Source organism: Myripristis murdjan, chromosome 3 (genome assembly GCF_902150065.1).
Source record: "Myripristis murdjan chromosome 3, fMyrMur1.1, whole genome shotgun sequence".
NCBI classification, from domain to species: Eukaryota; Metazoa; Chordata; class Actinopteri; order Holocentriformes; family Holocentridae; genus Myripristis; species Myripristis murdjan.
Window position 1 is genome coordinate 22,123,306 of NC_043982.1, and position 144,179 is coordinate 22,267,484.

Consider the following 144,179-nt stretch of genomic DNA (forward strand, 5'->3'; position numbering starts at 1 on the left):
TGCACATAGAGAGGTAAGGTGACCAGTTAGTGAACATCTGGAAGGAGGGAGAGGACAAGGGGACAACACACAAGTTAGGGGCATCTGTTTGGCTCCCCTTCCTTCCCTAGCCTCTTGGAGCAGAATCTCTGCTTCTTCCTTGTTTCTGGCATCTTTATCCAAGAATGACAGATGGATCGCTCTCTCTCCCTGGATACGCACTCACACACACATACTCCAGTCCCCCCTGCAAACACACATGCGTGTGTGCACACACACACACACGCACACAACCGCAGGCATGAAAAACTTGCAGAGCACAAGCACAGTGACTTTGATAAACAAATACACTCTCGCCGGCACACGCTCACACACACTCAGTGCTTGGGAGACGATGGGCAGCTGCGCAAATATGCCCGGCCCTCATTCTTGGGCTCTCCAGCCACAACAGCAAATATTTCCCCTGCTGTCTTCTTCTCTATTTTGTCTTCCCTATTCATCCAAAGCGTGCTGAGGAAGCAGTGAGGGGTGTTCAGCGACTACTTCACGGCCCAGCCAAGAACCGCTGCATCCCTCCTTTCCCATTTCTCTCCTCTTCTTCTTGGAGCCAGATGCTGATTGGGGGGAAAAGTGGGGGTGAGTAGGACCCCCGCCTGTCCCCTGGGGAAAATGAAATGTAAATTTTGCGACGTGGGCTCATTTGCTGCAGTCTGGAACTGTCTGATAGGACCTGACTGGAGGCTTATTTGATTAGCTTAATTCCATCCTCGTGTGGACCTCTGCAGCAATGTTCCTGGAACATTTGTTAGAGCATTAGGCCCAAAGTTAATGAACAATTTGTTCCGTTGAGCAACGAACCACATGAGCAATCGTGAGCTGTGCGTACGCTCTGTGAAAGGTTTTCATAGTTGTGACACCTGCCCAAGAAATTAGATTGGATAACTCCTGACTGTAAAAAGTACAGCCTTATTAATTTTTGTGTGCTCAGATGACGGAAAAAACAGCCTTGTTAATTTCTCTGTGGTTGGTTGATGCTTTAATTTGATAGCTTTTGTAGGTTCCAATCCTCCCAAGGTCTGACAGTGAGCGCTGTTAACTTGTGAATGGGTTGCATGTTGTCCACTAATGTGTACGATGTGCAATATTTCTGTGCTGAATTTTCCCCACAGGACAGTAAATCGAATTGTATTTTGTATCTTACGAGTGAAGGTGTTTCTTGAAAGGCTGAAACCTTGACAGCGTCTCAGCATGAACTTGTACATCCCTTGCGGCTGAGTCACTGCACACACTTACTTTGCACAGTACATCTTTCACACCCTCTCCATATGTTGCATATGAGCTGACATCCCTATGTGAGAGATAGCATGAGTCATAGCAGCAGACAGACAACCAACAGCACATAATATAAACAGCAGCAAGAACAGTCAAACATGGCTGGGGGAAGAGTAAATGTCATGGTAGAGACTGAGAGAATTACTTGTTTCAAGAACTTTTTCAAACCAATTACGATGATGTGAAGTGAGTCAGATGATCCCACTAAAAGATAATGTCCCATTATTGAAAGAATGTGAGATAGTTGGCAGTAAAAAAGAAAGGTAATTATGTCACTCAAGTGATGGCATTTTTCAGTTGCGTTAACTAAAATATTAACATATGAAGAATAACATTTAGAACAGAATGACTTTAAAAAAGGACATACACAAACAATGGCACAAGCACAGTCAATTTTTATTTATTTATTTATTTTTTACATATACACATCTTTAGTTATTTTGGTTATTTAACTTTTTGTTATTTAAGTCTTTTCTGCATCATATCAGCAGCTGTTGTGAACACAGCACACCTTCATCTAACTGTGACACTCACATGACCCAAGGACTGCAAATCCTCAAGTCATTTGTAAAAGTAATATGTAACTTATAAAACTTATCAACAATGAAGTGCAGAGACGATGAGAGAGTTTGAGAGTACAGAATATGATTTAGTACCCAAGAAATGGTGCACATTGGTTGTATGGAGCTTCAGTCACAGGTGACATCAAGAAAAAGTAATTAAGCACTGCAGTCAATCCATTTTGATATCGCAGGGAAACTGATAACATATGCCAGCGTCTGAGATGCAAACAAGCAGCTTTTTTTCCACAACAAATAACTGCTGCAATGTAGTCACTGAGGTAATGGTCAACATAATTGCAATTAGTATTTGTCTATGTCACCCAACTCTAAAGCATCACTTAATAAGGAAATGTGTACAGAATTCACATTCTCTACCATAAAAGCCAGCGCACAAACAGGGCGTTTGTGTATTATCTACTGTAACTCTTGAAGACTACTTGTTCTGAGCGAAGAAAGCACATTTTAGCTTGATTTGTACCAAACCAAACAACAACAAAAAAATGAATTATTGATATATATCAGCTGGAGCTTTGTCAGACATTAGCAATCTATTGAAGAGATGACAGTGTAAATCTCAAGATGAAACAGGTCATTATGTATTTTACTGCTACTTCAATTAATCTTAGACACATCTAATGATGCACTTGGACACATCAGTGATGTCTCTTGGGGTCATCAGGTGTTTTGTGCCTTTCAGCATCAGACGCCCTCACCCAGGTGACCCAGCCAGGATTGATCAGGTCCCAGCTGTTGTCAAAGTGGCATTTCCCACCTACAGATCCATCTGCTTTATCCATAGCTCTCTAAGAGTGAGTTTTACTGCCTCTTTGGTGTTGTTGAAGGCCTTCTTCTACACTCCAGTGATGCCCAGGAGCATGAAGACGTTGCAGTCAGTTTGCCCATGAGGTCCCTGCATCCAGCCTCCTGCTTCATACCTTGCCTTCCAGCTCTGCCTATGGCACTGTTGCACCTGGTCCTTATATTATTAGCCCTCTTCCTTTCATTGACCTCCTCCGTCCAGTCTTCACAGGTGACAGTTAGTTTCAGCATGACCACCTGCTTTGATGTTTCTGAAATCAAAACCACATCTGGCCTAAATGAGGTCACTGCTACGGTGTCTGGGAGCTTAAGCTGTCCCCCCAGGTTGACCTTTAGCTGCCCATCCAATGCTGTTGCAAGAAGGTCGACCAAAACAGTGACACATGGGCCCCCACTTTCCAGAGGAGAAAAAGTAATAATAACACTGTTGCCCCTTTTCCACCAAAAAACGCCTGGTGCTAGTTCGGAGCTGGTGCTAGAGCCAGTGCTTAACTGGTGCCAACAAAGAACCGTTTGCTTTTCCACCGGCCAACAGCCAAGCGGAGCCAAGTCAGAACGACTTCATTACGTCATCGTAAAATGTGATCACGTGGGTGTGCGCAACGCTCGCTCGGAATCACAGTAACAAACATGGACGACCCACCGTAGCAATGCAAATACTGCTTGTGTGTTTACAAGCCTACATTGCGGTCCAGAGGCAAAAAACGCAATTATGGCCGGCTACCCATTGTATTCGTGGTCAGAACGAATGGTGAGTATGTTTAGCTTTACGTTTATAGCGATCGCTGCTCCCGTTTGAGTCTGTTAGCCCACCCACCAATGACACGGTGGGCCGCGTCATCGGTTCTTTCTCTGGCTCCTGTTTAGCACAAATAACAGTTGCATAACTGTGCACAGAATGTTTTGATAGCTTAGGAGTCAAGGCTAAACAACTCCAATTCACTCCCATTCATGTTCAAAAAATGTGACAAAATACTCGGTGAAACCTGAAAGCTGCTATACATTGGTAATGCCATCTTGTGAACAACTGGCCAGCATCCATTAGCAAACATTACCATTTCACTCTGTTGCAATCACTTAAAATTGGCAAATTACTGCAGAATGTGTTCTGTGTTGAAATCTCAAAGTGGCTTTTGGCTCCCCCTCTTATGAACTCCCAAGTGCTCTAGTGAGCCGTCAGTGGCCTAGTTGGAGCCAGCTGCTTAGTTTGTGTTTAAGAAATATGTTTCATTGTTCCATGGTGCAACTCTCATACAATCATTGACCTAGTTGGGTGTAGTGTAGTTGGGTTCTGCCCTCCAAGCTGTCACCACCATTCACCACAACACTGAGGAGTGACACTGAGCAGAAAAAAAATCCTTTCAAGTGAGCAAATTTTAATGGATTTATGGTAGTTTTAGCTGAAATGCATGCCAACAAAGTATTCACAAGATGGGATTACCTGTGTAATTCCATTTACTGTCAGCAGTTTTTCAACTTTTTTGAATAAGAATGGAAGTAAAGTGATTTAGCCTTGATTTCTATGCAACCAAAGCATATTCTGTACACGTTGATATAACTGATGTGATATACAGATATAATCATGACTATTTATGAGAAGTCAAAATAGAGTCGATATGGTCCTTTTAGTGGTGTGCATCTCACCTGCTGATCCCAATTCACTACACATCTTGATATGTGATCAACAATACAATACATGCAAATAGATAGATAGATAGATAGATAGATTTACTTTATTGATCCCAAACTGGGAAATACATCTTAAGTATCCAACAGATCGGTAAGATTCAGATCGGTTCAGCTTCATCATGACGCAATATGATGCAATGTGATATGATCCAATGAAAAAGTGTGGATCTTTACATTTTGACTCTACTAATGCTGTAGTTTTACTATTAGTTGCAAAAAGAAAATCTTATAAATTTACTGCAGGAGAGAGAGAGACTGGGACGTTACAGTGCTGCTAACATCTCATTAGGAATCTCAATTGGACTCAACTGAAAAAAAAATACTTCAAAACAATCCACTGTTTATATTATTAATGAGTTACTCTGTTCCATCTGATTATATTGTTTCATATGAAGACTGTTGTGGCTTTGGTAATAAAAATAGAACATGTTGATGGTTCCTTCTTCCATGCTTAAATCTGCAGGTGGTGTCATAGTGCAAGCAGCCGCTGGCTCCCAAAGTGACTCCATGGGGTCGTTGGATATATGGGTCAATAGATTAGTGGCGCTACCTGGTGTATTGGTGATGACGTTACACCCCCACCCCCCACCCCCCTTAGTCCGTTACAGGAACATACTGGTGATTTTTTATGATTAGCATAATATCCACAAAATGTACCTCATGTTTCTGCTCATCTTTCCCAAAGCAGTCGTATGGCACTATGGCATGAAAATGAACTTTCAGAGACTTTAAACTTTCATCGCACCGGCATTCCATCACCATAAATTGTCCACATTAACTTCCCTAAAAGCATTAGCACATTTGTGTTTTGATGATGAAATTGTGTGGAATGACATGGTTTGCTTTACACAGCCAATTATCAGCTCTGTGGTTTATGAATGGCAACAAGAAGCAGAAGCAGCACATTATAAACTGGGTGATTCAACCAAAAATTCAAATTTGAAATTCAAAGGATTTTGATTATATTTTGTAAAATCTTTAGAACCCACATATAATTTGCAAATTGGTTTGTTGCAATGTAAAATGTGGGTAAATTGTAGTAAATGGACCACACATTCAAACTCACTGGTGTGGGCCTTTCATTTAGGGTACAAGGTGCAGTATAAAAAAAAATACCTTAATTGACTGGAAGCAAGTGTTGTTTTAGCTATGATTACAGTGTGACATTTCAGAGTGAAGTATGGCAATAATGAATATCAGAACAAATTGATTATGCTCAAGAACATTATAAATCACTGCAATATCAACTAATTGCCTAATCTAACGCCACCACCTCTGTTGCCACGCCCCCAGTTAAGGACAGTACGAAGACGTTCTCTCAGAACCTGCAGCAAGAGAGGATGGCAAGTCATTTCACGACATCCACTCCAAATTTCATATCTCACTCCTCAGCCACTTCAAGTGTGAAATTAGAATACAAATGAAGATGGGAATATTTTGCCATGAGATCTTTGGTACAATTAGGAGTGACAATAAGGAAATGGAGAAAAAGGAAGTGCCTGAGCTGTGTTGGGGAAGCCAGTTCATAACAGTCTCCGTCTTTGGCTCATTTTGTCTTTGTGTCCCCCTTTCCTTTTTCTCTGTGACTTGCGCTCTACCTCTCTTTTTCCTCATTAAAGCTTTATGTGCAGCACGTTAACATCAATAAATCATTACCACATTAAATTTGAGATTCTACACTTCTTTTTACATTGTGTGCCACTGGGTCAGATTTCTGCTGGATTGCTTTAAGGCACAAAACAGGAAGGGCCTCTGTGCAAATGGAGCCAAAGCTTTTAAAGTTTTCTACTGTGACAGATAATGGAACAAGGAGTGAAAGGCCAATGGAAAAATCACCTCCAACATGTTTATACTCTTCAGTAAAGTGAAAGAAAAAAAAAAGCACACGGCGCAACACCAGAGAAAAGAAGGAGAGGGGATACAAGCAGCAACAGGTTAGATGGGAAATGTGGTCTGAAACACACTGGCACTACTGTTACATCTGCCGGCTGGCGTGAGAGAGAGACAACCAGTTATCTCAATTATGATCTCATTTGTTTATGGTAATTATGCCAAGGTCTTACAATATGCATATACATGTATTTAACAACCATATATTTATGTTTAAAAATGGTTCAGTAGCACCTTTAAGTGATTCTGACTGTATTCTGACCTGATATATTGTTTTTTGTTGTTGGCCGGCTTTTTGTTTGTCTTCATTGCTGTATTCTTGCCCAGGTCTCCCTTGAAAAAGAGATTTTAAAACCCAATGGGACTAACATGGTTAAATAAAGGTTAAATAGATTCCCTTTATTTATTTATCCATCTCTGGCTCTGGCGTGCTCTTTCTTCCTAGCTCCCTCCTCTTTCAATGTCAGAATGGCTTTATTAGCATGACAAGTCGGCTTATGTCGCCAGAGCACTTGTAGATATTAAAAAATAATTAATGTAAAATCTGCACAAGTAAAAGCAAGTTTATACACTGAGACAATATTTATGGATACATTTTAGCAGAGCACAATAAATCAAAATGAACCATTCTTTCTCACTTCTGCGCCTGTTTTCTCCTCCATTTTCCTCTCCTGTCTCTTTGCTTTCTGTGTGCATCTGTCTTGCTGTCCCTTCCTCTCTCTGTCTCCATGTCTGTCTCCCCTCCCTCCCTCGCTCTCTCTCTCCCTTTGTCTTTCAGTCTCTCTCTCTCTCTCTCTCTCTCTCTCTCTCTCTCCCCCTCTCTGCCCTTCCTCTCCCGGCCTGCCACGCTCTCATTTGTCACATTTACAATGGAAACATCCAAATTTACAGATGCTATCAATTAATCACCTCCGCTCTAATTACAATCCAATTAACCTCTGTTTCCACGCGCCATGCTGCAGGATGGCCAGCTCCCTCCCTACTCAATCACACTGCTCAGGGAGAAGGGAGGGGGGGTCAGATTGAGAGATCGAGGGGAAAGTGAAACGTGGAATAAGATTCACCAGGAGAAAAAGACAGTATGAGGGACAGACGGATAGATAGATAGAAGGATAGATAAAATGATGTCACAGAAATATTGGAAAACATTAGTATTTACCATGAACAAACACCTCCATTGTTGAGATGGTTAGCTGCCTCCACCAGCTTCCATACTGTTCATGTGAAGGATAGTCGATGAAATATAAAAGTAATGGACTCTGTGTCTGTTTCCTGACACGGCGACGGTGCAGTAACTGTCGTGCAGGAACGCCGCGGAGCAGACAACTCAGACTAGCATGGCAAGGCAGGAGATTCATTTTAGGTAGTTTTTTGAAAAAGGACTGATACTTGAGAGTTGCCTCATTGTCTCTCTAGCATACACTTTCTCACCCGGATGTGAGAAATAATCAAAAGTACTATGTTTCCTGAGTGAGAATGTTTACTCGAATGAATGATCAAATATATTGACAATTCACAAGCAAATACATCTTCACAACAGGTTAGTTGCAGTGGAATATATACTCTCTTTGTATTATATTAATAGTCTAACCTAAAGTAATTAATTCGCAATTGCTTAACCATAAATGGTATCAATATGACGCAATAGCTCAGTAAAGTATCTCAAAACTTATAAAAGTAATTAAATAATCAATATAAAACAATGTGTAAGACGTGTATGTATGTGTATATATGAATGGCGGACACACTCTACCAACAAATGAGGGTGTGGCTCACATACACACTTTACCATACTTGGCAAAACTTCACTTGAACTTCAAAATGTTGCAGACACATTCTGCTAAAACTCTTTTTTACAACTACAATTTTGCAAGTACTTTATCAGTGTGAAATACCGATAACATGCCTGAAAACAGGGATAAATAATCACAAGTGTGGTAAGGTGATGTTTCCTCAGCGAGAACATTTACTCAAAATAGGAAAATACCGCAATTTCCTCCGGGCATGTAGGCGGAGAAAAAGCAATCAATCTCTGGCTAGCAGATCAAGACAACTGTGCAGATCACTGATATTCTCATTATAGTTTAACTAAATGAAAAAAATAACAATAACAAATGAAATAAAGAATGAGTAAGGCTTTTTTAGCATTTCAACTCTTTTTAACAATGATTTTTTTGCTGTTTTTAAAATAATTTTCAATACATCTTATGAATTATTTTTCATGGTCTTTTTAACCTTATCACAGGATCTTAATCTTATCACAGACCATGAATTTACTGAGGTTTTATCTCTTGTAGCAGATCTTTAATGTATTAACTTGTCACATATTAACTTGTCACAGAGGAATCTTATCAATATTTATTTGACTTTGCAAAACACAACCTGCTCTCAAGGTAACAAAATTTGATACAGATTGATCTGATGTAAATAAGTACTCAGTAGTGCCATCATAATTCAGTTGGTACCCTTAGAAGTAGGCCTACTGAATTCTGTACCCAATATGCAGACGACATGCAGATCTACCTCCCTTTCAACTCCCAAAACCTGGTTAATCTCCCTCTACTGAAAGATGAAAGTTAAAAGTTGCATGGTAGGGATTAATATTTTTCCACAGAAGCACATTATCCCAGGAATCCTGGAAATCCCGACAACTAGACTTGTTTTTAAGGTATAACTTCAGCTCCACTCATTATGCATCGGTCATATTTCAAGCAACACAGAATGCAACAAGGAGAAATATGCATAAAATATAAACTTGAATATAAGCTTGAATTTAGCTATAGCTGCAAGAAATATGAAATGTTGCATTCCTTGCCTGTGATCTTTCTGCTGAGCACAGCCTCAAGGAGCTGATATTTGCAACCTGATCTCACAGAAATCCGTGAAATGAGCACGACCTCTTAACAACGCATTGCGTGCTCCTGGCACATAACCTGTTATAATTACGTCTGGCCACCACAGAAACAGCGTCCACTGAAAGTCAATTAGGATCCGTGTCGTATGGCCACCACGCAAACGCTGTCCACTGAAAGTCAATTTCACGTGGGTGGTAGTTCATAGATCCCGGAAGTGCAAATTTAATCAAAATAAAATAATAAAATAAAAAATAAAAAATCGCCAGTTTTCTAGACTAGACCTACCATATTGACCCGCATAAAAGACGACCCTGATATTAAGATGACCCCTCTTTTTCAAGACCATTTTTTGGAAAATAGGCTACTTTTTATATGGACAAAATCTTGTTTGAATAAAAAAGCCACCGGCCTGCATCAGGCGGGTCGGCCGCGACACCGGCTGGTACCGCGCCCACCCGGTCAGGTCTGCGGGATCTGACAGGTGAGCGGTCAGTGCCGCGGTCGGCCCGCCTGGTGCTATGGCCGGTAGGAGTAGTATCTAACATGGAAGGGCGCAAGCCAGTAATTTCGCCTAGGGCGGCACATTGGCAGAACCGCCACTGTATAGTTTATAATGTCATCATTTTCATATTTTTCTAGTCCACAAAAATCACATTTTAAGCCATTTTGAAATCAATGAACGAAATTTTATTTTAATCTGAAAAACACCGGCGTTACCAAGGCAACGCGCTTCATGCTACCTGGTGACTCCCGGCTTCTCGGCTTCAAAGACGTCACGCCGTGGGTGGTGGTTCATAGATCCCGGAAGTGCAAATTTAATCGGTATTCTGAAAAAAAGGTCTGATTATTAGCCATAACGTTGTAACCACCCAAGGCAGACTTACCACGAGCTATGAGGATGTGTAACGATGGCATGTGTCCACAAGTCCCGTATAATATCAACTTTATTTTAAGAAAACACGTTTTATTTGCGATATCATATCACGGAGAAGCACTACATTACCCATAATCCTAGTGTTTATCAGCGACGTGTCTGAATCGACAGCTTTCATCAATAAAGTCAATAAAATCTAATAAAGTGCATGAAAGTTGATAATGTGCTGATATGTTACGCCATTGAACACAACCCTTTCAGTCAGCGAAACAGAGCGGGTGGACAAACCGTCGGAACACGTCAAAAATAGCACTAAAGATTTATATAGTCTATATATATATTTTTTTTTCATAACACATCTTTACTCGTGGTATAAACATAGGCTACATGTTAAGGTTATGCTTTTGCTGTTGAAAAACTACCGTATGTATGGTTTTTAAACCTAAATTCACAATGTTTATCCTAACCCGGAAGAGGGGTACCAGAACTACAATTCGTGCAGAGTTGCAACACACAGAGCTGTCCTGCGCCATAGCTTTTGTAGTTCTAACATGTTATGTCTATTATATGAAGTGGTGATCACTAATTTTGCAATCTTAATCAAAGTTTTTGGGTGTGGGAAGAACGCCTGAATGGTCAGATTTTAATTTTTTTTTTCTTAAGATAGTGAAATCATGTTTTTTCCATGTTTTGACACTAGTCGGTGGCGCCCCCTATTGGTTTGCCATCGGACATGATAGTAGAGGTCAAGAGCTTTCCAAAAATGTTGACCCCATGTCTGTGCCATTTTTTGTTGCTGCACTGTAAGCCTTTAAAAGTGTCTCAGGTGCAAGGTTCTAAGGGCACTTGTGGGGAGCAGGAACTGCCCACTGGTCTCACACTGAGATATGTTACTCCATAGGTCAAGACCTTTCAAACGATGTCTTCATTGTTGTTCTGTGACAAAGTTTGATTTTCATCATGCTCCAAGTCAAGGCTGTCTCAGGTATACATCTGCAGACCTCTTTTAGGGCCAAGCTTGATAAAATCAGTCAAACTTCTTTAAGGGGGTATGTAATGGCCAAATTTATTTAGAATATTGATGTTAGTCATATACACAGTCATACTTTTCAATTTGGACCATTTCAAAGCTTTTTTTCCCCATAAAATACTCAATGTTTCATATTTCAGATTTTCCCATTAACTTAATGTGGCCACCTGAGACACTTTTAAAGGCTTACAGTGCAGCAACAAAAAATGGCACAGACATGGGGTCAACATTTTTGGAAAGCTCTTGACCTCTACTATCATGTCCGATGGCAAACCAATAGGGGGCGCCACCGACTAGTGTCAAAACATGGAAAAAACATGATTTCACTATCTTAAGAAAAAAAAAATTAAAATCTGACCATTCAGGCGTTCTTCCCACACCCAAAAACTTTGATTAAGATTGCAAAATTAGTGATCACCACTTCATATAATAGACATAACATGTTAGAACTACAAAAGCTATGGCGCAGGACAGCTCTGTGTGTTGCAACTCTGCACGAATTGTAGTTCTGGTACCCCTCTTCCGGGTTAGGATAAACATTGTGAATTTAGGTTTAAAAACCATACATACGGTAGTTTTTCAACAGCAAAAGCATAACCTTAACATGTAGCCTATGTTTATACCACGAGTAAAGATGTGTTATGAAAAAAAATATATATATATAGACTATATAAATCTTTAGTGCTATTTTTGACGTGTTCCGACGGTTTGTCCACCCGCTCTGTTTCGCTGACTGAAAGGGTTGTGTTCAATGGCGTAACATATCAGCACATTATCAACTTTCATGCACTTTATTAGATTTTATTGACTTTATTGATGAAAGCTGTCGATTCAGACACGTCGCTGATAAACACTAGGATTATGGGTAATGTAGTGCTTCTCCGTGATATGATATCGCAAATAAAACGTGTTTTCTTAAAATAAAGTTGATATTATACGGGACTTGTGGACACATGCCATCGTTACACATCCTCATAGCTCGTGGTAAGTCTGCCTTGGGTGGTTACAACGTTATGGCTAATAATCAGACCTTTTTTTCAGAATACCGATTAAATTTGCACTTCCGGGATCTATGAACCACCACCCACGGCGTGACGTCTTTGAAGCCGAGAAGCCGGGAGTCACCAGGTAGCATGAAGCGCGTTGCCTTGGTAACGCCGGTGTTTTTCAGATTAAAATAAAATTTCGTTCATTGATTTCAAAATGGCTTAAAATGTGATTTTTGTGGACTAGAAAAATATGAAAATGATGACATTATAAACTATACAGTGGCGGTTCTGCCTATGTGCCGCCCTAGGCGAAATTACTGGCTTGCGCCCTTCCATGTTAGATACTACTCCTACCGGCCATAGCACCAGGCGGGCCGACCGCGGCACTGACCGCTCACCTGTCAGATCCCGCAGACCTGACCGGGTGGGCGCGGTACCAGCCGGTGTCGCGGCCGACCCGCCTGATGCAGGCCGGTGGCTTTTTTATTCAAACAAGATTTTGTCCATATAAAAAGTAGCCTATTTTCCAAAAAATGGTCTTGAAAAAGAGGGGTCATCTTAATATCAGGGTCGTCTTTTATGCGGGTCAATATGGTAGGTCTAGTCTAGAAAACTGGCGATTTTTTATTTTTTATTTTATTATTTTATTTTGATTAAATTTGCACTTCCGGGATCTATGAACTACCACCCACGTGAAATTGACTTTCAGTGGACAGCGTTTGCGTGGTGGCCATACGACACGGATCCTAATTGACTTTCAGTGGACGCTGTTTCTGTGGTGGCCAGACGTAATTATAACAGGTTATGTGCCAGGAGCACGCAATGCGTTGTTAAGAGGTCGTGCTCATTTCACGGATTTCTGTGAGATCAGGTTGGATATTTGACAAGTCTTCACTGTTATGAACAAATGAAATTTGTGAAAGCAAGTAATTTGGCATTTTCGAAGTCATGCTGTTAGGCTGAGTTGGATCCATATTCTGTTAGCAATCAGAGGCTGCTGGTGTGAGCCTTCTCTATGTTAGATATAGTAATAAAGTCAATGATCAGTCAGAGTTAACAGAACATTTATTTATTTTTACTCCAGCATTTCAAACATTGTGCAACTGTCCAAACAGAGCCTGTCGTAAGTCGACCTACAGTATGCTTTGACAAACAGTGAAAACAAATAGCAGAACACCTAATCTCCTCTTTCCACAATCGCTCTTTCTCTCTATATTCTCTATATACTCCTCCTTCTATGTATACACATACAGACGTGCAAACACAAACTCACACACGCATATGAACTTGTTCTTGCTCACACAAACCGTCTTGTAATAGTGATATGATATGCACATATGTACAGACTCTTTCTCTCACATGCAACACATAGAGCCCCTTCTGCTACTGTGTAGACACACACACACACACACACACACACACACACACACACACACACACACACACACACACACACATTTCTCTCTCACAACACACATAGCTATTTTTAAGACTACTCACTCTAAAGTGTATAGTAGGGGAAAAAATCATAGCACTTTGTGTTTGATTAGAGTACGTTTTCATTGTGTTGCAAATGTGGCTGTCACATATGTTTTAAGAAAGTAAACTGTTGGCCTACATATTAACTAAATATAGGCCTTTTCCAAAAAAAAAAAAAGTTTTTTTTCCCCCATTATTATATTTCTCAGGAAATGGGAAATGGTTTGGACGGCACACAACGTCCTGCAGTCTAATGAAAATTATCTCAGAAATCCCACTCTTTGGCCTCCCACATCACACCCCTGTCATTGCCCAGAACCTTGATCTCCTTTCCACCTACACCAGGACACATGTCAAGAACCTGTGCGTGATATCTGATGACGATCTAAAATTTGACAAGCAGCTTAATTCCATTGTGATTTCCAGCCACTTCCGTCTGAGAACCATTTTCCAAATGAGGCATTTCCTATCATTCATGTGTTAATATCATCCTCGTTAGATTTCTGTAACTCTCACTACCTAGGCATCCCTAAGGTTTCCATTTCCCATTTGCAACTAGTTCAAAATAAGCATTACTTTATTTTTATAGCACCTTTCTGAAAAAGTATTTGCAAAGTGCTTCACAGAAGAAAAAAAAAAACATTCTAAAAAGTCACACGGGCTAAAATCTAATTAAAAGAATATATCAGTTAAAGTAATAAAACCAATAAGTTAAAATGTTAATAAAATAAAATTAAAACATACTAAGAGATATTCTCAGCAGAAAAAAGACACTACACTTTACTACTGTAAGTTCAGGTTCAAGTTCAGCTTTATTTAAAATCACTGTTTATAGTCTCAAAGGAATTTACAGACCCACATGTTGACAGCAAACACAAGAGGACAACACTTTTTGACTTAATCTACGAGTGTTTTCAAAGAGGATAGTGATTCCGCTAGTCTGATCTCCTCATGATGGTCGTTCCAAAGTCTGGGAGCTCTAAGAGCAAAGATATGATCACGTCTTGTCTTCAACATAGAGTTGGGAACACATGACAAAGTAGATTTGGATGATATCAGGTTGCACCCTGGTACTTTTGTGTTAAGAGATCTATGATGTAGCTGGGGGTCAGACCATGGAGTGCCTTAGTAATCAATAAAGTCCTAAAATCATTTCTAAAACTAATACGTAGCCAATGGAGAGATCCAAAAAATGTTGTAATGTGTTCTCCTTCCTTTGTGCCAGTTAAACTTCTAGCAGCTACATTTTGAACAAGCTGAAGACTAACAAGGGACTTTTTACCAATATTAGAGTTCAAGGCATTACAATAATCTAGGCAGGATGTGATCAAGGCATGAATAACAGCTCTCAAGTGTTTTGCAGACAAAATGCTGTGGCCTAGTTATTAAAAAGGTCTAAAAAAAAAAAAAAAAAAAAAAAGAGAGAGAGAGAGAGAGATTACATCACCTTTATTCTTGCATCCCTGCACTGGCTCCCTGTTCAAACTTCAAAATTCTTCAAAATTGTTCCATGGTCTCATCTCTCCTTACATTCTGGAGCCTCTCACCCCTTGCAGCACCACCAGGTCCCTCAGGTCCTATCACAGTGGAGTGTTGATGACTAAAATGCATGGCCAAAGATTTTTCAGTAGCAGCTCCTCAGCACTGGAATAGGCTGCCGGAGGCCATCAGACAGGCCAAGTCTGAAGAAGTTTTTAAAGTGTGCCTCACCTACTTTTATTCTTTGGCTTTTAATTGTGCTTAAATGACAAGTTTGCTATTTTGGAATCTAGGCCCTATTTACAGATTGTCAGCATCATTTATCAGACGTACAGACAATCAATTCAGCAATTGTAAATGTCATCTTGCTGATACATGGCACTATAACAGTATTATTATTATTTAAAATGGCTCAATTTACTGCCAAATTTTTGATCAAACATTAGAAAAACTATTTTGACAGTACAATTAAGATCCACAGAGTGATTTGTGTTTTTTTGTTTGTTTTTGTTTGTTTGTTTGTTTGTGAATCACCAACATTTTAATTGTAGCAGACATTTCAGGTTTATGAAAGAAGTCATTGTGGATAAAACTGCAAATCAACAACCACCCCAGCGGCACCTACATCTTAGCATGCTTCAGCTGCCTCTCCAAAAGTCTAGAGATAAAAAAGAGTCTACTCTCTCTCTCAAACCTCGCTTATTTAAACAAATAAACACAAAAACTCTGATATAAGGGTAAAAAAAAATGAAGACTGTAGTGCAGCAGGCAGAGTTGCAATGCTGAGGAACAGTGTGCACAAAGTCTGTTTAAGTGGATCACTCAGCTGATTATAGTGAGGGTTATGCTCATGTCTGATTCGGGGGTTTATGAACATGTGACTAAACAACTACCATGCCTGCCTGAGCTATCACAATTTTCCATAACCAGTAGCATTAATAGAATCAAAATGAAGATTCACAATATTGGATTGCATCAATTGCAGGGCTGAATCGAATCGCACCAATCTCTTGGCAGCTTAAAAGGTATCTAGATGAATTGTATCAACCACGTATCAAGATCCATATCGAATCAGTCTCAGTGGGTGACATGCAGACTGTTGATAGATCGATAGAATAGGCATGAGAAAGAATGACATGAGCAAGTGAAAACAAGAAATTGGCTCAAGAGCTGATGGCTCAGAGGAGGATCATAGGTGTAACTTACGAGGAGACAAAGGAAAAAGAGCTAGAGGAAGCTAGAGTGAGAGACAGAGGGAGGGAGAAGGGAGGGGATGAAGGGCTGATGCTGCTGTTGTCAGGAGGATTGAGGAAAGAGGAAGGATGTGTCCAATACAGACGAGACTGTTCTGTTGTTGAGGGAAAGCAGACTGTCACCATGAACCACCTGCATAGGAAGAAGTGTGTGTGTGTGTGTGTGTGTGTGTGTGTGTGTGTGTGTGTGTAAGAGTGTGTGTGCGTGTGCATTTATATACACACATTCAAACTCACACACTCTCATGCATAAACACACACACACACACGCACACACGCACGCACGCACAGACTCCCATCCTGCTCTAACACAGAAGGATATACACCATCACTATTAGCAGCTCTGGATTTACAGTGGCCCGTCAGCATTCAGCTTTTAATGCCACATGGGGCCTGTTTTACAGCTCTGCCCCAGGGCCCCAATCGGCTTTCAATTAGCAGGTGAGCTGCAGCCCTGTTCCCAATCAATAGCCCAGTACAGACGGGCTGCAGGCACCCTGGGGCCCAAGCTTGGAGGGAGGAGAGAGGACGATGAAGTGGGAGGCAGAGAGAGGAATTGGCAAGAAAGGCTGAGGTGGAATCATGCCACGCCACTGGGCCAGAGGGCTGTTTGAAGGGGCTGGGCCTGTCACTTCCTCTCATTCTACACACTGAAGTGCACGGGAACACACACACACACTGCACAATCACATGCACATGCTCAAGCTCTCACTGCAAGAATTGCCTCAACAAGCATTTATTCTTATATTCTAGAAAAAGTATAGTCTGTAGTCCAGAAAAGTTTGCTTCTTTATCTGTAGACACTATTAATTGCATACGTTTGGATTTTTCATGCTCTGTTAAAACTGCAAATGTTAAACTGTTAAAAGTGAATTTGTTGAATGAATGGATGGGGAAAAAAACTGTAAGGTGCAATTTCAAATTGAATGTAATAGCTTGATATTAAATGTGATCATTGTTAAATTTATCTTTAAGCTATCAATGCTATCTTTCCTATTTCAGTTTTCTTAATTTGCATGAAACTTCACATTCATCTTCACATTCAGAAATTAGATTGTGAATTCATTCATTACTCAATATGGTCATGACAAATTCAAATATATGCAGTTCAAATACAAATTCTGCTACCAGTAAGCTCTTTCAATACAATATCTGCCAGTGGGTGAGATATTTTGCTTGTTCAAGAACTTTAATCAAAACAAGTGACAGTATCTTCAAATAAAGCAGATCGCCCCTCTTCTTTCAAGATAATGTCACTTGGCTCAAGACAACGTCAGTAAGGCAGTGGGTTGCATTAAACAGTTGGATTGTTTCACAAAGGAAAGTAAGATTTCCGGACTGATTATGACTTAGTAAGATGGGCATTTTTTTGCAGCATCTTTTATCAAAGGGCTGTGAGACAGTCCCACGCTTCTTTTCAGGAACACCAACACTCCCTGCATGACTCAGATCAGTGTCTTCCGATAAACTCTAGTCGAGAAAAGCTCCATAGCTGCTTCGCTTTGGAGTTAGGACTTTAAATTCCTGCACTGGGACTGAAGTGATTTGCAATACACACACACATACACACACACACACACACACACACACACACACACAAATATATTTACACTCAACCGAATCCACGTCTCATCGAGGCTCAGTTTGGCCAAACTCAATTGTCAGGCAGGAAGAACCAAGGGAAAAAGAATGAAGTGTTTCAATTCTCCTCCACCTCTCTGAGACACCACCGCATGGAGAAATAGCCAAGTCATTTTAATTAGACTAACAGTGCACCACATGCTTTGGTCCCTACCTCCAACACATGAAAAAGAAAAATCTCATTCCCCCCTGTGACAGCAGACAGAGGGAGAACCTGCCAAAGCAGGCAGCTTGGCACAGAACTGGCATTCGCTGAATAGCGGAACGAAGCGCCATTTTTACATCATGCTGTACTGATTGTCAGAAGAGCTACCCGCGTCAAGCAATTTTCTGTCTCTGTTTCATTTTTTCCCTCTAAGTGTTTTGTAGCCTCGTGAGAAGCGGGAAACAAAGGGAGTGCGGTGCATCGCAGAGAGGTTAGAGAAGATTGGAAGGCATTGAGGAGGGGGAGGAGGAGGAGAGCAGGAGGAGGAGGAGAGGAGCTACAGGGGAACTGGAGTGACACGGGTGGCTTTGAAGGTTCCACAGCAGGGGAGGAGGGGAGGTGGAGAGGTGGAGAGGGGTTGGGTAGATAGGGGAGAGGTGGGAGAGATAGCCCGGTCCCCTCCAACATCTCTCACCCCCACCCCCATCTCTCTCTCCCTGTGCCAGTGCCGGGGGTTAAGAGGGAGAGGAGGGAGGAGGAGGGCAGAATAGGCATCCCAGCAAGAGGTGTATCATTTCGCGTGTGTGCGCATATGAGCTTGTATGTACATGAATTGTATGTTTGCATGTATGTGCATGCGCAGATTCTGTGGGAAAAAGATAAATGTGTGCTTATGGTTGCATGTGTGTAAGTGCGTGTTTCTGGGTGTCTATTTGAATATATGAACACATGCAGCATTCACGTCTCTGTGCAAGTCTGAGCATATGTGTGTGCTTGCTTGCGAGCGTGCATGTGTGATGGGAGAGCGTCCCGCTACAGTACATCTCACTCTGAGCGGCACAGAGGCAGAGCTCGAGCTGCTGGAAGGCGGAGAGACAGGCAGCTCTTCCCTCCACACATCTCTGTTCAAAGGCGCCATCAAAGTCTGGCAGAAATGTCAGTGCTGCAGGCAGGGGACCGGCCTCTGAATGTCAGTCCTTCTCAGGTCAACACAGAGAGCCAGCCTGCCATACACAGACAGTGGGAGAGAGCGAGAGAGGGAGAGACAGAGAGTGAGTAGATGAAGATAAAAACAGCAAACACAGGAACAGTAATTGGGGTAAAATGATAAAACGGCTGAGAAAGGGGGAGAAAGATGAAGTGATGGTAGGTAAGAGAGTGATGAGGAACAAGAGAGAGATTGCAGAGTGAAATAATAAGAGGATGAAATAATCAAATGTTGGGTTTTGCTGTTTGGGGCAAGACAGAGTTTCTTTCATTCTGTCAGTGTGTATTTCTGTGGTTACAGCATGACAGCGAGTCACTTAAGGCCAGAGATCTAGAGAGAGCTTCAGCAAAAGAAGTAATAAGGAACAAACTGAAAGAAAAACAAGCTCCAGACAAGATGCTATATGATGCATACATGTCCTTGCTTCTGAAAGGAATAAACTCACACAGAGACAGATATGAAGCAATCGATACACTCAATGAAACACAAGACAGAAAGGAGACAATGATACCCAGGCAATTATACAATAATGATAGGTGTGTATATAATACACACATACAGAAAGAGGGGGAGATTGGAAGATATACAACACAGACAAAAATGTGCAAAAAACACACATACACACACATACACCAGTGGCTGTCCTGGTGCAGGCCATGAGGAGCCTGTCAGATTACAGAAAAGTAATTGAATGGTAAGGGAGCAGACAACACATCTAGCACAGCCGGACTCCTGAGGCGGCCGCCACCAAACCAGAGCTCAGGGGAAATTCAGTGCCCACTTAATAGTGAATTGGAGATGGGAGATTGTGTGTGTGTGTGTGTGTGTGTGTGTGTGTGTGTGTGTGTGTGTGCATACAGAGGACAAAGGAGAGCGCCTGTGGTAGAACTGAAAATGGTCGCTAAAAATTTTTGAAGAAGGCTGATTTGGGAAACTACTTCACATGAACAAAAACCCCTTTGAAAAAAGCATGACAAAAACAGATACACACACACACACACACACACACACACACAGGCTGCTGAATAAAAATAAGAGGGGCATGACAGAGCAGAGAAAAAGAGAGAGAACATGACATAGAAAGAGAAGTGACAAGGATAGAGAGAGAAGTTGTTTCTGTTGTTGAGAAAGGCAGGTGAGATGAAAAAGAGAGGGAATAAGCTGAAGAGGAAAAGAGGCAGGGTGAGAGACAGACGAAGACAAACTGGAGAGAGATGGAACAAGACAGATATGCAGAGAGAAAGACAGGCAAAGAAAAAGAGTGAGGCAGGAGGATTGAGAAGGAAGAGGATAGGCAGAGAGAGGCATGCAGAAGGTAGAGAGAGGGTGAAAGAGAAAACAGAACAAAACGGCAAAAAAAGAGGGAGAGAGAAATGCAGACTGATAGGCACGGGAAGAAACTGAGAAAGAGACAGAGAGGTAAGGGGAATAAGAAGACAGGAGGAAATGAAAAAGAAAAGAGAGGCAGGAAGAGAAAGAGAGGGAGGTATATGACAAGCCCGACTGTCCATCTGTCAATGAGTGTCTCCAATAACAGAGAAATTGACAAGTGACTGTTGTGAGGGAGTAAAAGAGAAGCACAGTGCGGCGCTATATGTGGAGTGAAGACAAAATGACAAATGAATGTGCTTTTTCTGAATGCCACTTTATTGGCGATGTTCTCTATACCAAATGTCATTTTATTCCCGTGTGAATAGTGAGGGACGGACAGACAACATATACACAGCATGATATGGACTGAAGGGGTGGTGGGAGTGTGTGTGTGTGTGTGTGTGTGTGTGTGTGACAGGCAGCCGACTTCTGTTGGGTGCCTGTCTCTGTAGACAGGAGCCCGGCGGCTGGATAGAAACTAACAAGTAGCTTCAGTCTGGTGAGAAACTGAGAAAGAGAGGAGTGAGAGGGCAGGATAGAGAGATCGAGAGAAAAAAAGAGAGAGAGATGGTGAAAGCAAGCTGCAAGACAGAGAAAGGCAGGGTAAGACAGGGAGAGGAGAAAGGGGAAGGAGAGAGGGAGACAGGAAAAGAGAAAAAGGAGAACGTCTGCTGGGTGTAAAGTTTCCCCTGGATATGATATGTGGATGTGGGGATGTCATCAAGTCTGTGAAGTGGAAATAATAAAGAATTAGGATTGTCTCAGAAGACAGGGGAATTAATCCAAAATGAATTACGAAGGGGAGTGAGGAGGCTGAGGGCAGGAGGGGGGAAATCAACATCAGCGCCTTCTTTTTCCTCTGCTTCGAGGCAGATAGGGGGCGGTTTCTGCTAGTTCTTTGAATGCCATAAAAATTTCACTAATAACAAAGGGAAAACACACATATACACACACGTGCATAAACAGAAGAGGAGAAATTGGTAGTAGCAGGGAGAGTCATAGAGAGAGCGAGGGAAAAAAAGGAGAAGAGGGAGAAAAAAATTAAAACAAGGGAGGGATGTGAAGGAACTGAGGGTGGGCACTGTTGCTGCCAGATTGCACCGCTCTTTTGTTCCCCGTCGTCTTTCTGGAGAGGGCTGCCGGTGTTAAAGAGGAGACGCCGCGGAGGCCATTGTAATAAATGCCACTTGTAAATTGCGGAGTGGAATTATACAGCGTGCAGATGGATCCATACGCCTGAGCAAAACGTGGCCAAAAAAAACCGGGAGCGATAATTAAGACTTAGGGGGTGAATGACAGAGCCATTTGTGACGACGGAATATGGCGTCTCCGAGCTCTCTGGGAAACAGAAGGGCTCGGAGAGGCTCGGTGTCACAAAACATTACCCACACAGCTGTTGGCTTTATGAGCAGAGCTGGTACACTCCCCTCCCACTCCCTCTCTCTTTCTCTCTCCCTCTCTCTTTCTCTCTTTTTCTCCCCATTTCTCTACCCCCCCCAAACACCACCACCCTCTCACCCCAACCCCCCAACCCCCCCATCTTTTTCCCCCCACTCCCTTCATCTGGGTCGATTCACACAGTGGTGCTGTTCTCTCCCAGTTTGTGCCATTTTAAAGCAACATGCCCCCCCCCCTCAGCCTACCTCTTCCTCCATCACCACCTCCTTCCTCCCCTCTCTTCTCTCCTCACACCACCATCCTCACCATCTCTGAGGGGACTAGACAAGGACTTGTACTCCATCATTCAAATCCAGGGAGGAGGAAGAGGAGGAGGCACTCCACATGCACACAAATATAGAGTATAACACCAGGGCTGAAAATTCAATAAAAAACACTGACACTGACAGTGTGGGGTACTTTTTTTTTTTTTTTTTTTTTTTGAATGGGAGTTTGGGCTTTACTGGGGCTCTGGGCTGACTGTAAAGTAGGAAAATCGAACTCTGTTGTTTTTCTTGTCCTTTTCTTTTTTCTTCTTCCTCTTTTTATTCCATCACAGTGGCGCCCACGTTTTCGTCTGCACAAGTCTTCGCACGCTATGCCACTGCTACATTCAGGGTTCATGTCCATGCTTTGTTCAGAACTTGTTTCAAGCATTTCATCTTGTTCAGTACAACTGTGTCATTACGCGCAAGTCTGATGCACTGCTGGATATTCACCATGTCTTCTTGACACGTGCAGTGGCACTGTCATGCTGACTGACTACAGAGCACAATAATGGATGAAAGCACAGAGTTGCATGCGTACTGTGATCCACTGTTGAATGAATATCCTGTGACCTTGTAGCTGCACTCAGTGAGGTTTTGTTGTCCAAGAGATCAACAGTCATTCAGTCTCATATTTAGTGATAAAATCTTGTTTTTCTTGAAAACAAGTTTTAAAAAATTACCACTGGGATGAGATCAGCCCACTTGTTTTTAATGCTAATCAACTTGAATCAAAATTTTCTTGTATCAAGTGCCATTTTCTTGATAATCTGCTTTAGTCTGCCTTGTTTCAACATATTTACACTTCCTTAATTTCTGAAACAGGTGTAACTGTGTTGGAAGCAAGTGGGATTATCTCTGGCTGATTTCCACATTGAATCTGACTCTAAAAGGAAGTGTGTCAGTATGTTGCCAGTGCACCTCTGCACATTTCTCATGCTTTGCAAATAAAGCAATCCTGATACTGAAGCGTTCCTCAGACGATGCCCTCTAGTTCCCGTCTCTCTGTAAGTCTATCTGTCTGCCTGGCTGGCTGGCCTGTCTTCTGGGCCTGTCTACCTCTTTGTCCCTGTCCCGCGGGCTTCAGCAGCATACAGAGTAGCCTGCGAAGTCTTAACTCGAAGAGACCCCTTCGCGCCCCGTTAAACCGCCGACCTTCTCTGTCACTCCTGTCGCCCGCCACTGCCGACGACGGGGGCTGGACCTGCAAGCTAAGAGACCCCGAGCTCAATAAAAGTGTGGGTGATTAAACAACTCCCCGTAATTGCTCCTTTTGTGCAGGAATCAAACGGTCACGCTGATTACAGAGGCAGGAGAGCGGGAGGCTGGGAGCGGTCGCTTCCTCCAAGGGCCAGACACCCTCGGTGACCCTCTGCCCTCCCGTCACTACTTTTATCCTACCAAACAACCACAGTGTAAAGGGTGTGTGTGTGTGTGTGTGTTTACCTGTGTGTGTGCCTGCATGCATGTGTGGGTGCTCATGCCCGGTGTGTGTATATACTCATGTCTGTGTGTGTGTGTGTGTGTGTGTGTGTGTGTGTGTGAGGTATATGCAAAGAAAGGTATCAAAACAAGCATGAGTAGAACAACACCAGAGCTCCCCACGGTGGTCGATTGTTGAATTACAGAAGGAAAACGAGCTGATCATATCGTAGCGAATTGATGTGCAGTTGTGTGCCACCAGCCAGCTGGCTTTGGTAATGGGGGACAAAGCCAAACCACAGGACCATGTCCAACATGGGGGCTGCGTTTCGGAGATCATAGTAACACGTGAACCATACACATCACCTGCTAGTCGCACACGTACAGATATCAGTGCAAGGGCCGAGTCACGGGCCCCTGTCAAATGGGTCAGCATGAAAGGGAGGGGCCCAATTAGCATGGCCAGAAATACACACATAAAGTGCCTTTCAAGGGTCCATGAGTGCTTCAGCTTCCCCATGATTATGCCCACTCTCCACACACCCTGCACTTGTTATACACATGCAAGGCCTCCAGTGCCAAAACAGCCATCAGACTTTTGCCGTGGAATGGTGATGAGCTGTGTTCAGAGAAGAGAGCACTCTGTGGTCCAAGTGACTGAGAAAGAGAGTGAGAGAGAGAGAGTGAGAGACAGAGATAGATAGATAGATAGAGAGAGAGAGAGAGAGAGAGAGAGAGAGAGAGAGAGAGAGTGGTGAAGAATTGGCCTGTCAACAAGCATTACAGAATTGTTCTCTTTGAGGTGAGAGTGCATCCTGCTTGTGTTACCATACATAACCAGGACAGACTGAGATTGAGGGAATCAGTGTAAACTTTGTTGAATTTGCATGGTAATAAAATAATTTAAATGCAGCTTTGACACGTCTGTTAGTATTGCAGTATGCAGTACATGGATCTGCCCTGCACCACTTCCACCAGAGCCAAAACAGCGACTTCTCAAGAGTAATTATGTTTGACCTTTGAACCTCTTGTCTTCATGTCTGCTCTAGGGCTTGTTTTTTTCCCCTGTCTTACAATGCACATGGTACGTTTATTGACATGAATTAGATATATGGTTGCTGACAGAATAACAATATTATGCGTGTGTGCAATTGTGTTTGCTGTTACTGTTTTTGTGTCTTTATCCAGGTTATGTGACACCTCAGTGTGATAACAAGAGGAAGCTTTTTTCCTCAAAGAAGCTTTGATATTATAAGGTATGTATTTTCCATTTGAAATTGCTGGGCTTAATTTATTTTTCCTATACAAAGAAAATAAACTGAATTTGGTATTGCACTCATCACTGTGTAGTTACAAAGTGCACTTCATTGATCGGCTTGTCCTTTACTTAGTTCTTTACTCACAAGCAATATAAATAACAAATGATCAATACTATAATGGAGCAATATTATGCCATTATGACAGTACTTTAGCCACTTTGCTTTTTTTCTATTTTCTTTTTTTCCTGCTGCAGTGGTGTGGGAAGACCCCGATTCTCTACCAGCTGCAGAAACCATATATGGTGTATATGTCCATGTTAAATACCTTGAAATGAAATGTATTTGAATTTGGCACATTTTCATATATGGACATACATGTTCTCTTAAATTTGTGTACAAATAACCGGCCTTTAAACTTTCCAATTGCATGTAATGCATAGGCCATAGTCCAATTTTGCATGCAGGTGATACACCAATCCAGCAGTAATTGATCCACCGATTCCATGACATAGAATATTGGTGAATGGGTCAAAATGGGTCAAACACACATACTTCAATGTGGGGGACCAGAGTTCAAGTTGCCTGGTGACGTTATCTGGTAAACTAGCTTGCTCTCTTTTCCTAACCCTAAATTTGTAAAGATCAAAGAGACAGGGTTTGACAAACACTTTCTTCTCTCCTTTTCTTATAGGCACACATATCAGTTAGACATGTTTGTTCAACATATATGGCCACCATATGTATCACCATATCCAGAGGATGTATATACATTTGGTTCATATGTGACCACACGTGTTTACATATATGACAAAGTTTCTCTTCATCTAGACTGTGTTTAAGCTGAATGTGTCAGTCTAATTTCAAATGTAACGTTTCTATGAACAGGTGTGTTGATTAAAGATCACTGGTTCATGAACCTCAGAAACAACAGGTAACCTCTGTTTCCTTTTCAGATGCGGAAGTTGAACAAGCCCTGATTTGCAAAAATACAAATAACATTATAGGTGATACATTATTTGATTAAACCATTGTATTAATTCTATAGGTAATGCAGAGTTACGACCACAGAATAACCACAGCCCAGCTTGATCCTCAGCCTATAACAGAGCTGGAAATGAGGGCTGAGGTAGTCTGTGTATGTATGGAGTAATGGCGCCACCTGCTGACTAAAAACACTACTGTAATATGTCAGCCACGTTCAACACTCCCATTCATTATTGGTCAAACAACGTGAACCCCCCCCCCCAACACACACACACACACACACACACACACACACACACACACACACACACACACACACACATAGACATCAAATAAAAGAAGACAGTATCTAAAATTGTGCAAAATCAGGCTTTATTCTTTTTTTAATCACAGCCTTTCATCAACATCATCATCGTCGCCTTCATCATAATCACCATCATCGTCGCTATTATCATCATCTTGAAAACAACTCCCAAGGAGAGAATGAGAGAGAATAGATTCTTAAATAGATTGACAGCTCACTCCTGGCACAAACAGGTGTCAACTATCAGCACAATGCTGCAACAGGACAGGTGCAGGGGAGCCCCGCCCAGAAAATCTCTCTACAAGTTGACTGTACATGTGCACCTCTCTCTGGGTAATACATTTCAGCAATGTCTCCAGTGTCCTTATTTACAATTCACTATCCATCAGTGCCTCAGTGTCCGTTCTGTATGCAGAGCTTCGAGATCCAGTAGGTACTGGAGGCCCGTCCTGGTACAGACATAGTTGATGAATATTCGGTACAGGTCTCGCTGACTCTAAAAATCCTTTTTTTTCCCCCTCTTGTTCTTTTAACCGTCTACTGCAGGTCTGACGGCAGTACATTTCTCCAGTTTAGGCAAATGTTGAATAAGTGCAATGTCTAGTATAATGTCGAGAAAATACAAATCCACACGTACATACATACAGTACATAACTAACTGATAAACTGGGTTAACTATACAAGGTTGTCATTCCCCAAGGTGAAACCATAGAGTTGCACAGTAATGCACTTCAATAACATCCAGTGTCCAGTGGTTGGAAGGGGGGATGTGAGCTCGCCCAAATGGGCAAATAGTTTGGTAATTGTCCAAGATTTTCTGTGGAGTGGTTATTTTAAATTGTTAATCCAACAGGATGTGTGGTATCTGAAGATATTCATTCCAAAATGAAATATTCGAGTTGAAGAAAAACTGACACATTATACACAAAATAATGGCAGTTGGTCATTTTCAAATGAATGTAGGCAAACATATTTTGACAGACAAAATGACATAACATATTTGCAGACTGAATCCCCTGTATGCTAAGGATGGCATTTTGGAAAGGAACTCTTCACATGATGTGTGAGTGTTTCTGTTTGCACTTTGCAGGCTCCCCATTCCATCATTTGTGTTTTCATTTTGGTGACCGATTCTCATGGATATAAAATTTCCTATCTCTTGATCTATACTGCAGTTTGTACTTTCTTGTTTTTACTTGAAAGATCCTCTGTGAATTGAGGACGTTTTATGAAATTATGAAATCCAATCAAATCTTATTTTCAAAATTTGGCTTGACAGCTAATTTATTATTATTATTATCATTATTATCATTATTATTATTATTATTATTATTATTATTACTCTTCCTGAAAAGGCTGACATTTGGGATATGTGAGGTTTTTACAGTTCACACCTTCACAACAATATTCTCATTGCTGTATTAAAAAGAAAAACACAATGGTAATGATCTTTGAATTTCCGTAACATGTGATCAAGTCATCCAAACTGAGCTCAGGCTATACCTTAGTGGATTCTGGGAGCCTCATCCAGTGAATGAAGACAATATAAGAAAGCAATGCTTGCCCCACAGCTAATCATATCACAGACCTTAATCCATGTTATTATTCAAAGAATATTAAATAAAAGGATGACTGAGACAATGCCTTTGCAACACAATAAAAGAATGAACCTCTATATGCATGTAAATCCATTACTTACTAGCCACAAAGGGATGTAATTATCATTTTCGAATGATTCCTTTTTTACTAGATATTCACAAAGAGAAATGAGAAATTGAGATAAATAGTCCAAAGGATCCACAGAAGTGCAGCTGATAAAAGAGAACAGAGGGAGCCCTGTCAAGGCTGCAAGGGAAATGAGAAAACAGGGTCCGACAGGGTGTTGCATGTGTAAGTGTGTGTGTGTGTGTGTGTGTGTGTGTGTGTGTGTGTGTGTGTGTGTGTGTGTGTGTGTGTGTGTGTGTGTGTGTCTGTGTGTGCGCGCATGTGTGAGCACAATATATGCAAACCCTCTTGTTCTCTTTCTCTTTGTTTTTACGTGATTTTGTATCCGGTATGACTGCATGTGTTTATCCAAATGTGTATATCACATATGACCAGATCTTCTTTCCTTCACTTGTGGGTATACAGTTCTTTTGCGAATGTCATGAACTGAGCAAACGAGATCAACTTTAACCAGGGTAAACCTGACTGAAAGTAAGCAGACCACATAATTTTCCTTGTCTTTGAACGGAGGGAGAGGAGATCAAAGAGGAGAGAAAGGAAAAATGAGAGAAAGAAAACAAAAAGACCTTAGAGATAATGTGCTCAACAGCTCTCCCTCAGCCTTCAGTATTAAGCCTGAGGTCAGCTGGCCCAAACGTTCGCTCTGTCTATCTGTCTGCCCGTCTGTCTGTCTTGAACGTAGAGAGCTGGGGCTCCAAGCGATGCCGCTGAGCTTCCATTAGCTGGAGTAGATCTGGGTCCCAATTACGCGCATGATCTCCTTCTGGACCTTAGGCTCCTGGGTGTTGATGTTGGCATCTCCCACTTGGCCATCCTCATACCTGCACATACAGATGGTTTTACATATGTTTTCCAGTCAGTCGTCTGCTGCGTTTTCACACATCTACCCAACATGCTGTTGTGGTAAAATTGTTAGTTGCTTATGTTCATGTGATTGTCTATATTCTCATAGATATTATGTTTTTTGTTGTTTGTTTTTTTTTTAATCTGCTGTATCTGCCTCTACCTTTTTGTTGCTGCAATTGTTCATTAGAGCAGCAAATGTAAATAATTTAAGTTTCCTTTCATTTTGTCTTAAGAAGGGGGTATAGTACTGATTCAGAGAAGGAAAAACAAAACAAAACAAAACATCCTGATATATTTTGGTGCACAGAGACAGAAGATCATCATATTGAAAGAGAGTTGGCTGAGACTATTATTATGGGTTTTATATTATTATTATTATAGTTGTTGTTGTTAGCATTATTAAACTCATGGGTTATTTATGTGATGCTGTGTACAACAAACATTCATATTGTTATTACCATCATCACCCATTTTCTCCGAGCAGGAAAACACAATGCACTCAGACTTTTCTTGGGAAGATTTTGAACTAAATTATGTTTAGCTGTGATTAAAATTTGCATGCAGACCATCTCAACATTTTGAACAAGATGCTAACATGGCAATTGAGTTCTGCTGAATGCTCTTGTTCAACAGGTCACTGTGTTATGCATGGTTTATCCTCTCAGCTACAAACACATTTTTAACTTAAAATTGAAAGGACAGTTTTGGTTTAATTTTTATGTCATATGCAGTCGGTTCTTTGGTCCAAGAGGAAGTCAGCACAGCTTGGTGCATGACTAAACCACCAGCAAAGCCACCATTGACATGAAATGAGGATGAGTTATGAGTGACCACGGCATGTTGCTTAATTATTCATATTATTATTTTAGCTGTATTATGACATTATAACAGCATCAGGACATTAAACAGTCATTACAGTGTGAAAGAACGTGTTCTCAGGATCTTTACTATTGCTTGACTAAATCCACAAGCCTTTGTTTGATGCAAAATGAGAATGATGTAGAAAAAGAGATAAAAAAAAATCAAATAGGTCAACTGCTATGACTCCAATGTATTAAGAAAATTTCACTGTACATAATTTCACTTTTGCATGGTTTCACATAATTCTTCCAACCACTCTCAAATTATAGACCCATCTGACTACTACTTCAGTTGTGTGGGATCCATCAAAGAGAAAAATGAATTTAGATTACTCACACAAAAAAGAAACGAGTGCAGACGTGATCGGACACTGGACACACCCAGATATTGCCATGTTTCTGCAAGTCCTTAGATGTGATTACTGTTGCAAAGAGAGAGGCGTGTTACACCACAAGTGCAAAGTGTTTAATAATGGTTACTGTTTGCCTCAAACTGAACTTGCCTTAAAAGAAAACTGTTCTATACAGCTAAAATTTATTGGTATATGACATTTTTAGTAGACAATGTAACACAGAACATACACCACAGGAGCGACTTAAGTGATTAAACAAATTTTAATTGCTTTTTCACTATGATGATGATAACGATTATCATTACGCTGGTTATATAAACCAGATTTATTTATCTCTGACTGCCCTTACTTACTGTTATTTTTCTCTTGCTTGCAATATCATATGAGTCTGTCAACATTAACACAAATTATAGAACCTCTGTTTATGGTTACCTTCACACAAAGCAATGCAGTTCAGATTCCGACTCTGGAGAAACCTTGACTGTATTGGACGGCTCTGTTGAAAAAAGAGACAACAGCAGGTCCCATCTGGCTGCTACAGTGAAGACCATGATTGAATTTAGATGTTGTTATCCGAAGCAACTTCAGTGCAAGTGTAGAAAAAGCTCAGTTTCCTCAACCACCATTATTACAAGCAACCCATAGTACTGTGTACAACGGTCACAGACAGGCCACTTTAATTACAATTCATTCTTCAACTGTCTCAAAGCTTTAAATGCTATTTAATCTGTCTCCCCTTCATTTACATTTCCTCTACATGTGAAAGGTCAATCTAACAGACAATATCTATACAGGATCATAGCTTTGTCCTGGATTCATGTGACCAATCTGTTTCTGAACAGGTGGTTTTCATAGATTATCTGTATGTGAGGCTATAATATATCCAGCTCCTTTACCTGTGGGATGGTGTTCATGCGGTTGTAACGCTGTACCAGTTCATCTTTGGTGGGCATGCGGTGCTGTCCTTTCCCCATTCCTGCAAGAAGCCGCAAACAGAAGGCAAAACAACATCAGTCAGGACCTGCGCATCTCCAGTCACTGAAGCTATGAAATCCCTCCTTGAGTTGAGTAGCATTCCTTTAACCTCCTTTAGCCTACATTATTTCAAGATGCTATAGGCTACTGTGTATCTGCTATGAAAGTAGCACAAGTGTTTATATGTTTTATCAGCACAGAATTTAAGGTCCATTTTAAACTTTACAAAGTGCCATCATTTATTTTTACTTTTTTGCTTTGGATCTTTTTTTGCAGAAGTGGTTGGAGAATATACTTTTTCTGTTATTCTTGAATGAACCTCTTCAAAAGTTTATTTATGATTTTAATTTTACAAGAACATATTAATCCACATGGACATAATGCAAGCAAATGCCTGTTGCACTACATTACAGTCTTAGCTAATATTCATGTTTTTAATAACCATCTTTAGATGGAGGGGAAATGTGGGGGTTGGGTGCCTTGCTTAGGTCTGTGGTTCTCAACTGATCTAGCCTCATTGCCTACATTTGTCTTTAGTCGTCACATAGGCAAAATTAAGGCAAATTTTGCATAAACTTAATTAATTTTGGATAGGCAAATTTAAGACCCATTCAGAATAATGTCACAAAATTGAAACTGTTGCAATCTCCAATGGTTTCATGCACTGCTAAAGTGCAAAATAACCAAGAAAAGTGAAGTAACACTTAAAATCCAATGGAATAAAAGGCCACTGCAACAGGAACTACAGATTCAGGCTTCCAAAAACTTTTCTTTTCTGAAAAGCAATGATACTTTACTCAACAGCAGGACAATAAAATACTTGTAAAGCTAGCTGGAGCAGGAAACGCTAGTTCCAAATACAAGCGCCATTTTTTTTTTTTTCTTTTTTTTTTTTTTTGACAAAGTGGATCCACTCAGGGATCTTTATTAGTGCTGGGCTCTGTTTATACCACAAATCTGCCCAGCAACTGGCTAGCTTGAGTTTCACTGAACTGTATCAGCTGTAGCTGAACCTCAATGACAAACTGTGAAAACTCTGTTTTGGAAGGAACACACAGCAGGAGTGTTGATGGTATAAGTCTTCATAATCTCTTTGTTTCTTTGGTAAAGAGGAAAGTGTTCTCATCTAAAGGCAGACTGGTAGGCAGCTAAAGTGTTGTTGTTTTACCCTGCCCCAATAACCCACCCTTCCACTGAAAAGAAAAGAACAGCCAACATACAAATTCAGTGACAGCAACAATATACAGGCACACCTTAAATATGGCATGGAGAACAGCACACGGGGTCAGAGAAAGACCCAAGGCCCAGTTCCCAAAATGGACACACGACACAGTGCAGCACAACAGGACAGCATGGAGGACCTTTCCATGATGACAACACAGTGTTCCAGCATGACTTCCAGGCCATTGTAAAACACAGAGCGGACTTAACCAACACAGCGGAAGACAGGGAGAGAGGCCAGAGCGAGGAAGGAAGGAGTCATCCCTACCTGAGTATCCAAAGGATATGCTGGAGATGGGGCTCAGATAGATGCCCTTTCCATACGCTGCCCCATGCAGCTTGGGTTGAAAAGAGCAGGAAGGAAGGGTCACTGAAGAGTCACAGGACAAACTCACATACACACATACACGCGGACGCACTTGCGCATACATACCAGAACTGTGTCACATCGCATTTGCATGTGATTCTTTGTTTTTGTTTTGGTCTGCTTGGAATACCAAACCGGTGGGGGTTCACCACAGCGGCTGTCAGTCCATTTAAAGGTGCACTGTGCAATATTGCCAAGGGCTGATTGACTGTTAAGACTTAAGTGACACAAAATATGTCATCTGATCATTGAGTCACCATGGTTCTCATTGGCTTGGTTCGTTGATATATTTCATGCTTATTCTCCAGTTCCACAGTTTTGTCACTGGAGTCTTAACAGGCTTCACTTCGATCATTCCTCAGCAATTTTTCATTGTGCACCTTTAAAAAAATCACAGAAAAGCATTTAATTTTGTATGCCTTTCTATGATTGATCATTAAAATCCATCAATCTTTTACTCCAAGTACATTAACACAAATAGAATTTAGTGTTACTGTTTGACCGAGGTCCTAAAAAGCAAACATGAATGCACGCATGCACAGCCACACCCACAACCACCCACACACACCCACACAGAAATCCAAAGAAGGTAGATGGCAAAGTGCCAAAGAAAGTGATACTTTCAGTCTTCCAGTGATTTGGATTGTTTTGCCACTCCTGTAATACTCAGAGTCCCAACATTAAAATGGGCTAGTAGAAAAACTGAATCTTGTGCATAAGTTGCTCAGGTGTTTAATCAGTGCTGACATGATAAATGAGACCAGACATGATAGCTTTAAGATGAAGATGACATGAGGACGACTAATGAAGCAGATGAACATTGCGGCTCATCTCAGATCAAGTATGTCCATAATGAGGAAAACTCAAAAGAACCACAGAGGTAAGATGGACACGTGCACACAGGCCACAGTGGAAGCAGACAAGAAACTGGATGAAGAACGAAGAACACCTTCACTTGTGGGAATAAAATGTGTGGTCGGACACAGCCGGAGGAAATCAAATGGGAAGACAGACAGAAATTTTGTGTGATGGCTGGGGCCGGAGGCAGACTCAGTCATCCTGCTGCTGTGAAACAGAATGATGGAGGAAGGGGTGTCAATTGTCAAGGTGAAACGGAGAGGAGAATGAGGAGGGAGGCGAGCACAGAGGCAAGATCAAAGATTGGGAGTTCAAAAGTTGGAGAACAAAGAAGGCATAAATGAAACGCACCGGCATGAAAAAGCATAAGGGCTGACTTGAAAGTTTCAAAGATCCTTGAGATTCCAAATATAATTGTGTTTAATCTATTCTCAAATCTCACCGATGTATGTCCAAGCATCTATTATCAGCCAAAGCTGCTTGTGCAAATGAGACAACTCTGTGCTCACTGGCCTTCAATTTTTTTTTTTTTTTTTTTTTTTGCATATTTTGTTTCTGTACAGACCTGGGTCACATATCTCCAACACCAACCTCAATAGAACAAAACAAGAGCTGCAGATAGTCTCAAACTTGAGCAGCACATTTTTAAATAGTTGGGTGAGCTTTAAAACAACACAATGACTGCTGCAATGTGCACAGGAAAATCACAAAAAAAGCACTTCGAAGACATTTCCTACACTTTTCTGCTTCTGACCTGATACTTTCTGTGCAGTCCTAAGATGGTAACCTCTACCTGCTAATTAAACCAGGGTTAAAGGAAAATTCCACCCTAAAACATATCAACAGTGTTTAAAAACAGATGATTTCTGAGCAAACTTGTCAAACATGATGCACATACAGAGCAGCTGCAGCTACAATGAAGCTTAATGGGAGAGAGAAGAGTGCTCTTCCTCTTCTATGCTAGATTTCTTCCTGTATATTGTTTAACACTGCAGCAAATTGGCAAATCTATAAGACAACAATCCTTGTTTTGTCATTTGTAAAGGTTGACATTGAAATTAGACATCTCACAGTGATTTTTTCTTCCCAATTTACCATTGTAGCTGTACTGAGAATATCTCCTAGAGACATCAGTGGATTCACTTTTGTCTAAGTAGCCACAGAATAACAAAAATACAACATCAACAACAAAACAGCAGCAGAAGCACAATGTGAACTGTCAGTCCAAGGGGCTAAACAGTGTTAAAATATTTTAGGCTGGATTTTTCCTGTAAGTGAAGTGTAAAAAAAAAGGTTTGCATTACTATTTGACCCAGGTCTGTAGGGATAGAGGGTGATGCTGGTTACTGACCTTCCATGGGAGTCCCCCTTATTCACCCCAAGCAGATGCTCATATTCATTACCATGGGTCTTGTCCTTTGCATCCTTTGGCTGCAGACCTAGCCTACTCAGTGCTCTAAGTGGTTGACCCAAGCAGGGCACAAAGGCAAACTCCTGACACCACAGCTGACATCACATTCCCCTCCTTTTGCCCCACAGCAGGAGGAGACGTGCCGTCCACTGCTGTCGGCACAGGAAGAATGCAGCAGCAGACATTGGCCAGGAGGATCTCCAATGTGCCATGCCCGTTAAAAATGGCAAATGCAAAGAGGACGAAAGGGAAGCTGGCATCCATTAACTGCCAAAATGAATCAGCTGGACAGTAAGCCTGCTCTGTGAGAGAGCAGGCTTGCTGTCCAAGAGAAGATGCGTCTTAAATTAGAGCCAACTGCCAGGGCTACGTACCTGCAGTTTGGTATAAGAGGCATTGACTAGTCCATTTCTCAGAACAGAGTGCCAGTTCTCTATATGGGAACCACTAGAGCAAGTGTAGAGAGAGGGAGAGATAGAGAGGAGAGATACAGACAAAGAGCTGGTGAATACAAGCCAGACACAATCCCAGTGCGCAGCTATTGTTTTCTAGCATCTCGATCCATTCTGTCCATATTTTTTGGAGTAAAATAATGCTCTGGTGGATTTAGTCATGCAAATGTGTGAACTGGGAATTACAGTAAAAGACTCAATCAAAGATGTGTTACTCAGAAAATGTAGTATGCTGATGATGTTAACTACCCAGTTCTTTTTCCATTTATTTTTAACAAAGGACTGTTTCTGCTGTTGGAATCATAAAACACATCAATTCCTGTGCACCAGAAAACCTTCATAAATTGGGTTGAAGCTGAATTAATACTGTCGCCATACAGGGTAGAAATAGAGAGTTGAGATTTAATTATATGAAAATGCTGCACATTATTACTTTTAGTAGAAAAAAGTAAATTAAAATGGCTATATTAGCCATTCTTTTAATTACACTTTAACTTTGAAGGCAGATGGAACCCTATAATTTCCAGCTTATGAAATGATGATCCGAGCTGACAAACTGTGTCTAGTGCCAACCACAAAGGAGTGAATCATCTATTTACACTGGGATATTTGGGGACATTTTGTAACATCATCACAGCACTCCAAATTTAAAGCATTTATTATTAATAACCCTGATCCAAAGGTGAAGATCAAAGCCGACACTCAAACTGTACTGCCTCTCCTACCGTATTCTCTTAAAATAAAACACAATGGTCAAAGCAGTGTGATGATTGCTGTTATTTTTAGCTACGTTCAAGAGAGTGCTCTTGTTGAATTAAAATCTGTTCCCTTAGGGACTGAGCCAGTTTGCTTGACTGGCTTTGAAGCAGTTTGACTCTCTTACTCTGATGGCCTCAAATAGATACATAGAGAGGCGGAGCAAGGCATGGACAAAACACACTCATTGAGTATTTCTAGATTCCTGTGCCAACTATATTGATCACTGAACTGATTCTAAATATGTACTGTTTTATATTTTGTGTTTTGAATTTTACTAGCCAGTACAAAATAATGACAGCCATTTTGACTTTTACATATTTGGCTTTGCTGTTGAGAATTTATAAATCTGTAGTACAAACAAGCATAAAGAGAGATGGTTAGCACTGTACATGAGTTAACTGTACCCTGCAAGTGCCCAGATGGGCCATGTGTATCTAAAATATTCAGTAGAGCCCCATCTGCTACAGTACAAATCTCTATCACACAGATATCGCTGGCTCCATGTGCTGGCACAGTAAGGTGGATTCCCTGTCCAAGAGAATGGCCACTGCGCTGTGCTGTTGTTTGTTATGGTACCATAAAAATCTGTTACAGTGGCTTCTGCATATACAACACTGAGACCAGGTGTTACACGGAGACACGTTCATGCTTGAAAGTGTTGGTGCTTTGGTAATATTCCTCTATATTTATGTATTTCGATGGCTGCACTTGATTTATTGTAAAGATAAATGTGATCTCATGCATTCACACACCTTACCAAGAGCCACAAATGTCCTCTGACTTCACTGTGACCACCCAAATGATTGAGCTTATGCTTCATAGGTTTTTAAGTAGCCAAACAAATCATATCAAATTTATTCTGGAATGAAAGAAAAATCTCTTAAAAAAAACAAGAGTGAAGTGGACTCACTGGAAGGCAAAGGTGCTGCCATACAGTTTCTTGGCAGTGCGAAAGCGAGCCTCCTTGGCCGGGGGACTGCTGAGCAGCAGGAACTGGTGGGAGGTGTGCATGAATTTCAGTTGCTGCCATGGTGAGATTGTAAGGGATGGAGTGACAGCGGGAGAGACACAGACAGAAAGAGACTGAGTATGAACCATCAAATTACATACTGCAGCATCCAATGACTAATTAGATAAAGGGGAGATGAGGAGATCTCATTCTGGTTCCCTACCCGACTCAGAGGAAGCTTGACTATATGAGACCTGTTACTCGAAATAATCCTGCAGAGAAAAGAGATGAACAAACACATTAACCCCACAGTAACTGCCATCAACGGATAAGCTTCAATGTGCCTGATGGTTTTAAAAATAATAATGTGTAATATGTTCTTTGTTGATGAACAGGAACGTGTATCATTTTCTCTTGAGCTCTCAAATAAAGTGAGAGCCTATCATGGGAACACAAGAGGAGCAAAATTATTTTTAGAGCAAATGGTGTCCACTCACCACTGTAGCAGGGGGTGGGCCAGAGGGTCCAATTTGTCCATCTGTTTCTTGATTTCCAGATAAGAGCCCTGGAAAAGCCATACAGACATGGGTGGATCGCTTCAAAAAACACCAGAGGCATAGCATCTCTACTCATCCAAAAGTTCTGAGGAGGTTTTCATCATCAATGCAACTACTCGGCTACAGTTACACTTGTTTATGCACACCAGAACACATTAAATGAAAGGCAGGGACACACAAAAATCACACTGCTGTTTCCACAGCCTGAAATGGGAGTGGTCAGACTTCCATGCTGTCTCAATGCAACCCAGTTACCATGGACACATAAATAACATGAAGAGATGAAGAGGGAGAGTGGGGGAAAGCAACACAGACACAAATCTAAACAAGGCAGCAGCAAACACTCTCCTGCATGAGTGATGCTGCCCCTTTTTGGGCCACTGAGTAAAAACAAGGTTGCAATATTGTATCCCTAGTTCTATAAACACAGGTAGAGCCCACTGCTGGACTCTGTGCTGGAGCCTGATGAATAAACACCTTGACATGACAATCATCAGCCAACAACCTCACTGTGCCCAGGCCAGCTATGCGAAACAGTAAAAAAGAAGGGGCCCTATCTGTACCTAGTTAGTCACATAACATGTAAAAACACAAGGGGTAGGAATGCATGACCTGGCAGTAATCTAAGGTCATGCAACAGATACCCTGCCTCCCCATTCTCCTTGATAACCCACATCATCAAGGAGAATGGGGAGAATGCAGACAACGTATATTACCTGTGCCTGTAGCAAGCACAGACATTGAAAGGGAACCTGTCATGTCCAAGATATGGAACCATATGTAAGGACAGGGTGGAGACCACAATGCTACCGTGCATATGTCCTTGAGACTTAACCCTCAGCCTCGCCCTATTGCTCTGCCTGCTTATGAGCTTGAGAGATGCATGCATGCTGCACAATCATACATGACATGGATCAGGCCAGATTTATTGTGGTGAAGTGGGGGGCTGGGAACGAGGGAGTGGAAGGCAATTCTTGGAAAATGTACATTTTGTGACTCTGGGTTTGATCCTCAATTACAAGCCAGCTGAAGTGGGGTCTTGCCAATGGTAGGTGCACTACTTCCTGTGATGGGCAGCAAGCAGTCTTTTCCACAAAGTGAGATGGCAGTGGGAGCAGCAATGGGAGCCCATTTCTGACACTGTTTTTTCTCCTCCCAGCCACTGACTGCCGGTGCAGCTCATCCTGGCCCCTGGGAAGTGATGAGGGGCAGAAGATGACTGAGTTGCGCCTTCTCTTCCTCCAGACTCTTGAAGTGCTGTATTTCTGATGAGTTTAAGCCAACGAGTACCTCAGATGACACGGGGTTCCAAGGAACTCATCTCGGTCCTTCTGTTGTAGGGTGAGTGGATATTGCCATGCTGTGGCTAGTGACATCCATGTGTTTTTTAGCAGCAGGGAAGATACCCAAATACCCCCAAATTGGTGGCCACCATGGTCAGCTGTGCACCCAGAATATCTTGTCAAGATACTCCAGAATATCCTTATGCAGAGCTTGTGGTAGCAACAGCTTCCTGCTCGCTGACAACTCAATAACTGGAAAGGACAGTGAAGGCCTCTTTGAGAGGAGGCACACTGGGGTAGGAAGCACATGTGCATCCCTAAACTCTCAGGAAATCCAGCATACCAGCAACCAGGTCTTCAACATCTCACTCCAGGAAGCTCTGACGCATTGTCAGAGTGGGAGAGTGGGAGATACAAAGGCTAGCCAGGCCAGGTGAGTTGGCTGTAAATCCCCTAATACAGCCAGCTGACTGGACTGGGTGGGATCAGTGGGGGCAGTGTGAGCCCAATGTGCTCAAAGTCCTTCCTGACCGAATTCAGTAGAAGGATCTGTCGTCCCACAACAGGGAGTGCCCTGCAGTCCATGTAGGCTGGCGGCTTCATCATGCCCATTTTGGTGTGCTTACAGCTGAGGCACTCGAAACAGATGATCAACCTGGGGCAGGACATGCAGTCCCTAGCTTCCAACTCCAGTCCTCTGGAGTGGATCCTCATTTCCAATGAGCAGTAATTGTCTCGCTGTTTGTCCATGAGAAATGGATGCCGGCAACTTGGCATCTGCCTTATATACTATGTGAAGCACAATACAGTACAGTAGGCTCACCCCTGATTGGCTAGCTATGTACATGCAAATTCTCAGTGAGTTGGTCCACAAAGAGTCCAGTAGAGGGCACAGCCTGTGTGAGATAGAACTGTTCCTGTAACTGCAGTGCCCCTCTTGGGCAAACAAGTATTATTATAGTAGTAGTAGTATTTTGGAAATTTTAAAATGGATGGGAGACAATAAGAGATAATAGGAAGACAATAGGCAATGCGTAACAGTCATTTTCAGGCCAGGTGTGAAAATACAGGGATATGATGACATAAAATCTAATCATTAGAGACAGATTTCAAACGCTGCATTGGGATGCAAAGCATATAGGGTGACCAGATTTCCTGCTTTATGCGGGACTGCACAGCATTTTTATCCTTTGTCCCGCATCCCGCATTTTGATTGGCTCAAATTGTCAAAAGTCAAACCACTGGAGGACAGACGCTCTTCTATAATCTGGCTTTTATGTAATGCTGTGAAGAAAGCAGGGAAGGCTGCCATCAAGGGTATATCGTTGATGTTAATCAGACTGCACACATGTAGCCCCAGTGGAGAAAATTGTGGTTCCCCGTTATGCAGTTATGCAGATTTAGGCGGAACATGATGAAAATTGCTAGAAAGAAAAGGAAAAGACTGGGCAAAGACTGGGAAATACTGTTTTGTTTTGTTTTTTTTGTTTTGTTTTTTTCGAATTTTGCCTGTTACTTTTCAGTTTCACACAGTGGGGATACAACATGAAGCAACACAGTACATGTGAGCCTCACAAGAAACGTGTGGTTCAAAAAGAGATGATTGGCAGACAGATAAGGTTAACAGCAGCTGAAAAAACTAGCATTTACCACACTGAGCAACACTCCCAATCATAGGACAGCAGCCTGTGTTCTGTTTAACTCAGAGATGGACAAACTGTATATGAACACTTTTAATGCAAAGTTCCTTATGCATTACTATGCTTTTTTGGACATACAACCCTAGGTTCACCGTCAATTTTATATGAAATATACGCTTTTTGAAATCCCAGCATTGTACTTGAAAGAATGTAAGCTATGACTTGAATTCCATGGCAACAACCTCTCTGTTCTGTTTTATTGTGTGCACACAGTTTAGTCAGATTCGATGTTAATGAGAAGAAGCTTCATACTTTTAACAGACATCGAAAAAAGAATATATGACTGCAAGCAGACTATCACATAAGGCCGTAAGAACTGGGAAACTTTAGCTTCCTTTTATGATTACTGTATTTCCTTAGTATGGGACCATGGGAAATTTGCATTCAAAAATAAGTCCTTCAGTCGAGGGACAGAATAGAAATGTTATTTATTTATTTATTTATTTATTTATTTTTACGTTAGATAGACATTATGTCAAAATTTTAGACTACCTCTTAAAACTGGTAACTTGTCCCACATTGTTCCACACAAACATACTCTATGTCTCACGTTTGGCTTGATGGGACCTGGTCACCCACACGCAGAAGCCTTAGACTTCTCAGACAAGCAGTGTAACTTATGCTATCTGTAGCTTATCCTTCCCCTCCTCTCTGCTCTTTCTCTGTACCTGGGTCATCTCTCGGATGGACATGACACTGTCCAGTGCTTTCTGCAGTCTCTCATAGTTCTTCTTCTGTGATAATGCAGCAAGGCAGGCAGTCAAACATCCATGATGAACAAAAAGAGAGAAAACAATTAAAAAATGTAGAAATAAAGGTTAACTGAATCATTAATTCCAGAATGCTGACATAATGTTACCTAATGTTAATAGTGTAATTCTTTAGAAAATGTGCTAATAATTTTACTAATAAGGTCATTTTTAATGCTTCACAGAAATAATATTCATTTTAGTTGTTGTTACAGTTTAAAATCAGATATCTCATCAGCGATTGAAATTCTGGTATTAATTTAGCTGGTTATAGTAGTTGCACCAGTGATGATGGTGACCTTTGGGTTGAAGGCAAGAGTCTTGGGGTCATTGGGGTCCACGACAGATGGGTAGGGCTCAAAGATGATGCTCTTACGGGGAGACTCAAGAGCTGCTCGACACATAGCCACAAGCAGGTCCACCACCTGGACAGGGAGAGATATTATATTTTATATTTACGTTTACCGTTATTTGCGTTTATCCATAATATGGGGCCGGGGGATATATCAATATTATACTGATATTGTGACATAAAATTAGATGTTGTCAAATGGATTTTGATTTTGATTTTGATATAGCATAAATTTTGTCTTTCCTGGTTTTAAAGGCTGCAGTACAGTAAAAAGATGCAAATTTCTGAACTTATTAGACTCTCTCTCTTTTGTTATTTACCTTTACCTGCTTAGTCATTATATACACATTAAGTGGGAAGTGCAAGGGTTAGAGCCAAAGTATCCTAAAATATGGCAACATAAACCACCATAGATTTAATCTCTTAAGAGAAGAAAACTTATTACTATTAAGACAGATAAGTGTACATAAATTGTCTCACACCTACTGATTCAATGTCTAATGCTTGTGTTGTATTATGTTGAAAGCTGAATACATAAGTTATTATAATAGATAATAAATCTAATCTAATCTAGTCACGGTAGGACACAAAATTAAACAAATAAAAATGTAAGATATATTTTTAATTCCACTGTCTTTTTAAATAAACATTCTGTGCAGATGTCTATACAGGATAATTTCCATTGATCCAACACTCTCCAAAGAGCACCTAATGCCTGTTTGCCTGATTGAGGACCCGCACAGCGCTCTTAATCCCCCCTATTCTCTTGTGCAAATAAAAATGTAAAATAGAATCAAAGAATCCAATTTCAGTTGAGCCAAAGACATAAATCAATTAAGAAAAGAGAAAAAGTGAGAGAAAGAGAAGCAGACAGTATCAACTGATCGTAAACATAATGTGCCGTTACCTCTGCTCCGGTGGCCACTTCCTCTGCAGCTCCAGACATCACACCCAGAGTGTAGAAGGAGAAAACACACAGCTCCCTGGTGCACACAGCCGGCTGCACACATGCATACACACACATGCACATGATCTGACTGTATTCACAACGACACGCACAAACACTTTCTTGCTTGCTGTTTTTCTCTTTCTTACAAGATTCATCAATAGGACCATTTGAGTAATGGAAAGAGAAAGCTTAATGACAAGGTAACAATATTACATCTTATTGTATGGATGACATTCTGCATTTTTTAATCAATACAGGATGTTTTATAGATTCACAAGGTTATCTTCCTTTTCTCTGATACCTTCAGCATAGATCCATTCTGAAAGACATGCTGTTCATCACAGACCACGCAGTACTCGTTGAGGGTGGGGATCCTCTGCTCAGAGTATTTCATTATCTGTTAGGAGACAGAGCACAATGGTTGCCCTGGCTATGACTCCCTTCTCCAGCTCTGCCATACAAAGGAATAAAGGATGGTTAGGGGGAAGGATAGTCATGACATTGTAGTTTTTCCCCAGCAGCTGAGGTCAACCTCATGACTGATAAAGATGCTTTTCTACAAGTTTCAAAAGCACATTACATGGTTTGACTATTAGTGAACCTGGCTCTTGTGGAAGATGTTACTTATTTACTTTCAGCGTATGCCAAGGCCCTTCATCTAACACTCACAGGAATCTGCAGCAGATATTTACAAATCCCTCACCAGATAAACTACGCCAGGTAGCCAATTTTCCAACCTATAAAACTATTGCACCACTTTTGTCCCTAAAAAAAAAACAAAACAAAACAAAAAAAAAAAACAATTCACCTGAAATATACAAAAAAAAAAAAAAAAAAAAAAGTTATTTTCCCACCTAGTGCAGTCTGCCCATCAAGATCATTTCTCTGTGATCTGACAAGATTTCCAGTCTGTGCTGAACTTCCATGTTTGCTGGACCCCATTACAATGAGCAAAGACTTTTGTTGGGAACTATTTCCTGTTGAAGAACACCGGGAAACTGTATCTATCTTCTCTGAATTCGTGCCCACTAGGGGCACAAAGATTCAGTTTGCCAGTGTTATTCAGCAGGATACAGTTCCTGATGAAATGCTTTGCCACCAAGGTCTTTGGATTATACCAGATTTTTATGTCACTGGTTTGGAAAGAACTGTTGCTGCTGAGTTTTTCACCTGTAAAGTTTTGCTAGTTGGAGCTTCACAAACAAACAAATATCCACCCAGCTCAATAGGACAGGGAAGATCGCAGCACACTGGAAAGCTCACCAAACCAAAGAAAAACTGTCTGGGTAGATAGATCTCACTAGAGGTAAGAAGGATTTTTTTAAAATACATGTTTGGGGTGAACTGCTCCTTTAAGTACATCATGTTCATGTTCTGCTAAGGGAATTGATTCAGAAGCATCAGTTGTGGCTTTGCACTCTGGAAAGGACTCTCAGAAGACGGAGTGTAACAGCTGCCTCTCCTTGAGGCCTTACCTGCACTAAGAAGCCATATTCCAAGGTAGGGATGTTCTTGCAGTGGCCGCCCGCCTGGGATGAGAAAAACAATTCAATCAGCTGCCTCGTGGTAATCTGCGCTGGGGCCCTGGCCGCCGGGACAGCCACAGTCTGATGGGTCAAGTGAAGACAAAGCATTATGGGAAACGGCGCACCAGCCATGTTACGGTAAGGGTAGGGAGACGCTCAGGTGGAGAGAGTGCAGGTGGTGGGAGCAAGGGAAGAGTCACACATCACAGTGGATACAAAACAGCGAGGAGGAGAAAAGGGAAAGTGTATAGTGTCTTTAGAAACTATTCAACTCCTTTGTCTTTTCCCACATTTTGTGTGGAATTCAACATAGAAAAAGCCACAGTGACTAAATATTTTCTAAAGATATACAAGCTGTGATATTAATTAAAATATATATATTTTTACTTCTTACACAGTCAGCTCCCAGTGCTGTCCCACTGCTTTTTTTTTTTTTTTTTTACTGTGTGTTCTACTCCTGATTCCATCCCTTAATAATCCATAATTATGGTCTCATAATGGTTTCTAACCTAAACCAAAAATCAACAAGGTGCTCTCCATTTAAACAGCACACAGCTGGGAGCATAAATTAAAAATGCAAGTGGTCAGGAGGCGGCTGATGCATCTAAATGCTACTGCTGTTACAGTCAGCTAAATCATATTGTTAATTTATGCTTAACTGCATGTGTGACCTGCAATCTAGTGGAGGAAAAACGAACAGGCAGGAGAGGGGTGTGTGGGTGTATGTATGTGTTTGTGTATGTGTTTGTTTATGTGTATGCGTGTGTGTGGGTCTGAGAAAGTGTATGTCTATACAAAGGCTCAGCATACATAACAAGGCTGATTCACTTTCAGGTCAGGGAAGTGCTTTTTTTTTTTCAAGATGCAAATACCAAGTAAAATTTTGGCATGGGACTATCTGATTACTGATGAATAACTGAGAATTACTGCGCTCACTTACTTGCAAATCAACTGCGATTTCTGTGTATATGGCACTTAAAATTTTAGTTGCTTAGCTGAGGCTCCTACCCACAGTGACTTACAATGAAAGCTGAAAAAGCTTCAGCCGAGATCAGCATCATTACAGGTAACCAGTTGTAAGGACAGAGGACTGTAAGAGTAAGAGTCACAGTGGCCTGGAAATACTACTATGACCACAGAGTGATCATGCTGGAGAGAGGCATTAGGGGAAGAAGTAAGGTAAGATGGGAGGCAGGTAGGGTTGCTTTGATTCTGGTTTTACATGTTGAACTAGATGACCCCACATCTGGTAGATGTATGGGTGGGGCTGAGATGTCCAGGGTTGCTCTGACCTGGCTGTTGGGTGGATAGCTGAAGAGCTCCCCTTTAGGGTTCTTCATGGTGCAGGAGATGGAGCGGTTCATGAGGCGGGTCACTCTCAGCTCTGGGACGCTCAGCTTCCCCTTCAAAACCGTGTCCTGGATCAGAGGGAAACTGGGAGACCTGGCGAAGGGCAAAACAGAGCATGTTAAGGGTGTATCACTTCATTCATCATGTGTACATTAGAGTCTAAGATCAAAAATGTTATTTAGTTAGGCCATGTAAACTCTCACTGCTGCTGAAAAAACAAGGTTTTTACCAGGTTTCAAGGGCCCACAGTCACTCAACACAATTAAAAAACAACACATTTAAAAAAAAGAAAAAGAAAGAAAAAAAAAGAAAAAAACAAACACATAACCCAAAGTTTTCATTCAAGAAAAAGAAAAACTGAGGCACCCAAAAGGCTTGGATTATATTTTATATTGTAATATTATGATAAAACTGCAATGTTTGATAGTATTATCCAAACCAACATCAACTCATCATTTAAAAAAAACAAAAACAATCTTTATTTTATTTTATTTTATTCTCTTAAAAATCCATAAACGTTTTATGTACAGGAATTCCACTTTAATCAAAATTGTCATGTAATCAAAATCACTTACGCAAGCTATTACTGTTACTCTTCTACATCTTAATCTGTTTTAAAGGTAACTTGTGCCAAACTGTAGTGAAAACAATTAAACAAACTTTTTCTAATCAAATAGAAGCTAAACGAAGAATATTGCATATTGTCACAAATATTGTGATATTCAATAATATTGGACATTGGCCCAAGCCTAGCATCCAAAATTTTATACTTGAGAGCTGCAATATACACTGCCTGGCCAATAAAAAAAAAGTCACACACTATAATATTTTGTTGGACTGCCATTAGCTTTGATTGCAGCACATATTCGTTGTGGCATTGTTTCAATGTCACAACATTTATTTCCATCCAGAGTTGCATTAATTTTTGCCAAAATCTTGTATTGATGTTGGGAAAAGTTGGACCACTACATGAAGTTTTCTCCAGCATTTTCCAAAAGATTCTTAAGGTCTGGACTTGTGGTGATCAATCCATGTGTGAAAATGATGTCACATGCTCACTGAACCAATCTTTAACAGTTTGAGCCCAATGAATCCTGGCATTGTCATCTAATGTGCCCGTGCCATCAGGGAAGAAGAAATCCATTGATTGAAGAACCTGGTCATTCAGTGTATGCAGGTAGTCAGCTGACCTTTTTTTTTTTTTTTTGGGTACATAATGTTGCTGAACCTAGACCTGACCAACTGAAGCAACCCCCAATCATAACACTGCTCCACAGGCTTGTATGGTAAGCACTATGGGTGCATCACTTCGTCCACATGTTATCACGATGCGCCGGTCACTCTGGAGCAGGGGAAATCTGGACTCATCAGACCACATGACCTTTTTCCATTGCTCCAGGGTCCAACTCCAACCTTTATGCTCCCTCGCAAACTGAAGCCTTTTTTCCAATAAGCCTCACTGATAAGTGGTTTTCTTCTGAGTTCTCTTTGTGTTGTGCATGTGGAAATGCTCTTACTTTCACTATCAAACATCGCTGTGAGTTCTACTGTTGCTTTTTTACAATCTGACTGCACCAAATTTTTAAGTGATCTCAGATCATGATCATTCTTTTTTTTCTGACCACATTTCCTCCTTGAAGATGATGGTTCACCACTGTCCTTCCAGGTTTTAATAATGCGTTGGACATTTCTTAACCCAATTTTATTAGTTTCAGCAATCTCCTTAGTTGTTTTCTTTGCTTGTTGTTCGCTTTGCTTAGTAATTTGACCCTTCCGAAACAAAGTAACATCTTTCCCATGACCATGTGATATGTCTTTCGACATGGTTTTTTTAAGAAATGAGAGGCTACTAACTGCATCAGTTTAATAAGGTTAAATAACCTCCAGGTTAAATAACTTGTTGCCAGCTGAAACATATTAATCACTGCAGTAATTGTTCAATGGGAGGCTCTTACCTATTTGCTTAGTTAAATCCAGGTGGTGACCAGGCAGTGTATATTTGAGCTGGATATTTATGGCTAAAATCAGGTCAAAATTATTATTCAGTTGTTGCAGTCACAATAATTACATACTAGTGCTGAAGATTAAAGGAAGTAATCTGAAATTGAGTATTGATTATTGAAGACCTAATATATGAATTAATATATTTAAAATAAATGAAATATTTTCTCCATGACAGACACAGCCACATGAGATATTGTAAAGAAATGCACTGGTGGTAGCAAGAACTGATCTGTGAACATAATAACAACAAGGCAGCTTCTTTAAGCATCTTATCAACCTGACACCTACCATGTATCGCCCTGTAAGCCCTGATGAACGTCTGAGACCGAAAAAAAACTTACATGTTGACAGGATCTTGCATAGATCTGAGTTTACACTGCAACACATATAAAATACACCATAATCACACCACGCAAAAACACACACACACGCTGTCTTGAGCAATCATGTTTAACCCCTTAACGTTCTGATGACTTGCCATCCAGTCACAAAATCTCAAAAGTTTCATACCAAATCAAAGTATGAATATTTCTAGGGTGTCCCTCAAGGTCTCAGTGTGTCAATGTGGTATTTTGTTGACCATTGTTGACCATTTTCATCCATTCCTAAGTGGTCACATATGATTACATTTTACTCCAAATCTGTGTAACAAATGGTATCAACCAAAAACCTGCTGCAACAACACATAATTGAGCATGGGAATGGCCATCATATGCTCCTATCATAACTGTCTACTCCTTATACACTCTAAATAGATAAAAATGAATAAATAAATAGGCAAGACTTTTAACTATTTGGCATCTACTGCTGACCTTTTATCTTCCCATGAAGATTTCATTCCCCTCCACCCCACCGCCCACGAATGGTCTACTAATGGTAAGGGGTTAACCACAGATTGTACACATAGACTTGAACACACATATATATGCTTGTTCAGACGGCGCCATCCTGTCTAGTTACAGTAAAATACAAAAGCCAGTGCTCTACACTGCACTTGGTGCATTATCTATGCACCCTCTTGACATGAGACTGCTGTCAAGTCATGAATATGTCAAGACATAGTCTAGTGGTTAGTGAGGTCAAGCCACAACCACAGTGGCTGGGGTTCAATCCCCCATGCAACCATAACTGTCAACGTATCCTTGAGCGAGACAGGGCAAAAGGACTACTCTGACTTTGGGAGATTTATAAAGTATATCAGATTTTGAACTGCGCTCAGCAGAAACAGCAGACTTCACTTAAAGACTGCTGATGTATAATAATATGGTAAATACTTCATCATAATAAATAATTTTAATAATAATAATAATAACAATATTAGGCATGATAATAATAGAAGGCATATGATACAGACAGTACAGTTTATATAAACACACACGAAGGCAAAGAAATACAGCAAACAACAATTTGCAAATCAAAGGTTCCATCTCAAAAGCACAGGTGCACAAATCCTTTACTATTTTGTAACCAAAGTCTGAAATTTTGATCCACAGTAAGTTTTACATCATTGCCAACGATCACTTTGTAAGAGTCTCATTATCCCAGCAGATTGATATCTCAAGGATTAACATTTACAAGAAAGCCCTGATGAAATGCACTTCTTAGTATTGGCTGCCTGTAATTTAGTGATGTGGGAATTCACAGCAGCACATTCACTTTCTTCTTCTTCTTGCTTCTTCTGTTTATTTCTAACAAACCTCTGTTGCTGCTGCCATACATATGAAACACTTTACTTCCTATGTGGTTTAGGATTTTCACCCCATGGGGTGTTTAGAATAGCAAATGTAAAAGCTTAGTGAAAATAATATTTTTAATATAAAAATGTTACAGATTATTACTTTCAGCTCACTGACTTACAATGTTGTACTCATTGTAAGTCACTGTACATAAAAGTAAACGTAAAATGTGTCCAATCCTGACTTCATGCCGTGAAAGAGACTAAGAGAGAAAGAGGGACCTACTTGGGAATGGGCGAGAAGATGCTGAGTCCTGCGCGGAACTTCTTGATGGTTCCCCCGGCTTTGAACCAACTGTGCCTCTTTTCCTGTTGGGCCTTGAGGAATTCATTACTAAGGTGCTTCCATTGCTGCGAGGTGAACGTGCTCAGGATCCTGGCAAGCAGAGGCAGCGAAATCAAACAGGAGGAAGTGTGAGTGAAACTGGCAGGCACCGAATACGTTCTTCATTGTGCTTTTTTTGGCATCTCCATGTATGTCGTGATGTGTGTGTGTGTGTGTACATCATTATTTTGTGTTAGTGTGAGCGGCATATGCAGTTATATTCAGGGATACAATCAGACACACAAACAGGAATACATGCACAAGTGTGGTGTTTTACAAAAGAAAAGTCTTTAATTTTTTAAATATTTTAAGCTTCTGACATATCTTTTTATTTATCTGTGCGGTGCAATTGGTTCCTTATACTTGTTACTGAATAGGGTGGACAAAATTGTGAAATAGGGGTACTTGCAGTTTCACTACAAAGAGGAGCTGTACACAGTAAATCAGTACTCACTTCTTAAGCTGCAGGCCCAGACTGAAGCCTTCTTTATTGGAGGGCTGGAAAACCTCCACTGATGGCTCTGGGCAAAGATGACTAACATTATTACACAAAGCACAGATAGCAGCTCATTACATTTACCCACACAACTGTAACTGAGTAGCTTATTTCTGTGTGTGGGCTTATATTTTTTTAATTTATTACATTTTTTTTGTCATAAATTTTATTTTACTTAAGTACGTTTTTACATGAGTGTTGTATTTTGCTACATTTTAAATCACATTCCTTAGAAAGCACACATTTAGAAAGTGCTCCATAAGCATGAGAAACTGGACCAACATGAAAATGTGACAAATGTGACTAGAATGCTTATCGAACTACAGAAAAGATCACATTAGATCACATCAACTTTTACTTTGACTACATTTTAAATGAGATACATTTTTTGATGTAATGTTTTTAAGTACATTTTTACAGAACATGGGCAATTTGACTTATATTTAAATAATATATCAGTAAAACAGCAATACTTCTATTTGAGATGTAGACACACAAAAGGCAGAAACTCACTCTCTTTCTCTTTCTGTCTGTATCACACTTGTACAGAACAAACCGTACTCATGATTAGACTCACACACCGCCCACGCTTGGTGACTACACAAAAACTCAAAGGCCCTGCTCAGAATCTGTCATCCACACTGACAGCTTGACTCACCGGGTCCATCGAGGTACTGAGACAGAGAGAAGCGGAGTCTCAGAATAATGGGCTCCGTTCTGATAACTTTCCAGGCTGTCGCAACCTCCTCCTGAGATGCACACACACACACACACACAGACACACACACCGAGTTAACAACCTAAATGGGGCCATTTCATAATACATAAATAAATTATGAAGCCATGATAAATTATACACAAGGTGTTATTTTGCCAAATGTCAACATTAGAATACTAATAGCCAGAGACAGGGTGTACCGAAGAAGAACAACAATGTCAACTCACATCCAAGAAGCTAATATTAATTTGGAGATCGATGTCCACATCATCAATTGTTCCATACTCCCTGTTCACAAGAAGAAGTAGGAAAAAAAATAGTTACTTTTTCCAGAGGTAATGGGATAATTCACACACCATCACCCTGTCATATTGTCTGCACATTCAGCTGATCATCACAGGAGGGTGGAAAATAAATGTGCTATTTTTTGCTGTTTTGACAGACTGTGTCTGGTTAAAATTAGCGTGAAATCTCTTTGGACCTTAAACACTGAGGAAAATACAACTTTGTGTGTGTGTGTGTGTGTGTGTGTGTGTGTGTGTGTGTGTCGGTGTGATGAGATGGAAGTAGTATTTTATGCACATCCCAAACAAAATTTTATGTCAGACACAAAGTGAAAAAACACCTCATGAATGAACAAAATAAACACATGTAAAGTAATACCAGCAGACTGAATGTTGCTTCCATTCGGTTGTACTTGTGTAACATTTCAACCAGCAAAGTGTGTGTTTTTATGTATGTGTGTGTGTGTGTGTGTGTGTGTGTTGTACCTGACGGAGACAGCACTGTCAGTGTAGATGTCTTTCACTGCCTCGATGTCTGCATCCAGCTGAGGGTGGCGGTACAGGTCAGCAGCGCAGCTCCCCTGTCAGTACACAGCAGCACAGCTCTCACACACGCAGCCTTATCTAACATCAGTATGCACTGCCCAGCTTTCTTGTATCTCTGCATTTTTATGGCAAATTGTCTGTTTGTAGACAGGCCAGTTAACTCACTTATATTTGCACTCACACTCTATTTTATTTTATTTCATTACTGTTTTTTAGACTTTTGTTATTTTAAATTATATGTATATATAAAAAAATAAAATAAATTGTTAACATTTTATTGAGAAATGAAATGACCTTGTTCTCTCTATTTTTCTTTTTTTTTTCTTTTTTTTTTTTTTGATTATTATTATCATAAATTTTTTCCCCATTGCCCTGTGAGCAATGAATAAATTAAAACAGGCAACTTCAAATATTTCAATATGGACATACAAGGATGGTGATGCAGACACCTCCAACAAACATCCAAAGTCAATATAAATAGCTGAAACTGTGTAAAATCAACGTTTCAAGCAAGGTCTTTAAATCATCCAAAGGGATTAGAAAGTCCACTTTGTGCACAGATAATTTATTCAATTTTCTCAGGGCATAGCACTTAAAAGCTGGCTTTCATCACTCCAATCCAACCTGAGGGTCCTCTAGCACTAGCCATGACTGCAATCAAGTCAGGTAGTTAAAGAGTTTGAAGTGTAATAAAGATGTAAGGTGAAAAACGCAAAACTTGTTTATGAGGGCTTTTTAAATAGCAGGAAGTAATTATCTCCTCTTGAAGTTAGCTCATCACGATAATAATATCTCATCAGATAATAAGAGGTAATGACAGGTCTGTTAGTAATTATAAAAGGTACTCTAAATTAAATTTTAAATACTTTCCTTTTTTTTACACTTATATTTTTTTCTGTGTAGTTATACCAGCACCACCTGGCACCCTCAATGAAAAGTATTTCCAAACAGTTTTTTTTTTTTTTTTTGACACAGCTCTGTCACACCTGCTCTTGATGTCTAGACATGAAATCAGCCTCCATCTCTTGAACTGTGAACGTTCAGAACTGATCCTGCACTTCCATCCTTATCTTCAAGACCGTGCTTTCATGTTCTTTGCCTGCATGGAAATGAGGTTTAGGCCCCAGACTGGATTTACATCTCAATCACAAGATTTGGAAGATAACCATGAAAGAGGATGACTGAAAGATTACGGTCTTATATGCAACTGGAGCGCTGGACTTAACATGATAAGGCGACATGTTAAATGGTGGCCGCAGGGGATGGATTTGACAAGTTTTACTTCTGACTGATACATATGGCTGCAGGGAGTGACAGTGCTGCAAAAGTACTGGAACTGGGAAACTATTCTGGAGAGAGAGACTTTTCAGATCTAAAATTGTATTTTGCTGTGTTTAATGCCACATTTACGATCATCAGTTTTTTATAAAATTTACAACATGAGCAGGGCTGGGCAATATGGACACAATCAAGTATCACAATATCTTTGGAATGACTGTTGGTGCTTTTATAGGATATTTACACACAAGAGAGTTTCGATAGACAGTCATTAGTGATGTAGCAGATGATGACCAGGCAGGCAAAGTCAAAGAACAAAACAGCTAGAACAATCTAATAAGTTCAGAAAAAGACGACAAATGTACCATATCTTCCAAAAATGCCAAACGATATCTACATCTGTATAATATTGATATATTGCTCTCCCAGACGTAAAAATGAACATTTTTTGCAAGTTTGCTTTACATTTTAAAACATTAAAATACTGTTTTAGATTATTTTAAATGATAACATGTTCCCTTGCTGATGCCAGTGCGGGGCTTTTTGTTTCTGTTCTGAAAGGACAACCAATGACTATTTGATGGAGGAAAAAACAAAACTTGGAAAATGACAGCACTTAAAACAACTTGCATTGTTCATTTTTTGTTCTTTTTTAAAATTACTTAATTAATTTTCTATTATTTATTGAATTTAGTTGTGGTATTGCTTTGAACTATAAAACATCTAATTTGTGCTGTAACTGAAGACAAAATTAATAAATGGGACAGAGAAATTTGCACAGTGTCAAGCTTCTGCTGTACCTGAATGCCGTACAGGAACTGCTCTGACTCATTCTCCCCGTCCGACTCCTCATCTGTCCAACACTGGCCTTTGATGTCCTGCGGGCCCACACATTGTAAAAGACCATTATAGTGAAGCGGAAAGAAGCTGCAACCTTTTCTTTCATGCTTTCATCTCACATCCTTTCTCCGTATCTCTATTTAGCCTCCCGCTCAATGGTTTTAAAACAGTGCTTAATATAGCATCTCAAAGGGACAGGCAAAAAGGCATAATTTATTTCCAAAGGACAGGATGCTCTCAGAATTTAGCCATCAAAAGAGTACTCAACAGACAATTACAAAGGATGAGTTGATTTTTTTTTTTTTTTAAATCAAAATAATTATTTGTCCTGTGTGTAAAAGAAAAAAATGCAGCCAATTCCCTAGAGCCCAGAAGCAAAAATTTGGTTCAGACTAATTTAAGCATCAAATAGCCATGAAACTGCCAGATAGACAGAACAATCTGATGTAATATTTAGATGATAATAGCAAGTCCTGCTTGTATGCAAATACCCTTAGTAGATAAAATTAGATTTCACCAAGTCTACCATATTGCAAACTTCAAAGGACCATACTAGTGATTTTGCATGTTCGGTGTAATATTTATAAAATGTAATTACAGTATAACTTTCCCAACTGTTTATCCAGCCACTGGAGTCCATTCCTTCCACTATGACATGAAAAATAAACTTTCTTTCTTCATACCACTATTCCATCACCATAATAACATTATCCACCTTAATGTTCCTAAAAAGCAGCAACGCTGTTGTTGAAATTGGTCAAAGTGAAACATTTGCTTTACACAGCCAATTATCAGTTTTGTGGTTTTTGAATGGTGGTGAGTTTGTAAGTGGAAGAAGCAGGACATAATAAGGTAAGTGTTTCAACCAAAAAGTTTAATTTGAAAATTGAGGGATTTTGGTAATATGTTGTGAAATCTTTAGACCCTCCCTCTGCATGATTTGCAGAATGGTTTGTTGTGATGTAAAATGAAGGGAAATTGTAGTAAATGGGCAAAACATTCAAAATCACTGCTATGGTCCTACAAACATGGATGACACATTTCAGTCCTGTGCAGAGATCACATCAAGAAGACTCCAGCTGTCTTACCATTAGGTCTTCTGTTCATAAGGCTCGCTCAGACAGGGTGAGATCTTTGACTATGGCCATCCATCACAGCTCAGCTCCAGGTGAAAGGAATGACAACATAAAACTTCACAGCTTTGACTGGCCTTCTCTCTCCCTCTCTCTCTCTCTCTCTCTCTCTCTCTCTCGTACACTCTTCAGTATTGCAGAACCTTGGAAAAAAACAACAAAAAAAAAAACCCCAGGAATTCAGATATTTCAGAAAACTCAGTATAGGGGGAGAAAAAACAAACAAACAAACAAAGAGCTCATCTTCAGTGATGCCATGCCATAAATGGTGCCCTCCTCCTCTTTTTCTTTTAATCGTCTGCACTCCACCTTGCCATGTATCCTAGCAACAGCCATCTCTGCTTTCTGTCAGAGTGGCATTAATCACTGTGGAGAGAGTGTGTGGGAGACAGGCTTTGTGTGCTGTACATTCAGAACATAACCAGGATGCCAGGATGTTTTTTCCCCCGTATTTCTCTATGAACTTCATCTATTTATAATCAAGGCACCAAAGGTTAGCACACCTTCACTGATGTACTGCAATAACAGCATGTGACTGCACTGTTAGACTGCCATTTTGGATTAGCCTAGTCAACGCAATGGATACCAGGGAATATTTGAAATGCCACACAAGGTTTCCTGGATTAGCCGCTTGAGAGGAAATTCTGACTTCGGGATATTTAGTAAAAAATGCAAAGTATATGTGACACATATATAGCTTTATATATAATACAATGATGGCACCCAATTATACTGGAATAGTTACAGTTAACATCATCAAAAAATGTCCCATGAAAGATGTGGATACAGAGATAACTAGTATATAAATTGCTGTTGTTACATAAATAAAATAGGAACTACATGTAACAACAATGGCATGCATGTCTCAGACACAGCAGCTATAATACATTTTTCATAGCATCAGACATGTAAACAATAGCTACAGCATCCATCTAACAAAACAAAAAGCAGCAGACGCAGAGCTGCATATTTCACACCACAGAATCAGAAATTATGAATTTAACAATATTTAACATTTGCCACTAAATCTAAGGTATGTCCAAACAAAGAGTAGACAGAAACATACAGCAGGTTGACATTATCACTGAGACTGCCTTGACAGAACATATATGTGAAATGTACAGTACTGTGTGAGAAGAGTTTCACAAAAACATACATCCCATTAAGGTTTCGGTGCTAAATATAGGTCAGTTAAACAACTGCCCATTATTTGTTTTTTCCCTCCTTTGTTATCTGTCTCCCTGTGCCTGTTTGCTGCACTAACTTAAGACACTAAACCTGAGCCATTTTCCCCCATGAATACAAAAAAAAAAAAAAATGACACTTCCTCTGCATAGCATCGTGTTTTTGCATTCCTGATGAATAATGTCTGATCGTTCGTAGGGGATCTCAAGTGTATGACGGCATTATCCTTTCTTTGACGAAAGACACTTCCATACATAGACTGCATCCCCTTTAACGCCCATCTTGTATCATCACCTCTTTATCTTCCACCTCTGATCCTTATATTTGCCTTCTGGCCCTGCCATGTCCTTAACCCCCCCTACTTTCCACCCACCAACCCCCCAGCCCCCAACCCCTACCCCCCGCCCCAATCCCCATCACCTCTGTCGTCTCACATACCAATAGAGGCGCCGATGAACAGACCCCCCACCCCCACCCCCCAAACGCTTCTGATAACTATTTAACACACACAGATGCAAGCAGGCAGATTCACCCCTCCCCCCACCAGCTCTGTACCCCTACCACTGCCACCCCCCACCCCATCCATCCATACTTACCTTCACAGAGGATGGAGAGGAGGATGCTGTCCTTGCCTCAGCTGTTTCCCCTCTCTTAAAGGGCACACCTGCCTCTCTCTCGGTAGCTGTTTTCCACTGAATTGATTGATGGAAAAAAAAGCCTTTTAGAACCAGCTATCAGAAATATCAGAGCCAAAATCCCCCATTTTGACACCGTCTGTTTCTAAGCGCTTGTTAGAGTGTGTCTGTGAGCAAGACATCTGGTCTATGTGTGTCTGTGTGTTTATCTATTGCAGATCTCTGCTCCTACTGCTGCCTTATATTTTGCCTGACAACACTGAGGGCTCTGAGCATGCTCAGTGGGAGCAGGCAGCCGGTCATGTGACCTGCAGCTGACTGCGCTGCTGCTGCTGAGAAGGATAACAGAGAAATGAAAGAAAATGGCTCTGCTTGTGTGTATATACATGTTTGTGTGTGTGTGTGTGTGTGTGTGTGTGTGTGTGTTTGTGTGGTTGCAGCAGCCAGTGTTTATTAAAGTGCAGTTATGTTTTCAAGTCCAGGGGGTGGTTACTATCTTATAATTTATACTTAAGTGTCTTTACATCTCATCCATATGTCTTTTTTTTTTTTTAAACAAATAAATAAATAAATAAATAACACTAAAGGACTCAAGATTTTGAGCTTTACAAAAGTTTTAAATAGCTACAAATTAAGCACATAAATACCTGCATATGCTCTGCATGCATAGATAGTATGCATACTGATTCATTTATTAATATTTGTGTAATACAACCATTTTTTCAACCTATATGTTGTGTCTGCATGTGTGTGTGTGTGTGTGTGTGTGTGTGTGTGTGTGTGTGCATGTGTGAGACAACAGCCATCAGCAGCTGGTCCATGGTGCTAATCAGTGTTTGCCCTCATTATCTCTATGTTCCACTTTAAGAACTGACCTAAAGAATGGGCCACTTAGAGGACAGGTGTTGGGAAACTGCCTGCTCAGTGTGTGGCAACAGTTTCACAGAGCAAGAACACGAAAGAGAGATCTCCTAATTCTTCCCTGATGTAGTTTGGCAAAGCCCAACTGAAGTGCAGTGACCCTGATGAAGATTTTCTCAGCTGAAATACAATTTAAATGGAGACAATAGTTGTTTCATCAGTCATGGTCATATTACAGTACCTTTGCCTTTTAGGTACACAGGCGTTGTGTGTTCAAATGAAGACTTCATAATGGTGGTCAACTTAAACAAGTCCATCTATCACGCAACTATCTTTTACATGTATTGCTTTCTTTGGATAGAGTTAACTGGCATATTGTAAAAAAAAAAAAAATGGACTGCTCCTTAGCAAGCCATTCATTTGTTGTATTCCTCTAATGTTTTAAACTTCCTGAAAATTTTCTCTCAAAGATAGAACAACAGTGCAGTAGTAAAATGTAAAAACTAAAAAAAAAAAAAAAAACTAAAAAAACAAAAAAGTTAAATGCAAATGTAGTAAAATGTAGCATACAGCAAAATGTGGGCGTTGGATAATGGATATATTTCTAAATCCATTTTGGGGAAATAATTTCTTTGAATTCACTGTTAAAGAATCTGGATGTGAAGGTCATTTTGTCAATCAGGTGTTCAGTTTATCTACGTCGAAAGAAAGACTGCTGTCTGCTTAAGTTGTCCTATGGATCCTTTTGTATTATGTTATATTTTCAAATTGTAATGAGGCTCTGCCTCTGCAACAAGCGTGGGAAAGAAAACAGGAAGAGGAAAATTAGTTTCAGATATTGAATAGGAGGAAGATTGCCATGCCAAAATGTTTTGTGTTATTTTATTCTATGATGAAAGCACTTCCACTGAAAAACTGTGATACAAGAACAAACTGATTACCAGGCATCTGACTGCATTCAAATCAGGGCCAAACAGACATGCAACATGTCTATGATAATCTATTCTTAATGTAGCCTTGGCCTGTATGCTTAAATACCAAAACACTTCAAGCTGCAGGACTGTAAATCAAAATGAGCACACATTATCACACCATTATATTTGTTGTTGCAGCAAGATATTTCACACAGTTCCTCTGACCTGAAATTAGTATTGTATTTGGTGGCTTTGTTTTTCACTTGAAGACTGCAGGCCAATGCTCCACTTGTAACTTGTTGTTCTTATTCTAATATAGCTGGTGTATTTAAATACTTGAAACATAAGCTGTTTACATGTTGATGATTGTGCAGAGATTTTTGTTATGGTATTGAATCAGGTATTGGTAATCCTGAAATTTCAATAGTATTCATATCACCTATAACAAAACTCTGGTATTGTGATTCATGACATCTGCAGTCATGACAATGTTAACATTACATAGTCATGTGTTATTTCTGCTCTGCTGACTGGGCTTTAATTGAGAAAACAGTTCAAGCCTTCTCTGTCTCACTGCAGACTTTATATTTTGTATACATTTGATTATGTTGTTCGGTATCATTAGTAGAACTTTTTTCACTTTGTCGACAATTTACATTATACAAAAAGAGTAAGAGCTGCACTAGTAGTAGTTAAATAGTAGTGGTATTTTATTGCATGTCCAGGGGCATTAGAATGTCCTATCAGCTCAGTCTACATGTCTTGGATTTATCAAAGGATATTCCCAGGCTATCTTACTGTACCTCGTGGCCCAGGAGTTAGGAGACATTAATGCTGACTGACAGCTAGGGGCTTGGCCAGTTGATTGGATGAGTGGACGGCAGACTCGTCCCTCACCTGGGCAGATGTATCTATTGGCCTCTGGGAGTGAAGTGGAGAGCTGGATCCAGGGGAGAAGGCTGGCAGTGCCCAGTGAGACGACAACATGGGCAGTGGTAGCAGCAGTGCTAACTCCACCGCAGTTGTAACCAGGTGAGGAACAAGGGGAGCACAGTGGGGCGGGACCTGGTATCAGGGAAGAGCTGGCCTATGTCGACAGAAGGACTCTAGGAAAAAAAAAATTAAGATGAGCATTACTCTTTGTCAAATGAGTTACATGGTATTTTGATGAGTATCTTTGCTGGATTTTGTTGTCTAATCTCTCCGAACATATTGAACTCTTAGATCTGGATCTTGGAACTGTGGCCGACATGCATGTCTGTCTGTCTGTCAAGGATTTAACTGCTGTATCTCCCTCTCAGACATGATTATCACAGCAAGGGAATTAATCATCCTGGGAACATACAGCAACATAGCAGCATATTTGTCTCAGTTGTATCTAATTAAAAACAATTGAGACATATAATAATAACTGCATAATAATAATTATATACGCACATATAATTACTACTTGTATTATCATTATTGCCAGTAGGAGTAGTTGCAGTAGTAGGTAGTAGTAGTAATAGTTGTAGCAGTAGTAGTAGTAGCAGCAATAGTATTGTTGCTGTTGTTATTGTTAATAACTATTGCAATTGTTATCATAGCTTCTGGTACTTGGAATGTGCAAGTTTACAAGTTAAATGTTAAAATGATTTTAATATAAAGGGTAGGCCAACTAATATATGCATCTACTTAACGGAAACAAGCCAACAAAAAGCTTAACATGACAGCTCATGTATAATAACCAATCGCTAAACACCTTTATTTCTTATTCATTACTACTGAGTAAGCTGTTATTTAGTTGTATCGTCACCATTTGAAGGGAATTCCACACGTTGTTGTATTACCTTTGAACACTAGAGGGAGCTGTTGTCTTTGCCAAGCACTGAGGCACCAACCTTGCTAGAGGATTCCTTTCAAAAGCACTTGACATTGTTCAGACACATCCATGCACAAGTAATCAGTAACGTCACATAGTTTTGGGGGGGGTTGAGTATATGCTGCACAACTGCCGTCATGTTTAACTGACTTATTTTGTGTCAACTCTTGTGACTATTTGATGACAATATTTCGCTATGCATCAAAATGCGATTCATTGCAGCATGTTTTGTGATGCTTCCCATGAATCATTGCGGCAACATTAGGTTTGAACAACCATAATATGCATGTAGCTTCGACGAAATACACAGAGACAGTGGCTAGAACAACACAAATTAATATAAAGCCAAAAAAACGTAGCAGGGGCTGACAGCTTTTATAAATCTTCACCGACGCGTTTTTCAGGAAATTCCTCTGTGCATCTCTCAATCACGTGTCGCCTCCATGCTCGAGAGATGCATTCCTGTGCCCTGATTGGTCCCCAACTTTACCAAGCACCTCCATCTTTTATCAGTGTAACCTTCCGCGGAGGCTTTAACATTTACCATTTCCTGACTTTCACCGGACTTATAAACAGGAATGAATACCTCAAAAGGTTAATAGAGGGCAATTGCAATTGATGCGATAGTGTCAAGACAGTGTTATCTCTTTCTTCTCCTATATTCTCTCGGATGGATATTTGGTAGCATCCCTGCAAAGTAGTTCGGCTGAGTAAGGGAGATCACCTTGAACTGCTGTTGGAAACGGTGCTACATCAGTTCCACGGCAGTAGTTCAAAGAGATAAGGTGAGTACTTCAGGGAGGAGGTTGAGTTTGATAGTTTATGGTAACCAGTTGTTTGTGGGACACTTGTTTTGTCACCGTCGTGTCTTTCCAACGCTTTTGTCTTATTTCCTGGTGTACTACGGGTTTGCAAGTACAAAAAAAATAACGTTATGTCAACTTGCCCACTTCTGGGTAACGTTTGCCACTCATTATCAGCGTTACCTAGGTTACGTTTTTCTGTCTGAATAGTTTTAAATTTGACCTATGTATACATTGCGCAGCGTTTTCTAAGTCTATTATAATGTGGTAACGTTTCAAGTTTTCAACAGCGTTTTAATGTTTGTTGGGATGTTAATTAAAAAAAATAGCGTCACTGGATGATAGACTTGCGGCTGTTCATCGGATAGGTCCATATATTACTCGATAATGAGTCATTGCAGCCTCATAGTAATAAAAGAAAGTCATTTATTGCAGCTAATCTGTTTTAAAATAGAGGTGATGCATGAGGTGTTAGACAGAAGGAGTAGCTTCCTGCTGCCTCCTACTGTGGGTGTGCCTGCTCGTTCAACACGGCCCTCCATTGGCCAGTTTTCGTGATGTCTGTAGTTCAGGAAAATGTGACGCAGTGATGAGAACGTGACCTCTGTCGCATCCGCTGCACGATACAGTAACTGCTCGGACATTAATGAAGCCTAGCCGAGCTTAAGATCAGGGTTTTTGTTGTATCAGTTTTGTTCTGGTAAATTGAAATCGCGAAAATGTGATTAGAATCACTAGATTGATCAGATGGAATCACCATCTTTACCAGTGCATCAATGGATAATCTGTGCCGTGTGTGACGTGGTTGTAATATTATTTCCTTACATATTCTTGCATTAAACATTTATCTTGGTTACTAATTTTGTTTTGGGAAACATCCATTATGTTATCTTTGTTGGGAATGTGTACATTGCCTAGTAGTCATCTTTACTGCAGTGAACTGCTGCAGTGGTACCACATGGCCACAGTGAATGGCTTGGCCTCACTAAAACAAGATGACAGACCGGGCAGGCTCTCTCAGCCATACTATCAGTCTGTGTTGTACTTATGGCTAGTAGCTCTTTATCTTTCAGGTTGAACTGTATATGGTCTTTGGTGTGCAATAACTAATCCTTCCTTGACTGACAATTACCAAATCAGCTGACTTAAGATGATGCTTTGGATCTAAAGGCGAATTTTGCATCTTTGCAACATGCATCTTTCATTACATAACCATCCCATTAATATACAAAGGAATCATAAGTCTTTTGATTGAACTGTTTCACACTAAATGTGAAACAGTTGCTGAAAGCAATTAAGGATCTTGATCTAGTTTTGGTTAATGCAATTAAGTGGCTTGCCTCCTGGCTGAGACTTTCTAGTCTTCCTGGTTTGAATAACACAAGTCTGGAGATGCTGCATGTCCATTGTTACATAACAGTCTTTCCTGGCTGAAGGCCCTGTGTGGATAAAATGGAGAATGGAGGCCTTTCTGTAGACGATCTGTCAGGTTATTGTGTTGAGTGACAAGCAATTATATTGGAGTCCTGAGTTCAACAAAGGGCTGTGCTCAGTCCATCTGCTTAGACCTAGGCTGTAGGTGGACAGTAGACGGTTTTGCAAGATGACCTTTTTTTTTTTTTTTTTTTTTTAATTACCTTTAGTAGCTTAGCCTAGGGGTTCACAAACCTTTCCAAGTAGGGACTAAATCCGAGTTTTAAAGTAAAAACAAAAAGCTTTTTCTGGCTCATTTATGGTATTTTAGTACTCTTTTCACAAGAGGATCCACCAGAGACAGGCGAGTGACCTGCTCTGGGTCTCAGCTCATACATGAGGAAGCTCTAAGTCATGATGTGTCTTACTAATTCATGTGGGTATATTCCAGAGTGTCACATAGAGGAAGTATGAGAGGCAACAACCTTGGCTCACCCTGTGACTCACAAATGTTAACTTTGTGCTGATTTGACTGGGAACTGGCGCATATCTTAAACAGTACTGTAAAATTTGGTTCTGACTGGTAGGTTTTTTGTCTCTGTTCTGTGAAATAATTAAGATGGCATCATTATTTTGAGGTCCGCAAGTCACTACAGTCCATGTATGGTAAAATGCACTTTTCTGTTGGCCCTAAATGTCCTTGACAGGCTGATAAGGGTGCATGGGTCTCAGCTGTACAAGATGCTGGTGTACTTGACTAGGCCCTCTGCAGCTGGCTCTGCTCCCAGGAACTCCATCCCCATCGTGGCTGCATGTCTGCTGAGTAATGCTACGTAGTGCTTGCAGCTCAATAGTGGTACATGAGCACAGATTATTGTCCCACTGCGGGCACTGCTGTCAAAAATCTATGCACTCAGGGTGGTTTGTGATGCTTTGGATTCAGGTTTTCATCAAATGTCATAGGTTTGGTTTTGTAATACACTCAACATGCACCACAGCCGGTGTGATACACCACAGACCATAAAGTCATGCAGTAGTATTACATCACACGTTTGTTCTATTATAGTCAATAGGCCTACATACAGAATACCACCGTACATTCCAAGCATTGGTTTTCTGCAAACAGACTCAGCATGCTGTGTGTTATTATTAGCCCATGCCCTGTTTTTTGGCCTGGGGCGTTGTATGACCTAGGCTGGATAACACTGGTGTAACATGATTTGGTGTGCAGTGGTGGATGCCTCAAACAGCAACTCACAAGGTCCCATGTACGTCCGTGGTGTCAAGCCATGGCGGCTGCCTGGTCATAGTAGGGGCCATCTGTGCTCTTCACCCTGCTCAGTGAAGGGATTTTCTCCTGAGCCCCTGACGGTGCCGTGCGTATGCACACCAACTGTAGCAGGCTTTCGTGTCAGTCCTGCTGCTGCTGTTACTGTTGAAGGGAGTGCCTTGCTCCTTGGCACTGGAGCCCCCGACACACTGGGGTTACTGTGGAGGTCTGTGGCAGCAACGTGCCTGTTTGTCCCCAGGAGGAACAGGAAGATCTATTGGGGGTATGTAGCGTAATTGGCAAATGGTATCATGGTTGCATGACTGTTTGAGTGAGATGGAGCAGCTGCTTGGTGTCACTCAGATTAGCCGTATTGTTACGTCACTGCCATGGTGGATGTTACAAGTATCATGTCACCCTGTCCGGTCATTCAGCCTCTGTTGACGATAACTGTTATCTACAATAGTGTTGCTGCTGATGCTTGTACATTCACATTTGTTAGAGAGCTTTAAGGGAAGTTATTTGGAAAGACAGAGATGAATGGTGGTTGATAGTATGTGAACAGTGTATAATCACTGTGAGAGATGTGCTTTTGTTGGAAAGGGATTGGAAGGGATTATTAGCAGCCAGCTCTAAAGTTAGCGTTGCATCTGTGTCAGGGTTACCACGCCCTGCAGTTGGCTTGTGGCCACTGCTCACTGACTGTCCCTTGGTCAGCCTGAGCTGAATGGTGTGTTTTTTTTTTTTGTTTGTTTTTTTGACACCTGTTGGATGTGAGTCAGTACCACCCTGGAATGTTTTTTTTTTTTTTCCCTCAAGGATTCTTGTTTCAGTGGTCGTGACCAGACTTGTTTCTTGTGCTAGTCAAAGGGATACACTAAAAGCCGTTGGTGGGACTGCATACCCAGTATGCTTTCTGTGAAGACCCGCCTTACTCTGCCTCTGATTGGCTAGTACTTCTTGCCTTCGTTGATTAGGTTGGTTGAGGTTAGGGTTGGGTTAGAGTTAGCTATTCAGAGGCAGAATAGGGGTGGGTCTTCCTGCAAAGCATACTGGGTATGCAGGCCCAGCAAGGGCATTTAGTCTCTCCTGCTAGAGAAATTGTTCCTGATCTCTCAAAGAATAATTTCCCCCATAAGATGTCAAATAAAGAGCTGTGGTTGACATAAGGTCACACTGTATGTATTGATAGTATGTATGTATTGTATGACAAGCACAGGCTTGTCCTGTTTCCAAATGACAGTTGTGCAGAGATGATTTATAGGTGGCATAGGCTAGGTCCGGGAAATAAATCAATATTATGTCAGTATCATGATATAACATCAGATGTTGTCTGGGACTTTGGATATCATAATATTGTGATATGGCAAAAGTGTTTTTCAGAACATAATTAGGGATGCACCGATCCGCTTTTTTCGCTTCCGATACCGATACCAATATCTGAGGTTTAGTATCAGCCGTTACCGATCTGATAACGATACAGAAAAACAACGCTGAATTACCTAACAAACGGTATGTCTCAATGTGTAGAAAAGACTGGGATCATTCTTTTGTGCAAGGCAACATCAGACTTGACTTAAACATTTCTTTCTTAATTTTTTAAAAACAAATAAACAAAAGTACTGAATTACTTATTTATTTAATAACTGTGCACCAGTACAGCAATCTTAAATAAACCAACAGCTTCACAAGCTTGGTCAAACATGTATATATATATATATAAATGTATATTATGTATATATATACATACATACATATATATATATATATATACATATATATATATGTATATATATATATATATATATATATATATATATATATATATATATATATATATACACATACACATACATATATACATACATATATATATATGTATGTATGTATGTATGTATGTGTATATATATATATATATATATATATATATATATATATATATATATATATATATATATATATATATATATATATATATATATATATATATATATATATGTATATATATATATATATATATATGTGTATATATATATATGTGTATGTATATATGTATATGTATATATATGTATGTGTATATGTATATATATATATATATATATATATATATATATATATATGTATGTGTATATATATATATATATATATATATATATATATATATATATATATATATATATATATATATATGTAGTCCCAACTTGTCAAGTTTTTTCACACACATACCACTCAGTGTCAGGGACCTGCTCCAGCAGATTTCTCAAGCTTCTCAAACTCAGGCTCAAGCATCACTAGCAGGTTCTTGCTTAGGAAAGCAAGCATTTCTGCTCTCTCGGCTGTGAGTCTGTGGTTAATTAGCAGCTGGAATCCCTTGTCCCCAACAACCAACAGCGGTTGCCCATCCATAACAATGAAGTTTAGTATCCTCAGTGATTTTTGTTGCCTGCACACTATTAGGTGGAAATTTTTCACCTCTTTCCTTCATCTCCTTCCAAGTTAGCTGCTTCATACCGCCTTCCTTTTTATTGATTCAGTTCAACGAACTCAGCGTGCTCTATAGCAGCGGTCCCCAACGCCCGGTCCGCAAGAAATTCCGCGAGACATTCCATACCAGGCCGTACACCCCGACTGACACCAATCCCCCACCTCCCCGTCGAGTCGCGGTGAAATCTCTGGAGGTGCTTGACAACTTGAGTCTCCGCACGGCGAGTTGCTAGCACATGACGTCACTATGCACACAGCATAGAATTAGAGTGAATAGATCGGCACCTATGGATCGGGTCCATTGTCACCGATACCCATTCTAGAATTTTCTTTAATATCGGGACCGATACCGATACCAGTTATCGGATCGGTGCATCCCTAAACATAATGTACTCTTCTTGATGTTCTCTTATTGCCTCTACATGTTTGATCATTAGGCCTATACGTACATTACTGATGCTTGTTTACAAAAAATCTTACTAATAGTCATCCCTACATTATCGTCACAATATCAGTATCAAAATACACAAGGTGCTTCTACAAACCACCTTGTCTAAGAAGTTGTCTGACACTCCCAAGAAAAGAAAAAAACATCTACTTTCAATGATATACTGCGTTTTTGGATTTCAAATGCAAGTGGATATTGCAGTTTCTGTATGGTTTATTGAACTGCAACCCTGCTATGTTGGTTATGCTTAATGAGCAGAATAATAAAGATACCACTGACACTAGAAGTTCACATCACATGGATTTGGAGTGTAAACCTGGCTAAGTGCAGTCAGTAGTGCAGTAGTCATCAGTAGGACTGGATGTAAATGTGAAGTTATGTCCAATTCTGATTTGAAAAAAATGGATTAGCCTACTTTTTTTTTTTTTTTTATCACAAGAAGCAAATGAGATTTCTTCAGGATCTCCCCATTTCATAGATAACTGACAGGTTGTCAAGTTGGTACTGAAGTTGAACTGATGAAATGAGTACACAGTACAGTGCAACATCCAGAACTGATGGCCCCCTTCTGTTAATTTTCTCCTGTTGCTCTGCAGTGGTGTCTGAGCAGTCAGCAGCATGGTTTAGTGTGCTCCAAGAAGCTGCCCACAGCCCCTTGTGGTTGTAACTGAGCCTGTGCGTTGTGTGCAGTTGAGTGGGATGTGACTGTGCTCACGTACAGCACTGGTTTGGCACTGGTCTGCCTTGCTAAGATGTTACATCATCAGTCAGCTGCTATTACAGACGGAGCCTATTGGTTGTTTAAGAGATGCTGCCAGGAACCCCCAGTCACGATGCATTTGTATCCAGGATGTGATGCGTAAGAGGAATTCACTCCACCACTATTGATGTCAAAGGCAGCCGCATTTTAAATCGGAGAACATACTTGGTTTTAATTAAAAGATTGCCCTTTGATAGACCCACATTATTAGCCTATCATGACTATGTCTTCTTCAAATGTGGGTATGTGTAAAAGGTCATTTGTTGTGGGTATCGGTGTTGTGCTGGTTGCTTCAGCATTTGCTTGTGAAACTATGTAGGGTTTTGATTTTATGATTTATGATTTTATGTGTGCATGTTTTTGTTTTTTATCCTGTACGGGCAGTGCATTTTAAATTATTTTATTTTATTCTATTTAAATTATTTTATTTTATTTTATCTTTTATCGTGCTATCCTATTGTGTATTTTACCTTTTTTATTCTGCTTCTATTGTGTTATCTTGTTTTTTTTATCTTGTTGTGCTGCACTTTGGAAAACCTTGTGTTTGTTAAAATTGTGCTATATAAATAAAGTGGATTGGATTGGAACTATTATTGTACCAGGGACATGGAGTAGAATGGCTCAGTCAGAGGATGCGTGCTGTATATGGGCTGTATACGGAAAGTCCTTAAGTCTCAATGACTTTGCTAAGTTCAGGTCAGTTAAATACAGTTTGTAAGGATTCAGCATAATACATTTGGATATTTCATTTGTTTGCACATTTTATTTACATTCTTCTCTGTACTTTCATTTTGAAATTTTTGTACAGGCATAGCTTTCTGTTTGCCCTGTTTTTATATTACTCTAGCCTTTATCTTCCATAGTTTTTCTATATTTTATATTTTGTGTATTTTTGTCTGATACATTTCTATTCCAGTACAGTCTGGAAATTTAACAGGAAAAAAACATCTCACAGCATGTTGTACGAAGAATATGGCTATGTAATGACAAATAAAACTCTTGACTCTTTTAATACATACAGTTTCAGAGGTTTTAATGTTTTCTTACTGCATCTACTGAAATCATGTGATTAGGACTCTGTTATAACCTCCTTTTTTCTTTTACTTTTCTGGCACAGTTGGTTTTAAAAAAAATGTTGGAGCTAATATTAAAACATGTGACAGTCAGATTTCTGCACAGCCTATTCCAATCTCTTGGTCTGGATTCACATTGCCGATTATCCCCTGTATTAAGTAGCCCTACCTTTTCAGGGACAGTAAGGGCACTTAAGTCAAAGCTTGGACTGTCCTGAATTACAGAGGTAGCCATTTGAAAACCTGTTGCTCTGTCAAAGTAACCAGTGAGAGTATCTTCTGCTGAGATGCACTGATGTATAATTTAGAAAAAGGAAACCCAATCTCCCTTAAGCTTGAGGACTGAGAGCCACCTTGTGCTGATCACTGGCAGAGAGAGTTCAACTTTCTGTCCGCACTTTGTTTTGTGTCTTTTTTTTTTATCAGAGTATTTACGTTTTTATCTATCTATCTATCTATCTATCTATCTATCTATCTAGATATGTGTATATATAGATATGTGTGTGTGTGTGTGTGTGTGTGTGTGTGTGTGTGTGTGTGTGTGTGTATAGATATGTTTTTTTTTTTATTTATGCTTTTTTTTTAAATATTAGGCTAATTAAGATTTTTACTTAGTTTTTAAACTGAAAATCTGTTGGGTGTGTTAGTCTTGATAGATCTAATTTGTAGTCAGTAATATGGTGTGTGGCGTTTACCATTAACATAATCAATTCAAATTTTGAGAAATGAGTATTAGTTTTAAGCTAAGTTCACACCATACAATATCACAGCCAATTAAGGCATCCCAAGCGGTCCCAGACAGAAATTCAAGATTGAAGGAAAAACAGCATGTCTTTGCTTGCATAATGTGAGAATGTCAGCACAAGATCAAGATAAGATCAAGATACGTCACATCTGTATCTCCCAGTGCAGTCTGGGACCATCTAGGATGTCCAGTCATTTTCCCGCATGTTGGAAAATTTTGTCCTTGCTCATGTAATTGGAGAGGGAGCAACAAGCCGTTTTATTACACTGGCCAATTAGTTTGTGTCAGGGTATGTCATCACTCCATTAATAGCTAAGCTGACAGATAGCAGACAAATTCAGTTGGTTTGACTGCAAGTTTTATTATGGAAACTCATGTTCCATTCGCTTGTAATTCAAATTACAAAGCGAGTGGGACGTGAGCTACAGCACGTAGGCTACATGCCTCAAACTGGTCATCGTCTTTCCATCTGCAGGTGCAAAAACATGGTGGTCACCTGATGGTTAAATGTTGCTGTTTTGTGTTTGCGGTCGCTAACACAAATAACTCATTTGGCTCTACTCTATTTTAGTGCAAGATGGAATTTGGTAGCTTGGTAGTCCGGCAAATGTGCGATGTCCTGCTACGCTTGGTTGTGGAATGTGCTTCTGGCCGTATCCATTTAACAAGTAGACAGAAGGGTGGAAATGGGTATTTAAGTAAATGAGGGCATACAAACTGTAATATACACAATTTTTACAAAACATATTCACTATTTTTTTGGAGGTCAAGGAATATTATTAAAAAGATTGTGTGTGATGTTGAACTCACATCACATTGGATAGCTGGCTGTGCAGCTGTCATTTAGTGCACAGACCAAGACCTTTGTGGAAAAACAAAAGTAACTTGCCTCAAACTCATTTCCTGTGAACAGGGACTTGCATATTACCCATTCATCAATTTGAATCCACGGGACACATCAGTTTCACTTTAAATAAGGACTAATAATTAATCCGTAATCCACAGAAGGCTGGGACAGAGGTAACATTAGTCATATAGCATAAACTGTCACATATACTTTGACCTACAGGAAGAAACCTGCTCAACTCAAGGTCTAGATTGTTTAACTTAGGGGTGTGTATGCCTGTACGTGAACCGAACAGTAACCCACATTTACCGTAAAATGTCTAGTATTTTGGACATGCAAAATGCCACGCTTTGATCCATGAACATATTTTGAGTACAATTTAATTCAGGGGCCAATATATCCAACATTATTTATCTATTTATATGGGATGGACTTGCTCTTTATCTGGCCAGGTAGAGTCACAGTCCCATGCCGTGGTTTGTAAGCCTGTCATAACATCTGTGGGCAGTTCAGAGGTTTAGTTTACGCGTTTCTTAACATTAGTGCACAGACTAGCCCCATGAATACACATACTCAGAAGCCGCCTCACATCACATCTGAATGCCTCCCAGTAGCATCCAGGCGACTTTATCTTGGACTGTAGCCGCCTTTCTTGCATGTTTACACGGACAGGCAGAAATGTGTTTTCACAGCAATATAAAATAGATATTGGAGAGGGAATTATGACCTGTTCAACTTCATAACACTAATTCTAATCTATAGCTTATAATACATGAGTGTAATATGGCAATTTATACATGTTAATGTGTGGAAAGATTATGTGCTTGCATTGTTAAAATATTTAATAAAAAAAATATTTTTTTCATAAAGGAAACACAGAAATTGTTTGTTTTAAGAAACCTGGAAAGCTTTTTTTTTATGTATACTGTTTACTGTTGCTTTTTAGTAACACACGTATTTCTTATCTATTTACTTGATTGATCAGTGGAATAAATGGTAGAATACTTAATTCCTACAAAAATAATTGCTAGCTGTAGCTCTACCTGCTAGTTTCAGATTCCATTTGCTTCAGGAAATGTAATTAAACTGAGGACAAGTTTTTAATCTCATGACCTGCTGAAAGGCCCAGATCTAGTCTCCTCAATAACACAAATTTTAATCTGCCTCTCATGCGCCATCTTCCCCTCCCAACCAAGCCTATCAGCCATGCTCTGTCATGTGCTGTAGTTATGTAACCTCAGCAACTAGAGCCCCAATAAAAAACAACACTGCATACATTCCTGATCACTGTGCCATTACAGTGCTGCACCCTCCGGAAATAGACAATACCCTGTCAGATATTTGTTTCAAGATGCCATGATGTCAAATTACTGAGTTTATAGAGTACAATTTAATTCAGGGGCCAAATGGTGTTGGAGATCAGACTGAGAAAAAAGGGAAGTAGCTCAGTCAGGCAAGGCAGTTTAGTCCGTGCATCCTCTTCCCTGTGCACTGGCCAGTATTTAGCTATTTGCCAATACACAGGATTTGATGTAATCTTCCCCTCTCGCAGTTAAACTCGGTGAGCATCTGTGTGGCCTTGAGTGACTAGAATGAAATGATGAAAGTGACATGATGAAAGCCAGTAATGCCAGCTCTGTAGGTGAGCTCTGATGGTTGCCATGGGTGACTCGGAGGAAGGGAGGGAGAGATTGGAGAGGGAGAACAGAATGTACAGTGTTGGCAGCTTGATAAGGTATCACCTCTCAATATCTGAGTGTAGTGCAAAGGGATTTGTGTTACTGTGTTGTGTTGCATTTTAGGTCAAAATTTGTGTGTTCATTTCTGAGCTATGAACAATTGGCTGTTGCTGGATACGGTTGGAGGCACGCTGCCCTTTTTTTCCCCTCAAACTGTCATTGTTATAGTCTTAACAGTAAACTAATGATTGCACAGGCCTTGTTTAAAAGCCAAATAGTGACTCAAGGAAAGACACTAGATTATAATACCCCGCTCCCATTATTTATACACAGTCTTGCAGTGAAGGGATTTGATAAGTCTTATCTTATATTGATAGTCTCTATTATCCAGAGCCATGGTGGCTATTGCTCCAGTGTAAGTGGCTGGTGAATTTTAAACTTGACTGAGCAATCCAGACCATTATCTACTCATGAAAACTGCTAATTTCCTCCTTTCACCGCATTCTCTACATAACCCTTGTGTGTCCTCCATTCTTCACCTGCAGTTCTTCTCCAGCTGCACCAGTGAAAGAAATGCCTCAGCCAAAGTCTCAAGACATGGGCTCTGCCTTCATCCAGACACAGCAGCTCAACGCTGCCATGGCCGACACCTTCCTGGAACATATGTGCCTGCTGGACATCGATTCAGAACCCACCACCGCACGCAACACTGGCATCATCTGCACCATTGGTTGGTCTACATTTGCACACACACACACACACACAATCTTAATTTAAGCACTGGAAATGATAGGGACAATGATGTTGTGTTATTTACAGGTTCTTATTAAAAAGGCACCAGAGATTTATTTTCTTTTAATTGAACAGTTAATTAGCATAAATAGACAATTGTTATTTAACTGGAAGAGCTTTATATGTAACCTTTGATAACTGAGGGAATGGTTTGATTGCAATGATGCAATTTCTGTTTGAAACAAATAGCTACAGATTGTCACAAAGTAAGTAGGAACCTGGTGAAGTTTATGTTTTAAATATCCACTGCTCACTCAGCTATTGTCTGTGCTAAGGTGCTGGTGATATTCATGAAAGCCTCAGAATAAAGAATGGCTCTTATGTCAAACAACATCTTCTCAAGGCATTACCAGGCAGAAAGCTTGCACTGTATGAAGCGAAAAATTCTGTAGTTGTAAGTGTGAGAAGAAAGTTTGATTCTTTATTCTGAGGCACCTGTCGTGATGAAGTAAAATACAACAGCAAAGTTTAAAAACTTATGATATGTCATTAATTCTGTCCTTTTAATGACACTACTGACAGGGCCAGTCTCCCGCTCTGTGGAAATGCTGAAGGAGATGATCAAGTCTGGAATGAACATTGCACGTTTGAACTTCTCCCATGGCTCACATGAGGTGGGTCTATTCACGTAGATCTGCGTAATGTGTAAATATACATTAAACTTTGTTAGTTTCAGCAAGCTACTCTGATTGTCCAAAGTCACGTTCAGACCTTGTTGATAATTCCCATCAAATACAGCTTTGTGCTTTATCTCAAAATTGTATTGGTTGGCATGCTGATCTGTGTTGCAGTCTTGAAGACAGATGGCAGTCTTTTCTGGTTCCTCTATTCTTGAGCATGTGCAATACATTGAAGAAAATGTTAAGTTAGTATTAGTATAACCATAGAATAAATAATAGAATACCCTTCATAATGATATTCTGTTTTATCGCCAAGCCCTACCTCTTAATATTACTGCTATACAGTAAGACACAGGATCCAAAAAACTTGCCACCTCTCAGAAAAAGAAAACTCAAATACATTTCCCCTTTCGTACCTGGGACGGTTCTTCTTACAATTTTAAATTAGTTAAGGCTAATATGCCAACCAAATATCATGCATCAATGTTAGAATCCATAAAATATGAGAGCAATCATGGCAGCAAATTTCAGATGAACTGAATGCATAAAACGACATGGGAACAACTCAGATCAAACTTAGATATATTCTTCCAATTTGCAAAAACCAACAGGTAAAATCAGTAGTCAGTCTTTGTTGACCAAACTGGCATCTTCAGGGGGGATACGCATTCTCCTCTGAAATCTTATCTAGTAAAACTCGTTCAGATTTATTGCCCTTAATCACTGTTTCTAGTCTCAATAGGCTTTACAGACCCAGTTTACAGAAAACTAAACATCCTGTTGCATGAACCCTCAAAACTCCCCCAAAAAATCCAAAACCTAACAAGGAGGAAAAAAATGGATGAAATCCTGGGAAAGTTCATAGAGAGAGGAGGAATAGCTTCTAGGCTGACAAGGAGGGCAGTGTGTGTCGAGTGGGCAGTTATTATCTGAAATCAAATCCTGTCTCTCTAGGGAGAGACTGGATCCCCACTCCCCGTACCCTCCTCTGTACTGCAGGTTTTTGTTCCAGTTCTGCTCTTGTACACCTGACCCAATTAAGGCCCATGCGCCTTCATGCATGCCTTGTTCAGGTAGATCTGTTTCAGCCAATCAGCATGAAGCCCTTAAATGGATCAGGTGTGAACGAGTAGAGCTGAAACAAACCCTGCTTTCCAGATCACATACTTTGATGTGGATGAGTTCTCGTCCAGATCAGGCCAGATTGGCTGCAAAAATTCTCTTTAGCTTCGTACCAAAAAACACCATTAAAGAGTCTTGAAGTCTTCAAAAATAGAGTCTTGAATCAGGCAGAGTTTCGAGCGTACAAGTTTATTTGCGTTTGAGATCTCAAATCAAACAAACAGGGAGTCGTGCAGCATAGACAAAACGACTGACTTTCGTTGTTTCAACTTCTGTTTTTATAGCGTAAAACTTGGCAAGTCAGCATTCAAGATCATAAGGAGTGCGGCACCTTACGTCATGCTAGCTGGGAGATCATAAGGGTGCCGGTGCTTACATAATACCAACTGGGGGGTTAGGGACTTTCTGAGTGGCCGCAAGTTGTCTCTGATGTGCAGCTGTTTGGCTTCAACCCATGTAGTAGGGTGTTTCAAGTAGGCCGAGCTACGTGTCTGGCACTTGCTTCAAGTGTGATGCCGCCCAACGCGTGCCAGGCACGTGCATGTTTTAAGTTGGCCGAACTACGTGTCTGGCCCTTACTTCAAATGTGATGCCGCCCAACGCGTGCCAGGCACGTGCCTCGGCTTCGATTCAAACTGTGGGGTCATGTAAAGTTTACTAAGCGAGTGCAACTGAGGACATGAGCGCACGTAAGGCTGGGCTTGTACGATGAGTTCAACTGAGGATATCGGTGCACGTAATGCTGGGCTTGTACAGTAAGTTCAACTGAGGACATGGGTGCACAGAATACAGGGCTACTACAAGAGGCATAGTGAGTTTTTGTGTTAAAACGAAATGCATCTAATGGCTAAACCAATAATTCAAAGTTTTATAGGGATAGTGCTTTCTGGGTGATGTTGAGTATTTTTGTTCATTCCGAGCTTTCTTATCTTGTTACTCCCTACAATGTTGAGACTCATTCAAGGTCAGAATTTCCTCCACATGTCCCCCCTTTGTGACTAAAAGTCACACCATCACAAAAACCGTTCCAGTTAAATTATTACTTCCAGTGTACGCAAAAGAATTCCAGTGATTATATCAATGTTGTACCAATGGTTATTCAAAATCAGTAGCATCTCTTACAGTGTAGCTACCATCAAAAACATAAGGTATATTATATGAAGATAATATGGTTATACGTAGCTTTGGATAATATGGTTATACGTAGCTTAAACACGCAGTAATATAGTAAACATACACTAAAACACTATAAAGATAATACTGAATAGTAAAACAAGGCACTCAGTAGTACATATAATGCCATTATAATAAAACCAATAAAATGCATATAGTGCCATAATAATGAAACCAATCGTATACATATACTGCCATAGTAATAAAACACAGTATAGGTTCCCTTTTTTATCAATAATAAGATGTAAATAGCCCTTTATGCATGTTCCGACAGTACTCAGCATAATACAGTGGTACATCTACATTCTACATGTTCCAGCAGTGCAGAAACAGCATTCGGTCTGAACATTCTAGTCTGCGTAGACGGTATTAAACCTGCCTATCGACGATCCTCTCAGCCGTTGGTAAATGCTCAAACGCTCACTGAGCATTGCATGTCGTTGGTTGAGCTCTATGAGTTGTTGGTCGAACTCTGCATTTTGTTGGTTGAGCTCTGCAATTCGTTGATTGAGCTCTTCATTTTGTTTCCTTAAGTGGGCAATCTCCTCAAGTACCTCCTGATCAATGCGACACTCGCGCTGGTAGTGACTTTGTGATGACACAAGTGTCATGGACGTTGCCAGAGCTGCCTCCTGCTCTGGTGCATTTGGTACCCAAAAACGAAACTCATTGTATGACAAGGTGGCACGATTCTGGGTTACATAAGCTGCATCATTCTTGTAGGAGGGTTGGGGCTCATCCATTAGGTTAGGGGTGGTAGAGGAAATGTGGGGAGAACTACTATTCTTCGTGACAGGACTAGGGGAATTTGGTGGAGCAGATTGGTCTGGGGATGAGCAAAATGAAATTGGAGAGGCAAGAGAGGCAAGACTTTCCGTGTCTAGGTCGTCCTTTGGCTCCCTGCGATCTCCCATGTAGAGCCTGGCAGGTCCAGGCTGCTCAGCTGTGATAGCATGGGGTTGTGGAGCTAAGGGGTTGAACCAGCTCTGGTGCTCGTATAATTCATTGGATCTGAAAGAAGAGAGTGGCGGGGGTACTGGGACCTCCGTCCCTGGGCGTTCACTCAGTTGATTCTGCCAGGACAATGACTGGTAGGGTGCGTAGCTCCTTGGCATAAATCTCGCCAGGTTCCACTGGGCGTTGGTTCTGCTGGTGGCTGGTGTCGGTAATGGAGGGTAAAGGCCCAGACCAGGTCCTGGTGCGGCTGGTGGATGAGGTTCCGACGAAACAGGGAGCAGGGTGAGCAGCTGGTGTGGCGAACTTGGCTGCTGCGGATCTCCTGTAAGTGAAACTGGCACGCATGGTGGTGTTGGGCCCACCCTTGGTTCCCAAGAGCTCTGATCTCCATCAGCCATGTCCTCTGGCAAAACAAAGCACAGTCTTAGTTAAACAGCTTATTGCTCCTCCAAACTGGAGGAGTAGTCTTCATACTGCTCTTCATGCAGCTCTTGTCTAAACTTAAACACCTGATCTGTCTTCCCAATCCACCTGAGCCATTTATCAACTGCTTCCTTAGTTCTAGGAAATCCCCCTACCCCATCTGAATCCGAATATTTATTATATTTACCATCTATCAAAAACGGTTTTCCTTTTTCATCCCAAGACCGGTAAGGATAAGGTGATTGAGGTTTGAGTAAAATTGGTATTTTAGTACAAGGGCATTTATTAATAATATGAGTGCAGATAGATAGATTGTCTACTAAAATTGTTAGCCAGGTTCCTATAGAAAATGATAACCTTGGCCTATGTTTGCATCTGGTCCATGCTACTTTAATCAGTGAGTGTAACAGTAATGAGCACGTCTGTCTCCAACATTCATTACGTCTGGGTTGCATTCTCTTTGCAGGTCTGAAAATTGGCCCCATTTTGTTATGCCAGTTAAAAATCTCGTGGACATTTTCCATGGTTCTAATTTTCCTGGCTCATAAGGCCTTTTGAGTTTCATGCACATTTTTAGATAATGGCCTCTCCGACCACATTCTTAACATTTTTTTTAGTAGTGCTGGTCAAAACAGATAATTAGCATCATGGTCTAATGAACCGCAACGTAAGCAATGCATGGTAATTTTATGGGTTAGCCGGGTCTTTCACCCTGACGCTACTCTTCTCCTTCCTGCCCTTCCTTTTTTCTGCTGCTGTAACTGGATGGTCTTCTGTGGATAGTTTGGCAACCCCATTACTAGGAAAACCTTCATGACTACCACTAATGGAGGCTCTAGGTGGGGTTGGTGCGCTACAGACATGGCTGCTGCCTGCTGTTCCTTCCAACCGTGGTGATCTCCTAATTCCCTGCGGGGAGGAGTCTCCGTCCCCTTTGGTGTCTTGTTCTGTTTCCTGCGGGGCGACCTCGTCATCCCCAGATTGGGCTTGTTCTGATTCTGGTGGCATCGTCATCCCCTTCCGGCTGGTCAGTTGGAGCTCGCCTACTATATGCTGTCAGAATTCTTTCTGGATCTTCTGCTCTACAGCAATGATTAAGATGGTACCAAAAGGGTTTACCTTCAATCTTGAGCGCAGTGGGGTAGCTAAGACAACCTTGTATGGCCCTTCTCCCCTGGGTTTCAAACTTTTTTCTCTTGAAGACACGGATGTACACAAGGTCACCTGACTGGATTGTCTGCTTTTCTCCTGGGATTTCAGCGTCCCATTCCTCTGTGGCTCTTTTCACCTGTGAAAATATTTCTTTATGGATATAGGTCAGATGTTGGAGGTAGCTTTGCAGCTCGCCTTCCAGTTGCTCAAGCGCTGGTCCCTCGTAGGGACCTCTAAGATAAGGCACAAGCATGGGCCGACCCGTGAGCATTTCATGCGGTGTTAGATGCGTAAGCCTGTTAGTACTCATTCTCATAGACTTCAGAGCCAACGGCAAAGCTTGCTCCCAGTTCAACTTACTTCCTTCCACAATATCTGCTAGTATTTTGGCTAGCTTTTCTTTCAAGGTCTTGTTAGCTCTTTCAACCTGTCCTTGTGACTGTGGATGGTACACACAACCAAACTTTTGCTTGATTCCAAGCATTTTCAGCGTTGCTTGGAATGTTGCCGCAACAAAATGTGGTCCCTTATCAGAGCTGAGAGTGTCTGGGATGCCAAATGTCAGGAAGACTTCCCTACACAAAACTTAGCTACTGAGCTAGCATCTGGACTGCTTGTAGGTTATGCTTCTATCCACCTACTGAACCGGCAAACAACCACTAAGACATACCTCAGTTTTCCAATTCCTGTCTATGTAGTCAATCTTTAGATGTCTGAATGGCCCATCCGGCAGAGGAATGTGCGCAATGGGAGTCGAGAAGGCCTTCCTGGTGTTGTATTTAGCACACACATCACATTCATGCAACACTCTATCTACCGTGGCTGCCAAAAAAAGCGACCACCAGACTGCTTGCAGACGCCTTATGACCTCCCCCCTTGCGCAATGGTCTCGACCATGCGCATTCTGAATTGCACAGCGCAACAATGCAACAGGTAGCACAAAATGTCCTTGGCTACTTCGCCAAAGGCCCTGTTGTGGGCCATCCAGAGTATTTTTGACTGCTCCCCTTTTGAGCCAGACTGATCGTTCTTCTGGTGAAGCCCTGGCTTGGACTTGAATTAATGATGTCATAGACATCAAAGGAGCCAAATCAGCTTCTACTAAGATGGGACACATGACGGACTGTTGCAGTACCGTCGTTGTATCGGCTTCATCACCCTGATAGGGCTGTTGCATTGCCACCTTTTTTGCTGCTTCATCTGCCAAATTATTGCCTTGTGTGACGAGAGAGGTATCTTTTCGATGAGCACGACATCTCAAGACAGCCACTGCTGAGGGCAACTGAAGAGCACTTCAGCAGTTTGGAGATGATTTCACCATGCTTGATTTGGGTACCGTCTGACCTGCAAAACCCTTTCTGTTTCCATATGTTACCAAAGAAATGGCACACTCCAAAAGCATAGTCTGAGTCAGTGTAAACATTGAGTTTCTTACCCGAAGCCAACTGACATGCTGCTGTGAGCGCTTTCAATTCTGCCATTTGGGCTGAACAAGGCTGAGTCACATAGGATGTCTGAACAGCGGTGAATGAACCGTCAGGGTTCAACTGCACAATGCCATATCCTGCATGCATACCTGTGGCATCTCTGAAACAGGAACCATCTACAAACAAAGTCATATCTGCGGTTATTGGTTCACTGTACAAGTCATCACGTGCTTTTAAAAACTCATCTGTAGTTTTAACACAATCATGAGGAGTACCATCATCAGGCAACATCATCTTTGTGGCTGGATTGATGGAATTGCACCTGTTGATAGTTAATTCAGGTGCTGCTAGGATAACTTCATAGCCTGTGCGTCGAGCTTGGGTCAAAACAAAACGCGGACTTGTGAGCAGCGCATGTAATTGGTGAGATGTGTAAAGAATCACTGGATGCCCCATGGTCAAAGATGAGGCTCGTTGAAAGGCAAATGCAGCCGCTGCCAATCCCTGATAGCAGGGTGGCAGTCCTGCTTCAATGTTATCCAATTTGGTGCTATAGTAAGCCAAAGCTTGCTTACCTGTGGGCGTGTCTTGCATCAGGACTGCTGTAGCATATCCTGATTTCTCTGCCACATAAAGATGAAAAGGCTTACCATAATTTGGATTCCCCAATGCTGGGGCTGACTGCATGTCACTTTTGAGAGCTTCAAAGGCAGCTTCCGCATCTTCTGTCCAACTCAATTTGGCTGCTCCATTCATTTGGCCTGCAACTTTAATCAAAGCTCGCAAAGGAGCAGGTTTTAGTGCATAGTCACAAATCCATGGTCTGCTGTATCCTGCCATCCCCAAAAAGGTCAACATTTGACCAACTGTGTCAGGTTTTGGAGCAGTTGTTACTGCTTTAATCTGTGATGGTGCAATCAATCTCTTGTTTCCATGTAACAATCTTCCTAGATATTCTACCTGTGGTTGACAAAATTGAAGTTTATCTCTGCTGACTTTATGACCCCCCTTTGCCAAGACTGTTAGTACTGCCACAGAATCTTTCTCACATTGATCTTTAGTAGCACTACAAATCAACAGATCATCCATGTGCTGGATGACTGTACTGGGCACATTCAGATGCTGCTTGTCTTCAGCCAACACTTTATTGAACATCGCTGGGCTGTGGAGAAACCCTTGTGGAAGTCTGGTGTATGTATATTGCTGTCCCTCATATGTGAAAGCAAACAAATACTGTGAGTCTGGATGGAGTGGTACACTAAAATATGCAGAGCATAAATCAATCATGATGTACCATGTTGTGTCTAGTGGAATGTTAAACAATAATGTGTACGGGTCAGGAACAATTGGGGTTTCAGCAGCAACAATGGTATTTACAGCTCTCAAATCATGTACCAATCGATAACCATCAGCATGTGATTTTGGTATTGGCCAAAATTGGTGTGTTGCAGGGACTACTTTTTATTTTTTATTTATCAAGACCCCAGCCTCCATTAGGCCTGGAATGATGGGTCTGATAGAGTCTATGGCCTTTTGTGTGAGTAGATATTGTTTTTCATGAGGTGACTGTATGCCAATTGTATGCCAGATTTGATAAAACCCATATGTTTTGTGTCTGAACCGCACTTATGAGGGCACCTGATTTAAGAGAGATGCCTGTTCCGGATTCAGCAGTATCATTGTGGCTTTTTTTTTTTTTACAGCCACATAAATTTGAGGGTCATTAGTCTTTTTACAGTCATGTATTGCAACTGCTGCCTTCATCATGGGACCAAGGGCATGAGATTCAGAATTTTCCTTGGATAATAGTGATACATGAGGGATTGAATCCGGAATCGGAAACCATTCTTGTAGCTGAAAAGGAAGAATGAACACTGGGGCTGGCCCTATGTAAATGCTACAGCTGATGAGAAAATAGTCTCTTTTTGTTGATTAATTCTTTCTAACATGCTTTGTAAGTGTTAAGTGTGTAATGACGAGGCAAGCAAGGCTCAAAGCCTTCTCCCATCTTGGCTTTGATCCAAGCCTCCCGTCTCCTCCACCGCTGATAAAGAGCTGATGTTGGGCCTGTGAGGCGAAACCAGCAAAACACTGGCTGTGTTATTTTCTCAACTTTTTTGCATTATCCTGAGTTTAACAGCTGTAAGTTGATTGTCAGGAATGTGAACACGTAGATCCTGAGGAGTGCAAATGATGGTTGTTTTCAAGGAGACACAGTGCGTCCCGCCCCAACAGATTGACAGCTCTATTGGGTCAACTGCAGTTTTTATTATTTATATGCATGGGAAATGGCTCTGTTGTGTCCCAGCCTGCATTATTTCATCATGTCGCTCATTTTGCTGAAGGGTGCAGGTGTCCATCCCTCTTGGTGTGTGAGGTCACAGCTCCTCCTCGCAGCAGCTCAGCTGACATGTTGTCAGCTCATTCATTTGCTATGTAGGCTTGTCTGTCTTTCTTGTAGGAGGGCTTATCTGCGTAGTATCACCTGATTGGCTGTCTTCAGGACTGGTTATCGGATTCAGTCTCCGCCTCATAGGCTGGCGCCATCTTATCTTGGTCCACTCCCTTTTTCTTTGTTCCTGTTTCTTCTGGTCTGGACGTCATCTTAGTTCGCTCTTACATGGCCAATGTGAACTTCTCCTGTAGTTCACTAGTCCCCTTCTGGGCCGAATCCTCCTGCTTTGCTTCTCCTTACAAGAACTGTCCGGCTGTGAATGAACTCCTGTTCGGTGGACATGGTGGAAGAGGGTCACGCCAAGAGGGGAGAGCGGCGAAACATGCGAGGGAGTGGAGCCCGATGGAGGCGGCGGCAGGGCAGAGGGGGCCCCTGCAGTGCGCCATGTCTCTTCTTTTTTCTTTACCTCTCTTTTCTCTAGGTCAGACTTGGAACTGGGTGGTATTTTTATTTGTTTTCACCTCTGTTGGTTGGCTAGCTGTCACTGTTTTGCTCACTGGCTGTCTCTTAACCCTTTAGAGCTTGATCCATGAAAGAATTGGCAGTATATTCCAATCTCTTTAAATTGAACCCTTTAGTTTTTGCAACAAAATGTAAAAAAAAAATCACAAATATATTATTACACGATCTTTATGTTGTATGATATGTACTTGAAGTGCCAATGGTATGGTCCAGGGTGAACAGGGGAAGTGTCCAAAGGTATACAACAGTATTTTGGTCTAGTATTGATTAAACTTAAAACGGAAACTGGAATTGATGAAGTGTATCACATACGGAATGATACAACTGGCTTTATAGGGTTAACACCCCTCTTTTATCACTGGTGCCCCCAGCTTTACAGTGTTTAATATTATCACTTACTTCATCACAAAAGGCCATATTAAAGGAGCCCTCTTTGGGCTATCGTCTGTCTCCAGTTGTTCTTTCATACCATCTTTTCATGTACTGTATTTTTATTGTTGAGGGTAATTATTTATAACAAGTTGCACAGGGGGTTCCCTCTTGCCCCCAGCAAACCCCACTTGTTCCTTTCCTTGTCAAGTCCCCCTAATCCCTTGTAATGCACTTATTGGAGTGTTGTCTTAAAGCTTCTGGGTCTGCATCAGGTTTTTTTTTTTTTTTTTTAAGGCAATCCATTAATCAATCAATCAATCAATCAATCAATCAATCAATCAGTCAATCAACCAATTAATCAATCAATCAACCAATTAATTAACCAATCAATCAATCAACCAACCAACCAATCAATCAAGCAATCGATCACTTCATCCGTTATTCAATTTGGGGTGTATTGGCCCTAATATTGCCTTAGCAGTAATTCCTGATTTTTATATTTCTTACTTTGATTAGGGTTAAACTACCTTTCTTGCCTATAATTTTGTCAACCAGCCAAATTCCCCTGTCTCTCACTTTCTGGGGATAGCAATAGTGCACAACCGTGGATTACTTATAAATAGTTATTTATGCCGTGATTTAGTAGTCTTCAGAGATACTCAGGAAAATATTTAATGAAAGTGTAGCAGTCTTTGTAAAATATGCCCACAAACGTTCTATAATACGGGTTTGCACTGTCCACAACCCACGTATGATTTTTCCCAGCACTAAGGCAAAATTAACTTCTATTTTGATGAGATTAAGAGTAAATTTTTTCACAGTTTTAAATTATTTGACTGCAGAGTTCACCACTGCTCAGCCCCCCCTGCGAGTCTTATTAAATCCCTTCCAGCCAGAAAGGAGTTCTTACACTTCTGTGTCTATCTCTTGTCTGTTACTTGTGTGTTCCAGACAGAATGCCTCCCCGTAGTTGACCTTGGCTGCCCCAGCCACTCACTCCCTACACCAGATGCGCCAGTCAGACACTCCGCTACTCTTACTATGGAATGTTTGTTCCAACAAAATATGCAAACAGTCTATTTCTGCTTTAATTAAAACTGGTCTTTTATTCTTTTTTACACAATAAGAGCTCAAACCTTCAAATATATGATCAGTCTATTCATTATATTTCCAGTTTTTTACTCAATTTACTTCTTAGTACATGCTACAAGAAAAAGAGGAGAAGAAAAAAATGATTTATGCTACTTTTGACTACTCTCGAAGCTTTATTTTACAAGCACTGTACAAATTTATACAAGGTTTATGACCAGCTGGTTGTTATGTATGTATATATTGTTATTATCTTAATAATGGGACACATTATATCCCTCATTTATTAATGCAAATAATGGGACACACTATATCCCCTATTTATTGATGCAAATAATGGGACACACTATATCCCTCACTTATTAATGGGACACACTATATCCCTCACTTATTAATGGGACACACTATATCCCTCACTTATTAATGGGACACACTATATCCCTCACTTATTAATGGGACACACTATATCCCTCATTTATTAATGTCCTTACCCTATAGCGCTTATCTGTCTTTTGATGTTAGTATACTTGTTTTCTCTTCGTCCAGACGGAATTACAATTAGGCCTGTTTTCTCTTCGTCCAGACGGGATTGCGCTGAGGATTACTGTCCTCAACTTATTTTCTCTTCGTCCGGACGGACTCACGGAGGCTTACTGTCCTCCTTAACCAGTTTTCTCTTCGTCCAGACGGAATCACACTTAGGCCTGTTTTCTCTTCGTCAAGACGGCATTACACTATCCTACAAATTTCACACACACACACACACACACACACACATACACTGCCACATTTAAGGTCAGTGGGGATTTTCCGCTGCCAGCTCCTTCTCGCTCACGGAATCTGCAGCAAACAAAGTCCTGCCAGCCCCCTACTCCATATAGAGTCTGGCAAAAACTTGCAACTGCTAAACCTACTCTCCCTAAGTAGGAATAACAGAAAAGAGTCTTTTTCTCGTCGTCCCTCTTTCTCAAGACGGCACAGCTATCCTACAAATTTCACACACACAGACACACACACTGCCACATTTAAGGTCAGTGGGGATTTTCTGCTGCCAGCTCCTTCTCTCTCACAGAGTCTGCAGCAAACAAAGCCCTGCCAGCCCCCTACTCCATATAGAGTCTGGCAAAACCTTGCAACCGCTAAACCTACTCTCCCTAAGTAGGAATAACAGAAAAGAGTCTTTTTCTCGTCGTCCCTCTTTCTCAAGACGGCACAGCTATCCTACAAATTTCACACACACAGACACACACACTGCCACATTTAAGGTCAGTGGGGATTTTCCGCTGCCAGCTCCTTTTCTCACACAGAGTCTGCAGCAAACAAAGTCCTGCCAGCCTCCTACTCCATATAGAGTCTGGCAAAACCTTGCAACCGCTAAACCTACTCTCCCTAAGTAGGAATAACAGAAAAGAGTCTTTTTCTCGTCGTCCCTCTTTCTCAAGACGGCACAGCTATGATACTCACTCACACACTCTTTCTATATTTTTACCTCTTCTCTCCAATCGTCACACATGCACACTGCTTAGTAGGGCCCTTTAAATTCACACACACACTCACACACACACACACATACACCCTGTCTTTTAGCTTCTCTAGTCTTCTCCAGGCAGCACACACTCACTCCTCACACAACTTCCATAACTTATTTTAACTTAATTCTCTTAATTCTTCTCAACACTTTCTTAACCCTTTTCTTTCCCACACTCCTCCTATGCTATCATTTACACACACCAGAACCCTCTTTGTAATTCTTTTCTACTCTCTCTCTTCTATAGTTATCTCCTCTTACACTGTTATTTTCCCTTACCAGAACCCCTCTTTCACTTACCAGAACCCTCTTTCACTTACCAGAACCCTCTTTCACTTACCAGAACCCCTCTTTCACTTACCAGAACCCTCTTTCCTGTCTGCTCGCCTCTATTGTCAACCACAACAGTCCACTTCCAAACGTTAGACAAACCAATAACCACCATATAATTAATAACTGCAACACAATACCTTTCATTCTTACATCACCATGGTTAAGCAGACAACATATACATACAACATACAACAAGTACATGCAACACACATGCGTGCTCTTAACTCTGCCTTTATTTTGTTACTTTTTGACACTATTAAATTTAGTACTAGGTTCTTTTGGAAGAGGGAGGATTACCTTTAACCTGGGCGGACTTCCTGCACTCAGACACACTCAGAATTAAGCAGAAAAAGGTCTGCCTTACCTTATTTTTGGTGCGCACCTGGTGTCTCTGAGATGCAGGTCGCCCCCCAAGGTCGCAGGTCCCGTCACCTCCTGGCTGGCTACGCCAAATGATGTGGATGAGTTCTCGTCCAGATCAGGCCAGATTGGCTGCAAAAATTCTCTTTAGCTTCGTACCAAAAAACACCATTAAAGAGTCTTGAAGTCTTCAAAAATAGAGTCTTGAATCAGGCAGAGTTTCGAGCGTACAAGTTTATTTGCGTTTGAGATCTCAAATCAAACAAACAGGGAGTCGTGCAGCATAGACAAAACGACTGACTTTCGTTGTTTCAACTTCTGTTTTTATAGCGTAAAACTTGGCAAGTCAGCATTCAAGATCATAAGGAGTGCGGCACCTTACGTCATGCTAGCTGGGAGATCATAAGGGTGCCGGTGCTTACATAATACCAACTGGGGGGTTAGGGACTTTCTGAGTGGCCGCAAGTTGTCTCTGATGTGCAGCTGTTTGGCTTCAACCCATGTAGTAGGGTGTTTCAAGTAGGCCGAGCTACGTGTCTGGCACTTGCTTCAAGTGTGATGCCGCCCAACGCGTGCCAGGCACGTGCATGTTTTAAGTTGGCCGAACTACGTGTCTGGCCCTTACTTCAAATGTGATGCCGCCCAACGCGTGCCAGGCACGTGCCTCGGCTTCGATTCAAACTGTGGGGTCATGTAAAGTTTACTAAGCGAGTGCAACTGAGGACATGAGCGCACGTAAGGCTGGGCTTGTACGATGAGTTCAACTGAGGATATCGGTGCACGTAATGCTGGGCTTGTACAGTAAGTTCAACTGAGGACATGGGTGCACAGAATACAGGGCTACTACAAGAGGCATAGTGAGTTTTTGTGTTAAAACGAAATGCATCTAATGGCTAAACCAATAATTCAAAGTTTTATAGGGATAGTGCTTTCTGGGTGATGTTGAGTATTTTTGTTCATTCCGAGCTTTCTTATCTTGTTACTCCCTACAATGTTGAGACTCATTCAAGGTCAGAATTTCCTCCACAACTTCTACTTTTTACTTTTAGTATGTACTGCAGCTGCCCCTACAAAGTATGTAGTGTAGTATGCAATATGCATGCGTATGCATACTATTGGGACACACTACATACATCATCCCTGAAGTCCGACCCTCTTGCTCACTTCTGCCGCTGTCCGTAGCGCCAGGTGTTTCTGTTTTGTTGTCCTCCTATTTACAATATATACTTGAGGGGGGCAGCAGCACTATGAGCTCAATGCCAAACTGAAATTGAATGAACACCTCTATTACTGTGACAAGAAGAAAAGCTGAGCATTATAGGCATCATAAAAATAAACTTTATGGCAGAACAGTTGTATTGGATTGTATTAGATTGTGTAGGTGTACCTAATAAAGTGGCCACTGATTATATATCCACAACTCAGTTATCCCTATATGAAAAATTGAGCCCTGATAATCCAGCATGATCATGATTCTAGTGTGTGTTGTTTTCTAGCCTTTCATCAGCATTATTAAGGATCTTTGTGAGTGAGACAAATTACTGTTCTATAACAAAATGATGGTTAAAGAACATTTAACAGCGGTCCCAGTTCCTGCAGGCATTGGAAGTCCTTGAAAGTTTGTAGATTTGAGAAAAATAAAATAAGGGCTTGGAAGTTTAGGAAAATGAACAAATGATTTTGACAATAGTTTAATTATACAAATACACAACCTAAATCAATTAATATTCCACAACGTTCTGTCTCCATCCCAGGATCAACACTTAATTTTGACTGGATGAACACGTTTGTTAAATCTTTGTTTCGTTGTCTCTGCTTGTTTTCATGCGTACAAGCCAGTGTGAGTGTCTCAGTAGGATCAAAGGTTAGAACAGACCTACATCCAAAGAAGAGACGTAGAAACCTGATCTTGGGTAGCATGGGGCACTATAAATACTTCATCTGTAGCTTCCTTGCCTGTCTTTACCTCTCCTGTGGACAGCATACCTGGAGTGGAGGTGTGCGTGCGTGCGTGCGTGCGTGCGTGCGTGCGTGCGTGCGTGCGTGCGTGCGTGCGTGCGTGCGTGCGTACATATGTCAGGTCCAAGGTCAATCCACTTTAAGTTAAATCAGGAAGTGGAAAGTGTTTTTTTTTTTTTCCCAAATCCAGAAACATCTTTAAAAAGAGTAAAAGTAGCTGCGGACTTTATAGTTGATTACTGAACAATTTTATTTTACATTTTGTGTCAGTTGCATTAAAATGGTTGGACCCTAGGCACACACGTTCACCTGCTCTAAGTCACTGTAGGTCAACATATTGTCTGCCCCTGTTTTCTGTATCATTCTGGAGTTTAACAAGCTGCTAGGAGGCCATCCACTCACTGTATTTATTTCTAACTTGATGCAATAGCATCTTAACTGGCTGAAACCAAAACCTGCCCTCTCACAGAGGCCTCCATGTCAAACCCCCTTAGCCTAATTGCTGCACTATGTGACACATCTGTTCATTGCAGTTTGGTTATTTTGAAACCTTGCATAAAAATCCTGGATTAGGTATTACCCTTTGCTGCAGACAGCAAGGCCATCCATGTTTCCTGTGAGTCATAGTGCAATGAGTGGTGTGTTGTGAAGCTTAGCGCCAGCGTGAATGACAGCCATTGTGATTACCTGCCACTTAAGTGCTTAGTGAAAAAGCTCTGGTTCCCCAGATGGGCAGCATAAGTGATGTGTGGCCAACAGCTAACTTCAAGGACTCACACACTACATTACTAGTCTGTTAGTCTGTAGACTGTCGCTGTACAATGGCTGCTTCAGTAACATGGCAGTATAACCAGTTCCCCTTTTATAATAGAAACTCATTGGCACTGCCAGAAGATCTGGCACAACAGATACTGGTTCTTTGCCAACTACAGATACACATTTATTTTGCCAAGCTTTGCTCATTATACCACTCTGGTGAAGGCAAATTCCAGGATTGTTGTTACTATTCTAAAGTTAATCAGACTTTCTTAAATGTGGCTTACACTTCTCTTTTAAGATAGTGCTCGTATTTCCACGTGTGGTCATTGTTTTTTTTTTTTTTTTTTTGTATTTCCCTCAAATTGCAGATGTTCATAACCAGTAACAGTTATCAGCAAGCATGTTTGTAATATTCAGTAGATCTTTTGCAATGGCTTGCTTTTCCCTGCTATATAATATAAAAGTATTTTGAAATAAAGTGAACAGAGTACATTTTTTTTACCATGTGTAGAATATTGAAGTGTTATTTTATAGTTTTATCTTTTAAATCTTTATTTTCATTATCTTTTGTCTGTGAAACACTTTAAATTACCACTGTGTGTGATAAGGTGCCATATAAATAAATCTGCCCAGCCAATTTGCTCTATCTTGATGAGTGCATGTCCTGATTACACATTCTTATTAGAGCAAAGTGTGAGCTGTGGCCTAGGGCGTCAACCAAAGACTCATACCTTTGACATATTTTCTGTGTGACACTGATCCAGTTTATTTTTCTGCTGATTAGAAATTGTGTCCCAACAGCATTTTAGCCAAATGCATAGACTGAAATGTCCTGGGTAAAGTGTAATGAAACTTAGTCACCACAATATTTAATACTCATATTTTTGACTGTGTGAGTTGTTAGATGCACCTTGTAATTGCCCTGCCCTGATGTGTCATGAGCAGATAAAGAGCCATGTTTTGATCCTCAACAGGTCTTTTAGACAGGGTGGTTTTCTCTTATTTCAGGGTGTGTTTTAGCACCAGACAAATGGCAGGATAGACAGTAGTGAAATCTAAAGGTCACGGGTTTAATTGACATCAACATTCATGTCCTTTTCAATTGTCTGAGCAGGACTCTGAACCCCCACTTGCTCACTTGTTGTAAGTTGCTCTGGATCAGAGTATCAGCTACGTTTTAAATGCCATATGATTTTCCTCCATCCTGCAGTACCACGGAGAGACCATCAAGAACATACGAGAGGCCTGTGAGAGCTTTGGGCCCGGCAGTATCCACTACCGACCTGTGGGCATCGCCCTCGACACCAAGGGCCCAGAAATTAGGACAGGACTGATTGATGGAGTAAGTTCAACACCACCATACATCCCTCCATATAGTCAGCCAGTTTGTTTTGCAGCAGTGGTAGTTGTGGGTAACAGTGGGTTTTGTTTCCATCTTTACTTCCATTCTGGTCCCAGTTTTGGTTGTGATTTTAACACTAGAAGTAGGCTATACTTATTTGGACACTTCATTAAGATAAATGCGCCATTTCTAAACACCACGCTTATGTTTGTGTAGTTTTTTGAGGAAGGCAGTGCTAAATTACAGTGCTTAAACTACACGTTTAATCGTAGTTGTGGTCATTTTCTTGCCATGGTGGCCCATCACTGCTGACAGAATGTAGTGTTTACTGTCAACATTACTTATCACTCAACGTATGTCCTGTCCTGTTTCTCAGTGGCATAGACCATGTTTATAAAACAAGAAGTTTACCTAGTGAAAAGGTTATGTTCACTTGAAAACAATGACAAGAAACCATCAGTTGTTGTATGGTACACTGATTGACTAACACACTAATGAACAGAAAATGTTCCTGATATTAAAGTCCAGTTGAAATTTAAATGCATTTATTTTTTCATTACAGCAATATAGGTCTCCTCAGAATATTTTTGCTATGTTGTAGTCCTCATTTGGGATGAAAACAGTACTCAAAGCGAAAGAAATTACTTTTTTGTCTCATGAAGGCATCAGTCATCTCTCTGAGCATCTGTCAACAGACTTCACACTACTTGCATCGAGCCAATTAAAGCATCATCTTTGCATAAATAATACACAAATGATATGACTCTTTAGTGGAGGGGTACCAGACATGTCAGACCACCTAAAACACAGACATGCGCATAAAACAGACATTTTAGCAATTGGTACATTCAAAAGCCACTGATACACCAGTCAAGCAGGTAAAAATTCTGGCAAAAAGAGGTCCATCTTCCAGCCAAAGGCTAACATATAGAATGATAGTTTATTTCCAGATAATCATCAATGTCAATAACACATTTTCTACTGTGTCTTTTGCTGTAGTTTAATTTAAAAAAAAAATGGTGAGAGAAAGAAAATGTTTCCTGGCTGCTTGCCCGAACAACAACTAAAAATATTTAAATGAATCAAATATTCAAAATCATAAAATTCCTTTTATATGAAAAAATGAATGTATGCCCTCACAAGGATGATCTTAACACCAGGGGCCATATATAGGAATGTATAATAAAGCAGTGTTGCATAGAGACTAAAGTCAAACAGGAAAGACGACATTTAATTGCATCTTTCCAGCACACCATGAGAAATTAGTAGCCTGTTGCATCTCTGAGTTGTATATGATGGTAACTTTTGTGATAATGTGGTTAATGTTTGTTTTTTCTACACACCTCCTTTTTATTGTAATGTGAGTAATTTGGTTTACACATTACCATCCAAGTCATACAGAAACCATAGGAATAAGAGTAGTGCACATTGGACCTTAAATTAGACCTACTCATGTGTTCAGTCAGTATGTTATCATACCTCACAGTATTTAGCAGTGCACAGTAGCAGTGTGTTAAAATATAGTGGTTGCTTTGGGGCTTAATAAATCTGAAACACCTGAATGTGCATGCTTTCAGTTTTGTGCGCATACAGGAATTTATAAATCTTGCCCCCAGTGTGTTTCAGGGACAGTCATTGACTGTGCTTTTAGAAGACAAATAACAGTATGAAAGTCAGTGAGTTTTATAGATTTCCACAAAGAAATGGTGCATTCACTATTACAGCAGACTTGTCTTTGAAGCTACAGTTAAGATAGCTGGACTTTTACTTTTATTTAAACCCTTCCCTATTTCACACCTTTATTGTTGACAACAAAGACCTCTTTCTAGGTGATAGCTGCTGCTACCATTATTTTTATGTGTGAAAACAAGCCAAAAAAATATGGACTCATGTATGTCAATGATGTGACAGAGTGGCACAGCTGAGGTGGAGCTGAAGAAAGGGAACATGATCAAGATTACCCTGGACGATGCCTACCAGGAGAAGTGCAGCGATGAAATCCTCTGGCTGGACTACAAGAACATTACCAATGTGGTGGAGATCGGCAGCAAGATCTACATCGACGATGGTCTCATGTCCCTGCAGGTCAAGGAGATCGGTAAGTGGAGAAATAGCCAAACCCAACGCATTCAAGTTTTCACTCATCCTAAATGAAAGTTTCAGAACAACATTTTAGGTAGGATTTAAAAGTATCCTACCTGGTTATAGCGATAATTTGGCCATATGAGGAATTTTCAAGATCTGACTGAGACAACAACTCAGATATGAACAGAGGAATGGAAGGGCGCAAGGGCGTAATTTTGTCTAGAGCGCCAACACAGGTAAAGCCGGCACTGCCTCCATGTTTTGGTTTTATGTTATAGAAGCACAAGATGAGCATAAGAAATAGTTTTACAAAGTGTGGGGGGGATTCATGGCTTTAAAGTTCCAGAATTGGGAATTCCTGAAATTCAACTAATTGGAAGCTGTGTGTGATCTCTGTCTACACTAGTTATCTAAGTGTGTTAGCCTCCAAGACAAAAAATATCTGCAAATGCCATCCAATAGTGTGTAGTGTGTCAGTGTTGGGTAATAATCAACATGCAAATCCAGAGTAACTTAGATCAAGATCAAGGAACTGTATTTTTAGATTAATCTTAGCTAGACAAGCTTGTGCTTGTTCACCAACAGGCAAACCACCAAATGGAATGTAACAGTCAATGAGGGAAAAAAAGGATTATCAACTTTTGATGAATGAGTTAGGCTTCTTAAAATCCCACACAATCCACATAGAAACTATTTGTTGTTGGTGACACCTATAAATGATTCCCCTTTGTTACCAAGAACTAACAGCTTTTCTTTGCTCTTTAACATTGCAGTTGTCCCTCAAAACAGCAGAACGCAGTGATCAGCTGTAGACTCAGAAATTTGTTTATTTAACAGATTGACAGGCCTAGTATTACTTTTGATTGACAATAAAAATACATATTACTGTACTCAGAGAGACACACATTCTACAATGTAGAAATAATTTATGCATTGTGTTTAAAGAAATAGGTGTACTGGGCTAAAATACAGACACAGAGCCTAAAGTTAATGTTACTCTACACAAATATACATTTATATTGATTTGTTAGCAAAATAATGGAGCTTCCTTGTGGTAAGAAGTAAATATAGCAAGGAATAGGGTCTGCCAAGCATAGCCCTGGCTATTCTACTTATTGTTGACACCTACTGAAAATCTTGTGGTCTTTAATGTTTTATATGTCATCAGGTTCTGATTTCATGATGTGTGAGATTGAGAATGGCGGCACCCTGGGCAGTAAGAAGGGCGTGAACCTCCCTGGTGCTGCTGTGGACTTGCCTGCCGTTTCAGAGAAGGACATCAAGGACCTGCAGTTTGGAGTGGAGCACGGTGTTGACATGGTCTTTGCCTCATTCATCCGTAAGGCAGCAGACGTACATGCTGTCAGAGCAGTGCTGGGAGAAAAGGGCAAGGACATTAAGATCATCAGCAAGCTTGAGAACCATGAGGGTGTACGCAGGTGTGTGAGCATTTATTTATAAGTGTGTATGCACAGAGCTCCTTGTCATTTTTTTTCTTAAATTTTAGTGTTATCATTATTATTATATATTATGATTATAATTTGCTCAGGCTATATTGTGGGACCTCAGCCCTCCCAGATAGTGTTGGTTTGAGGGCTGAGCAAGGCCAGGTGATACTTTCTTTTTTTTTCTCTTTTTTTTTAATTTATTCACGTTGTTGCTGAATGGAAATGAAACACAGGTGTATGAGAAAAGTCAGTCTTACTTCTTTGGAAATTGAGTTTTATGGGCCCGTCCCTTTCACACCCATTGTTTCACAATTCCCTCACTTAATGATTACTGTTCATTAATTAAACTGGTTCTGCTTTTCAATCTCTTACAGGTTTGACGAGATTATGGAGGCTAGCGATGGTATCATGGTTGCCCGTGGTGACCTGGGTATTGAGATCCCCACGGAAAAGGTCTTCCTGGCTCAAAAGATGATGATTGGTCGCTGCAACAAAGCCGGGAAGCCAATCACATGTGCTACACAGGTCAGACAATGCAGAAGAACACATGACTTTCTGTTGACTGGCAAACCAAACAAATCTTGTTAGTTGATGACATTGTGATGACAAATGTGGCATTCTTCTCAGCCATTTTCCCTCATGCAACTGCCATCTTATATTATAAGTCAAATAGAGTGATTTTTTTTTTTTTTTTTTTGTCATTTCTGCTGTATTTGATAATGACAGCAGAGAGGAAAACAGGGCAGAGATAGAGAATAACACGAGAATAACACGCTGCAAAGAACTCAGTTGGGAATGGAACCTGGGTTTCAGGAGTAAAAAGCAGGTGAACCACCAGAACATTTATAATAGCTTGTGGGCAAAGAGACAAGTCACCTTGCTCTCATAAACAGCGACTCCCAGAATTTCTTTGTCTACAGCTATACGCTTTAATTTTGATGAGGGAATCTATCTAACAAATTAAATAAATCCATCTTGTCCATTAAAGTAGAGTTGATCAAAAATTAACACACTGATTCCTTTATGCCAATACATTTTTACATTTTACCCACGGTTCTGCACAATACCTATTTATTTATATGTTCAGTTTTAAGGCAAAGTTTTTAGTTAGCAATCCATCGAGTTGTTTCTAGATTTAACACCTGTATCCTGTAGCGATGACATTTGTTTCCATTTGCCTGAGTGAGTGAGACATGATCCTGTATGAGAAGCCTACATTAAGCTCCTCCATTGTCAAAAAATGTTGTGTATTAGCTGGCACAATGCCAATTTATTTATGTATGTGTGTGTATTAATTAATTAATTAATTAATTAAATTATTTTTTACAAGTTAATTTAAACTGATTGGTTAGTACTATGGCAGGGAGTAAGCAATCACCCTTTAGAGAAAGACACTTTACAGTGTGGCTACTGTACATGCTCTAAAACTCTGGTTAGACCTGCCCTATACCAAGCCTCTATCAGGGAATACTGGTTGTACTGGCCAACTGTCGGGTATTAATGGGTGGAACTATTTGAATGTTTAGCAGGGAGGTGTGAGGGAAAAAGCACAACCATGTTCAGTCAACTTTCCCTAAAATTAATAAGTGTTATATAAATCTTATATACATGAAGCATAATAGTCATAATGCACTGGTTCAATTTGTGCCACTTGGAGACACTTTCCATTAAGCAAAAACTTATATTTGATGTTATTTATTCGGTCCTTTGCAAACCTTTCAAATGAATGTCATGCAGATGTTGGAAAGCATGATCAAGAAGCCGAGGCCCACTCGTGCTGAGGGTAGCGACGTAGCCAATGCTGTGCTGGATGGCGCTGACTGCATCATGCTGAGTGGAGAAACTGCCAAGGGAGATTATCCCCTGGAGGCAGTACGCACACAGCACATGGTGAGTTACTTGACACTGATCATAACAAGAGTAAACATATACACGCTTTGCTACGATAGGTAATAAAGTGCATGCAAATAAGTAACTTGAAGGGTTTAAGACTTTTCTGAGCTGAACAGATAGATCTTCACACCAAATAGCTCCTGTAAAAAGGACTTGTCTTTTCTGCTCCAACATTTCAAGCACAAGACTCTTCCTCAAACTTGATTGAGAGCCTTGTGCTTCAAACATCACAGCAGAAAACAAAAATCCTTTTTACAGGAGCTATTTGGTGTGAAGATCTATCTGTTAAACTCTGCAAGATATTGTTTTTGTTATTGCACTATTTGGGTAGTGTCTTTTTTTTTTTTTTTTGGACACACAAAACTCATTAATAGCCACCAGGAGATTACTGTTTTCTTCTTTTTCTGCCTTTTTGTGCTCCTGGTGACAGCCATAAGTTCTCATGTCTTTCCATTTGGCCACTCTTGCACCATTGAACAGTGGATCAGGCCAACTGGAAACCCTGTTGTACTGTTCATTTATTCATTTATCAATCTACTCATTTTTAGTTTGTACATCCTGTGGTGGCACCATAGCCAGGCCTACAGTATGTTGGGTTTTGTGTCAGTAAGGGCCAGCCAAAATAAACCACCAATTACAGCTCTTAGGCCCAATACTCTGTACTAATAATTCAATTTCAAGAGGCATACTTACATAAAATACAGATTAAGAATGAATTGCATGGATTGATAATATAGCTCATGCTCTCTTCCGTCTCCTCCACTGTTCAGGCCTTTATTTGGCTTAACTCGCACTGGACTTCTATATTCCTCCCTATTTCTGTACTCCTGCACAGATGCAGGAGTGACTGAGCAGTCCTACAACACCTGCCTTTGAGCTCACTTCACACATGCTTAAGCTGCATCAGCATTCCCAAGTAAACCACACCATCGATTTAATTCAAACTGTGCTCTTGTTGAGACGTCTAATCCAGCATAACATTAACATGGACTAACACTGCTTCTGTGCCACTTCTGCATTTTCTTCTATTTTCCATTGTTTTCCTTTTATTTTAATCCACTTAATATTTCTTTGTTTGCTCTTCTCTTGATTGTATCTAACACTGTCTTTGAGTGTAGTGCATACCATGTCTTTGCTCCCAGTTGATTTGAGTCATCTATCTAGATGAAAAAAGCAGTGTAGAGAATTTAGAGTTGTGTGTGTATGTATATACACTACTCACAAAAAGTTAGGGATATTCGGCTTTCGGGTGAAATTTCAGGATGAACCTAAAATGCATTATAACCTTTACAGGTGAACTTAATGTGACCTTCTGTAAACTTTTGAATGCACATGTCCAACTGTTCAATGTTTCAGTACTTTTTGCACAAGTTGCTGTTCTCTAACAAGGAGCTTAACGGCAAAATTCACATCAGGTGTTTGATCCATGAATCGACCAATACATTTCCTGGTTCAATTAGAATTGGTATTTAAACAGTCCTCCTCATCATGCTGTTCACATTTTGACATCATGAGACCAAGACGACACCTAACAATTGATCAGCAGCACCTCGCCATTGCGAGGCTTCGAACAGGATGTTCTCAGACGGAAGTGGCCACTGACCTTAGAGTGTCACAGAGTGTCATCAGCAGGTTGCAACAGAGATACAGAGAGACTGGAAGAGTCACAGAAAGGCATAGAAGTGGACGTCCTTTGGCCACATCCCACACCCATACCACACCACCAGGCACAGGTGTCATCGTCTTGCATGGGCCAGGGAGCATTTACGCTGGACGAGGGACCAGTGGGCCTCAGTGCTGTTCTCTGATGAAAGCCGATTCATGTTGAGCAGAAATGATGGCCGCCAACGATGTTGGAGACATCAAGGAGAGCGCTATGCATCAGCCACTGTTGTCACCAGATGAGCCTTTGGTGGTGGTGGTGTTACTGTGTGGGCAGTTGTGTCTAGTCAGTACAGAACTGCCCTACACTTTGTGAATGGTACAGTGACAAGCCCATACTACCTGAATAACATCATTAATCCAGTCATTGTGCCCCTGCATGAACAACACAGGCCTAATTTCATCTTTATGGACGACAATGCTCCAGCTCATCGAGGTCGCATGATTAGGGAACGGCTGCTGGAGACTGGGGTACCTCAAATGGAGTGGCCTGCACTTTCTCCAGACCTGAATCCCATAGAAAACCTATGGGATCAGCTGAGTCGCCGTGTAGAGGCTCGGAGCTCTGTACCCCAGAACCTCAATGTCCTGAGGGCCGCCCTTCAAGAAGAGTGGGATGCCATGCCTCAGCAGACAATAAGTCGACTTGTGAACAGCATGAGACGTCGTTGTCAAGCTGTAATTGATGCTCAAGGGCACGACAAGTTATTGACACTGACATTTTTTGTTGTGGTATATCCACCACTGTTGTTGGCTTTTGTTTCAATAAATTGTTTGAGATGAGGAAATCACCAGTGTATGCTTCTACTTAAATGCCCTACTTTCATGATATAATATCACTGTAGCGTGAACTTTTTACATTCTCCATAAATTTCACCCGAAAGCCAAATATCCCTAACTTTTTGTGAGTAGTGTATATGTGCGTGTGTATATATATGTGTATGTATATATATATCTATATATAGATAGATATAGATATATGTATGTGTGTGTATGTATATCGATATGTAGATATCTATATCTGTCTATCTATATCTATCGATATATATATATATATATATATATATATATATATATATATATACACATATATATATATATATATACATATATATACATATCGATAGATAGATATAGATATACATATCTACATCTATATATAGATATAGATTTAGATATGTGTGTGTTACAATGACATTGTAACAATACAGTTGCTTTAATCAACAGATGAGCATGGATTTTATTGTACAATTTTGCATTTTACAGCCATGTTTAAATGGTTGCAATAAGGTCATGCCTCTTTGAAATGTTTTAACATTTATGTTCTCTTGTTTTCCCACTAACTGCACACTAAAAAAAACTTTCTACTCCTTTCCCCCTTTGTACTTTTCTATTCTATCTCTTCTATCCCACTACTGCTCCTCGCTCTTGGTCATCTGCTCTTTTCCTGTCTGTTCTCTATACCCTCCATTTTCCATCTTTTGCATCTGCGCGTGCCTGGTGTGGGCTTACCATTGCTTGTTGCACCTTACCCTCGCCTTCGTCAGATTGCTCGTGAGGCCGAGGCAGCCATGTTCCATCGGCAGGTGTTTGAGGACCTACGACGCAGCACACCACCTTCCACCGACCCTGCCGAGGCTATTGCTATCGGTGCCGTCGAGGCCTCCTTTAAGATCTTAGCCTCTGCGTTCATTGTGCTCACTGGCTCTGGAAGGTAGGCAGGTGCCCCAACCCTGTCAGGTCCGGAAGGACAGAGGTATCGATTATCGATGCTGGGGGATTCTGTTGAGGCAGGGAGTGTAGGGCCAGACAGGGACCAACCGAACCAAAAACTGGGAGGGCATGTCAAGCTGCTTAAATAGGCTACTGGTTGATGGGGAGAAAAAAAATGAGGGACCACTGAGTCAAAAGTACATCTTCAAGTAATACAATTCAGTCTATATTAACTTTTTTCTACAAGTTTCTCTGCCCATGAGTATCTGATCCTTTGTTTCCATTGTGCAGAAAAATTAATCAAAACCTTGTTGTCCTGCAATTTCAATGTGGCCAGCTCAATTCCAGTTGGCTATAGTGTTTGTGTGCTGAATCATTAAAAAAAATGTTATATGGAGGGAAATAGCAGTCTCAGAAGGGTCTTTAAATTGTTTTGGCACAGATGCTTCAGTATCATAGCCTTCCTCAACATGCATAAGACAGAGAGTCTAGACTAGAGCACATTAAATAACATGGAACCAGCCTCCTTAACTTTTGATTTTGAAGAGGTGCTTCAGATCTAAAATTGAAGGACTCTGGTACAATATAATAACCACTAATGGTTTGAATAATATGCAGTAAAGTGATCAAAGTAATACACATGGAGTCAGATTATTACATCATGCATTCTACAGATGGTTGAGAAGGTTGAGCATGCTGAAGAAGGCCTCATCACCGAAACATCCATGCCAGTCAACTTGAAGGCTATATTGAGAGTGCAGTCCTACAAATAAACACATAAAAAATGGTTACATTATGAAAAAAGCTGTATTGGTTTGCCATTTTACATTCTTATTTCTCTGTGGGACAATTTTATTTGTGTAATTCCAGTTTAACCGTCATTGTCCCACTTCTGTGAATTTCATACAGTACCTCAGGGAATATTTTGTAATCTTAGAAGGTATCACTGGGTGGACATTACCCTCCCTCTCCAAACCTTATTCAACCAGGAGGCTAGCTAAGCGTTTGCCAGTCTCTGCCGGATGTGCGACTGCTCCGTGTAGTGGTGATGGAGTGTGTGTGTGTGTGACTGCAAGTAACACCCCCAACCCCGCCCCCCTTCCCTCACACTCCGTTGCGGCTCAGATCGCACGAGAGGCCGAAGCGGCTACCTTCCACCGGCAGCTGTTTGAGGAGCTGAGGCGGAGCACCCACCTGACCAGAGACCCGTCTGAGGCTGTAGCCGTCGGAGCTGTAGAGTCGTCTTTCAAATGCTGCGCTAGTGCCATCATCATTCTCACCAAGACCGGCAGGTAAGAAGGCCGGGGAGAGATGAGTGAGAGACTCTGGTCCCAGAAGGTAAGGTTTTTAGCAAAGGCACACCCACCTGTCCAGCACAACCCCTGATTGTCCTGCCACTTCCTCAGTGATCTCAGAGCTCACCCTTCCCTTGATTTTGTGTCTGTATGTATGTTGGTATGCATGTATGCATGTGTGGAATGCACACGTGGGTTGGTAATTATGTTGACTGAGACTTGCAGGGGACACAGTTACATTGTAGAGATGTATCCACTACATTCAAGTTAATGGCTTTTACAGTCCTAAAGGTTTTATAGTGGTTATGCTCATTTTGTAGTATTTATCTTCACATATTGTTCAGAAATGTTGATGCTGTTAGCTTGATTAAATGTTCAGAAAATTACCATGGAAATCAAGCCTCCAGCTAACTCTGAAAACCAACAGTAAAACAGGGTCAGAGGCATATGGCTCACAGTATGTGCATGTGATGTACTGTACCTTCACCTTTATTAGAGGTTCTTGAAAACAATAGCGTGTGTCACCCATATGCTGTAAGTACAGCATATGGGTGTGCATTTCATCTGTGAAGTATGTAAATCAAAATGAGCATACCCACATTGCAATAATCCTATATTATTTACAGTGTAGTACATTTAAAGTTAGAACATGGGTTGGACAAGATTCCTGAAGAAAAAATATCACTGGAGATGGGTTTATTGTGTTTATCCTCTCATAATTCATGGCTTTGATTCCTCTGGCTTCACATTTATCACGGTATCTTTATCACTAATTAAGCTGCTTTTTGTGTCTTTTGTAATCTTTACAGAGACTTTTTGCCCATCAAAATGAGAACATCTCTTGGCTATTTTAAGTCAAAGTTAAACTTTTACATTTATGATTACACGAATTAAGAGCCAATTACATTTGTTTGTGCTTGTGTGTGTCATTTATGATCATATAACCAAATGAAGTTCAGTATTTTTCTGTATTTTTGTATGTTAACTGTAGCATATTGCTGTAGTCTGTAGTTTTTTTGTTTGTTTGTTTGTTTGTTTCAGTACACAAAATTATTAGTTGATTGAGATTCTCCTTGTGGCACCAAAACATGTGCTTGTGTGTTTTGGCAGGTCTGCCCACCTGATTTCCAGGTACAGGCCCCGTGCTCCCATAATTGCTGTGACCCGTAACGCTCAGACAGCCCGCCAGGCCCACTTGTACCGTGGCATCTTCCCCGTCTTCTACAATAAACCTGCACATGACGTGTGGGCAGAGGACGTGGACCTGCGTGTCAACTTTGCCATGGAGATGGGTGAGGCCTAACATCTGTGTTCTCGTTGTACTACCTTTTACATTTCATGCATTTAGAGTAAGCTGTTATCTAAAGCAGCATAAAAGTGCGGTCATAGAACTGAGTTCAAATTCCCAGATTGTATATACTGCTGAAACAGGTGAAATTTACTAGAATTTTGGTAATCAGATCATTTTAGCGGTTTAGCAAGTAAAAGTACCAAACATTTGCTGGTTTAAAAAATCTCTTACAAAAGCAATTGATGAGATATGTTAATCAGATTTGTTCCATGTACTCAGTGGTTATCAAGGTTTTTAATCACATCAACGACCTGAAGCAATAAACCACTGATGCCATTGCCACCATTGATGAGGCTATGCTACAGCAAACATGGCAAGAAATTGAGTACCGTCTTGATGTGCTTCATGCAACTAATGGTGCCCATATAGATTTAAACTGTAAACTTCAATATCTACTCCTCATTTTGTAATAATTTCCACAGATTTGTCTATTCATTTGCTTTTGTAATAAATTTGTTAAATTGTAAAGAGACTTTATGGACACCCTGTAGTTTCATAAGTGCTAAGATTTGCAGCAAAAGGCCAAAAGGTCTCTGTTTTCTGTACAGCATAAGACACAGAACAGTACACCATAAATGCATCTCTCGCTGTGAGATGAGAAGACAGGGACCGTTGACAGTACTGTAGGCATGAAATAAACAATATTAATAAATTTCATGTTTTATGCTTAATTTCCAGGCAAAGCCCGACGCTTCTTCAAGGAGGGAGATGTTGTCATCGTCTTGACAGGCTGGCGCCCTGGCTCTGGTTACACCAACACCATGCGTGTGGTCCTGGTGCCCTGAAGAGCTCACCAGGGCTGCTCTGCTTTCTTCATCACTTTGATCTATCCTTATTCCTCTGCTCCCACCCCTTCACATCCCACCGCCAGGGCTCATAGCCTCAACCGCTGAACAGTTTAGCCATCTAGGCAATGATGCAAAACAAACAAGATATTAAAATTATATATATATATACTGTATGGCCCTTAAGTCCCAAGAGCTGCTTGGCGGTGGAGGCTAGTCCAGTGCAATTCTACTTCACATCTCTATTCCTCTCACATTTATTCTCTCAAGCAAACCAGTCTCCTGGGCCTCAGTTTTGTACACCCTGACCAGAATTTGCTGTATTTATTCACTCAGACTCATGTATTAAAAGTAAAGACTGAGAGTGCTGCAGCCTGGCTTGTGTGCATGCGTGTACTGGCTCTTTCTAGGTTGAATTGGCAGTAGGAGAGGCTGACCTGAGGACAACACCTTTAAAACTGTAACTCTAAAAGTTTACTAACAGACTTCTCTGCCTATAAAACGAACAAAGTAGTGGCATTCTAAATCAGAAATCACAGCGCTTCTCTTGATGGTCCAGCCTCAGCTCGGTCACTCCACCCATGTCGGGTCCTTCTGTAGTGTTGTCTATATAAAGTGTTGTCTATTTGGCCAGCTTTTACTGTAACTGTATCTGTAAGTGTTGCACTCCTAATCTACTGCTAACAATGTTACATTCTGTATTATACTTGATTTTTGTGAGTGGTGACATTGTTTTTTTGGGCATCCAGTACTTACTTATATTTTGTCTAACTATAGAGAAATGTTAGTTTTGGATGTCCACATTAGAGGCAGTTAGTTACAGTTAGTATTTTTTGTGTTTTGAGATAAGTCCTCACATTTATTTTTGATCATATCTGAGTTGGCACTTAAGAACTACTGTGTGTGTGCGCGTGTGTGTGTGTGTGGGGGGTACACTAAAGTTGACTGATATGAATGAGCACTTTCAGGGTTTTTCTAATGGGGCCTGGGAGGACCCATGTTACAGGGATGAAGCCCTGACCCTCTCTACCCCAGTGGGTGATGGGTAGAAGCCCTCTGCTTTGCCTCCTCTCATAATGTTCCCTCTTGTCTGTCTATCACAGACCCAGCTGTCTTTGTGTGTACAACTGCCCGCCTGCTTTTGATCGTGATAATAGAGTGTAAGAGCTAACAAATTGTAAAAGGTAATACGATGTCTAGCCGGTGTACTGAGCTGCCCCTACTTGACTGGATTTCCATCAATAAAAGAGATGAGCACTTACTTTACTGTATTTTGTGCATATTTTCTTTGACAGTGACCATTAATCTTTATTTAACACTGCAGTTATGAGTGGTATGCACTAAATATTTAGTAAATGATTCTAAGTTGTGGAGATTTGACTGGCAAAATCTACTGTCTGTGTTTTTGCCCCCAGTATTGTCTGTCATGCTGCCTCCCTCGTTGTTGCCATGGTTATGGTTGGGAAACGCTGCTTGCTAACTTTTGGGCTACAAAAATGTTCATGGGCCAAAACCACAGTCAAAAATGCCTATATTTTAACCTATCTTTGAATAATCACAATCTTGTTTTTTGTGTGTGTGTTGGTTTAGGGCATAAAGTCTAACACAGTGGGGTTTATGATGAACTTTGCGCATGAAAATTTGCATTTTGACCAGAAAAGTAACATCCCTATTTGATGTAACCAAGATCAGCCCAATACATCGAAACTACAACCTTACACCCATTCAGGACTTCTGTGCTAGAACATAAAACTTAATCTGGGTACCATCTCAGTAAGTTAGACATCCTTGTTTTCACAAAATAACCTACTTGTCAGCTGCATATGGATATAGAGGGATCTAGGATGCTGAGAGAAAAAACATTCTTCCAAGATGCATTGCATTCAACGAGAGAATCTGTAGTATATTTAATACTAGAGGTCCTGGCTGCACACTACCCCCACCTACCTACGTGCCTTGGCCTGGAGTCTACATGATGTGTCGTACCTGGGCCCTTCGTCAGTCCCACACTAGAGAAACTAATTGTAGAAACCACATAATCAACAAGGACAAATACATTGTCACCAAGGTTTCAGATGTACTGATGCCACCTGGTGTTGAACACCATGTACTGTAAGTAACTAACCAATGTGCTTGAATACTCATTCATAAAGCTTTAAGTTATGGATTATTTATACGTCATTGTGTTCTTGTGATTTGTGGTACTAAATGTGTGTGTTGAGGAGAAAGGACAGTCCATTCACCCTGATTAAACAATTATTTCAGGAAGAATTCTACACTCACTCAACGTTTCTACACTAGAGGACAATCTTAGTCCTACCTCAGGAAATTAGACATCCCTCACAAAATATTATTGGTGGCATGAGGATGTAGAGTGAAGTTCGGACACTGAAAGAAAAGAAAACAACTCTCCCAGGATGAACCTGTTTTATTCAACGATGGAAGAGAATCTGTGCATATGTAATATTTATTGTAGGTCCTGCTTGTACACCACCCCCACCTGCCTACGAGCCTCATCCTCCACCTCAGCCAGGAGAAGAGAGTCTGCATGTGTCATACCTGGGCTCTCCTTCAACCCTATGGGGGAAAATATTGTAGAAATGGCATACATATTACACATCTGTGCATGCACACACATACTGATGCCACCTTTTGTTGAGCACAACGTACTGCAAGTTGCAAACAAATGTGCTTCAATATTCATATACAGAGGGATCTGTTTAAAGCACCATACCAGTGATTCTGCATGTTCAGGGTAATATCAACAATACAAAACTTATATTCCCACAGCAAGCAGTCATGTTTTATGACGCCAAGATTATTTTTCCGATCTTTTATCCAGCCACTGCTTTCCATTAATTCCACTATGACATGAAAATGAACTTTCAGGGAACTTTTTCCACACCAGTATTTCATCCCAGTATCAGACTGTCCACTTTAGTTTTCCTAAAGCAGAAGCACTGTTATGTTTTCACAACTTGAAAATGGGTTGAGCATAACTGTCTCTACCAGAAAATAGTCCCCAGGGAAACATTTGCATTACAGCCAATCGTCAGTTCTGTGGTTAATGTATGGCGATGACTTTGTCAGCTGCAGAAGCAGAACATTATGAGGTGAGTGTTTGACCAAAAAATTGAATTTGAAAGTGGAAGGATTTGGATTATATCTCGTAAAATCTTTAGTATCCTTCCATGATTTGCAAAATAGTTTGTTGTGATGTTGGTGAAGTGTAGTAAATGGGCCAAACATTCAAAATCACTGGTGTGGTCCTTTAAATGCCTACAGCTGTCTCTGCTTTCTTACAGAAATTTAAACATTCATTCATTTCTGCAGCTATTCGTGCTGCTAGCCTACAAGCCAGAGTATTTTTCATTGCAACATAACAAAGTCTACTTAGAGTCTTCTGCTGCACACAGTACCTTTGAGCAAACACTGCCGAACCTCCTCAGCTTCATAACGCAAACCTGTGCTGTTCGTGAAATTGAGGGGTAAATAGGGCTCTGGAACTGGGTAATGGGTTTCCTTCCCATTCACCACTAAAGATGTCGGGGACCACATATGGGCAGGGATCTAGGAAAAACAAAACATGTTACAGGACTGAATATCTTTGGTCAGTGCTCATTATACTGTATGCTCATCAGGAAAATGACTCCACTGGGCTGTAATGTTAAATGGCAGTTTGTCTATAATTACATATATTGTGTAAAGTCATAACATTTATCCATACTTTTACAGATTTGTGTGTGATTCCCAACAGTGTTAAGGTCTGAGAACTCATCATCATTAGACTCTAAAAGTATATCAGAACCCAGAATTTACTGTACAGACCTTAACTTAAAATCCTAATTAGCCCCTTTTCAAACATTTTGTTTCATTAACCTTAAATCAAATGTTGGACGTACAAATGAACAGTGTGTTTTGGTGCTGCATATTTGACACAGCTGACATTCTTTTTTTAATTTTTTTGTTATGTTGGTTTTGCAACCGTCCTGCAGTGACCCACCTTGATGGAGCCCTTAGTGCCCACAATCACAGCATCGTTTGGCATCTCTACAGCCAAATTGCAGGTGAACACCGCCATTCTGTTCCCGGAGAACTTCAGAGTCACAACCATGCCTTCATCTACTCCTACAATAACAAAAAAACATAAGACCCTCACTTATATACTGAGAGAAAAAAAATCATTGCACATGATAGTTTGGCTTAGAAAAGGGCTGTAAAATTATGATTACTGTGCTACCTCAAAGATGTTACCAGTGTTAATGTGTTACTGCTAGTAAGTATGAACAGTCTGATGATGAGAAGTCTGTTTATGTGAAAATATAAAAGAGGAAGCTGTAGTGAGTCAGATGAGTTAGCAAAACTGGTATGTCCCTCACTGCCATACTGCCTGACCATTGTGAGAAACAAGGTTATGTTCAGACAGCCAGTAAAAAGTGGCCTAGATCTGACTTTTTTTCCCACAAACATGATATAGATTTTATTTTTTAATGCCAGTGTGAACAACAATAAAATGTGATGGCTGTGTGAATGCTTAGATCAGAATGAATGCTTTTTTTTCTCCCACTGAGCATGCTTACATCACTGTCAGAGTGTCATTATTCATTCACTGTCAGCAAAGGTTGGGGAAACAAAATATGAAGGATTACAGCAACAACAACAGGGACACAGGAGGTTGCAAATTTAACAGATCTATGCTTCAATCCAAGCTCTTTCTTGCCTTTTTGACAGATTTCCATCACACCTCTGTTACGACAGCAAACTATTCAAGAAATAAATGCCTGCACTACTATTTTATTCATTGTGATAATGCACTGTATCAATGACACTTTGGGTGTTCATCAGTGTGCCTATAGTAAATGTGGGGTCACAGCACAGATCTGTTTACACTGAGGTGAGATATGGGTCACATACAAAGATGAACGTAAATAGTCAAGGCAAAAATGATCCCATCAGAAAAATCTGAACTGGGTCACTTTCAGCTGCTATGATAACATAGTCTAAGATAGAGACGCCTCCTAGTGGTGACAACTAAACACTGCTAGGGATGAGGTCCAGCAAGCACAGCCCTGGCTGTTGTACTTCAATAAGTCATCTTGTGTTTTGGTGTCCTGTGCTCTCTTGACTAACAAGATGGTTGGTTACCTGCTTAAGTCTCAGGGGTTTTACTGAGGTGTACCTCTTATTTAAACTTTGCCTGACACTTGTTTCCAGAACAACTTAGGAGTGAGCTAGTTTCGGGACTTACTGAAGGATACGACACATGGCTGCTGACACACTTTCATTTCTTGGAGGTTATTAAGAGGTTATTAACACCAACAGCACACAGTTCTGTTGCATTGCTAGACCCCCATTTCAATACCACTAATGTTAGCTTTGTAGCTTGTTACACTGCAACAGGCAATTGGTTGTATAATGTTTTCCTCTGGGTCCACATCTTGTTAGAGAAATGTATGACTATATGCCTATGTAGTGTAAGTGAGGTGACACCAAGGTGGAAGCCCTTAAGCAAAATAATTATTCGTATACATACTGTGCCTGACATCTTTGGGAACCACTGCAATATGCCACTGCGTTTTCATCTCTTCTTGCAAGTAAATTAGTACAAATAGCCTTGTCTATTAACTTATTTATTAACCAGAGGAACATATGTTATAAGCACACATTCATATTGTCTTCGTATTCTCTTATTTAACTTATCCCCAACTGTCTATCACATTTCTTCACATTTCATGAAGCACATTCAAAGTGTAGCTGTGCACTTCTGCACAGGTGAAGCAACAGGGTACTATTTTGAAATAAGACATTGCAAATTAAAATGATGACACTGAGACTACATAATATAGAGTCCAGTAGCATGCTGTTTTTCATTACCTGTGTCCAGGAGAACGCCAGTGGCGTGGATGTACTCTGGCCTCTCTCCGCCGTAAACCATGAGTATGAACTGCAGGCAGTAAACGCCAATATCCAGCAAAGCCCCTCCACCCAGCTCCTTCTCCACTGCTCTCTGTACGTTCATCAATGGCAGTGCAAAGTCTGCCCTCACCATCTTAACCTCACCCAGCTCCCCTTCAGCTAGCAGCCGTTTGATCTCCAAAGATGCTGGGAAGAATCGAGTCCATACAGCCTGGAGCAAAGGTGAGTGATAGAAAGCATTAAGTTCATTTACATTTTAGGTGATTTAGCTAGGGGTTTTATATGCAGAGAGACTTACACTCAATATGATACACTTCACATTCTCCTGACTTGATCTTTGCTTGTTCGTGTATAAAAATCTTAATGTACATCGCTATGGAAAAAAGTGTCTGCCAAATGTTAATTGTAAAATTCTTAAACATGGCACTTTTGCTCGGCTGCACTCATGCTGCTTACCCTTGCAATAAAATGTTGCACATAATAATTATTATTCCTCCCATACTTGACCTTGCTGCAGCGGTATTGTCCACAGCTCTGAAAGTTCACTGCAGAGTCAGCAGTGCACCCTCTTGAATCTGAAGCTCTGTTGAGGATAGTGTACATCCCATCTTCCTAAAACTCATATTTTGTCTCTCATATTTTTACCATAACAATAATCAGTGGTTCATTTATTAAAAGTTCAGAAAGCAGCACATTACTCCTAACCCTCTAGAAGCCCTGGCAGATGAACAACTGAACAATTTAAAATCACTCTAACCAGGAGATTTTTATTTTATGATCAGGGTTTAGGACAGGACACAGTTGGTTACCATCACCATCACCATTTATCCTCGTCACACATTCCCTCTAAGTCACAAGCACAGTTTCTGGCTTTCTCCTAAGCTCCACCAGCTTGTTCCTCTCTTCAGCCAATAACAATCTGATATCCTTGCCAACAGTCAATCATTAGTATGCTGTCAAACTTTAAAGGTGTTCTCTCTCTCTCTCTCTCTCTCTCTCTCTCTCTCTCTCTCTCTCTCTCTCTCTCTCTCTCTCTCTCTCTCTCTCTCTCTCTCTCTCTCTCTCTCTCTCTCTCTCTCTCTCTCTCTCTCTCTCTCTCTCTCTCTCTCTCTACTATATCATTCTGCTGTCATTTCAGCACTGTAGCCGTTTCATGACCCATCTCCACCCCTTCATCAGCTACAACTATGAATTGCCTGGCCTATCTCCAAAGTTTCTCTCACACAAAGACATCTCAGCATGAAGTTCTCCTTTTCTCATCACTGCCACCCTTGTCTAGGCTCCAGGGGGAATTTCCCTCATATATGGAAGCACTAAATTCATGGGATCACCTCCCATGGGGATCTACTTCCTGCTGGGGTCTAAGCACCAAAGACTATTTCCTCTTGTTCACTAATAAATTGAATTTTACTTCAAATTCCTCATTCTCTTTTCCTACTTTTATGAGTCTTTCCTGCCTGAAAACATGCTCTTGGGGGACTGGTCTTGGCTCTGATACTTTTAACTAGTTTGTAAACTACAACCACAATATTTCCCAGTGTGTTCAGATGGTCAACTTTTGCTCTTAGCCTCTAAACACCGACAGAGGTCTACTCTGGGGGTTGATACTGGGTCAAATTATCTTTGGTGTTTAAAGTGGCTCAGTAATAGCTCATTGTATTTTCTTTTTTTTTATGTTTATCCAGCGGCACAATTCTCTATTATTATGCTAATTCTATTCAAGTGGATACTGAAAGCCTGCAATATTGCTAAAAATCCCTTGTGAGGCTCAACCATATGCTAAATGTTGGAAAGACAACCTACATGCTGTTGTCCAGAAATAAACCCACTGATTACATTTGAGTACAGTTAGATTTTAGTCTTTTAGCACAATAATAAAATAAGTCTCAATTCCTTGATCACTGTCACTGTAAATCAACTAACAGGAGTGCAAGAACAAGAGTTGTACACCCCTGATAACATACCACTGACCCTAAACAGGTGATGTGAGAGAATAACAGAAAAGACTTTAGAAAACAAACAGAGAGAAGTAGAAGAGATTTTGTTTTTGCCGTTCTGCTCCATTTTATACCTCCATAAAAAAAACGTTGTTCATCTTGGCGGAGGCCACCATTTCCTGCACCTCTCTGGAGTTCATGGCCAGGGGTTTCTCACACAGCACGTTCTTCTTGGCGTTCATAAAGAGCACGCTGGCACTCAGATGGTAGGGGTGGATCACACCAACATACACCACCTCTGAACCCAGATGGAGGCATAGACCAGAGAACACACAACATCAGACAGATGAAATCTGCAAAGTAGTGCCACATAATGAGTGGCATATCCCTTGTGAAAATGAACTTCATTCATCCTGTTATAAATTTTAGACGTGTAAAAACTGTGAACTACATATTTTATCTTATGGGAGCATAACAGGACTACTGTAGCGATAAAGGACTGTAAAGAGAAAAAAGGACACAATGTTAGGAAACAATGATACTATAACCTTGCTATTGAGTAGCACTCAACTTTGTCAGATTATTACCGAGGTACATGTGACCCCGGTCTGACTGAAACTGACCTACATCTGGGTCTCTGGACAGCTCGTCATAGCTGCCATATGCCCGGGGGATGCTGTGCTTTTTAGCAAAGTCTTGTGCACGCTGTAAGCTGCGTGCTGCCACTGCCACAATCTGTGAACACAATTTCAAATGATTAGCAAGTCGCTTCTCTCCCACCTTACTCAGAGGCAGTTACAGTCTAATTTGCTGATGTTTATTATCCATGACTCAGTTACAGGCCAAAGAGTGATGACTGCACAAATACTGGCTTCAACAAGAGCCGCCCAAATTTTCTGATATCATACATAATTCTGGTTTCTAATTTATCTCTACAGCCAATGTCAAAACATTTTATCTGTGCACACTTTCATTTTCATATTAATTACAGTATACTAGGAATCCAATCTTTATTTTCAGCTGAGAGAATTAATTTGAAGATCAAGTGCAATGATTTTAAGTAATCAGTGAAAAAAAAAAATGCTGATTCATAACAAAAGACTATATTTATGTCCCTGGCATTTACTGACAGAAGGTACAATGAATATTCAATCGTTGCATTTACTAAAAAACAAAGTTGTAGCCTATGGGACATCATTCACACCAGGAGGCAGATTGGCATTCTGAATCTGTCTGACTTTGCCGACAGCCCGAGGGACGGCTTCTCAAAGGGCATTTGTCAAATGTCTGCAGTGCTGTCACAAATGCAGTCTTCATGGCACTGAAGTTTCTGGTTCCCCCCAGAACTAAAGATGCCCGTGTTAACGCTGTGTATTTGTCAAGGAATTACTGCAGTTCAGCTATCACAATAAACAGCACCAATAGTTATACTGAAACTGCTGATCAATTCTTCCTCTTCTAAAATGACTTGGTCTTATTATTTTCTTCAAGTGCATCCTAATTTGGCTACTTTTATTTTATTAATTTGAATCAATTCTTTTTAATTTTATCTTAAATTTATTTATTTATTTTGTTTTGTTCTGCTTTTTTAATGTATTTTTTCTTTCTTCCCCTGTGTAGATACATTGTATTGTACTTTCAGCAGTGTGCCAAATACAATTTAATTGATTAGTATTTGATACAAAGACTATACGATTTAACCATGTTTTGATCATTTCAGGGTTCTCACTGTGTGTATTTTGGTTTGTTTGTTTGTTGTTGTTTGTCCTCCTTACATGGACAATTTACAACCAAACAAACCCTGTATTGGCACTTTTCATACAGGGCTGCACCTGCTAAATTGCTGACTACAGGCCCGTCCTCTTATTCGAGTTGACGCCCATGAAAAGTTCACAAACCACACACGAGTCGCTCCAAAGCGCTGCATCTCTACCTCTAACATAAAAATGAACACAGTTACCTCTGGAACTGGTGGGATTTAGTTTGTTGGAGGCTCTGACAGCCAAAGTAATTACATTGATGTGGTCGTGTAGCTAACAGACACCTGTAAATGACGAGCAGCAGCCTGAGCACGGCGAGCTGCAGGAGTCGCGACAGAGGAAGCTTGGAAACGCACTGAAACGATACGGCTGTGTTTCTACTGCGCCTCTACCGCTCGGCTTTTGATACCTGGTGGTCCTCAGGAGGAAGTGTTTTCAGGGCTACTACAAAGTCATGGCTGATCTTTCCAGCACTACAGATTCCCCATCTGGTCGCCATGTTGGACAGCAGTGACAGTGGCTCCTGTTTGTTTAGACTTCATCCACCGGGAGCGATTTCCTGCCTGCCACACGGCGGAGACAGAGGATCACATTTGGTTGTGTGACGCTGCACAAAACGATGACATGATGATGATGATGATCACACTGATAATCATGTGGTGGAAATGTAAACGATGTGTTAGAGTCATCATCATAAGACAAACAACCAATAATATTTCAGAAAATAAAGTATAACAGACTTTAGTTTGCTTGTTCTTAATTTGTTACCCTATTACATAATTATTGCATTTTTTTTTTTTTTAAACTTTCTTTGTTGATCCCTGGTAGGGAAATTCTCCAATCAGAATCCCTGGATCTGGCAGGGAGTGACGGACTTGCTCAATGGCACTTCAGTAGGATGCATGTTGTCCAACAGGCTGTGAAGTAAGTTGGAAATCTGGTTGAATCACAGACCCTTAAATTTGATCGCCTTGCTGGCCCCAGCAGCTGCATACCAAGTGAAACAACATTCTTTAAATAAGATGAACTTGCAACTAGTGCTGAACAATTAATCAATATGGCCAAATGCAATGTCCAAATTGCAGGAAGATGAAATGTGTTACCATTATAGTTGCTGTGATGTTACGAATCAGATTCTCCAGGTGTAAGAAAATGTGTTTCGCACAGACCCCAACAACAATTACATTGTCATCATTTTAATATATGTATATTTTTTCCTGATGAAAATTAAAATTATGTTGCAAAAGATGTCATTCTCACTAAAAGTTAGAATCACACTGCAATCATGAACCACATTCCTCAGCGACACTAGAAATAGATATAGATTGGCTATCGCTTGGCTTCATCCCCCCCCCCCACCACCACCACCACCAACACCAACACCAACACACACACACACACACACACACACACACACACACACACACAAACACACCTTTCCACCCCACTCTTTACTGTCTCACAACTAAAAAATCAGCCATTTTGTATGTAATAATGGTGATACATTTTATTTGATAGGTGTCGTTCTGAACACTTTGTGGGCTGCGTCAGCTGCAATTATACATCCTTCAGTCTTGAGGGGTCACACGAGCCAAAAAGGTTGAGAACAAGTGTAGTAAATGAGCCATGCTCTTTGCTGACTCATAAACGCCTTTCACTGTCCTAACCTTGAGAGGCAGACAGTGTAATCTATTTTTGTGCAGAGAGCATGAATCTATTTGTAGACCTCTGCAAGGGTCAGACATGACAGAACACTTTGATTCAAATGTGCTATTCTGAGTCTCTTTTCATATTTGCTAGATGATATTTGCCAACTCATGAAATTTAACATGGCTTTCACAATCAGTACTTTATTAGATTCATCAATCATACACCTCACAGTGACAGCTGGTTTGTCTTTAAAAGCCCAGTGCTTGATTGCAGTATGGTGGCCCATATTCAAACACAGTTCCAATCCAATAATTCCCTTATGATTTTTCTGCTGTAAGACAATGAATTTCACTATGAAATTGTCTGTGCTTTAATACAAAAACTGACGGCATTTGCCATTCATCATATTTTGAGGTGGCACAAGGTATCTATATCTGTAGGAGTGGAATATTGGAATGTGTGTAAACACTGGAGCAAAGCAAACTTTTGTTTTGAGTTCCAGTTAGTTCATCAAGTTCCAAAATAATATTCAAAATTCAATGAAGGATATTCAAATCAAACATTTCAATTTCAAATTCAGTTAAAATTATTCAAATTAAACTTGGGTGCACCCCAAATCTCGATAATAACTTGCAGATGGTGATTTTAAATTCTGTGTATCTGCAGCAGTTTGTAATGTCAGTCACATTATTGTTGTCTCATGACGTTTCTCCTCATGGGTGGCGGCTACATCACACAGCGCTGTGAGCGATCTGCTTATACAAATCCTGCCCGATGAGTTACGCTAGTAGTTTCAGGTGAGGTCTTATACGGCTTGGCTTTTCAGGGATGTCATTGGCTGTCCTGGTTAAAGACGACGCCCACCTGTTTCCTGGCTTCATCCATGATCTCTGTCAGCAAGACAGACTCTGCCAGAGGCATCCGTGGGCTCTCCTTGAGTCCTGTGGATGGAGGGGAGTAGTTCAGTGGCACAGACAGTTTGAATATCTAGTGCAAGGGCGGGCAACCTTATGGGACGTGATCTAATTTTTCTTGGAATGTTTCTTATCAAGGCTTATGGGAGCCACCAGCGCCAGTCAATCAGACTAGCTGAAAGCCATGACTATGCATACAAGGACAAAGTCGGTATTTTTATTCATAATGAAGTCATAATTATGGCTATTTGGGGAGAATATTATGCAAATTGGTATTTGAAACTAAAATAATAACAAACATGCAAGTTATGAGACAGTCCAAGGACTGGTAACAGCATTTTCTCCTGGTTTCTCACAGGCCTCATTTGCCACATGCATTAGTGCATGACTGATCAGATACAACACCACAGGAACCATTCCTCCAAGTCACTGTATGTAGCACCTGTTGTGAAAAGTCAGTCTCGGTTCTGTTTCTTTGAAGATGTCTTTCCTGTCATCATAACCTACCTTTAAGAAGGCACTGCCTCACTTCCTCTGCCTCATAGCGAAGCCCAGTGCTGTTGGTGAAATTCAGAGGCAAGCAGGGTTCAGGCAGAGGGTACTGCATCTCCTTTTCGTTCACCACCAGTGTGGTGGGGCAGTGCATGGGGCCAAGTACCTGGAGGAATTGAAAATTGCTGTTGTTGTTGTTGTTGTTGTTGTTAACTGATGTCTCAAAATGAAGAGTACTAGTATAAATTTTACTATCACATGAACAGAACCTCTCTTCAGCTATGAATGTGCAGAGCAATATCACACAATCTTGAGAGCAAAAATTTGTAAACTGCTTTCATCTGAAAACTAAAGATGAACTGATATGATATTAATCTTTGCCTGAATGCTTTGTTTTATTTGATGACTTGTTAAATCAGTCACTCTCAAATCAGTCCTCACATCTTAATAATTTATGTATTAATGTAAATTGCCCCCATAGAGGATTTGTTGTATGGCGTACCCTGATGCTACCCTTACTACCACTGATGGTGGCATCATTTGGCAGCGCAACAGCAATGGAAAAGGTACAGAAGGCCATTCTGTTTCTGGAGAACTTCATCACCACCACCATGGACTCATCCACTCCTGCCAAACATCAGCAGGAAAAATAGTTAATCAAGTTAATCATTATGAATGCCCTGAAAAAAACGAAAGATTGTTAGCCATATGTGGGGTTAATGATACTAGTGATCCACACAACACTCCATCCTTCCTTTGCTGCATGACCTGTGTGTTGAATTATACCTGAATCAAGCAGAACCCCAGTGGCCTGGATGGACTCTGGCCTCTCTCCATTGAACACCATCAGCACAAACTGCAGGCAGTAAACACCGATATCCAGCAGGGCGCCACCGCCCAGCTCCTTTTTAACTGAGCGGGGAATGTGGAGCTGAGGGGAGCCAAAGTAGGCCTTCACCAATTTAACCTCCCCTACCGCCTCCTCTGCAAGCAGCCTGCGCACCTCGGCATGCACAGGGAAGCAGCGAGACCAGATGGCCTGACAGGGACAGAGCACACATCCTCGCACATCAGTTAGAGGAAACACAGCTCTTACATTTGAGTTGTACTAAAAAGCTGGTTTTTATCACAACTTTCACCTACCCAAATGAATATGACTAGACACAATGAAAATATGTGTTACTGTACAACTCGCTTAAGGGACTGTTGCTGTGAAATTGTCCAGCTTTATTTTCCCTCAGAGCATATGAATTTCAAACTGTTGGTTGTGTCTGCAATAGAAGAAATGGTCACAGCTTTCTTTGAAGGAGGGAAGAAAAATGAGGTGATGCTGCTGCCATTTTGTTTCTTTTGTCTTGTTGTGAGAGTTTATTTGTGGGCTACTGTTATGATGGTTTCATAGTCAGATGTAATTGTATTTGTATCATGTTTTTTTTTTTGTTTGTTTACCATGTCTATCCCGTGTCTATCATGTTGTTTGTCCTGTTTGACGTCATTATTTGGAACACCTGTTTGTAGAGTATATGCCTTTGAGATGAGGTTATTCTTTTATCCTGAAGAAGGCAATATGTGATGAAATCTTGATTTGTGAGTAAATAATACTATTGCATCACAGCGCACTTTGAATCTTACCTCCATCAGGAAGACGTTACTTCTCTTGGAGGCGCTGACTAGATCTGTCACCTGCCTTGAGTTCATGGCAAAGGGTTTTTCACACAGCACGTTCTTCCCCGCCCTGAGGAACAGCAGGCCCACACGCCAGTGCTCCGTGTGCAGCACTCCCAGGTACACAACGTCTGTAGGGACACAGATGCTCCAGGCTCAACTTCAAACAGTAACGCCATTACGCCATTATCTCTGCCTGTGCAGCCGGGCCCTCCCTAGCTGTTAACCCACCAATGTCTGGGTCGTTGGCCAGCTCCTCGTAGCTGCCGTAAGCTTTAGGAATACTGTGCTTTTTGGCGAATTCCTGTGCACGCTCCAGATTCCTCGCCGCAGTGGCTACTATCTGTGCGTGAAAGAACAAAGCACACATACATTCATCACAGTGGCACACCCACTCTGTCAGTTCTGGTAGCTCTATTCAGTGCAGAAGAGATATCATCTGTGACAATGAAGATATAGTGTGTTTGTTTTGAATAGAGTACCTGGTGATCTCCATGAGGCAGAGTCTTCATGGCCACGCTGAAGTCATGGCTGATCTTCCCTGCTCCGCAGATTCCCCATCGGGTTGCCATCTTAAATTGGATGGTAGGTGACAAATGAGTGGGGCTGTGCCTTAGTGAAGAGCTGAGCTACTGGCAAGCTGTGACCTTGGGAGAGGTTGCACGTTCAGAGGAAGAAACGCACTGAATTGTCAGGCCTCGGAGCCAGCAGCACTTCACTGAGCAGCTTCTTGCATTTATATGCTGGGGAGGCGAGAGATGTCACCTCTGCCTCTGCACCCACCCTGAGGAACAGAGTGTAATACACTCACACACACACACACACACACACACACACACACACACGTATATGTATATACACATACACGGTGTCATTCCCACACACATCCTATTTTGTTGTTGCTGACACAGGTCTCTCAATTCCAGCTCAGGTGGTTTATGCTGGTTATCTCTGACAATCTGTAACAAAAGTGTCATTGGGGCTGCCACCTATCATTAACACACTGAGAGGAGGTGCACAGATTAATGTGTATAGAGTGAGGGTTGACCTTGTCCAGTAGATCTGCACTTTCCCAAAGTGGTTTAGGTCAAGTCATGGAGCCAGGAGCTGCTTTGATTCCCATTGAGACAGGCATTGATTAGCCTGCAATGGCTGGATAGTGACAGAAAAGCCAATGATTAAACTGGAGCCTCACTGGGATTACCCAGATAAACAGATATGCCGGGTTCACAGAATGCTAGAGGACCACATAACAGGGCAATTTAAATGGTCAGTAAGCTGAGCCAGGATGACTATGGAAAACACAGCTTTGTTGCCCTTGAGCTAAATATTATCCATATGGACAGAGGGGCATTTGTGTAAACTTCCTGCCACATGCTGCCAGTAGAGGACACTGTGTTGTAAGCAGAGTGCACTTTCTCGCTTGAGCTCTAAGGATTTGGCATAAATCATTATAATGAATTACATTAAGGTTTGAAGCATCAGGTAACATTTGGTGTCACTCAATGAAGAAGGCAGACACACTTTGGAAACAATATGTCCGAAGTTATATCAAATTTGCTTAAATCAATGGGCACAGACTTGTTTTTGTTTTTTCATCTTGTAGGTAATGGCAGTTATTGGGTTTATAATGAGAATTTTTTTCACCTATATGGTGGAAATGTATAAATTTTTGTCTTTTGTAACACATTTGGAGGACTGCATCCACATTCAATTGCACTATCAAGTTGACAGACATCAGAATCTTTATCCTTTCCACTTATTCCAGTATCTGAGTATATGATCTTTCTTTTATTCTGTCTCATGTCATGCTCTAGTATTTCCTACAGGTATGTGGTGGCTGCATTTACATGAGACATAGTGTCAGCAAATACCTTCATGGTAAAAGGAAAGGAATTTTATCAATGACTGTTTGCTGGCTTCCTTTTTTTTTTTGTTTCACTTCCAAATGAATTCTGGGAGCTGTGTGCCGTTGTCATAACAACAAGGTACCAGCTGGGCAATTTGTATGCAAATCGTATCAGACTTGGCCTGATATCCTTGCCTATACCACAGGACCTGGTTACCATGGGAATGCCCAACTCCTCCTTGGGTAATTCTTTTTTTTTTTTTTTTTTTTTTGTAAAAAGATGAAGAAGCACAGTTTCTTAACAGGTGTTTCTTTTTGGATTTTTCTTTTTAAATAATAAGTGTGAGAAAACACAATAAAACATAACAGAGCAAGTCCAATGAGCTGGTTCTGTGTCACCTGACTTTGGTGCCAACAAACAGGCTCAGAGCGCAGAGGCTCAGATGGTCAGAGATGGATGTGCTGGACAGTACTTGGATGGGGTCGCCCAACAGCCGCGTACTGGGACCCCACTGCCCTCATCATCAGCTGCACCATGGATGTTTACCACAGAGAGCAAGCTCAAACTTTCCTGCTGAAAGTCAGCCTTTATCCCCTGTATGAGTTCAAGGTCATAAGGAGAACAAGCCTTAAAGCTCATCGGACTTCCAGAACTAGAGAGGCTGATCCTTATGGCCAACATAGGGTTGAGTTTGGGGCCTTAGGTTTCTACACTGAGCCTGGTCCACCGTTGCAGATGGACAGTAAAGATGGCTGCAGAAAGTGAGTGTTGATGAGCCAAATCATTCGGGAACTTGGCATGCGGAAGGAAGTTGGCGCCTCATTAATTCAGCAAAGCCAGGACGAATGCTTTCCACTCCTATCACTTCTCTCTGTCTTTATTTGATTAAAAATTCATGCATCATCTCTTGTCCATGCCCCTATTCCAGCAGGACATGGATAAATGACATCAGATGTGTCTTGTGACTGGTCACAACAGTTTCTACGGACGGGGTGTATCATTGCCTGTGAAGGTGGATGATCACAGCGGACACTTTTGTTTCGCATGTTGTCACTTCATCTTTGCATCCTGTTGTCAGGATGACTTTGTCCTCCTTTGTCACCTCTGTGCCAACGCATCATCGCAAATCAACCCTTTTAAATCAAACTTTAGTGGTTTTAATTTTTTAATTTCAAGTTTCACATAGCCCATGACCCCACAACACCCATTCAAAATGCAGGGCAGAATTTTTGTAATGAATGGCTTTCATATCTTTGGAGATACAAGGTTGTCGCATTATAGCTGCACTCTGGCTCTGCAACACCAGACGGTTTTATCTTGCCACATAACAGCTCCATATTTCATCACCAACTTCAACTTAATGGGAAATAAAAAGGACCAGAGAGAGGCACCCTAATCCTATTTTGATTGATGTGGATATGCATAGGGTGTTTCCCCCCCCCCCTTCTTAGAACCAGCTGTCACTGTAAGTGAGAGCCATCTTACTGCTGTGTATTTTTGGGGGGAAGGAACTGTACTGCTGCTGTTGTGGGAGCACCATCACTTTTTCATCTCTGTCTCAAGGTCACTGCTGAGGAAGGATGACAGGCTAGACAAGCGCCAGGAGGTGCCAGCTGGTTTGAGGGGAGGTTGGGAGCTTGATGAATCCAGGGAGAGAGAAGGAAGTGTGCAGCAGGGAGTAATAAGTCATTTTGTCAATGCTAGAGGATGTACTGATGTGTGGGCTGGGTTTTTTTCCTCTAGAAAAAGTGTAATAGAGGGAGACTGAAAGGAGCAAGCAGAAATAGGAGCCTTTGAGCCCTGCATTGTGCCAGCCCTTTGAGAATCCTATCTTTGTGTGCAGCATACACACAAAGGGAGGCTGAGCCGAGGAACAGGAGCAGGCTGGACTACAGCAGACTTAGTGGCCCTTCATCTGGGCGTTAGTGGTGGTGGTGATGGGGAAGAGGGGTGGACGTTGTGGCAATGCAGCCAGGCATAGAGCTATTACATCCATTTACCACTCTTCATCTGGATCCACTCTCCTCCTGTTTCCATGATTTTTTTCAGTAAAATCTATATTAGCCATGGCAGAGAGAGTTTTGCCAATATCTCTCCGTGGCTGCACATCCACAACAATCGCAGTTGAAAACACTCACATCCATGGAAAGAAGGGTGTTTGGTAAGCAAGTTGGTGAGTGAGATCAAAAAAATAAATAAATAATAATAATAATCAAATCGCCATCATAGATCCTTGGTCGCATGAAAATCTGTTTGACCAAAATGTTGCCCTGTGAATGGCACAACTGTAATAATAATTGCATCTGTCACAAATATCAACTGTCTAAGTATGTATAGAATATTAAAAAATACAGGCTAACTTACCCCAATTCATTCCCATTTATGGGAATGAATTGGGGTAAGTTAAGTCAAAAAATTTGAAAAACTGCTCTGAGAAACTGTGAAATTGTCTTGTGAATACTTGGCCAGCATATACTTTCAACTTTCAAATTTGCTATAAATCCATTAGAATTTGTGCATGTATAAGTATATTGTTTTTTTGTTTTGTTTTGTTAGAGGATTCAAATTCTGCTCAGCATCTCTCTTCAGCTTCTTGGTGAGCGGTTGTGATTGACAGCTCACTGGGCAGAACCCAGGTAACGTTATAGTGGAGGTCAAATGTTTGCACCAAGGATATGGAAACATTTTCCCTCCATGAAAACTAGAGACAGAGGGAGTGCTTGACATTCAACGGCTAACCTTAGAAGCTAGCTCCAACTAGGCCATTTATGTCTCACCGCTCGCTCAGGGGTTGAAGTGAACCCAAAAACCTGTGTATAGCAGCTTTCGCTGAGCAGTTTTTCATTCTTTCTGAATATGCATGGAAACCAACTGGGCTAAGTCAAAATAGGACCACTGTGTACAATTTAATAGTGTTATATACTGCTGATTGCTCCTGCCCATCCCTGGCTATCAAAGAACCCAGCAGTGCCCATTAATGCTAAGAATCACCACACCTTCACATCATGAACCAACCCCAAAGACGAGTAGGTTCAGATAAATATAACAGGGAGGCATTTGCAATATGTCATTATGGATTAATCTACACTTGTAAAAATAAAACTTTACAAATAAATATTAAGCTATATTATATTTCTGACTGCAAAGGACTGACAGTGTGAGTATATATATAGAGGTGACAGGGTTTCTAAGGTGAGAGTTTTCATCACACCAAATGCAGGTGATCACATATGTAGAAATAGCATCTCTTCTCACAGAGATTATATGATGTTTACATCAAGCAGAGCCGGAAAGAGGGTTTCTCCAAACAGCAAATAAAGCCCTTTGAGAAGGGGCTCTGGCCCTATGGTGGATGTTTATTTCTGTTTGACTGCTAAACAAGGTGTCAGACTATCAGTGCTGTTTTTTCCACTGGAGTAAGTACTATCTGTCTCCATTAACTGGAGCCTGAATCTGGAGAACACAGGGGACTCTGTCTCTCGATTTCTCTTTCTCACTATCGCTATCTCTCAGATACACAAACACAATGAAAAAACACACATAGCTGTGTCACTATCCAAGTCCACGATGGCGCCACCTTGTATCTGCCAGCTGAGATTGTGTGAGGAGATATGGAGTCCATCACAGGGCTCCTGCTGAGGTGAGAGTGGCAGAAATGGCAGGAGCCAAGACATGGGGCAGATACCAACCTCTATCACCCAGCTGATAATGTCCATTCCAGTTTGAGGAATGTCCATTATGGAGTGTATCCATCACCTCCAAAATGTTCTGCTTGACTGGATTTAGAGAGGCATGAGGCTCAAGATGTTGGCATGCACCAGGAATGCAGCTGAATGTAAACCCAAGCAGACTCAGAATACCCATCTTTTTGTCATTGCGAAATAAGGCTTGATAATAAGGATACAATGTGATGTGCCGCGCCCCGGTGGCTCACTGAGCAGAGTGTGTATTACCAAGTCTATCCAACTGGGTTCTAATCGAACCTGGGCCCTTTGCTGGATGTCTACCCCTCCCTGTTCCCTGTTTTTTCCTGTCTCTTTTTGTGTGTGTGTGTGTGTGTGTGTGTGTGTGTGTGTGTGTGTGTGTCTGTGTGTGTGTGTGTGTGTGTGTGTGTGTGTGTGTGTGTGTGTGTGTGTGTGTATGTGTGTGTATGTGTGCTACTCTAATAAGGCAGAAATGCCTAAAAACAGTCTTTAGAAAAAAGTGATGTGTCATTAATCCATGTAGAGAAATTCTATTTTTGCCAGCACCCATCCAGGGAGGTCAAAGGGCAGCCTCAGACACAGAGCAGCACTTTTGGAGAGGGTGGTGATTCACTGTCTTACTGACATAAACAGTTCCACAGCATCAATGTCCTCTAGTTAAAAGATCATCTCTGAAAACCAAATATTCACCTCTGTGAGCCAAAATCAAAGTCAGGTCAGGGCCCAGCCTTATAGTAAGAAATAAGAGGTGGGTGGAAAGGCCTCTGGATCACATTTGGGAAGAGGTGACAGCAAAACTGTTCATTGAAACCAGTGCAACTCGTTTGCCCACCTTTTAATTTACCACTTCATCACCAGCCTGTATCCCCCCTGTTGCCCACTCACAGTGGCTCCTCTGTGGGGAGGACGATGCCATTAAGCAGCCCTCACAGTCCACTGCACCTCCCTGTTTAATTGCCTGATAGGGTTTGTGATATTTTTATCAGCCGTCCTGTGGCGGATGGCTGACGAGAGGGGAGAACTCTGAGTGTGCGTTTGTGTGTGTGTGTGTGTGTGTGTGTGTGTGGGTGTGTGGGTGTGTGAATCTTTGCGTGTCATGCCTCGGTACACCCCTGACAAGAGAGCTGCCTCCCTGCCGCAGGAAACCCTGAGCCTCTGTGCACCTGCATGGCAAACTGTGTGACCCAGCCTTTGACCCGTGACACAGCACAGAACATGCATTCCTAAACACAGCCTTAGCTTTGATGCCTCATTATCATTGTGCTATCAGTGAATAATTAGGGTCTATAGCGCTTTGTAGCTTTTTTGAGAGAGAGATTAGTATTATTAGCAGTAATAGTAGCAGTAGTGCTAGTATTACTCCATGTAGTCCTAAAAAGGATGTTTTCACTTGGTGACATTACAGAGGTTTATTAAGGATTACTCTGGAGAATATTTTCAATTAATTTATCATGTCAAGCTTTTGTCTTACACAGATGGACAGGTAGATGCACTACCTAGTATGAACCTAGCAGCTCTTAGAGAGAAAGAGAGAGAGAACATACTGTAAGATCCTTTTATGGAGTGCCTGAGCCTACTAAATGCTGACCAATATAAAAGCAGGAAAAGCTAATTCTCTCATTTTGCCAACTGAGCTTTTGGCAGGGGATTAGGAAGTAGATTCAACCTCCCCAGGATCTCTTGAAGCATGCTCTGTCACATGTGGGAATTATTGAAATCGTTGGCCAACTTCCTCCATGCGGTCTATGACATTTCATTGTGGTCACTCCACATCCTGATTGGATATAGCCAGTTAGTCACACTATCACAACAGCATCAGCAAATACAATTTCTCCCAGTGTAGGGAGTTAAGCAGTATAGGTCATGGACATATGTAACACATTGAACATGATTGCAGCTTATCCACGGAAAAAATAAATAAATGAAAAGGCAAAGCTTCACTATGCAGTCATTCAAACAGTACAATGCAGAAAGAAACTGTTCTTTTGAAATAGGTAAAAATAAGCAGCAAGTGAAGGAAATGGAGATGGATAAGGAAACAGTGTGTTCCATGGGCCAGTAAGAAAAACAGCAACCTTCCCTCTCTCTTTCGAGAAATGAATACAAACGAAAGGTGCACATTAATGATCTAAATTTCAGCATGCTTGACTCATAACAATCATGAAATATTCAGAGTTTAACCGCCTCCTTTAATCCCAGCGGCTGTGCCAGGATTAGAGAAGCAGAACTGGATGTTCAAAAACACTGCTTCTTTCTCTTCCTTCCTCTCCCTGTCTCTTAGAGGTCACACACACCTACACTCACCCTGCACAGAGACACACTCCATTGCTCTCTCTTTCCCTCCCCGGTCTTTTCCTCTCCCCTCCACATCCTTCTGTCACTCCTCCCCCCAACACCATCTCTCTCTCTCTCTGCTCTGGGTTCTCTCACTCTCCCCCCTCCTTCTCCAAACCTCTTATCATACACACAGACACACACATGCACACACACACACACACACACACACACACACATGCGTATGCACTGCACACATTCGCACATACCGACATACATACAGCTTTTACGCCTTGGCACAAAAATACACACGCTTGGAAAGACTGAGTCTCACACACACACACACACACACACACACACACATACACACAATATGACTCCTCCCTCTTGTTTTTTTTTTTTTTTTTCCTGTTTTGCTCTAGGGAACGTGGTACTGTACTGCAATTGTCTGTTGACTCCACTGCTGTGAGCTGTGTGGTTAAACACACATAGTCTCTTGCCCACACACGCTCACACACACACACACACACACACACACACACACACCGGAGTGTATATGTATTTTGCACATTTTGCAAACAAAAGAGGATTTGCTCCTTAGCACTTGAGGTGGCCACATCAAAGGAAGCTCAGGAGAATCCATTACTGCTAATAAAAGTGAGTCACCCTTTATAGTCATGAGCTTCCCCGTTTCCTTTTCCAGTTAATGTAAAGCCCCACAGCCAAAGTAATCCCCTTCTAGACAGACATCTCTTAACACCAAGAGCCATTCAAATGACTTTTTTTTATTGAATGAACTATCTAAACAACTATTTTGTATTTTTTGTCAGCCCGTCACAGTGTAAGCTTATGCCAGCTTTCACACATTGAACTCTCTCTGTTGTCATCGGACTGGTATGAATGGTAAGAGCCTTGCAATGCTAACAGGCATATAGAAAGAATGGCAGTCACCACTAGGCAGTTAGCTTTGCAAGTAGCTGAATGGACTGTGTGTCTCTTCAGCTGTACGTGACTTTCACTCTGTATTCCTCATACTGGCAGTAGCACGAAATTCATTTCAAAGTGCCCTTTGCAATAGGAGCCAATAGAGAACCAGGATCAGGTCAATAAAGAATGTCAATCCATACATAGGAATTTTATAATTTAGACCTTGAGGCTATTGTGTTACACGTAATTAATTTTACCCAGGGTCTTCCCTCTTGTTGTCCCCCTCCACTTCTCAGCCCACCTCTCATTCTTCTTTGTCCTTTACCTCTTTCTTTCAAAAAGCTCCCTCTGTCCTTCCCTAACGCCCCCTCCTCCATCTGCTCCTCTCTTTGTGGAGGCACGGCTTATCAGTCTTACAAGCCTTGTTGTGAGAGATCAATTTTGGACTCTTAAGCACAGCAGTGGTGGTCAGCAAGAGGAATTTGTCCTGTAACCAAGACAAAAATCATTCAGTGTTTATACCCCTAGCTTTCTGTTTTCCATTGTACTGGGTCCTGACAATCATAGCGGATTCTGGCTGATTTTGTTAAGCGCTGGCATACGTAACAGGCCTCCTGGGCTGCATGACATAACTTTACATGCCGTTTGACTCCTGTGCCATGTGCATTCCATCTGTTAGCTGGCGCATGGGAAATATGATGTTCATGAATTTACAGTGCACATCAGAGGCGAGGATGGCTCACTGAGGAAAAGCTGGCTTGCTTGTTTGTTTGTTTAAGAGACAAATGGTAAGGACTTAATTGGATGTCTCTGACCTCAGAAGATTAAGTTAATGAGGCCTTTAGGTTTGCTCTCTCAATGCCCAATCATACTTGGCATGGACCCGGAATCCACAGTATAAATAGGCTTCTTTTTTCTCTCCTCTCAGTAGCTGAGATATTCATTTGCAGCTGAGATGAAGCATCGGGTCAAGAGGGCAAGTATGACACTAAGTGCACTGGCTGGCTGACTCCAAAATGGCTCCTCAGCTCTACTCTCGTCAAAGAGAGATCCTGCTCAACAGACTGGCTCTTCTGTGAAACTATTATGGGAGTCAGTAATGGCACTTCAAACAATCTTAATCATTCTGCACAACGGCTAGCCCTGCACATGCATAATTAAGCCTTTCTAGATGCACATGGTGGATGATAATTTGATTCTGGCTTACCCCAGCTCTTCCTGGCTGACTCGCATATTGATGTGAAATAAGATTTTCTCTATATATCTTTCTTTAATGAAGGAAATATAACTATGAAATTGATTTTGTCACAAAATATATCTGCCATTAATATTTAAAAACTGTCCTCGTATTGTCATTACATAATTGCAATAATGAATACTCCGAGTAAGGATTGTTACATGCTACAACAACAGCAAATATGATAGCATACAATCAATGTGCACTGTAGCATGTGAAGTGGACACACAAATGTGCACAGACATAGGCAAATAATAGCAGTGCATACAAACGAGTGCATACCAGTGACCGTGAAGAATGCACATGTTTTTGCTCTCTCAGTGCCTACAGATAATTATGGGAAGCCTGTGTGTATTCCATGTTTAAAAACATGTGTTTAAGATTCTTCATTCATCATTTATGTTTTTCTTTTTTCTTTTTTTCTCATGGAGCTGTGAAATGTTAAAGATACAAGAATTTTATTTGGGTAATTAAACTTTGAGGATCAGGACTAAGTCCTAGTGGGAGAGAGCACTGGCCTTTAAAGAATTGCTGTATTTCTCTGATCTCTCTCAGGGACCAGAGACAAAAACCTACCTGAGACAGCCAATCAAAGCACCCCATTCTAAAGCCTGGCAATGGTTTAGTACAAGACCATTTACTGTTTGTCAAAATTTAAACCCACATGATTTATGGTATGGCTGCCCGGGTCTGCTTTCTCTCCTTAGTTCAAAGGATGAGTCTGGCTGCAAATGCTCAAGGGCACGGGCTAATATGATAAACAGGGAACAGAGGCTGCAGGCTGGGGGCTGGGGCTTCTGCTCACTACCGTTTACTCTTACCCTTAAAAAAAAAAAAAAAAAAAAAAAAAAAAAAAAAAAGCAAGTGAGGGATGCAGCATCTCCAGAGTCAAGAGGGAGTGGGTTGTGAAGATGGGAGATCCTTTTCCTCATCAAGGCTCACTGAATGGAGGAGGGGGAGGACGCAGACACTGCAGGGATCACCAGTCATGGCGGATTAGGAATGCTAAAAATAAGAAAATGGTATTTTCATCCTCTTCAAATCAGTTTCTCTAGGTTTCTCTCTTATGTTCTTCTTACAAGAGAGAGAGGTGTCTTGAGATATGGAGGAATAATCCACTGAAAAATACAAAATGCTAATATGGTGAAATTTAGTTGAGGGGTTTAATTCCAGAATGCCACAATATATGTCCACCACGGAAAGCTGATGACAGAAAGCTGATGTTGAATATTTTAAATAAGATATTTATGTAAGTAAGGGGTCTAAGATAACTAATATCCAGTAATAAATTTTGCTTTAATGTAAGCAAGCATCGTGTCAAAGTAGCTCTTGTTTTGTAATGAATTTCTGCAAATCGATTTCAAGGACTGATTCACTAAATGGTACAAATTGACAAATTATCTACCTGTGTTTTATGGGGCAGAGAGGGCAGGGTGAAGCCTTCCCTGCCTGAAATAGGCAGCTGGCGCCTTTGAGGATTTGTGTGGACAGAGGAGGATTGGCTGTACTCTGAAATGGACATTTAGGACGGACTGAAAGCTGACAGCAGGGTAACGATTTGAGTTGCTGGTTGTTGCGCTGACATATCTCAGCGGGGCCACAGCTCAAAGCTGCACATCATCACCTCTGTAATGGTCCATGAGACAGCACTATGGCCACTGAAACCGCAGATGAAATTAGCCCTTTAACATTTAACCAGCTCCTTTCTCCAAGTTCCAATTAACACTGACCTCTTTAGCTGTTGAGTGACCAGGAAAGGTCATTTAATTTATTTACTGTATTCCCATGTCCAGTTAAAATCTTGTTTTTCTTAAAACAAGTGAGTGGGACAAGATAATGCTGCTGCATCTTGAGTCAAGTGTTATTTTCTTAGTATTAGTGGGCTGATCTGCCCTATTCTGCCTTGTGTCAACATATTTGTAATTATTCCCTAAAAAAAAATGAAACAAATGAAACTGCATTGAAAACAAGTGAGATTACCTCATCCCTCTATCAGATTTTTTCACATGTTTGAAGAAAAAGTTTAAGATGAAAATATTTTAAGACTGAATGGTTTGGTAAGATGGGGACATTTTGCAGTGTGCCCTTACACTGTGCATGGCTTCACCACAATATACAGGTGTAGAGTGTAATCAAAGCCCATGTAGAGTTCACAATACAGCATGTGAACATAACAATCAATCAGTCAGGTACATACATTAACCACAGGGCTCATATTACAGGACATCTCCTTTCCTCTGATGATGACGGGATCTATTAGCTTGTTCTCATATTATCACCCTAATAGCCTTTTCTCTAATACGAACCCACACACAGTACACACAGTCATTATGTCAGCACTTTTCCCTACCTATAAGTAGGACACGACATGGCCCATTTCTGACTATCACAGTTTTGAGCAGGGGAGGGATGGAGTGAGAGGAGGACAGGGGGCTTGAGGGGGGATTGGCAGAGCAAGAGGCAGAGAGGGGACATCAGGTTGGCAACCTGTGGCCATCTTTCTGATGTTAGCCATGCGTATGCTTTCATGAACTTAATCCCAGGAGGCATACACACGCACATAAACACAAACACACACACAGAAATACACATGTGCATGAGCACACACACTGACACAGAAAGAAAACTTTCAGCCATGCGTATCAAAAGCTGGAGCATTGCAAAGTTGGCATTTCGACAATATTTGCGAACAAGCTGGCAGATGTCAACAGGCTCTGACGGCAGGGTTTTAGAGGGGGGAAAAAGCACTAATATGGATGTGCTGTAGTTACTGTGTGTGTTCCTGAGTGCTCTGGGCCCAGGGCTGCCAAAAAAATATAGGGCCAGAACCTGCATGCAATGAGTGAGAGAGACGATATGGAAAAAGTAAAAGCATCTTCCTGAAAAAAAAAGAATGCCGTAGAAAAAAAAGTAGGGGGTGGGGTGGATTCAAACCACATGGTGGCATTTTTTTTCATATCTGAATTTATATAATGACTCTACTTTTGACCCTGTACTACTCTGCGCATCTTAGACTTTCAGGACACACAAGTTTCATCCCTCTAGCCTACTGAAATCCACCCAAATCCCCATGTCCCTCTCAAATGTCACTTTTAAAACATTTTAATTTATGTAAAAGTCCAGGCCTACTTTCTCCCTCCTCCACCACCAGCAGCAATGGAGTTGAAGAGTTGAAATGGGTTATCTTGAGGAGAGAAGGGAGAAGAAAAAACTTGAGACACACGCATATAGTCTGTTAACCCTGAGGTTTGCAGGGGGAATGGTAGGATTAATTACTGTTGAGTCTGACCCAAGGAGACCTAGAGCAGATTATCCCAGATGCTGCAGAGGAAGGCATTAGTGCTGGCCGTCCCTCTATGGCATGAGAGAGACAGCCACCTCATCCACGAGGCAGGGGGGTGCTGTGATGACCTCGGTGATCTGGGCCAGTGCACAGAACCACACACACAGCACAGAGGAGGCTCACGTGTCAGTAGAGCCTATGCACCATTTACATTGTGCACTTTTGTTTTCCGGTAGACAGTGAGCGGGCAGCTGTGAGCCGGTTCCTCTCCTCTCGGCAGGCAGGCGTTAGAGGAGAATACTGTGTAATTACAATAGACAATCTAAAACAAAGCCCTTCACTTTCAATGAGTCCCTCTCCGAGAAGGGAAGGTTACCTCAAGGGGGAATTCTAATGAAGCAGATGGCTGAGTGCTCACAGGGGCAGACGCAGACTGTCCTCCTTTTTACAGTGTGCCAACATTTCCAGCCTTCTGAGGAGCTTCACCTGTCTCTTCTCTGCTCGCTCTTTGTGTGTCTGTATTTGTGTGTGTGTGTGTGTGTGTGTGTGTGTGTGGGCAAGAGACTGCTGATATTCCTCCTGACACATCTCATGATAAGATGAAGGAAAAAAAACACAAGAAAACAATACCATCTCACTGACTTCTGAAACTACCTGTTTCGGCCATTATCACACCACTGAATGGATGTTATCAGTCATAATCCCCTCCACAGAGTATGTGATAGTAGGTCTGCACTGCACCTTATAGTGGGTCAGGACACAGTTATCATCAGTTCTCATTGTTCGTCGCCCTTAACCACTCAAACGTTAACTTTAGCCACTTTTGTTGGCTTTTGTTACCTTAGCTTTTGTTAGTTACTTGGTTAAACATAGGACACTTAAGGTAACATTACTAGCTAGCCAGCATTGTTTCAAGTAAATCGAACACAGCTCTTGCTTGACACAGGACTTGAGCTCGGGTCTCAACACCTATTTAGTCCTAACACTATTACTCCAGTTATTAGTATTACTCAGTCCTACTATGATCAAACCTGTTATTATTATTATTGTTGTTGTTATTGTTGTTGTTGCTATCACTGTTAGTATTGTCGTTATTGCTATGATCACCATTAATATGACTATACAGCTCTATGTCGAAGTTGCATTGTATTATGTCCTGCAGCGTGCTCTCTTCCTGCCCTGTTGCCCTGTGCTGGCTCTTGAAGGATTTTGGTTCATGGGATTGGCCAATAGTTGTTGGTTCTCTGTAAAGTGCCTTGGGATAATTTTCTTATTGGCATGATCGTTACAAGAACAATTTTGCCAAAGCAACAAAGTACAGTACAAATCATGACTTCTGTTATGATTTGACGCTATCCAAGTAAAACTGAATTGAACTGAATAATGTCGATTCAAAGGAGTAGAATCGTGTGCTACCTGCTCATGTACTCACACACATTCAAAGATATAGACGCACAGCACACATATCGGTAAGAGCAAAACAACAACAGTAAAACAGAATACATCAAAAACTGTGAGAAACAAAATGAGAGAAAATCAGTGACGGGATGTCCTCAGGAAGAACGCATATTGAACTGCGCTAGGCACCATTTACACTTCTTCTTTCATGTGTTCTCTTATACATACAATATCTAGATGTGATTTATCCACATTTCATTTACACTTGCCCACTTCAATGCGTCTTTGTTTGAACAGAAATCTGATTGCACAATATGCAGATGACCGCATGTGGCGTCATGACAACAGACTCAACAAACTTTAGTCATTTGATTTTTCCACCAAAGAACTTTTTTGTAAGAAGAACAGGAGGCACCTTGTCTCATGAAGTCCAGTCATGACACTCTTTCATTTGTCTGTGCAAGTTCTCACCCTAATTGGATTTCACTTTGGCTGGCACTGGTGACGCCGGTGGAGATGTAATGTTTTTAGCAGAGCATAGCTGGATAAGATGGATGCATTTACACCTGACCAGACTGTGGCCACAATGCGTCTCCAGACTCCTCCCAAGGTGGTTTGAGAAATCTGATTTAAATCCAGCCCCAACATGTCTTGGATGCATTTACACTTGGCCTTTTATCCGATCAGCTCAAGGCGCATGCAGTAGCTAAGTGCAAATGGGGTAGAAGCATACTTGTGAAGTGCAATCCAGAATATGCGGCATGTGTGATACAAACAACAGGAAAAAAAACACTCCAGGCAAGTGTTCCTTATATTTTATTCTATACCTTTTTTTATATTATCCAGTATGTGTGCTTATCAACAATCCAGTTTTTGCTGCACTCCCTTCACCACCACCCAAACAATGAGCTGTGTACAGAATAATCACAGCTACTGCAGGTGGTGGCTGTGCGGGTTAGCACAATGTCCCATAGATACATAGCCAGTCACACCATACCTGTACAGTTCCCTTATTGCTTTTTCCCATGGTTCCCGTTTTAAATCCAGAAAAAAATAGATTGATATCCATTGATCAATAGCAAAGCGGTCAAAATACTGTCCTCCCCAAAAGGTCGTGTGTCCTCGTAATAACTGTGGGACCAGTCACTGCCTTCTCAGAGCAGAAACATAGAGCCATCAGACTGGAAAGTCATGGTCTGTAGCGGGTAACGAAAATGTCCCACTCCTGCGCCGTACTAAAGCGGAGAGGTTATACAATGCAAATGACGTGTTTCTTTAAAAATCATAGACATGTTATGAATTCTGTACATACACACAATTTGGTGAACATTGCTTATCATAATCCGTTATGGTGATGACATCACTTAGTAAGAGAGTCTAAAATAAATACAGAAATATAAATAGGTCCTATGGAAATATATATAAATCTGTATAAGTAAATGCCTAGCTGACATATGTTCCTAATATCAGATTAAGTGACAGTATAGTACATACTTCAGCTCAGGAAAGAAAAGCTCAGAGAAGCGGGATTTTTATGTAAAACCCTCGCCTCTCCATATATAGTATATGCCCTTTCTATTTTCCCCCACACTAAGCCAGTGAACAGCGATCTTGTGTTTGGCTTCAATACAGGATTTGCTGATCAACCCCCTCCCTACACAACTGCACCTTCCAGTAGAGAGAAGTAGGACCACATATATTTATATTGTCTGTGAACCAAATCTAAGCTTCTATTCTGTATATTAGTCAGTCTAGCCAAGTCAGCTTTACACATTTGAACTGCTTCCACTACCAACAGGCTGTAAAATGGTAATAATTAATAAGTTTATAATGATTCTGTAAAAGCTACAAAAAGAGAATGCTAGCAACCCTTGCTAGTTAGCTTTACCCCGCTGGTACCCTGAAGGCTCTTGAGGATCTATAGGTGATATGGTCTTTAATTGCATGCATTTGCACCCCACTGTTATAATGGTATCCCTAAATTAGGTCACATCCAGGATGTGTTCGTGCTGCCCAGCAGCCCACTGTGTGGCTAAAACAATATTTTTGTCACATTATTCCGTCTCACTGGAAAAGCAGTAAAAGAGGTCAGTTGCATTATAGGTGTTACGATAAAACAATAGCTGTAACCGCATGAGGCAATTTCCATATTCTGTCCAATCATTCTGAGGTACATTGTCGTATGTACACCTGATTCTGGCGGCTGTGTGCGAGAGAAGCTGTTTGTTGAAGGTTAAGAATGAATTTGAGGGTATGAATGAATAATGAGAGTCTCGGTAAACACACGCCTCTACACTCCCAGCCTCTGAGAAATTGCAGGTTCGATTCCGCTGTTGCTACATCTAATCCTCAATCACTGCAGATGATTTCATTACAGTGTGCACCGCTGATTCACCAACCCATATTCATGAGCGAGTAGGACAGCACAAAGGGAAGAGGGAGACTAAGATTAGGCAGTGAAATTGGAAGCGCACCAAACAGAATCTGAGTGTGCTGTGTTACAGAGACAACCATGAATAGGAAATGGCACGGAGATGCCAGGTGGAGCTCCTCCAAGGCTCTGTAATGGGGGTGTTGCACGATGCACTGCAGCAACACACAGTCCCACTGGTAACCCACGGCTCTGGCTAGAATTGCACCAATGGCAGGGTCGCAGCCAGATATGGCCCCAAGCAGGGGAGTAGACTAATAACTTCTGTCAGACCTGCTGAATTTATATTAAGTTTCTTTTTTTTTAATCAAAATGCATGACAATATTGAGGGACTGTTTCAGTTAACTCTGAACAACACAAGATTCCTTTGACAGGTAAAATACAGCAACAATTCATACTAGTGGAGGAGAGCCAAGATGAAAATGCTCTACGTCACCATGAAGGATAAATTAAATTATAAAATTTGGACACGGCATTGGCAGTGGTCACAATCCTTCAACTGCCCTTCATATGACGCATTTTCTCTGCTGCTCTGACACAGCAAACATTTTCTATCCCTGCTTAAACAGATGACATACTATGGGAAAAACGCAATGACAATAGTTCTGTGCACGAGCGTGCGAGTCACCTTTGTTTTCTTGATTCACTTTTCTCAAAGGACACAAAGTTTCAAAGCCTGCCTATCTAATTCCCAGTTGAGTCCCCTAAAAAACTGTCTCTACACTACACTAGACTACACATGCAGCAGCAGCAAAAAGTCTGGGAGGACAGAAATAGCAAATCCCTTTGAAGAATAAACATTGCTGTCAGGTGCAAATCTTGTTACTCCAATTTTGGTGATTTTCATGTCTTTACTTGAAATGAAGGATTACACTCCTCTGTGGGTTGAGAAAAAAATGTATGACCCTAAGGCTTATGAAACCCCTCTCCAACGCCATTACATAATTTCAAAAATGCACGGTCGTCAATCAAAAAACTAAGGCTGCTTTTGCTAATTACTTAAAGGTTGACATTTCAGAGATACAAGGTTTTCATCCAACAAACTGAGCAACATAAAAAGACCAAAGACTGGAGATTTTACGAAGAAGTGGGCCTAGATGAGACAGACAGGGAATAATGACAGCTCTCTTACTGATAGTGACAGATTTCACAAAGACACTCCAGTGCTTCACACACACACACACACACACACACACACACACACACAGTCCGACCCCCCCTTATCTGTGATAATGGACCAGACCACAAGTTCGCCTAACTAATCGACCCTGTCCAATGTCTATTACTTTGTAAGCTGTGACCTGTGCCTCCCTGTCCCACCCTCCTCTGACAGGGCCCAGCCCAAGCCATCGACCCTGCCACACAGCGATGGGCACACACACATACGCGTGCACACACCACCTGCCAGCAACATCACAGTGCTTAAAGCTTTTCCTCATATCCTCCCAATCAATACCCCTCTGACAAACATTCCCCAGCACTCAAAAACAATCATAAGGCAGGGGCAACATGCCTTCAAAGTCCCCGAGAAACAAGTACCTTGTCAGCCTGAGTACCCCATGGGGTGCTTGTCTACTTGTCATCCCCGTGGCTGTGTGTCCAACTACATCATTCCCTCAATACATCAACGTCTCCTCACATTTACGCCTGTGTCTCGGAGACTGGCTCCCAACTATTCTCCAACTCTATGACTTAATAAGGTCACACTCTGAGGAAAAAGGGTACAGGGCTTTTTCTTGACATGTGAAGCACAGCAGTCAATCTGTTTTGTGTGGCGCTCGGCTAGCAGGTACCTGGTTTAAACCCAGGTTCCAATACCTGGGTTCAAAAACCTACACTGTTAGCAAACAATCAGTATTCCAGAGGTGAAATGTTTCTTGGTGTTTACTGCCTGTTGTCACAGAGTTCTCACCCTCCCACCCTTATGCCCCCCTGAATGATGGTCTAAGGGACCTGGGATTGCTTGCACAGGGTGCAAACAGACGACACGAAGAAATAAATATTTCAAAACCTTTTAGAATGCTGCTTACTGCCGATGAAGACAAGGTGTTAAACAACAACAAATGCACAGGGGGAGGGAAAGGGTGAGGATGAGAGTGGGAGAGACAAGGATGTGAGAGAATGGTGTTAAAACATGCCAGAGTGTAGATAAGGTGGGGAAAAAAATAGCGGCAACCTCCAATTTCAGATAGCTGCTGCTGAACTGAACTGCAGACAACACACGCGCTGAGGTGAGAGCAGAGCATGATGCAGCTCGAGCCATCAAGGTGTTCACAACACATACAGGCTATTAGTATCGCCTGCTCTTTCCGTGAAACACACTAACCATGCGAGTCTAGGTAAAAAGCTCTGATCCTAAATGTTTTCACCTATTTCATGTCACCTAATTCATGACAGGTACATATACTTTCAAGGGGAGGGGAGAGGTTAAAGATAAATTATGCAAAGTGGGTACAACTCATTTTGGCGTTGCTAATAGAGCACAAACTGTAAGTTTCATCAGGGTGACAAACCTGGGCAAAAAAAACAAAAAAACAAAAACAAAAACAAAAAAACAAATAAAAAATAGAGAATCAACAAGTCCATTTTAAATAATTGAAGGACACACTTGATTTTACCATACTATATGTGTGCTCACATTCTATGTAAATATCTTGGTGTAAGACAATACACTCCTTCACATTTACTTTTTTGGAGTTAAGCCCACTGGTCATTAAACCAAGTACCTCATATCTAATAAAATAGGGTTGACACCCAAGTTATCTCTGTGAACCTCACAGATAATTCTTTCCGGAGCACACTTTAGTTTAATCCATGTTAAAGAATCACATGCAAACCTAAATATGAGGATTTTCATGCAGAGCAGTTATTAGTCTTGAAGACGTGTTAGTTTGTTATTAGTCGTAATGACTTGCATTAGGTTGTTAGTTAGTTAGTAAATCAGTCAGTTAGTTACTTAGTTAGTTACTTAGTTGGTAGTTTTAATGACATGAGACTTGTTCAGTAGATGGGTAAAACAGAAGAAAAAGAATGCACTCTTTGGAACTACTTTCATTGGCTGAAGATGTCTCTTCCAGCAACATACTGAGAAAATAAGTAGTGTTGGCCACAAGTTGAATCATAATGGACATTAATAATCAAGATTGAGATTTTATTTTCAAACTTTTACCACATTCATTAGTGAGAAAGACATTTTAACATTGTTTTCGTTTAAATTCACTGTGAATGTTTCAAGTGTAAATGCAAATTTTTCATATCTCTGACCACCACCTCACCTAGCTCTTAAACCTTTTCAGAATAGGACTCAAATCAGACCGAGTCACTCTTATCTACCATCATACACTGAAAACCCAGCACACACTTTGCCACTTTGCCATGCTCTTTGCCTTCTAAATAAAGCCTCATCTCTTAAAGCTTTTTTAAGTCTCAGACCTGCCATGTAACTTTCTTTATTTTTACTAGATTACTTGAGAATATGGTGATGCCTAAGTATTAACTTATTCTACCATTTACTACTTGCATAAAGTTCTTAAGATAAAAGTCTAAACACTTATGTAAAGGACAAAAATGATGACAAATGTAATGGTAACTGTATTTGAAAATGTAATTATATTTTTACCCAGGTCTGCCATGCAGGTGCTGCATTCACATCCAGAATGCATATCACACATTAAATCTACAGTTATTAAGAGGCAAACGACCACCTGCTAATATAAACCCGACTGGCTAATATGAATTATATGGAAAAGGGAAGAATCGAGGAATCAACTGGTCATAGGTTTGCCTTCTACAGTTTCAATCAAGGATATTCACCAACATAAAATATAGTGGATGAAAAGCGGGATCTTCAATTATCCTTTTCAAAAGAGCAGTTATTAGGTGCCTTTACATGTTTATCTGTGTGTGTCTGTGCATACCATATGTGAGCATGTGTGTAGTGTGGTACCTTGTTACAGAGCCTACTGGGAACTGTAATGAGGGGAGAACATGGTCACTGTGCACCTCTGTCAGTGAGTCCTTGATGGCCTGTGAGGGTCGGGGGGTTACAGGCATGTCTTTTTAAATTAGGCTGCTGTGACTGAGTGCTGTGACTGAGGTAGGGACCCAGCTGTTTGAGTGGAACCTGGGTCTCTCTTGGTGGTGAGCTGCAGACAAACATGCGCAGCTGCACATAATTGCTTCTGCCTTTTGGGAGTTTACCGATACCACCTTCTTAAACTATACCATCATATCTTGAATGAGAACACGCACCCATCCACCTATGTACACACCCACACAATGCAGTTAAAAGTATAGTCTTTTCTTTTTGAGGTGCTGATATACACCACGTGTGACATAAAACATGTATCTCAGAATGTTCCCTGCACCTTCTGTTGGCTAAAAAGAGAACAAAATTTTAAATTTCCAAACAATTCAGAATAAAAGCAACAGTGTAGCAGTATTGCACTGTTGTATGTACTGCCTGCAGTAAAGAGTGGGTCATTTTAGGCAATTTGCCAACTCACTTGTGTATCTTACAATATATGAATGGGTAGGGCTTCTGTGTCTTGCTAAATGACACTTTGGCAGGACACAGCTGCTGATGGACACACTGGCTGAAGAAGATATAGAATCTATGGCCTTTTTGATAAGAAATAGTCTCTCGAACCCCTAGGGCACCCTGCCTGCGGGATGTCTACAATAGCTACAGTACTGTATACTTACTTTTACCAGCAACAAGTGTACATTCATTCAACAGCTCAAACTCAGTGCTCACATTCGATGAGGGGACATGTCTATGTTGATTGTATAGCAGCTACAGTAGAGGAAGTAATGCACAACTTAAATATGGAGCGGCATATTTCCATTTCCAGCAGTTATCAGGTATTTCAGAGGATACCATAAGATTTAAAATTTCAGCTTGTGTCTGCGCTACTTTTTTGCTAAACAGCTGGCCTCTGAGGAAAATGTCGTTCTTGGACCATTCCATTTTTTCCTAGCTTTGAAACTGAAGGGCCCAAGTGGTACACAATGTCACACACAAGCTGTAATCATGGAAGTCTTGGTATTTTGTGTGTGTGTGTGTGTGTGTGTGAAAAGGCAAAATTCCTTTTGATCAGTTTGATCAGACTGTTCAAATGCTTCACACTTTCACTCTCACTAACGCCTACATATTCAAATTTTCACACACTCAGGAAAAAAAACACATTTTCTACGCACCCCACACTGATCATGATCAGATAAATTATCTTCACATCCAAAAACATTAGCGGCATGAGCTTGGAAGACATAGTGAACTTGTTAGGACATGATTGAGGACTCTGCAGAAAGCCAGTCGCTAATACACTGTTATGTCTCAATATTGAGATAGAGGGTAGCTTGTTCAACAATACCCCCACTCCCCTTCAAAAACAGTGTTACTACAATACAGTGATAGAAAATAAGGGTAGAGGGCCAAAGAGGAGGCAAATTGATTACCCCACAGGAAAAGCCTTTTTGGTTTCCTAAAATCTCTTCTCCATCTCCCAGAAGGTTTTGCAAAGTTTATACAGAGGATAAATAAGTACAATCTAATAGATACATCTGAGGATCGACAATATGTGATCCTGAATGACATGTTAAAAGAGTCTGCCTGTCTTGAAGCATGTCTTTTTAGCTAAAAATTTAGATTCTTTTTTTTTTCTTTTTTTTTTTTTTAAACACACAAAAAGCCTTTACACATGCAGGTATTAGTGCATAGGTTCCTGCAGAAAAAAGTACTATTGTGTAGTCCATTGAACTGTCTGTCAAAACCTCAAGAGATGAATTTGGCATAGTTATGTAAATAAAGAAAATGACTGTCCTTTAAATGGATATCATTTCACACCCTCCAAGTCCATTGATTAACATAGCATTTAAATATACGGTATCTCTATCTATACACAGTATGTATGAATAAAAAAGAGCGAGGCGGACAAAGCATAAAACAAATATAATAGTATTCTAGAGCTCTGACTTATCCGGTGAAGTGTTTGTCTTTTCAATCACAGTAAATTTAAAATTTTGGTAAAAATAACAGACAGGTGGAACACAGTGAAGGCTGAAGATGGAAAAAAATAACACCACACATGGAGAATATCTGTCTGTGTCTCAGTCTGGAGGAGCAGAGGAGGGTGTGATCAAACCTCACAAATTGGAGGGGAGTTTAGAGCGGACAGTTTGAGGTTCTAGCTCCGATGAGTAGGCAGCAGAGCCTCTTCGCAGAGGCAAGGCTGGGGAGCCCATGGGGGACTGAGTCTGATGAAGGTGCCCCGGGGACATCTGGTTCGGAGGAGTCATGTGTCCTGGCACTGAGCTACAAGGTTTGGGCACAAGGGTGGGTGAGGAGAAGGGCGAGGGGTAATATCCAGTCTCCACAGAGGAGCGAGGTGTTGGGTGGCCTAAGGCCTGGGCCACTTCCTGGGGTAGAGAGGGATGGGAGCCGGACAATAGTTTTAGGTCCTCAGAGAAGCGGCCCAATGGAGAATCTCTCCCTGCTGTCTGTGGCTGGCTGGGAAGCTGTGAATGGAGAGAAGACTGAGGCATGAGCAGAGAGCTGTTGGATCCCACCGCACTAGAGGGGTCACTATATTGGAAAGTCCTGCCTGCCACTGGGCTTTGAACAGTGGGGCTAGGTGCCATTGGGGTGAGGCAGGGGGAGGCATTTGCTGAGCCATACTGGGCCAGCGAGGCCAGGGCGGACCTCTCAAGGGACAGCTGGTGAGGCAGGAAGCCAGACTGTAGGCCTGCAAGATTGAAGTGGCCCAGGGAAGACGGGGAGCCCTCAGCAGGCTGTTGGCTGTGCTGACTTCTACTAGAGGATGGGGATCCTTGTGGAGGGGAGTGGAAAAGATTTAAGCCACTAGAAGTCCTGCCTCCTCCAGCAAACTGCTGTAATGAACCTACCTGAGGAGGCTTGGGGGGTGGCTGGCTATGGTGAAGCTGACCTGGCATTGGGCTGGATGAGTTAGTGGATATAGGGCTCACATTACTCTGACAACCAGAGGAACCCAGAACTCCAGCTGTCATTCCACCTGAAGCCCCTCCTCTGTGGCTTCCTACAGTCCCCCCTGCTGCTCCACTAATATGTCCCTCAGTCACCCCTCCGATTGGCCCAGCAGAAGATCCTCCTTTATGGCCAGTTGTTGAGCCACCACCTGTCACCAATCCACCAGAAGTCCCTGCCACTGATCCACCAGACGCCCCTCCTAACGATCCTCCTGTAGCCCCTACCATTTGTCCACCAGAAGTCCCTCCTGATGATCCTCCAGTAGCTCCTACCATTGGTCCACCAGACGTCCCTCCTAATGATCCTCCAGTAGCCCCTACCATTGGTCCACCAGATGCTCCTCCTAATGATCCTCCAGTAGCCCCTACCATTGGTCCACCAGATGCCCCTCCTGACGATCCTCCAGTAGCCCCTACCATTGGTCCACCTGAGGCCCCTCCTAATGATCCTCCAGTAGCCCCTACCATTGGTCCACCAGATGCCCCTCCCATTGATCCTCCAGTAGCCCCTACCATTGGTCCACCCGAGGCCCCTCCTAACGATCCTCCAGTAGCCCCTACCATTGGTCCACCAGAGGCCCCTCCTAACGATCCTCCAGTAGCCCCTACCATTGATCCACTAGAGGCCCTTCCCAATGATCCTCCAGTAGCTCCTACCATTGATTCACCAGAGGCCCCTCCCATTGATCCCCTGGTTGCAACTCCCCTCACCCCAGAAGTAGCCCCTCCAGTTGATCCCCCAGACACCCCTGCATTTGATCCCCCAGAGGTCCCTCCCATTGATCCACCAATAGCCGCACCTATTCCAAAGTGTCCCCCAGGACCTCCTCCTGTCACACCAGCTGTAAAGTCCTCTGCAGCCCAAACAGATTCCCCTCCAGTGGCCCCTTCAATAGAACCTCCAACTGCTCCACCTGAGGACCACCCTGTAGCACCACCACAGGCTCCACCTGTCCCTCCACTTATTCCTGACCCCGTGCTTCCACCTGTAGCTCCTTGATGGAAGAGGTTTGAAAGAGGAGGCGTGCTGGAGCGAAAGGGCTGCTGGTGTTGTGGTTGTGGATGCAGCTGGGCTGTGCTAGAAGAGGGAGAACCAGAAGAAGAGTATGGTCCAAAAGGGAAGGCAGATGCCCCTGCTCCACTAGACCCAGAACCAGCAGTAGCCCCACTAGGTCCACGGTGGCTTCCACTGCTTGAGGCCTGCTGGGTGGATCCAGCTGCTCCTGACCCTGAGGTCATGTGCTGGGCCCGGAATGAGGCCAGCAATGGCATCTCCACCCCGGTGCGCAGTTTAGAGGGTGTACTAGAGGGAGAGTCCCCAGCAGAGCCAGGTGTTGTGGAAGATGGAACAAATGTGTGGAACTTCTTTAGCCGGCTGGGGGGGTCCTTCAGGGAGCCCAGGACAGAAACAGGAGGTCTAAAGAGAGTTGGGGGGAGGTGAGGGTGGTGTGTCAGGGCAATGGCTACTGAGGTGGTGGCTGCTGCTGCCTGCAGAGGGGCCTGGATGAGGGGAGCCCAGATTACGGGGGTTGGTGAGGGCGGAGCCTGGGGTGGGGCGTTTTGCATGAGGTGGGCACAGTGGGCCATATCCCTGTCGTGTTGCACGATCTGCTGGATGATCTCATTCTCCTGGTAGTTGAGCACACCAGAGCTCAGGTCATGCTGCACCTTATGCTGCAGGATTGAGTTCTTCTTACCTGCAAGAGTGCAAACACACACAAACAAAATGACAAGCATGCACATAGACACATATACACAGAGTGAGAGAGAGGGGAGAATGAGATAGAGAGGAGAATTAATCTTAATCTTGCAGACAGTTATTAGTGTCCTGTTCTGATCATGACTTTTCTGCACTTGACTTTTTCCATTAGTGTATACCAAGGGGTGGCCACAAGGCTGCATGTTGAATATTAAAGAGAGTGGAAGAAACTGTGATCAGGTGACACCTTGGCACCCCTTTGATTCCTTTTCACAAGGCCGGTACATTCTAAAGCCCACTCTGTAGTACAAGAAATGCTTGAAAGGAGCAGAAAAACTTAAAAAAAAAAAAATGTAGCTGAAAATAACAGGAGGGACTGAGGGAGGAAGGAAGGAAGAGAGACAGAGCACAAAGAGAGAGAGAGAGAGAGAGAGAGAGAAAGCACAAAGGGGGGAAGGTGAGAAATTTACTACCAATGGACAAGCTCAGAAGGCATGATAGCCTAAGCTGTAGGCTTTGTGTGTGTGTGTTTATATGTGTGTGTGCACGCGCATGTCTGTTTGTGTATGTGTATGCGTGCAAGCGAGCACGCGTGTGTGTGTGTATGTTCAGAAGCTCTTCCTGTGAAGCCCTAGGTAACAGAGACAGGGAACACAAAACAAACTATGGACAAAGAAGTGTGAGCTGCAGTGAGATAATGGGCCAAACCTACATCTATCTCTTTGATGTCAGTTAGGCTATATATTTTCTCCTGTTACAAGCTGGCTAGACCTCAAAAGGGAGAGTCTTAAAGGTCAGGGATCAGCCAAACACAACGGGGCTCTACTGTACAGCACAAGAATATCAGTGGGATATGTTCCTAAAATCTGACTCATGCCACAGAATGAATGAATGAATGAATGAATGAATGAATGAATGAATGAATAAATAAATAAATAAATAAATAAGAAGGCACTCAGTAGAGCACAGACCTTCAAAAATGGCAAGGTCGCAGCTGGAAGTTATGGCCCCGTTTGTGCCAAGCAATGTCCTGTTTCAGCCATGCTGTGGCCACCGGTCCCCACTGGTCTTTGTGATGTTACATCAACTGGAGACTACAGCAGTTTGTGTTACTGCCATGCCTCTTTGAGGTCAACTGACCAGGAAAAATAATCATGTCCAGTACTATCTGAGTTATCCTGCTGAGAGCTGGATGGACAGACAGACAGGGGCAATCACCTAACACCCTGCCAGATGTTTCACCTCCTTGGCGAATGTAATGAAAAAGAGCACTTGTGCAATTTCAGATTCAAAGAAAAGATGGGGCACAATCACCTATTTTCACAGATTTTGCTCCTGTGTCCCCCTCTTGTGCTCTTTAATTTGTCAGTCTACCAATGCACGTGCTCCCTGGACAAATGTCAGTGCAGAACCTTGCACAAGGTCATAGAGACACGGCTGGAGCTGCATCACTATGTTGGGCATACTAACTGCTGACCCTGCGGTCCCTCACAGAGATTTGTACGCAACTCTGACTCCAAGTTCCATTTTTCATTATTGAATGGTCGCACTAACAGTGACAAGGTTAATTCACATGACGGCCATTATCCATTTTGCTGCTGACAAAAAAAAGCTGTGAAATCTGCCAGTTACTGTAAATGCAATTACGCCCAGGTCAGTCTCTCCATTTTGTGATATGAGTTGTGGGCAATAAGAAAGGCAGTACTGTGAGGTGCTGTCTCTAAATCCAACCTGATTCTGGTGCCACCTGACCATTTATCGCTCGCATACCTCCTATCAGATTGAGCAAAGTTCATTATGATAATAATTAATTAATGTATCTTAGCTGTGTGAGTGGCTTTACTAGAAAGGA

The 144,179-nt window shown here is 41.3% G+C and overlaps 5 protein-coding genes and 1 long non-coding RNA gene across 9 annotated transcripts in view; 2 read left to right on the forward strand and 4 right to left on the reverse strand.

The window, feature by feature from the left end:
* Window positions 1-6,194: 6,194 nt before the first annotated feature.
* LOC115357074 (uncharacterized) lies at window positions 6,195-33,547 on the forward strand. The gene is made up of 5 exons (XR_003928069.1): window positions 6,195-6,246; window positions 15,175-15,179; window positions 29,913-29,920; window positions 30,984-30,992; window positions 33,537-33,547. It is a non-coding gene; the product is annotated as an uncharacterized LOC115357074 (long non-coding RNA).
* Window positions 28,492-56,715, reverse strand: LOC115357073 (protein mono-ADP-ribosyltransferase PARP6). The gene is made up of 23 exons (XM_030048427.1): window positions 56,431-56,715; window positions 54,605-54,792; window positions 53,477-53,554; window positions 51,339-51,433; window positions 50,796-50,856; window positions 50,509-50,599; window positions 49,809-49,875; window positions 49,256-49,405; window positions 45,233-45,383; window positions 43,890-44,021; window positions 42,716-42,811; window positions 42,373-42,465; window positions 41,413-41,538; window positions 41,033-41,098; window positions 37,322-37,389; window positions 37,048-37,096; window positions 36,786-36,898; window positions 35,039-35,111; window positions 32,297-32,366; window positions 30,729-30,808; window positions 30,265-30,328; window positions 29,817-29,901; window positions 28,492-28,594 (listed from the first exon to the last, which is right to left on the reverse strand). The coding sequence occupies exons 2-23, from the start codon at window positions 54,605-54,607 to the stop codon at window positions 28,492-28,494; spliced, it is 1,914 nt and encodes a 637-aa protein (XP_029904287.1). The 5' UTR covers window positions 54,608-54,792; window positions 56,431-56,715.
* A 2,421-nt stretch (window positions 56,716-59,136) lies between these two features.
* pkma (pyruvate kinase M1/2a) lies at window positions 59,137-103,446 on the forward strand. 4 transcript variants are annotated; one of them, XM_030048519.1, is made up of 11 exons: window positions 59,137-59,276; window positions 72,173-72,357; window positions 72,942-73,033; window positions 89,821-89,952; window positions 91,864-92,050; window positions 93,206-93,476; window positions 93,860-94,010; window positions 95,223-95,375; window positions 98,588-98,754; window positions 101,159-101,340; window positions 102,078-103,446. In XM_030048519.1, exons 1-11 carry the CDS (start codon window positions 59,230-59,232, stop codon window positions 102,182-102,184), a joined length of 1,674 nt encoding a protein of 557 aa, XP_029904379.1. In that variant the 5' UTR covers window positions 59,137-59,229; the 3' UTR covers window positions 102,185-103,446. The 4 variants fall into 4 exon arrangements, with proteins under 4 accessions (XP_029904379.1, XP_029904380.1, XP_029904378.1 ...); XM_030048520.1 differs by lacking the exon at window positions 59,137-59,276 and adding an exon at window positions 60,791-60,890; XM_030048518.1 differs by lacking the exons at window positions 59,137-59,276; window positions 98,588-98,754 and adding exons at window positions 63,735-63,874; window positions 99,879-100,045.
* A 1,148-nt stretch (window positions 103,447-104,594) lies between these two features.
* On the reverse strand, window positions 104,595-112,385 carry dhdh.2 (dihydrodiol dehydrogenase, tandem duplicate 2). Its single transcript, XM_030048521.1, has 7 exons — window positions 112,207-112,385; window positions 110,661-110,772; window positions 110,172-110,335; window positions 108,059-108,311; window positions 106,188-106,312; window positions 105,604-105,754; window positions 104,595-104,761 (listed from the first exon to the last, which is right to left on the reverse strand). Exons 1-7 carry the CDS (start codon window positions 112,294-112,296, stop codon window positions 104,652-104,654), a joined length of 1,005 nt encoding a protein of 334 aa, XP_029904381.1. The 5' UTR covers window positions 112,297-112,385; the 3' UTR covers window positions 104,595-104,651.
* A 1,893-nt stretch (window positions 112,386-114,278) lies between these two features.
* LOC115356889 (trans-1,2-dihydrobenzene-1,2-diol dehydrogenase-like) lies at window positions 114,279-117,090 on the reverse strand. Its single transcript, XM_030048177.1, has 7 exons — window positions 117,001-117,090; window positions 116,750-116,861; window positions 116,486-116,649; window positions 115,640-115,892; window positions 115,356-115,480; window positions 114,869-115,019; window positions 114,279-114,388 (listed from the first exon to the last, which is right to left on the reverse strand). Exons 1-7 carry the CDS (start codon window positions 117,088-117,090, stop codon window positions 114,279-114,281), a joined length of 1,005 nt encoding a protein of 334 aa, XP_029904037.1.
* Window positions 117,091-139,258: 22,168 nt separating this feature from the next.
* The window catches only part of hcn4 (hyperpolarization activated cyclic nucleotide-gated potassium channel 4), a 97,455-nt gene continuing 92,534 nt past the window's right edge, over window positions 139,259-144,179 (reverse strand). The window contains exons 8-9 of the mRNA XM_030048733.1: window positions 141,057-142,325; window positions 139,259-140,840 (exon numbers count right to left, since the gene is read on the reverse strand). Coding sequence (XP_029904593.1) covers window positions 139,768-140,840; window positions 141,057-142,325 — 2,342 coding nt within the window. The 3' untranslated portion in view covers window positions 139,259-139,767. The remainder of the gene's footprint in view (window positions 140,841-141,056; window positions 142,326-144,179) is intronic.

What these genes read in the sequence shown, in the direction of transcription:
- LOC115357073 (XM_030048427.1), bottom strand. An exon ending in ATCTTCTCGCCCATTCCCAA is followed by an intron (nt 45,384 to 49,255) that starts GTAGGTCCCTCT and finishes GCCCTTCGCCAG; the next exon opens with GTCTCCCAGTTTCCCTCTGA. An exon ending in GCCCACCCCCTGCTACAGTG is followed by an intron (nt 37,097 to 37,321) that starts GTGAGTGGACAC and finishes TTTTCTCTGCAG; the next exon opens with GATTATTTCGAGTAACAGGT.
- LOC115356889 (XM_030048177.1), bottom strand. Translation starts at nt 117,090, where the DNA reads ATGGCAACCCGATGGGGAATCTGCGGAGCAGGGAAGATCAGCCATGAC. An exon ending in GGCCAACGACCCAGACATTG is followed by an intron (nt 116,650 to 116,749) that starts GTGGGTTAACAG and finishes GTGTCCCTACAG; the next exon opens with ACGTTGTGTACCTGGGAGTG. An exon ending in TGGGGTTCTGCTTGATTCAG is followed by an intron (nt 115,481 to 115,639) that starts GTATAATTCAAC and finishes GATGTTTGGCAG; the next exon opens with GAGTGGATGAGTCCATGGTG.
- pkma (XM_030048519.1), top strand. Translation starts at nt 59,230, where the DNA reads ATGGGCAGTGGTAGCAGCAGTGCTAACTCCACCGCAGTTGTAACCAG. An exon ending in GGACAGGACTGATTGATGGA is followed by an intron (nt 89,953 to 91,863) that starts GTAAGTTCAACA and finishes ATGATGTGACAG; the next exon opens with AGTGGCACAGCTGAGGTGGA. An exon ending in CCTGCAGGTCAAGGAGATCG is followed by an intron (nt 92,051 to 93,205) that starts GTAAGTGGAGAA and finishes ATATGTCATCAG; the next exon opens with GTTCTGATTTCATGATGTGT.
- dhdh.2 (XM_030048521.1), bottom strand. Translation starts at nt 112,296, where the DNA reads ATGGCGACCAGATGGGGAATCTGTAGTGCTGGAAAGATCAGCCATGAC. An exon ending in GTCCAGAGACCCAGATGTAG is followed by an intron (nt 110,336 to 110,660) that starts GTCAGTTTCAGT and finishes ATCTGGGTTCAG; the next exon opens with AGGTGGTGTATGTTGGTGTG. An exon ending in TCGGCAGTGTTTGCTCAAAG is followed by an intron (nt 104,762 to 105,603) that starts GTACTGTGTGCA and finishes TTTCCCCCATAG; the next exon opens with GGTTGAAGGAGAGCCCAGGT.